At 38.4% G+C, this 144,179-nt stretch overlaps 2 protein-coding genes and 1 pseudogene across 2 annotated transcripts; 2 read left to right on the top strand and 1 right to left on the bottom strand.

Annotated features, from left to right (window-relative positions):
* The first annotated feature begins 9,524 nt into the window (after positions 1 to 9,524).
* Fibin (fin bud initiation factor homolog) lies at positions 9,525 to 11,605 on the top strand. Its single transcript, XM_045156233.1, has one exon. It carries the CDS (start codon positions 10,036 to 10,038, stop codon positions 10,672 to 10,674), a length of 639 nt encoding a protein of 212 aa, XP_045012168.1. The 5' UTR covers positions 9,525 to 10,035; the 3' UTR covers positions 10,675 to 11,605.
* A 25,165-nt stretch (positions 11,606 to 36,770) lies between these two features.
* Positions 36,771 to 48,116, bottom strand: LOC101610046 (annotated as a pseudogene).
* Positions 48,117 to 69,603: 21,487 nt separating this feature from the next.
* Positions 69,604 to 139,896, top strand: Bbox1 (gamma-butyrobetaine hydroxylase 1). Its single transcript, XM_045156901.1, has 10 exons — positions 69,604 to 69,748; positions 69,861 to 70,128; positions 78,592 to 78,710; positions 82,326 to 82,582; positions 83,634 to 83,748; positions 95,039 to 95,237; positions 117,744 to 117,849; positions 123,177 to 123,373; positions 130,452 to 130,618; positions 139,443 to 139,896. Exons 4-10 carry the CDS (start codon positions 82,364 to 82,366, stop codon positions 139,601 to 139,603), a joined length of 1,164 nt encoding a protein of 387 aa, XP_045012836.1. The 5' UTR covers positions 69,604 to 69,748; positions 69,861 to 70,128; positions 78,592 to 78,710; positions 82,326 to 82,363; the 3' UTR covers positions 139,604 to 139,896.
* The last annotated feature ends 4,283 nt before the right edge of the window (positions 139,897 to 144,179 follow it).

Below are 144,179 nucleotides of genomic sequence, written 5' to 3'. Positions count from 1 at the left end.
TGCAACAGAAAGCAGCCAGACTCAGCTCCAGCCAGAGGAAAAGCCAGGTGTGGGAGCTTCCACTCACACAGGCGCTCTCCGCAGCTCAGGAAACATGAAGGGAGAGCAGCAGTGAGCAAGGGAGGAGCAGACCCCGAGGTAGAAGCACACATGGAGCAGCGAGAAAACCAGAGCAGCTGCTGCTCCCTCCCCTCCCCACCACCTGAGCCCAGCTCCAGCAAACAGAGCAGCATCCTGGGACCAAGCAACGCCAACCTGAGCCGACAGTGGGACCCAAGCAGGAGCAGAGTTCAGCAGCAACATTAGTGGCTCTAGCACCAGTAACAGCGGCTCCAGCAGTAGCAGCTCCAGTTGCGGCAGCAGCGGCAGACCCAGCACCAACAGACCCAGGAGCAGCAACAGTGGCAGCAGCGGCAGTGGACACAGCAGCAGCAGCTTCAGCAGCAGTGGTGGCTCCAGCAGTTGCAGCTACAGCAGCAGCAGAGGCAGCAGCAGTGGTGGGCACAGCAGTAGCAGCTTCAGAAGCAGTGTCTACACACCCAGCAACAGCAGCTTTAGCAGCAGCAGTTCCAGCAGAGGGGTGCTGATCTGCAGGGCCATACTTGCCAGGCTCGCTTTGCCCCATAGGAAAAGCCAGTGCCCAGCTCCAGAAATCAGAACAGCAGGCCGACGACCCAGGCAGCAACTTGTCTGAGACCAAAATCATCCAAGGTAACTGAGATTGCACCAGGGAAGGGTCTCACTTGGTCGCAAGCTGAGTTGGATCCCTCAACAGACCAGAAATCTTAACCTCTTTGTTGATAGAGGATCTGGTCGTTATAATACCTACTCTTGCAAACATACTAGGGACTGTTTTTGATTGAATGTGTACAGTGTTTAGTTAAATTTTAGAATCTACCTGTATTTTATTCCACTCAGCCTGCTTGAATACTCCAATAGCAGGGAAACTCAGCCCCTAGGAACACCTTTGTAGATGCTCTGAGAGTCTTAAGAACCACACCTAACAACTTAAACTCCTACCCTAAAAATATATAACATCAAATCAATTGATACAGCTAAGAATACCCAGCTAGATAGAAAATCAAAGCATTAACTTAATCCAAGATGCAAAAATATATACATTATAACACAAGAAACACTAAAAAGCAAGACGATATAAATCCACCTAAAAGTATTAATGCATCAGAAATGTCCTCCAGTGAGCATGAGTTAGAGGAAATGCCTGAGAAAGAGTTCAAAAGAATGATTATAAATATGTTCAAAAAGGTCAAAGAACAAATGAAGAGAATCAAAGAAGAAATCAAAGGAATCAAAGAAAACGCAAGACAACAATTTGATGAAATAAAGAAGGCAATACAAGACATAAATAAGGAAATAGAAATAATAAAGAAAAACCAGTCAGAATTACTAGCAATGAAGAACACAGTTAATGAAGTAAAAAACTCTGTAGAAAATCTCACCAGTAGGATGGATGAGGGAGAGGACAGAATATCCAAGCTACAAGACCAGGTGACAGATCTAATACAGCCCAACAAAGAGAAAGACAAACTTATAGAAAAGTATGAGTGGTAATTTCAAGATATTCGGGACACTATGAAAAGATCCAATATAAGAATTCAGGACATTGTAGAAGGAGAAGAATTCCACTCCAAAGGCATAATAGGTGTCTTCAACAAAATCACAGAAGAAAATTTCCCCCAAATTGGGAAAGAGGTGCCAATGCAGATACAGGAAGACTTTAGAACCCCAGCCAGACAAAACCTGGAAAGAACCTCTCCTTGCCATATTATAATCAAACTTCCAAACACACACACCAAAGAAAAAATATTGAAAGCAGTTAGAGAGAAAAATCAAGTTACCTACAAAAGCAAGCCCATCAGGATGACAGCAGATTATTCAACACAAACTTTTAAAGCCAGAAGGGCTTGGAATGATATATTCCAAGTTCTGAAAGATAACAACTGTCAACCAAGGTTACTTTATCCTGCAAAGTTATTCATTCAAATAGACGGAGAAATAAGGACATTCCATGACAAAAGAAGGTTAAAGGAGTATTTGAGGACAAAACCAGCTCTACAGAAAATACTTGATAGAATCCTCCATGCTGAAGAAAAGAAAAAGCACACATATAAGGAACCTAGAAAAAACAAGCAATACTCAAATACTAGTTAACACAAGAGAGCACAGGTAGAACCAGAAGCACACACAAAAAATAATGGCAAACATAATTACACACCTTCCAAAAATATCTCTTAATATCAATGGCCTCAATGCCCCAACCAAAAGACATAGGTTTGCAGACTGGGTTAAAAAGCACAATCCTACAATTTGTTGTCTCCAAGAAACTCACCTTTCTATAAAATAGACATTATCTTAGGGTGAAAGGTTGGATGATGGTGTTTCAAGCAAATGGGCCCAGAAAACAAGCAGGGGTTGCTATCCTAATATCTGACAAGGTAGACTTTAGTCCAACGTTAGTCAAGAAAGATAAGGAAGGTCACTTTATATTGATTAAGGGGACACTCCAACAGGAGGACATTACAATCCTAAACATATATGCACCTAACATGGGGGCTCCCAAATTCGTCAAACAAACACTATTAGAACTAAGGTCACAGATAACACCAAACACAGTGGTGGTGGGTGACTTTAACACCCCACTTTCATCAATTGATAGGTCATCTCAGGAAAAAATAAACAGAGAAGCAACTGGACTAAATGAGGTCATAGAAAGAATGGACTTAACAGATATGTACAGGACATTTCATCCAAAGGCTGCAGAATATACATTCTTTTCAGCAGCACATGGAACATTCTCTAAAATAGACCATATATTAGGACACAAAGCAAATATTAACAAATTCAGGAAAATTGAAATAATTCCTTGCATTCTGACCACAATGGAATTAAACTACAAATCAGTAGCAAGAAAGGCTATAGAGCACACAAAATCATGGAAACTAAACAATACACTACTAAATGGTGAATGGGTCAATGAAGAAATCAAGAAGGAAATATAAAAATTTATAGAGTCAAACGATAATGAGAACACAACATACCAAAATCTCTGGGACACAATGAAGGCAGTTCTAAGAGGTAAATTTATAGCCTTAAGTGCCTATATTAAGAAATTAGAAAGGTCGCAAGTAAACGACCTAATGTTTCACCTTAAAGCCTTGGAAAAAGAAGAACAAGGCAAACCAAAAATAAGTAGACAGGAAGAAATAATAAAGATTAGGGCAGAAATTAATGAAATAGAAACAAACAAAAAAAAATTCCAAAGAATTAATGAAACAAAGAGTTGGTTCTTTGAAAGGATAAACAAGATTGATAAACCCTTAGCAAATCTGACCAAAAGAAAGAGAGAAGAGACACAAAATAATAAATTCAGAGAAGAAAAAGGTAACATCACAACAGATTCCAGAGAAATTCAAAATCATAGGGACATACTATAAAAGCATATACTCCACAAAGTATGAAAATCTGAAAGAAATGGATGATTTCCTTGGTTTATATGACCTATCTAAATTAAATCAAAATGAGATTAATCACTTAAATAGACCTATAACAAACATGGAGATCCGAACAGTTATCAATAATCTCCCAACTAAAAAAAAGCCCAGGTCCAGATGGATTCACTGCTGAATATTACCAGACCTTTAAGGATGAGCTAACACCATTGCTTCTTAAGCTTTTCCAGGAAATAGAAAAAGAAGGAATTCTACCAAACTCCTTCTGTGAGGCCAGAATCACCCTGATACTAAAACCAGGCAAAGATAGATCAAAACATGAAAATTACAGACCAATCTCCCTCATGAACATAGATGCAAAAATTCTCAACAAAATATTGGCAAACATAATATAAGAGTATATCAAAAAGATCATTCACCCTGACCAAGTAGGATTTATCCCAGAGATTGCAGGGATGGTTCAACATATGCAAATCTATAAATGTAATATATTACATAAACGAGTTGAAGGACAAAAATCACATGATCATCTCCTTAGATGCAGAGAAAGCATTTGACAAAATCCAACATCCCTTCATGATAAAAATCCTACAGAGACTGGGAATAGAAGGAACATATCTCAATATAATAAAGGCTATTTATGACAAGCCTACAGCCAACATATTACTAAATGGGGAAAAACTGGAAGCTTTTCCACTAAAATCAGGAACAAGACAAGGGTGTCCACTGTCCCTGCTTTTATTTAATGTAGTTTTGGAAGTCTTAGCCATAGCAATAAGGCAAGAGACTCACATAAAAGGGATACAAATTGGAATGGAAGAGATCAAGTTATCATTATTTGCAGATGACATGATTGTATACATAAAGGACCCTAAAGACTCTACTAGCAAACTGTTAGAGCTGATCAAAACCTACAGCAATGTAGCAGGATACAAAATAAATACACACGGCTGGAGAGATGGCTTAGCGGTTAAGCGCTTGCCTGTGAACCCTAAGGACCCCAGTTCAAGGCTCGGTTCCCCAGGTCCCACGTTAGCCAGATGCACAAGGGGGCGCACGCGTCTGGAGCTCGTTTGCAGAGGCTGGAAGCCCTGGCACACCCATTCTCTTTCTGTCCCTCTATTTGTCTTTCTGTCTGTGTCTGTCGCTCTCAAATAAATAAATAAAAAATAAATAAATAAATACACAGAAATCAGTAGCCTTCATATATGCCAACAACAAACACACAGAGGATGAAATCAGAGAATCACTCCCATTCACAATTGCATCAAAAAAAAAAAATAAAGTACCTTGGAATAAACCTAACCAAAGAAGTAAAGAATCTCTACAATGAGAACTTTAAAACACTAATGAGGGAAATTGCAGAAGGCACTAGAAAGTGAAGAAACATCCCTTTTTCCTGGATTGGAAGAATCAATATTGTGAAAATGGCAATCTTACCTAAAGCAATCTACACATTTAATGCAATCCCTATCAAAATTCCAAAGGCTTTTTCATGGAAATAGAAAAACAATCCATAAATTCATTCGAATCACAAAAAACCTCGCACATCTAAAATAATACTGCGCAACAAAAATAAGGCTGGTGGTATCACCATACCTGATTTTAACCTATACTACAGAGCCATAGTACCAAAAACAGCGTGGTACTGGCACAAAAGCAGACATGTAGATCAGTGGAACAGAATAGAGGCCCCAGATGTAAGCCCAAGTAGCTATAGCCACCTGATATTCGATAAAAATGCCAAAAATACTCATTGGAGAAGAGACAACCTTTTCAGCAAATGGTGTTTTGAAAACTGGATATATATCTGCAGAAGGATGAAAATTTATTCTTCTCTCTTGCCATGCACAAGAATTAAGTCCAAATGGATTAAAGACCTTCACATCAGACCTGAAACTCTGAAACTGCTAGAGGAAAAAGTAGGGGAAACCCTTCAACATATTGGTCTTGGCTAAGACTTTCTGAATACAACCCCAATTGCTCAGGCAATAAAACCACAAATTAATCACTGGGACCTCATGAAATTACAAAGATTTTGCACTGCAAAAGACACAGTGAAAAAAGCAAAGAGGCAACCTACAGAATGGGAGAAAATCTTCGCCAGCTCTGTATCTGATAGAGGATTAATATCTAGGATATACAAAGAACTCAAAAAGTTAAATAATAAGGAATCAAACACGCCAATCAAAAAATGGGCTATGGAGCTAAATAGAGCATTCTCAAAGGAAGAAATACGAATGGCATATAAGCATCTAAAAAAATGTTCTACGTCAGTAGTCATCAGGGAAATGCAGATTAAAACTACATTGAGATTCCATCTCACTCCTGTCAGATTGGCCACCATCATGAAAACAAATGATCATAAATGTTGGCGGGGATGTGGAAAAAGAGGAACCCTTCTACACTGCTGGTGGGAATGCAATCTGGTCCTGCCATTGTGGAAAACAGAGTGAAGGTTCCTAAAACAGCTAAAGATTGATCTACCATATGACCCAGCTATAGCACTCCTAGGCATAAAAATAAAACACTTATGCAAAGCTCATCATTTTTAGTTACAAGATTTTTACTATTTTCTATTTTCTTGGGGTTATCTGCATCTAAGATATTTGTATGAGAGATGCTATATAAGGTATACTGTTGCATATATTTTCTAACTCTAAAATTCAGTGATGCTAGTCATACTGAAAGCATTTCTTCTTTACTTCATCAGTGTATTTCCACTGGGAAAATCAGCAGATACCACAAAAAAGAGCCTCTCCTTGAGCAACTGTTAAACAATACAAGTACAGTAATACCAAAAGGAGGCATGGTGGTCCAGTGTGGTTAAAAAGTCACATGGATTTGTTGCAGGGAGAGGGGATCTTCACTGTTAGTTCTTTGGAATCTATCTTCATGTTGCCTCTACACAGGGTCCTAAATTACCAGCTAGTTTGTATGTGTTTTGTAGCAATTACCTGTGAATTGAAATATTGCCTCCTGGAAGGAGGATGGAGGCTCAAGAGATCAAGAAATCTGGAAGAGTTAAAACCTATAAGGTCCCAGGGACACTCCTCAAGGTTATAGGAGCAGTACGTAAACAAATGCTGAGGGTCAGCCTCTAACCAGTGTTGTGAAGCAATTTTCTCTTAATTGAAATATTCCCTTCTAAAGGAGGGGTAAGCAGGGTGACTCAAGAGGTCAACAAGTCTGGGAAAGCAGAAAACTAGAAATTTACAACACCACTCTCTACGTTTATATAAAGGAACAACAACTGCCTGGGGAGAGATCTTCAACCAACAGAGCTGTGTGCAAGTCCTGCTGTGAGCTCAGAGGCGCAGCTTCCCTGTGAGTCGTCACTTTTGCTCAGTGTGCTTTCCCAGGATGCAAATACCTTTGACTCACACATGCTCCTGTAAGCAACTCATCACCCTGCTCTGTAAGCAACTACAATAAACTCATTGGGTCGCTAAAACTGATGTGATGTAACCATGCTTTAGTCTATCTTCTATGCCATATTTGAGGTAAATATATGTGTGTTCATGTCACACAGGGAAAGGAAACAAAGTTTCATGCAACAGAATGGTTCCTTGCCTTTAGGTGTCAATCGGAGCCCTATTTCCCTAAACCAAATGATTTATCCCCAGCCTAGCTTGAAGATGGATTTATGATCCACATCATGCCAATTGTGGACATTGAAGTTGGTATGCAATGTATGGATTTGATCTACTACAAAATCCACCTGTCATTCCTATTAGACATGAGCACTGTAGCATGTAACTATAGAAGTTAACCAGTGTCATTTTGGATCCACCAGTAAAAGAGGCTACCCAAGATGGAATGAACAAAAACTGATGAAGTGAAACCTATACATGGCAAGAGAAAAAAACTAGATTCTGGACTAAGTGTCTGGAAACCTAATGTAAAATTTACAAGCCAATGAAGTTTTTGTTTTGTTTTGTTTTTAGTCACAAATGAAACTTACATTCACTTACATGCACAAAAATAGTTTCTTCCTGACTCATGACAGCTATTAATATCTTTGTATGAAGTAATCACATGAAAAACAAAACCTTTTGACTCTCTCCTCATGACTTATGTGTCTATCTATATGCATGACTCTCTGACCAAAAAGCAAACATGTTATAGGATAAAATATTATTTTGTACATACAAATATGTGTAACTACCTTACCCTGACATCCTTGGGAGCTGGCAGTGTGCCCTTAATTAAATTTTGCTTAATTAAATTGGTCAGTAAGTTGGAGTGATGCAGATTGTGCAAGAAGTCAAGTCAATCAGAGTAAATCTCTCTTCTCTTCTTAGACCAAACAACCAATTTAAATTCATCTGTTGTCACTTATGAATATCCTAGGGAAACTAGAGTGAAGCAATGTGCCTTTTGCGCCAACTGTCCAGTCTCTAAATTAGAGAAAGTTGTAGTTTTTTGCTGGGACAGAGTAAAAATTAGTCTTGGTCTTTTAGTTGGCGTAAAGACTAAAAAAAACTTCTTTCCTTTGGTCTGTGTTTTTCATCATGGCAAATATCCAGACAAAAATTATATGCTCTGTCAATATGCCTCAAAAAAATCTATGCATGGGTTACCACATCAGCATAGAAGCCAGTTACTTAAGTGGACTTTTTATTCCTTTTTTTTTTGTATTTATTTATTTATTTATTTGAGAGCGACAGACACAGAAAGAAAGATGGAGAGAGAGAGAGAGAATGGGCACATCAGGGTCTCTAACCACTGCAAACGAAATCCAGACACATGCACTACCTTGTGCATCTGGCTTACTTGGGTCCTGGAGAATACAGCCTAGAACCAGGATCCTTGGGCTTCACAGGCAAGCACTGAACCACTAAGCCAGCTCTCCAGCCCCGACTTTTATTCTTTATCCAGGAGTTTGGTCTGTTTGTGGTGCTGAAAGATGAAGCAATCTAACAGCCCCAAAATTGTGCTGCACTGTATCTGAATGAAAGTAGCCCCTTGCGATACAGGGAGACTGGCATAGTACGCTGTAAAATCAATGTGAGCTGCTAAGTTACATATCAAGGCAGATAAGCAAATAATTATAGGAATAGATGTGCTACTTGCTACTTGCTTCTGCTGCCGAAATTATTATCTATTTTCTCTTCTTCACAAGCTCCAGCATACAATATATCGTGTTTGTTTGTTTTATTTTAGTTCTATTTCCTAGAATGAAAGCTGTAGACAGGCCACGATTTGTCTCTATTTTTGTTTACTTCTGTATTCCCAGTACCAAAACTTGATGCAGGGAAAAATGTTCGATGAAAATTTCTTGAACAAATGAATAGCCTATGGGATGCTGTTCATCAGTCATCTTAAAAATCAACAGCTAAGGTGATCTGGTGAAAGAAAATATTTTTAGAAATTTGTGGTCTCTTTCCAGTTTCTAGACACAGATTTACTTAGCACTCAGAATACCACACGGAAGCTACAGCCATATTTCTTTCCCACACAGCGTTTTTGTCCAGCAGGACCTCTGAGATGAGAACTGTACCCCAGCCACCCCCTCACAGCCCAGCCACCAGCGGCAGTCCCACCCTCTGAACTTGGCTCCCTCCCTGCTGCCCCTTGACAGCCAGGTCTGATGACCCCACTGGCAACCAATGCAGTCTCGGTGGCTGTGCGCTCCAAGGTGGGGCTCAGACTGGGTCACCTTATCGCTGGAGCCTCAGTGAAGGTAGCAACGCTGAGCCACAAAGCCTGACATCACTTACCAGGAACCTCAGGGAGCCATCAGCACCTAGCAGCCTGTGGCCACTGCTGTTAGGAGTGTAGGCCATTTTTGGAATGGGTCCATAGTGAGACTGACATTCAGTTCTCTAAGGATTTCGGTGGTGGGCTAACACAGTACAGGCTCAACAATGCAACCTAACTGATATATAAACGTGTGAAATGGAATTTCTCCAGAGTAATCACCCATCCCCCCCAAAAAAATGTTAACAGGAAACCAGATTTATAGATTGTGGAAATTCTATTTACCCTCTTGCAATTTTCCCCTTCAAGCTACATTCTGTTTTGCAGGGTCTTCCTTTTCAGTCTTGGAAAAGAAACCCTGTACCTTTAATAACAAAGACCTGCTGAGAGGTTTCTTTCCAAACTTGTTCCCTGACTTCCAAGTGACGAAATCAGCTGTAATTTGAGAGCCCAGTAATCCTCAGGATATCTTTAGCCAAAGGAAAAGCTGTCTTCCCACCCATTCCAGGAGTTGAAACAGTGTCAGACAGCAAAGACCCTTTCTCTCGAGTTCCACGCTGCATCTCCCGGGCATCAGAGCCAGAGGCGTGCGGAGCCCTGGAGGAGCGGTCAGGCTGGGCGCGGTGACCCGCGGGGACATCCAGCACGCAGCATCCGCCCCAGCAGAGCTGTCGAGCTGCCCAGCCTGGGATGCGCGGAGCCGCAGGAAGTCTGCAGGCAGCTGGGGTCCGCGCGCAGCAAGCCGGCTGGGACCACGGAGGGTGCTGTCTTGGGACACCCCTGACTCCCAAGGGGACCCCTCCCTCTCCTTGCTCCTGGGCGAGAAGTCTTTTCCTGGGGTTGCTCATCACCAGTCTCCAGAATGATGCTCCTGCTGAAGTTCCTCTGGATGGCTTTACTCTGCCACCTGTGTCAGGGCTACTTTGATGGTCCTCTGTACCCAGAAATGTCCAATGGGACTTTGCACCACTACTTCGTGCCCGACGGGGACTATGAAGAGAACGATGACCCCGAGAAATGCCAGCTGCTCTTCAGGGTGAGTGATCGCCGGCGCTGCTCGCAGGGGGAAGGGGCCCAGGCCAGCAGCCTGCTGAGCCTCAGCCTGAGGGAGGAGTTCACCGTCCTGGGCCGCCAGGTGGAGGATGCTGGGCGCGTCCTGGAGGGGATCAGTAAGAGCATCTCTTACGACCTGGACGGGGAAGAGAGCTACGGCAAGTACCTGAGGCGCGAGTCGCACCAGATCGGAGATGCTTACTCCAACTCGGACAAGTCCCTCACGGAGTTGGAGAGCAAGTTCAAGCAGGGGCAAGAACAGGACAGCCGGCAGGACAGCAGGCTCAATGAGGACTTCCTGGGCATGCTGGTGCACACCAAGTCTCTGCTGAAGGAGACGCTGGCCATCTCTGCGGGGCTCAGGGACAAATACGAGCTCCTGGCGCTCACCATCCGGAGCCACGGGACTCGGCTAGGTCGACTGAAAAACGACTATCTGAAAGTATAGATGCGGGGACACAGATGCCAGCGAGAGGGAACCGAGCCAGCCCTGTCTGGAGGGCGGGGGACGGAGAACGGATATGTTTTCCCCAATAACTTATATGTATATACATACTCCCGTTTGCACTTTCAGAATGAATCTTGGGTCATCTGTTCAAAGAAAGAAAATTTTGAGAGGGCCATTGTTTCTGGTTCTTATTTCAGTTTCTGTAGTGAAGGATTTCTCACCCCGGTAAAGAACAATTTTAAAGCAATGCCTCCAGACTTCCCAAGGGGACAGTAATACTCTGCAGAGATAACTTGCTTCAGTCTTTTCTAATGGATGCACTTTGTGTGGCGGGACTGATTAAAACTCTTCATCTGGAAGGTTCCACGGATGTAAACAAACATCACAGTGCTTTATATCTCTGTCCCACCATCAGCCTCCCTTGGCCCTCCCAAAGCTGAGGAGCCTGTTTTGCAAATGACCAAGGTGTGTTTCAGCTTGCTCTGCCAGCCCATGGGAGTTGCCTGCTCCTTCTCCTCTTCTCTTATTTATTAACTTTAGTCTGAATTGTTGGTGGTTTTGCGTAAGAATTTCAGAGGGAACTTACATGCAATTCTCCATTTGCAGGAAGATTTTCAAGGTTCCTCTGAGGGTTAGTGTAAGTTAAAGCGGCAGCATTTAAGAAGTCCAAACTTTGTGGGGGTGGTCCACTCATGTTAATATACTGGTTTTCTCTGTCTTTCCCCGTGGGTCTATGTGTGTCTTCAGTGCTCCAGTAAAGGAAGTGGACTGTTTGGTCTCGCCCTTCAGATCCTTTCAGTGTATTTTTTCTCCTTAGGGATATTGCTTCCTTTTGCATATTGAAAACTCATCTTTCAAAGAAGGGAATTCTAATTCTAATAACTCATTACTTAGATTTCATTATTTATCCAATAAATATGTTTTCATATAATACTGGCTTATTTTCTAATTGACACTTGCAACTTTCTTTTTTTAAAGAGACCAGGGCAAAGGAGAGAGAGAATGGGATTTAAACAAGTTTATCTGAGTACATGATAAAGTGGGCAGAAAGGTAGCTCTGTATAGTTAACTGTCTTCACCTCACATTCTCAGAAGAAAAAGAAAAGAAAAAAATAAACTATCCTGGGCCAGGGTTTTAGGTTCTTATTGGTCTACTTAAGAGCTAAATTTCTCCAGTTTTTTTCACAGACCCAATTGGAAGAGTATGAAAATGACTTTATCTTACATGCTTTTATATGCTCTGTCCCTGGAGACAGCATTATGTCTTATTATAGGAACCATTAGGATGCATAATGTCAAAGCTATTGCTATATTCGTAAATGATAACTTTAAAAGATGGAAATGAACTTATTTCACATTTCACCCTGACTAGTACTCAACATCACCTTAAATACACTTTCACATATACACAAAATAATAATAATAATGATGATGATGATGATGCATGTTTCTCAGTTTTGCAGAGCCTTTTATTTCTGCCCTATACTCCAGGACACACGTAGTCTATTTCTAAAAAGTATCTAATGACATTTTACTCTAGTAAGGGAAGCTGAGGCCCAGGAGGCATAGATGTTTTAACTTCAGCTGATTGCAGCAGCCCTAGCTAGGTCTCAAGATTTCAGTATAAGACTTTCCCAGGCTTCTCTTTTTCAAGGACACTGAAAGATGCAAGTGGCCAGATGCCTGAGCCTTCACTTAACTATCTTATTGCTTATAATAAAAAATGATGACTTTTTGAACAATGTTTAGTCATAATTTATAATTTGTTTTCAACATTAAGGGTAGCTTAAGGGAAGCTTTAGCTGCTATGTAGATTTACAGATGGGAAGAAGTAAAATGATGCTTTAAGAAGGCTCCTTCCAGGCTGAAGAGATTGCTTAGTGGTTAATGCACCTGCCTGCAAAGCCTAAGGACCTATGCTCAACTCTCCAGGTCCCATGTAAGCCAGACACACAAGGTGACCAGTGTATGCATGTGGAGTCCTATTGCAGTGGCTGGAGGCCCTGGAATACCAATTTTCTCTCTCTCTCTCTCACAAAAAAATACAAAAAGAAAAAGGCTCCTTTCTTTATTCTAAAAAAAATGAGGATATCACATAGTGGAAGCAAATATGATAATTAGTATCTAAGTGTATGTACAGCCTTAAGCCTTCCACCTTCAAAAATGTCCTGTCACTCATTTTTCAAAGCGCTTAGTTGTGACCCGCAGACATATCAAATGTTATCACCTTAATTTTACCAATTGCAATGGAACACTGCACTGGAACACTGTTCTCCTAACACCTGCTATTTCAGTCACTTGGTAACGGTTGCACATGGTATGTGAAGGACTCAGTAAGCACAGAATGTCATCTGTAATCAAAGATGCTTCCAGGCATGCAGGAGAGGGATGATGGCACATCTGCTACAAATTTGAAAACTCTGAAATAGATTATTACGAGCTTTTAGTGCTAACATTCTGATTCCTGCAAAGCCAGAGAAACACTATCTGGCATTGGTTCATCCCGCTCATGGAGAGGTGTTCAGCTAGTCATTCACAGAGTGTTCTGTAAAAGTCTCCAGAGGGTGAGGGAAATTTCCAGGTAGTAAGAGGAAACTGTCCTGGACAGACAACCAGAGGCAGGGAAGTTGATATCACTGGGACTGTCCAACCTTCTTTGGCTAGAGACCCAGGTCTAGTTAGGTCTGCCCCCCCCCCTCCGCAGTTCATTAGATTTTGTTACTTGCACAGTGACAAATGCTCACTCAAAGCAATGGTCCTTTATTTCTCAGACAATGAAATATTTTGAAAATCTGAAGAAAGCCACATATACTCACCCCTGAGAACTCTACTTACAAACACATCTGTACAACTTAGATTAGTATTTATTTTTCCAATTATTTGTTGACAACTTAATCTGCCAGGAACTGAACTAGGTTGTTAGGTTGTAGCTAATTCCTTAGCATTTCAAACTCTCAGGACTTCATTTAAGGACCAGAGTGTAAAAAGTCATTTGGATCAGGAAGCAATCATTGTTGTCATTGTTACTATTATTAAATGACCTTTGGGTGCAGTCAGTGTTACTAATGAGACTCAGTGCTAAGAAGTGTGTCATTTCTCTTAATTGTAACAACAAGCTCTGTGAGGAATTTTGTAAAATTAAATAATCATGTTAGTCACTTTCCACTGTTGTAACAAAATCCCTGAGAAATCAATTTAAAGGAGGAAGGATTTGCTTTGGTTTCAAAGTGTGAGTCCAGCTCTGGCACTGCTGCTTCAGGGCACATGGTAAGGAGAACATCATAGTAGCGAGGCTTTGGCAGAGCAAAGATGCTTATCTCATAATGGCCACAAAGAAAGAGAAAAAGCATGGAAGAAAGGCAGGGGCTAGGGACAAGTCCTATCCTCTAAGACCCTATGTCCAAGGACCCACATCCTCTAGGTAGGTCATATTGCCTAGGTTCCAATAGTTCTTCAAGTTGTAAACCCATCAAAGGGCTAATTGTGGATGAGTTCAGCTGAATGTTACTACAGCAGTAGGCCTATAACATAACATAAAATAAAACATTTTGTGAAGAATGTTATGCATTTCACTTAGAAGAGTGCACAAGTTGAAACTAATCCTCAATAAATGCTATTACTATTTCAATTAGCATCTCAATTTTACAACCGAGGCACAAAAATCCTATTTACCTTCCCAAGGTTAAAATTGTGTGATGTAAAAAAAAAAAACAAAACTGTGTGATGTCTTATATAGTTAACTATGATGTCACTTTTCACTGATGATTGTTGTCTGGTTCAAATAAATAAAGAATATGAAGGACAAATCTATAGTTCCATCAGCTGATACTACCTGGTGGTTAGAAAAACACTGGCTTCTCTGGTTATAGAATTATTCACTGATAATTTTTCTGTGAGATGTATTGTCTAAAACACCAATTCTTACTTTCTCAGTGTGACCACTACTATTTTGAAGCATTCTGTAGGTATCTATGTATCTATGTATCTGGGGTAAATTTCACTTCTACAATGGCCAAGCCAGGCAGAGAGAAGGTATCAGAAGCCACCAGAAGCCATCAGGCACTTTGCAAAAGTACCAAAGATTGTCACACAGTTTTTATACTGTATATTGACTTTAAACACTGTTCTGAACCCTGCTAAGGAAATAGACTCAAAACTTTCTAACAAGAACTTTGAGATGTTTATCGCTAGCTATTTTATTAAGTCATAAGCATGCCCTTGAAAACCACTAATAATGTGAACACATTCTATATGACTGCGAGTTCCAATTCCCTTGGGACATTTTCAGAAGTTAAGCACTACAATCTTCTTGTCTAAAAATATATTTATTTATTTATTTACTTACTTATTTATTTATTTATTTCAGAGAGAGAGAGAAAATGTTTTATTTCCTGTTATGTGTTAAATGCCTGATATAATAATTTTCAAAGGTGGAACTTGGAGGAATTTATCCATAGATTAGCCCTTTGATGGGTTTATAACTTGATGAATTATTGGAACTTAGGAGATGAGATCTAGCTAAATAGGCTCTGGGGTGTTGTCTTAGGGACTAGATCTTGTCCCTAGCCCCTTCCTTTCTCCTATACCAGAATCTTGGGCCACTGTAAACAAACTCCAGATGAATGTGCCACTTTGTGCATCCAACTATACATGGGTACTGGGGATCAGTCATACCAGTGAAAGCAAGAGCCGTTAACCATCTAGCTGTTACCCTAACCCTATTATCTTCTTGATGTTAAATATTACTTGGGTAGGAAATAGAGGTGCTACATATATTTAACCAATATTTTACTGTCTGAGGGAAAACAATTGGAGGCATGAGAAGTCTTACATACAGCATACAGAAGTTTGTAATAATAACTCAGCTGCAGAGAAATGGAATCTGTAAAATGTCTTTGTAATTTTGAAGGCAGGCTTCATTTAAGGGACAAGTATTTTCTAAAGTTATGATCCTGGGGATATGTCCTTCATTACACCTTTTAAAATTTATTTATTTTATTTATTTATGAGAGAGAGAGAAAGAGAATGGTCACTCAGGACCTCTAGCCATTGCAAATGAACTCCAGACACATGTACCACCTTGTGCATCTGGCTTATGTTGGTACTGGAGAATCGAGCCTGGGTCCTTCGGCTTCACAGGCAAGGGCCTTAATGGCTAAGTTATCTCTCCAGCCCCATGAAGTATTTGAAATGTGACAGTGAGATAGCTAATATAGAAATAGCATAGATTGAAGCAACCAATCCTTAAGCAAATATTTAGAGTGCAGCAACGAAGAGGACTGAAAAATTCTCACTTTCTATGAGGACTCATGAAGAGGCTAAATTAGAATTAGCTAGAAAATGTAAAGCAAAGTGCATAAAATAAGGATTTGATGTAATTAAATATTCAGGAGGGACAGATATTTTTACCTTGCTGTTCATGTTATTTCTTTCATCTTAATGATATATATATATTTTCAATTACAAAAGTTTTACCTGCTGAATGTTAATATCATAGAAAATGTAAACACAAAGAAGATGGCATATTCATGTGCTCAAACTGGCTCTGTTGTACACCCAGTCTGCATCCTGGTATATGCTCTTCTAGTAGATTTTTATGTGCATGTATGTGTATTTTTTTTCTTTAGGAAAGAAGTGATGAACACACTATAGTGTATCTGACATCTATTTTAGGCACTAAATATGTTCCCCTTCCTAAATCTTTTGGAAATTCTTAGGTCTATCCAAAATATAGTCTGCTGTTGGTTACAGTTCTTATCCCATATAATATTAGTTATACAACTTTGCAAGACTGCTTTAAATGTTCTGAAATTCATTTAATATTTTTACAAAACAAAAGCAAAAGTAGTTAATACTGATTAAACAGGCACTACTCAAAGTATTTCTGTTGATACTTTTGTAATCTTATCAGGCAGGTTAGGTTTCACATAAAGAAAGATTACCTTATAAACATTTTTCACATAACTGGGTAACAGAGGTTAAGTGACTTTTCCTATATAGCACACATAAACCAGAATTAAAATTTAAGAACTTATATATACCTTCCAAATGATGCTTTCTCTTTCTGAAAGCAGGAGACAGGACATGAAAATTTTTAACCTATGTCCTATTCTAAAGTCTAGCATACAAAGTCTATAAAGTGAAAATATTCTTTACATGATTTTCATAGTGGAGAAAAATCAAACCTAACCCAAATTCTCTCAAAGTATTTTTTTGGCTTGATTTTATACTTGGTGAAATATACATTCCTTACATCTGCATGTGTCTTTGCATTTCCTTGTATAGAAGCAACTGGCTCCATGTCAAACACTACATTTTTAAGCACTTTCACATGGGTCATATCATTTGACCATTGCAAATGTTTATATTTTACAACATGGTATTCACTATTTGATACTTGTGGTGCCAACATAACTTTAGAACTCTGTGTAGTCTTAGACCCAGGATAGGCAGGGAACATTCTGTTTTTACTCTTTCATTCTACTTCCTTTGATGGTTTATATATTTCACCATCATCCTTTTTTTCTTTCCTTTGAAAAACGGAAGATATTTTGTATGTCAACAGTCTACTGTTTACGGAAAGGAACCTGACAGCTGTGATTAATGAGGTAAAGTCTCCATGCTTCAGGGTTGGCAGCCATGGCTTACATTTTCCACTTGTGAAATCTTTATCCTGCAAGCAGCTAAAGAAATGTGTGTCCGAGATGTCGTCTCTCACTTTGCTTTCATCCCAAGACCAGGACCACAAGTGTTCCACCTAACATTTAGAAATATATGCCTCACTGGCAACCAGTCAAACCCTGGCATTTTCCCAAGATTTAACCACAGGTTAAATGAAGAAGAGCATAACATATGAATTGGCTTTGCTCTGAATTGTATTTTTGCCTAGCCATAAAGTGTCACTTTTATCCATCCCTAGTTCCCTTCTCCCTTTGCCTCCTTGCATCCTTGCTATAAGGAGTCCCTTGAGAGCATGAGACGTACTGGCAGGGCCCAGTTCACATTGCGCCTGTGCCACATCTTAGCTGGGAATGTAAAAAAGTCTTGGTTTCTCTACCATAGAGTGTCTACTATTTTGTAGGCTCTTGTGAGGATCTGATAAGCCAATATATGGAAAAGGCTGACAATACTACTAAACAAAATTTACAATGATCTCACCCAGAACCTTCTTTGAGGAAGGGGATTTGTGTGTTCCATTTAGATGAAAAAATAATTTTACATAGAATTTAGACATTCTGTGTGTCTCCTCTGAATGAGTCTTCAACTATTCATCATAAGTGGGAATCTCAAAAGCCAAAGATGTTTTTATTCCCAAACACATAGAAGTTCTTATACATGTGTTTAGACCAGAGACATCCCCTCCATATTTGGGCCCAAGCAAATGAATGATGAAATAGGAAGTCACAGCTAGAAAGTTTGCTTGTCCTCCACTTGCCTATTCTCAGTGTATTTGCTTTATGCCTAGAGCATGATGACACACGTGGGAAAAAAACTCTGGAATTTCAGAAGAGATTTACAGTTATACAACTCCCGTGGCCTGGTGCTAATGCCACCATGGAAGAGAAAAGGATATGAACTTCTAATACTTATTGACCACTAACTACATATGGATCCTGGATTAACCAGAAGTCTAGACCTCAACTATGGCAGCTCCAGACTCCAGCAGAGGACCTGCTGCCAGTCACTGCCGAGGCTCTGTGGTCTGCAGGCATGACTTTTCCAGGGCTGAGTGGGGCAATCCAGCCCTGGTTCAGAGCTAATAGAGGTGGTCTTCCTTGGAAGTACTTGAGGAAATCTGCATGTGGCTGTGTAGACATTTGGCGTGAGAAGGCCTTTGGATAATTCTCTAGCTATGGCTTCTTTCACATACCTTTCATGTGCACTGTCAGGAAAGAGACCTTGGCTGAGCTAAGTGATAGGACACATGGCCTCTCCAAATGAGAACCTTGAATCTGAATTCCTGGAACACAAAGGCAGACAAGCTGACCCAGTGAGCACTAATAGATTTGTAGATCTACCTATAAATATAAGGACAGAGAGGTAAACTTGTTTTCTAAATTAAAGCCTTTTCAACACTTGAAAAACTTTTAAAATAGCACAATTTTTATATGGCTCAAACAAAAACTTATTCAGACTCAGAAATTGGCAAAGGTCATATGAGTGATACTTATCCCGTAATCACATTTTCCATAAACCCTCTAAATCCCAAGAGTATCACCATATAAAAAGAATTGGAGTGAAAAATCTGCAGAGACAGTCCAGAGAAATGGCAAAATATTAATCGGATGTCAGGGTTTAAAGGGTTTTCCCATTTCCTCTGTAAAAATTTTACCATTACCAAAACATGCTGCCACCATTTTTGCCTTTAAATCATTGTTAAAAATATATCTCAAGGGAACCATTAATAGTTTCTCTGTTCCTTCAGCAAACATTTACTGAGCACCTACTGTATATAGTTACTTGCTTCATTCAGAGTATAATAGCAGTTTAAAACAATAAAATAGGCATTTAATAATGCATAATATATACCAGTAGCAACATTCTCAGTATGTCACACATATTAAGCACCAGTAATCTATGTAACAACCCCTTATAAGAGTTGCTTATAAACTGCTCAACTACCCATGTAGAGTGTCACTAATGTCTGGCTGATCCTTTTATTCTCTGTGATCTTCAGGCTGAACAGACTCTTCACTAACCACTGCCCACTACTGATCTGGCCCATGCTACCTTCTTAATGGACCTATAACTCCAAAAGGACCAGGGTATCTTTAAATTAGGAGACTGGGAGTGCTTCTTTTCAGTGATACAAGGAATGCAACAAAAAAAACTTTGGATTAAATTGAGATAGAAATAAAAGCAAATTAGTAAGAGGCTTAAATTTTCAGGATTGAGCAAGCTAAACTGAGACTAAAACAAAATTTCAACATTGTATTCTCTAAAGTAGTAATAAAACTGTAGTCTTGGTAAAAATATTTTAGTGATTACAGCTTTCACTGAGATTGTGGACCTGGAAGCTACGCAATCTAAGAATACCTTAACAACAGAAAGCCAAAGATAACCCTAACAACAGATGGAGATGCTTATACCTAAACAGGTGAAGAAACTTATTCTAGGTCAAATAAATTCCAAGAATCATGAGGAGAAAGTGACAGAAACTCTGAGGGAAGAAGAGAGTGAATCATCTTGTGTTGGTTGCCTGAGCCTCTGTAAGATTGACCCCATACACGCCAAGTGACAGGCAGCATGAATTCTTCACATTATGAGGCACTCGATTTTCTCTAGGAACATGTGTTTGTTCACTGGGGGCTCAAATTATAAGAAGTTATTTTATATTTTATTATAAATTCATTTCAATTGACATAGAAAACTATAAAAATTATACATACTTACAGGTTACTATGTGATATCTTGATACATGTATATATTATAAGACATTTAAATCAGATTAAACTTTTTTGATAAAACATTCAGAATATTTTTGTCTTGTTTTCTTTTTCAAGTATGTAGGGCCTCATTGTTTCTGTAGATACCTTACTGTACACCAGAACTTAAAACTACTATATGGTTCTTACCTAGAACTCGTTACCAATTTTGCCCATTCTTCCCTCTCCTCTTCTATTCCAGCCCCTGATGATCATCTTTCTACTCTCACGTCTATAAAATTAACTATTGTTTTGTAGGGCTATGATCCTGTGGGGTATGTCCTTTTGCTCCTGGTTTATTTTACTTTGTAAGATGATGTTGCCACCATGTTGTACAGATGAAAAGATACAAGGCTTCATTCTCTTTGTTTGGCAGAATAATATTCCATGCTCTATAAAAAGTACATTTTCTTTATCCACTCATCAGATAAATACTTGGACATTTTTCTTTTTCATGGCCATTGTGAGTAATACTGCAATAAGTATCAAAATTTGGATATCTTTAATACAGAGATTTTGTTTTCTTTAAATATGTGTCAGTAGTGAAATTTCCAGATTATATGGGAATTCTAATTTTGTTTTAAAAAATATATTGTTTTCCATAATAACTGCATCAATTAAATTTCCACTACCAGTAGTATGCCAGAGTTCACTTTTCCTACATCTTATTACTAGTCTTTTTGATATCAGCCACTCTTACTGAAGTAAGGTACAATATCATGGTGATTGTTAATTAACATCTCCTAGATAATTGTTTTGTATAGCATTATTTGTATATTTTTTGAGACAACTCTGTTCAGACCTACTTTACATGTTTTTAACCGTTATGTGTTTTTTAAAGTCACTTTCCAGAAGTATAGTTCAAAAATATTTTCTCCCATTCTAGGTTGTCTCTTCATACTGTTGCTTTCCCTTGAAAAGCCAAAGTTTTAGTCTGATGCAAGACCATATGTTTAGTTTTCCTATTCTTTCCTGGCTTTTGGGGTCTTGCCTATACAAAAAAACAAACAAACAAAAATGTTTACCCCATTCTACTGTCCTTTAGCAGTCCTGCTTTGTTTGCTTCTAATAATTTTATAGTTTTAGATCATGTGTTAGAAGTCCTTCATCCATTTTGAGTTGAGTTTTACAAGTGGTGATATATACAGGTCTAACTTCATTCTTCTTAATATGAATATTCAATGTTTACAGTGCCATTTATTGAGATGACTGTCATTTCCCCACTCATGTTCTCTTTTGCTTTTTGTTTTTTCAATGTCTCACTGTAGTCCAGGCTGACCTAGAACTCACTCTATAGTTCCAGGCTGTCCCTGAACTCACAGCAATCCTCCTACCTCTGCCTCAAATGTGCTGGGACTCAAGGCATGTGCCACCACGCCCCCACCTTCTATACAAACTTAGTTGGCTATAGCTACATGGGTTTATATACAAATTGGGTGCTCTGTTCCATTGGTATATGTGTCTGTTTTTAAGCTGAAACTATTTTGTTTTGATTACTTCAATTTTGTAGTCTCATGCCTTTTACTGTTTCTTTGTGCTCAAGGTTCTTTTAAAATTTTCTATTTTTATTTATTTATTTATTTGAGAGCGACAGTCAGAGAGAGAAAGAGACAGATATATAGAAAGAATGGGCACACCAGGGCCTCCAGCCACTGCAAATGAACTACAGACACATGCACTCCCTGTGCATCTAGCTAATGTGGGCCTTGGGGAATCAAGCCGAGAACTGGGGTCCTTAGGCTTTACAGGCAAGCACTTAGCCGCTAAGCCATCTCTCCAACCCTGTGCTCAAGATTTTATTTGATTATTTAGTTTCTTAATGTATTCATACAAATTTTAGGATATATTTTCTAATTCTGTGAGGAATATAATTGGTATTTTGAAAGTTACTGCAGATTGTTTTGAGTAATGTAGACATTTTAACATTGACCTTTCAAAACCATAAACATAGGATGTGCATGTTTGTACCTTAATTTTATTGGGGTTTTGTTGTGAATTATGAACTGAACTCCTCCCTCTCTCTTTCTCTCTTTCTCTCTTCATGTATTTTTTGCTACTGAAGGACCCAAAGCCCCCATTTATTCCTTTTCCATAGTAAGTTAATCATATACCTGCTGGTTCCTTGGATAGGCTTAATATGCCAAGTTCTTCCAAGATTTTATTATACAACATAAACAAAACTCACATCTCCAAGCTCTGGTTTATTGCCAGGAAGAAAGGATTTGTCATGTTTTAAAGCACTGGTTTTATAGATAGACAAACCTTTGGGTTGAGTTTCAGTTCTGTGCTTATATTAATGCCTAGTGCCTTTAATCCAAACATATCATGAATTCTTTTTAGGTAAGTCAGCAATGACTACCACTATGTAGGTTTCTTCGGATAGATAAATGTACTCATATACATAAAATGCCTAGTACCATGTCAAGCATTTTGCAGGAATTGAACAAATACATTTGAATGCATATATATGAACAATTAGGTGCTGAGTTTTACAGAATCAATGAAAAACATGGAAGAGACCCTGTGGGAGAAGAGGTGAAGAAAGAATGAAGGGGAAAGGTCAAGACAATTTAGAACCTACTTTACCAGCCACTCAATGAGCTCTGTGACTCACAGTGCTTTTTTTGCAGTAAGAAGGAGGTAAGAGTCTTAAGTGTATGTCCTATCCAACTTACTCTGGCCAGTCTCAAAAAAGGTCTGACCACGTGCAAATTGGAAAATCTAAACACTAAGTTGTTTGGGGAAAGGAAGAAAACATAATATATATCTTTTTTTTCCTTCTACAGAAACAGCTGAACAGACTTTCCTAATTTATTGCCTAAAACTTCATGTTTGGGCTGAGCTCAGCTCTGGAAGTTCATGTCTGGAAAGGAGGGCTGAGAAACTCATTAAAGTCAAGTGAAAGCCCTGGGATGGAAACACACAGGGATAATGGAAATTCAATTGGCTTTTTGCCCCAAGTGCTCCTTTCAATAACAGGAACATAAAACTGAGCAAACGGTCTCAAGGATAGTATCTAAATCATTAAGGACTTAAAGTGTAAAACAAGCTTTGGACAGGTTCTGCCTTACCTTAAATCATGGCTTCTCTCTGTTATCTGAGTTGTAACAAGTAACTAGAACTCCCTACATTTCAGTCTCCTCATCTGCAAAACAGAAGTATAGGCTCTAATTTCAGATAAAGAAGAACCAAATGGTAACATCCAGCCTGTTATATTCCTAGTGTATATGTTAAAACTATTGCACTAGGAGTGACTCACTGCATACCTAACAACACCTGCTGTCATACACCAGAATTAAATTACTAACACCTTGAGACCACATTCATCTCCCTCCTCCATTGTTTAGTCTCTACTTCTTTTCCTAGCTCCTTTCTAGAACTTAATAGAAAGAAAAGAAAACTTATACTAACATATTACCTACCTACTTCTCAGCAATAAATAATAAACGGAAAAAAGAAGATGCAAAAGGAAGCCAGTAAATGTTGGTCTCTATGATGAACTGAAGCAACAACTTCTGTGTTCTAATATTATTATTCATCCCCATCATTAATAGAGTAAAAAGGTCCTAAGGCCAACTACATTTGGCCATGACTGGCCCATTTTTTTGCCTGACTACACAAGAAGCCACTGTGAGGGAGTTGCACATACTATCTGGGTAAGGTTCTGCCCTAAACAGGGCTCCTGTCAGTATGGCCTGAAGAGCTTTCAGACAATGACTGCCTTGATGGTCTGAGACCTGGCTACCTTGGCTTCTTTTGTTAGTATTGGCTTTGGGCTTAGTATTATTATTATGTTAATTTTTCTTTTTACATTAAAATTTGTAATTTTTCTCTTTAATTTATTTAGCATTAGTGATTAGAATTGCTTTGTAAAAATATAAATTAAATTTAAAAAAAGAATTGCTACATACAATAGACAAGTTGAGTGGTAAGAAAATGGTATCATGACCTCGACAGTTAGATTGAAAGGGCAACCCTCACACATGGTAGAAAGTGCTAAAACCAATCAACTTCAAGGTAAAATTATCCTACCATTATGTCACAGAAATACAGGTGGCTGTAAAAGTGCTGCAGAAGGAAAGACCAACATTCAAATTCATTTCATCTGAAATGGAAATTATGAAGCATTTAGTACATTCAAACATTATCCACTTATATCAGATTATCAAAACAAAGAGGCAGGTCTGCCTTATTATGGAATTCTCAGGTAGGACTACATCTGAAAGACTAGCTACCTGCAGGAGAAGAAAATCTCTGAACTATATAAACAAAGTGTGAGTCCTCCATTGTTGCCAGACATTCAATGTTGTACATGGAGATCTAAAACCCAAGAACATATTAATTGACAAAAAAAATGAAACATTTAAAAGAAGACAGAGAGTCCTTGGAGTAATCTTTTTGATTTTTATTTATTTGTTTATTTCTTAGAATGAGAGAGAGAGGATAGATAGATAATTAGCACGTCAGGGCCTCAGCAACTGTCATTGAACAGATGCTTGTGCCACCTAGTGGGCATGTGTGACTTTGCACTTTCCTCACCTTTGTGCATCTGGCTAATGTGGGATCTGGAGAGTGGAACATGAGTCCTTAGGCTTGCAGGCAAGGGCAGTAACCACTAAGCCATCTCTCCAGCCCCTTTGGGGTACTCTTAAACTATTGCTCCCCAGAGTACCAGCATGTCCCCACACAGTGGTGAAGTAACTGTCTCCCCTGAGCCTGTGTGAAAGACAGTGACGAAGAGATTAAAAAAAAAAAAAACAAATGTCCTCACAAAGACCATCTGAAGAATAGAAACCTCACCAAATCAGGCAATCCCACATGATAAGATCAAGGGTGGGAAGAGAGTTTAGAGGTTTGCTGGTCTTATTCACAGGATACATTACTCTCTCCTGGGTCAGAAGACATTTCCCCCAATTAAAAATCAACTAGTCCCGGGCTGGAGAATGGCTTAACAGTTAAGTGCTTGCCTGTGAAGCCTAAGGACCCCAGTTTGAGGCTCAATTCCCCAGGAACCACATTAGCCAGATGCACAAGGGGGCACACGCATCTGGAGTTCCTTTGCAGTGGCTGGAGGCCCTGGCACACCCATTCTCTCTCTCTGTCTGCCTCTTCCTCTCTCTGACTGTTGCTCTCAAATAAATAAATAAAAATAAAAAATAATTGAAAAAAATCAAGTCATCCCAAAAAGAACAGCAGGAATAGAGGAATAACGAATGGAAACCTAGAGGTGCTAAGCTTGAAGGACCATGGTGCCATCATGTGGAGCACTGGCCATGCATGTGCACAAGCAGCTGCAAGTAAGAGCCATGCATGAAATAGATACCTCTGTGTTCCAGTACATCAAGCCCAGCGGCCTCTACCAAGTACAGCAAGGAGAGGGATAATCCACCACAGACTTCTGCCATACATGGGTTCCAGTAGTCAAGGGCAGGACAAGTACCATGCAGGCTATCCAGAGTACCCCATGCATGGAGTTACCTAGATACAAGGATGCCCATACTGCTCCTTCTGCCCTGGTCTTCTTTGCCCTTTCCCACATGCTAGGTAAGCACGTGTAGTTATTGATACTAACAATAAATTATCAATGTGGGGGCTGGAGAGATGGCTTAGCGGTTATGCGCTTGCCTGTGAAGCCTAAGGACCCCGGTTCGAGGCTCAGTTCCCCAGGTCCCACTTTAGCCAGATGCACAAGGGGGTGCACACGTCTGGAGTTCGTTTGCAGTGGCTGGAAGCCCTGGCGCGCCCATTCTCTCTCTCTCCCTCTATCTGTCTTTCTCTCTGTGTCTGTCGCTCTCAAATAAATAAATAAAAAATTTAAAAAAAAATTATCAATGTTAATAAAAAAAGTCAACATTTGGGGCCTGGGGAAATTGCTTAGTGGTTAAGGAAATTTCCTGCAAAGCCTAAGGACTCTGGTTCAAATCCCCAGGACCCACGTAAGCCAGATGTACAAGGGGGCACATGCATCTGGAATTCTTTTGCAGTGGCTGGAGGCCCTGGAGTGCCTATTCTCTCTTTCTCTCTGTCTCTTCCTCTCTCTCTCTCTCTCTCTCTCTCTCTCTCTCTCTCTCTCTCTGTCTCTCAAATAAATAAACATAAAGTATTTTTTAAAGTCGACATTTTTATAGAAAAAGTTTAAAGACAAACATGAATTAAGGATAGAGCATAACATGAAAGGAAAGGGCTTGGATACCAGGAATGTTGCTAGACATCCTTCAGTGCATAACACCAGTCCCTACAACAGACTTACATAGCCCAAAAAGAAAATAGAATCTTCAAAACATTGGTATTATATAGGTACACTTAGTATTTTGGAGTACAGAGAATTTCAGACATCTGCATGCAAATGCATATATTTTACATAGTAATGTGGTTATAATGCCCAATGTTTGTTTGAAAAGTAAAAGACTCTATAAACAAGGTTAATTTTATGTCTTTGGTATAAGCAAACAAAAAGCTAGATCTCTGATCTTCCCATTGATTAGGACCTTCTCTACACTTTGGCAAACAATGAAAGGGATGTGAAGGGTAAATTTAGAATAATTGATAGTTTGACATGCTATAGGCAAAACATCGGGCTGATTAGTGCTTTCATTTTTTACTTGGTGGTTTTGATGTGGAGGAAACTTACTCATTGTTGCATGCTTAGTAGACTTCATTGTTAAGACCAGCTGATGGCAGAGCAGATGCAACTGGTCCTAAAATAAAGAACTGTATGTACATGTGCTCAATCTAAAAGATCATTGCTTAAAAATGTGTAAGTCTTCTCTGTACCCTCTGTATATTGGTTAAGATGTGTTTGATGTTATTTTCCTGGGTGTGACATTGGGCTAGCATTGAGAGCAATACTCATGTCCTTGCTACTTCCTCTGCAATTTCTTTTGGATCTGGGTAGATGTGGCAGAGGTGGCACATCCTGTTGTGAGTATTAAACTGTTTTCTCTTGTGTTCATGAATCTTGGATCTCCCAGTATTTTTCACCATCTGTAAAATAGAACAGGTTCTCTGACCAAGGGTGAGAGCAGTTTTGATTAAAGGGGATATGCCTAGGAGCTTGAGAGACATTTTGATGAGGCTACCCACTCAACTTGTACAGGGAATACTGGGGGCTATTCTCTGAGTGTTGTGATTTTTCTTAACAGAGAAATCAACACTAACTGATAACACACCCTCTAAGGTCTAGGAACCATTGAGGAAAAGGGGGTAGATAACTTCTAAGAGCCACAAGGTTCTGAGACACTGCTCCCTCCAGAGACAAAGGCCCTTATTACTCCACAGTGAACAGCAATAATCCTACTGAAGATTGCCCTCAGGGAGATAGGGACCTGGGAAGGAGACATACACAACTTATGTTAAAAATTAATTAATAGACTTAATCCTACCCTCTCCAGTGTCTTGTGGTTCAAGTGTTTCCTATAAGGGCCTGGTGAAGGTTCAGCCATTTGGTCTGCTTTTTAAGAAGTAGAATTTTATGGTACCATTGCCGTTTGGGTCTAGATTAGTGTTTCCCACCCCTTAAATCTTCTACATCTTCACTCCCTCTCTCTCCCCCTCCCTCCTTCTCTCTCTCTCTCTCTCTTCTCTCTAACTCTTGTATATTAGTTATCTTTTTCTTCATTTTCTTAGTGGGCACTGACCTGTAACTCCCAGTACCAGCATGGGGCTACCATCCACAATGAGCTTTTGATCAGAGAAACCTACAAGGTTTGCTAAAAGAATGACAGATTTCTGTCAGAGTACTTGATGACCCACCAAAGGTCAGTGGTAAGACCCTATTGCTGAAGACTCCATATGCAGCTGACACAGAAAATGGAACAGCATGGCTGGAGGCCAGGAGAGAGTCAGTCCCCAGACAGTCAGCATGTCTAGTGCCAGAAGGTGCTACATGGGCGACTGGGGGAAATGACCAATATCTGTCCAAGCAACTCATGGTCTAACCTACTTAGCAACAAATAACCTGATGTGATGCCCACACAAGTGCAATAGTGGCACACAGCCATGGTGGGGAAACAACTGCTCTTGCTTTGACTAACTGATCCCCTCAGTGGTAAGGGACCTATAGATGGAGCTGGGAAACAAGTCAGAACCATATCCCAACATAAGCCCAGTCTCCATTATCAAGCTACCATCAATCATGGGCTACAAAAGGGCCTACACCTATTAAACTCTCTATGAAAAAAGTAAGGTTATCTCATTTGTCTTGGTGCTAACTTACTCTCTGTTGGAGAATCTGCTTCTCTTTTTCAGATAGATGCAGATCCTAAGGAGAGAGCCATCCCATCATACCTCAAAAGGGCCCCAGCTGAAACTAAGGAAAATTGGCCAAACAAGCAAGGGTACTGTTTTCCTGATGAACCGGATACCAGCACAAGGGGGAAGGAGACCAACACAGAGAAAGATCAACTCCTATCAAATCAGAGAGCCAGAACCTCAGAGGCCCCCAACACCTCATCACTGGAGCAAACCAAAAATGAAACCAACATGGCTCAGGGAAATTTTGTGGAAGAGGGGGCAGAAAGAATGTCAGAACCACATGTTGGGTCATGATATGCAGAGGCATTTATCATACTAATAACTGTGGGCTAACTCCACAATGCACGACCCATATACCTCAACAAGGAGGGGCCAGTGGGGAGGGGGTAGGTCATGGATGAGCCTAATAATGGTACCAAACTGCCTATATTTGCTGAATAGAAAACTAATTTTTAAAAAAGTAAAAATAATAATAATAATAATAATTAATAGGCTGGGAGTAGTGGCACATGCCTTTAATCCCAGAACTCAGGAGGCAGGGGTAGGAGGATTGCCATGAGATCAAGGCCACCCTGAGACTACATAGTGAATTCCAGATCAGCCTGGGCTGGAGTTAAACCCTACCTTGTAAAACAAAAGAAACAAGCAAAAAAAAATTAATAAAAATTACTTTTAAAGTGAGCCTTAAAGTAGAAAATGGTGAACTCAAGTGTGTCCTTCATTTATGTCTCATTGTGATTGTTCAAAATTAAATACCCTGTCAAGCTGCATAATATTCTTGAAAAATTGTATGTTCAATCCATCAATGGATTGGGCCAAGATATATCTATGGACCAGGAATATATCCTCATGAAGCAAGGGGCTCATTTTTATTCAGACTTAACTTTGTGTCTGCTCACAAACCTATATACCCCCAAGATGGACACATCTACCCAGAGGAACATCATATTTTTGTATTTCAAATTCATCTTTCAACAGAGTATGTCTTATTTTCATTAGTCTAAAGGAACCACACAGGCAATCAAAAGCCTTAGTATCCTTTCCAAGTCCTATGTGTCTTTCCTAGTGTAGTACACATAACCTACCCAACTCTTTCTCTGGAGCTTCTATTGTCCACAGTGACACAATACATGATAATGTTAGCAAGGGATGCTTGATTATGTCAACCAGAATCTTGTGCTTTTTCCCAGGGTCCAGTGAGAGTTTCATAGCCCATTAGTCACCATAGACATCAGATGAAGAGGATGTACTACATGAACCAAGTGTTTTCTTCATTCTGTCCTGTATTTCTGCAGCAGAGTGTAGATTCTTGAGTTTATACTCAAGAGAGCTGGGTCATAATCTGAGAAATCTCTACCCAGCTTTCCACAGTGGCCAGACTAGTCTACATTCCCACCAAGAGTTCCACTTTCCACATACCCTCCCCAGCATTGGCTGTTAAGTGATTTTTCAATTAAAGTCATTCTCATGGGGTGAGATGAAATCTCTGAGTACTTTCAATTTGCATTTCCCTGATGGCTTAGGATACTGAATGCTTTTAAAAATATTTACTGAAAAAATATGTTTATTGACTATTTACATTTCTTCTTTTGAGAACCCTGTTTAGTTCTTTACCCTATTCTTTAAAATATATGTTTTAGAGACTTCCGGCCAAGATGGCAACCACCTAGCTGCGCTGCAGATACCAGGGAAAGAAAGGCGAGAAATTAAAGGTTATCAGGGTCTTCTTGCCAGTGGAGGGCACAGAGTGGGAAAAAATAGGGAAACACGATGCCCCCTTGGGTGGGTAGTCTACCCTCCCCATACAGCCACCGCACCCCACACCCCAAACGGCTGTGCTCCAATCGCGCGCCAGCCAGCCCGCCGCACTGATGCAGGAACCTCTGCCATTGCGTGCTGGCCCGCCACGCTGTGCTCGGTTCGCACGCCTGTGAGGGCCACCTCTGCCGTTATTAGGCGGCTGCCAGACTCCCAGCTGCTGTGCTCCGATCACTTGCCTGCCGGCCAGCCTGTGCTGTGTCCCTATCCCGTGCCCACATCAGCTGCCTCTGCACTACAATTGCATGTGCAGCAGGCCCACTCCCACAGCAAGGGCCACACAAGCCCACACTGAGTCACTAGCACCAGCTCAGGTGCCATCCCCTACCTGTCCGTCGACACCCATCCCCCACTCCCCTGAGGCAGGAGAGCACAGACTTTGGGTCAAGCAACTATAGCTACTTGATATTTGACCAAGGCCCGAACACTATAGGCTGGAAAAAAGATAGCATCTTCAACAAATGGTGCTGGACAAACTGGATAACCACATGCAGGAAACTAAAACTTGATGCACACATTTCTCCATGCACTACACTCAAATCCAAATGGATCAAAGACCTGAACATAAGACCAGAAACTCGAATACTACTGGAAGAAAATTTAGGAAGTACTTTCCATGATATAGGAATGGAAAAAGACTTCCTGAACAAAACCCCAATTCTTAAACAGTCACTCAACCAATGGGATCATATGAAGCTGAAGAGTTTCCTTACAGACAAGCATATAATAAGCAAAGCCAATAGAATACCCACAGAATGGGAGAAAATATTTACAGGTTATCCAACGGATAGAGGCCTAATCTCTAGAATCTACAAAGAACTCAAAAGTCTAAACAATAAGAAGACAAATATCCCACTCACAAAATGGGGAGCAGAGTTGAACAGGCAATTCACAGAGGAAGACATACAAATGGCAAACACACACTTAAGAAAATGTTCATCATCCCTAATCATCAGAGAAATGCAAATTAAAACAACTATGAGATTCCACCTTACCCCAATAAGGATAGCCAACATCAAAAATCAGATGAAAATAAATGCTGGCAAGGATGTGGAGAAGCAGGAACACTCATTCACTGTTGGTGGGAATGCAGGATGGTACAACCACTTTGGAAAGCAATATGGAGACTCCTTAAAAAGCTGACTATAGAAATACCAGTTATACCCTTATTGGGCATCTACCCTAAAACCTTCAAACCACAGGCCAGAGAGATTTGCTCAACCATGTTTGTAGTGGCTCAATTCGTAATAGCTAAAAGCTGGAATAAACCCAGATATCCATCATTAGAAGAATAGATAACAAAGATGTGGTATATATACACAATGGAATTCTATACAGCAGTAAGAAAAAAAATGACACAAAGAAATTTGAGGAAAAATGGTTGAATCTGGAACAGATCACTCTCAGTGAACTTACCCAATACAAAAAAAAAAAAAAAAAAAAAATCGACACATAGTCTCACTCATCTACAACACTAAACCTGAATCTACCCAAGATACCTTACATACCCAGCAAGCACCTCATAGACTAGACAATAGGATGGATGGGGAGGGTGGGGAGGGCATTGAAGGATGGAAAACAGTAATCTGGACCCAAACAACAATGGTACCATAAAATTCTACTTCCTAAAAGACAGATCAAATGGCTGAACCTTCACTAGACCCTTATAGGAAACACCTGAACCACAAGACACTGGAAAGGGAAGGATCAAGGCTAACCTAAATCTTCTATATCTTCCCTCCCTCCCTCTCCCCCTCTCCCTTCTCTCTCTCTCCTTTCTAACTCTTGTATATTAGTTATCTTTTGCCTAATTTTCTTAGTGGGCACTGACTGTAACCCCCACTTTCAGCTTGGGGCTACCATCCACAATGAGCTTTTGATCAGAGAAACCTACAAGGTTTCCCAAAACAATGACAAACTTCTGTCAGAGTACTTGATGACCCACCAAAGGCCAGTGGTAAGAACCTATTGCTGAAGACTCCATACGCAGCTGACACATAAAATGGAATGGCATGGCTGAAAGCCAGAAGACAGTCAGTCTCCAGACAGTCAGCATGTCTAGTGCCAGAAGGTGCTACATGGGTGACTGGAAATGACCAATATCTGTCCAAGCAACTCATTGTCTAACCTACTTAGCAACAAATAACCTGATGTGATGCCCACACAAGTGCAATAGTGGCACACAGCCATGGTGGGTAAACAACTGCTCTTGCTTTGGCTAACTGATCCCCTCAGTGGTAAGGGACCCAAAGCTGGAGCTGGGAAACAAGTCAGAACCATACCCAAACATAAGCCCACTCTCCAATATCAAGCTACCATCAATCATGGGCTACAAAAGGGCCTACACCTATTAAACTCTCTATCAAAAAAGTAATTGTTATCTCAATTTTCTGGGTGTTAACTTACTCTCCATTGGAGAATCTGCTTCTCTTTTTCAGATAGATGCAGATCCTAAGGAGAGAGCTGCCCCAACATACCTCAAAAGGGGCCCGACTGAAACTAAGGACAATTGGCGAAACAAGCAAGGGTGATGTTTTCCTGATGAACCGGATACCAGCACAAAGGAGAAGGAGACCAACACAGAGAAAAATCAACTCCTACCAAATCAGAGAGCCAGAGCCTCAGAGGCCCCCAACACCTCAGCACTGAAGCAGACCCAAAATGGCTCAGGGAAATTTTGCAGAAGAGGGGGCGGAAAGAATGTCAGAGTTACATGTTGCGCCATGATATGCAGAGACCTTTATCGTACCAATACCTGTGGGCTAACTCCACAATGCACGACCCATTTATATCAACAAGGAGGGTCCAATGGGAGGGGGTAGATCATGGATGAGCCTAAACAATGGTACCAAACTGCCTGTATTTGCTGAAAAGAAAACTAATAAATTAAATTAAAAAAAATATGTCTTATTTATTTTCAAGGGGGAGAGAGAGAGAGTGAGAATGAGCAGGTATGCTAGGGTCTCTTGTAACTGTAAGGCAACTTCAAACCTATGCTCCACTTTGTGCATCTGGCTTTACATGTGTACTGGGAAATTGAACCAAGGCAGTCAGGCTTTGCAAGCAAGAACTTTTAACCACTAAGACATCTCTCCAGCCCTCTCAATTTTTATTGGTCTATTTGTTTGTGTGATGTTCACTTTTTTGAGTTCTTTGAACATTCTAGATATTAATCTTCTGCCAGATACGTACTATGCCAAGATTCTCTCCTACTCTGCAGGTGGTCTCTTACCTCTTAACTATTTCTTTTGCTGTCCAGAAGCTGATTAATTTCATGATATCTCATTTTTCATTTGTTGATCTTATTTCCTGGACAACCACAGTGCCCTTAAGAAAGAACTTATCCAGTACTATAGCTTGAAAATTTTTCCTTATTTCTTTCTCTAACAGTTTCAGATTTCATGTTAAAGTCTCTAATCCTTTTATAGTTGATTTTTGTGTAGGGTAAGAGATAAGGTAATTTGACAATCAACTTGATCTGTAGCTGCTCATGCTTTCTGGTGTTGGCATGTCTTTGGCCATGAAAGGCTTCCCCTGGAATCTGTAAGCCTGAAATAAACATTTCTTCCTATAAGCTGCCTCTAGTCAGATGTTTGTCCCAGAAACACAAAGGTAACAGCAACACCAGGCTAGCCTATTGAAAGAAGAATTAAAGAAAAAGATGAGCAGAGAAGAGAGAGAAAGGATGAGAACACAGCAGTTTGGAGAAGACCTGTGAGGTTGACAATGGGCCCTTAAAGAAGAATCAATATGCAAGAGAGAAGTAAATGGGAAAGAGCCTGAATGCAGCATGTTCTTACTTACGGGTGCCACCTTTAACTTCTTGATTCTCCTTTCCTGGCTCACAGGTACCTTTCACACCTCTGTACAGTGCTTTGCAAGGTAAATTCGCAGATAATGATCACTCCTTTATCTGCTCCTTCATAAGTATTGTGCATGCTGGATTGATCTGCCTGTGAACTCCTTCCCAAATCTAGGCACTCCGCTTAGGACTTGTCTATCCATGTTCCCCTATAAACTCTATCTCCAACCAGCTTTCTACCTTGTTGAATATTGCACAGTTCTGATTTACAGTTTCCTATCCACAGTCCAAAGGTATTATGCTTGCCAGGGTGAAGTGTACAGTTCTACGACATTTGCTCTAACTTTTCTGAGAGTATGGTTCATGGTTGGGCTGCAGTTGCCAAGCCACCAACTCTTCAGGGGAGATGATGATGATGATGATGATGATGATGATGGTGATTAGATTTTTAGAGGCAGAGTCTCACCTTAGGCCAAGCTAACATGGAATGCACTTTGTAGAAGAGAGGATTTTCTGCCATGTCTTCTTCCTATGTGCAACTTTTCTCTTACTTCTTTCTTACCGTTTTCTTTTTTAGTATGTCTGTTACTGAAGGTACAGTATGTATTTTCTGAGGATCTCTAACTTAAACTTCAGTTACCCCTTCTCCCTGGGAGGGGAAAGCTCCCCAGGGCATGACAATCCCTCCAGAATAGACTCTTTATTTTTGCCATTCTACTTTTTCATTTTATATTTTTCTTTGCTATTAGATTAGAGATTTTTTGTCCACCATCCTTGTCTTTTGATAGTTGTTTTCCAGATTCCCCCAGTTTATTCCTGGAAGATTCTAGAAGATTCTGTGTGCCATATACCATCTTGGATCCTATTAACATTCATTTTTGGCATCAGTGCTAGATACTTGTATAACAATATTGAGAAGCAGTAGCTATTATCCCTTCCTTCATTGAGCTTAAAGTCTGCTGAAAAGGGTTATTAAGCAAAATGCTACCCTGTGATGAATTAAAGATAGCTACTGATTGCTTCATCCATGAAGAGATGGTGTTCTCTTTTCCTCTCCTTGCATCTACATTGTCTATGGTTAGTTTCCACCAATAGAGTGTTGTAGAAATGACACTGACTATTTTGAGCCTAAATTTTAAAAGGCCTACCAGTTCTACTTTATCTTCTGTGTAAGCCAGTAAGGTATGAGGACTGCTAGGCTGCACCTACTAAATAAAAATTCTCACAAGCAGAGACCTGGGAGAGGCAGAGGCCATTATAGACTTTCCAGAGCCAACAAATATCTCCAAATGAACATGAAGGGCCTTAGACTTCTAAATATAGATCAGAAGCATCTCCAAGCTGGACTAATCCAACACAAGGTACTGGGAAAGTTTACATTGTGATTGTTTCAAGTCACAAAAGAAGGTCATTTGTGTGTAGCTGATCCCCACCATAACCCTCTTTTCTTCACATCGCCCTGCTTTGTTTTCTCTATCGATCTCATCATTGTCTAAAATTAATTTACTTTCTTCCCTTGTATATACTGTTTCTTGTTATAATCTCTTGCCTAGAATAATGGCTGGCTCAACATGGATGTTCAAGAAATGTCCATGGAGTAAGTCAGTAGATGGACATAGCATAGTATAGTAGATGTGGTGACAGCAGATGTTGCATTCCCCATTTATCACAAGAGGATCAGATATGGTCAGGAAGGTTACAGAAAGGAAGGCTTATTTCAGTAAACTTTGCTCATGTTATGTCTAGGATAAATGGTAAGAAAGTATTTCTAGTTTTTGTTCATTTGATCATTCTCAGTGGCATTACTATTTTAAATTTTTTTGTGGTGGCAGAGTGTTTTTTGTAAAATTTGTTTAGAACAATCTGCTGAAGATCCAGCTACTAAAAATCCCCTCTATAACATTAAAAAAAACTACTCAAGGAAAGAAATAATGCAGTTTATTATAAGCTTCCTCCAGGAATCTGCATCAGAGGAATTTTTTTTCCATCTGTCTCTTTTTTATAAATTTTGTTAGAATTACATGGCTTTTGCAAGTTTAACAGTCCAAAGTTTAACATACTTATGAACATGTGTACACATACTTAGAAGTGTAAAGAAAACTTGATAAGGTATGGATTTATTACATGATAGTTTAGTCCAACCCTCATTCTTAGAATAAATACAAAACTATGGTCAAGTTTACAAGGTAAAAATTATACCATAGCTTTATATACTACAACAATGTAGTTCCTGAAAATCAAATATCAGCTGCTTACTTTTTCTTTGAGAACAACAATATCACTTTAAAAATATTCACTATTCCTTCAATACCTCTTAATTCCCAGAGTAAACATGACTGGTTTACAAATTCATTTTAACAAGAAGGTGAGAATTCAATCTAAAGAAGAAGATCCATCTTGATGAAATATTTGATTGTAAAACATGCAGCAGTGAATTTTCAATTCATAAACTATTGTTCAGTGAATATTATTAAGGTAGTTGGCATAAGCCATGAAAACCTGATTTTCATTTGATTAAAAACATTTAGCATTAGCCAAGCAATGGCATGACCCTCCAATGGACTTACTGAGTATGGCCAGCATCCCACGGCATCATCATTTCATCCATTAGTGGCTGCTTGGATTACACTTCGACACAAAACACAGCTAGAATATGCGTCTCAACGGCGCCCCCTAACTAACAAGACTCTAGCAGCGCTCTTTCCCTTGACTTCTTCCAGTAGCAAATTCATTGGTCAAATAGGTGCAGGTTCCTCCTTTTCCCATGGGGGAGCGTTGTAAAAGGAAGTCATATGATCCTATTTTTCAATTTCTTTTAGCCGACTCTCAACCTTTTGAAATTCATGAAATGCGTTTTTGACCAGTCTGTCTAGATCTAATTTGTCTTGAAATTCTAACTCAGGGCTTCTTTCCAGTACAATGGATACAACCGTAAGTAACTCCACCACGAGCTGTCTGTACTTTGGCTGGTCAATATTTCCCAGCATAGCTTCAACAAGGAGAGAAAAGCTCATCTCATACATGGTCATAACTGACAGGGCCAGTTGCTGTGACGAATGCTTTCCAACTATAACAATACCATTGAGAGTGCGTTCCAGGATCTGCCATGCTCTGTCATAGAACCCCGAGGGAGTTCTATTGAAAGAGCCATCAATCTGACACCTGTGCAGCCAACATCTTCCCTTCTGCTGAGGCTGGAGAATGTCCAGCAGAAGCTGCTTCAGGTCACTGGGTGACAGCTGATGACACAGGTCTACATCTGGCTTGTCTCCACTGCAGATCTGTAGTTCATAGTCCGTGGCATGGATAATCCATCCAATTTGTATTTTCAGCATGCCACTGAATAACTCCAGGTTATTAGAGATGATCTAGCCAATACATATGAGCAGTTCTTGCTGAATGGCTGCTCCCCTCTCGTCCTATTACACTTATAGTAGATGACATTCTTAATCACTCATGGGGACAAAGGATTTCCAGAGGCAACCAGGATTACCTGTTTGCCTGGCACTAAAACATTAGTAATAGATGGGGCCAGGCTGTCCACTACTTTACTTAAAAGACTTGTTGCATGGCATATAACAGACTAAAGCTTTTTGCAGCCAGCTCTTCTATATACTCTCTCAGTGTGATCAGAAATGGTACCTTTCATTGTGATGAAGTTAGGACCCTCTCTTTTAAGCAGTATACCCAGCAGGATGGTTTGGCTGGCCAGACAACTGCAGTCATACAGCTTCTGAAGAATTTAGCGAGTGGGCTTGTTTTGCCATTCAGCACCACTGATGTCTGCTTGCTGTTTCAGCTCTGGAGCATTAGCGGTGCTGCTTTGCCATGTAACTTTTCAGTGTTTGGGAAATTCTAGTTCCTCAGAACTCAAATTCTGGAAGCTTTTCTGTGCCATTGATTCATAGGAAGTCAAGTTGTTCTACTACAGATATTAATGTCTGTGGATGATCAACATGTACGTTGAGTCCTCCAACCATTCTTTTTTTTTTTTTTACATGCTGCTAGCATGTCTAATACAGGGATGAACTGGCTACCTCGTATCTTATCTTGTCTTCCCAGATGAAAACAAAGTCTGGGTCCTCAGTTCTGTTCCATTGGTCTATAATCCTGTTTTTATGCCAGTACCATGTTGTTTTTAGTACTATGGCTTTGTAATATAGCTTTGGATTGGGTATGGTGATTCCTCAAGAGGTGTTACATTTTTTTTAAATTTTTATTAATATTTTCCATGATTATAAAATATATCCCATGGTAATTCCCTCCCTCCCCACCCCCACACTTTGCCATTTGAAATTCCATTCTCTATCATATTACCTCCCCATTACAATCATTGTAATTACATATATACAATATCAACCTATTAAGTATCCTGCTCCCTTCCTTTCTCTACCCTTTATGTGTCCTTTTTAACTTACTGGCCTCTGCTACTAAGTATTTTCATTCTCACGCAGAAGCCCAGTCATCTGTAGCTAGGATCCACATATGAGAGAGAACATGTGGCACTTAGCTTTCTGGGCCTGGGTTACCTCACTTAGTATAATACTTTCCAGGTCCATCCATTTTTCTGCAAATTTCATAACTTCATTTTTCTTTACTGCTGAGTAGAACTCCATTGTATAAATGTGCCACATCTTCATTATCCACTCATCAGTTGAGGGACATCTAGGCTGGTTCCATTTCCCAGCTATTATAAATTGAGCAGCAATAAACATGGTTGAGCACGTACTTCTAAGGAAATGAGATGAGTCCTTTGGATATATGCCTAGGAGTGCTATAGCTGGGTCATATGGTAGATCAATCTCTAGCTGTTTTAGGAACCTCCACACTGCTTTCCACAATGGCTGGACCAGATTGCATTCCCACCAGCAGTGCAGAAGGGTTCCTTTTTTGCCACATCCCCGCCAACATTTATGATCATTTGTTTTCATGATGGTGGCCAATCTGACAGGAGTGAGATGGAATCTCAATGTAGTTTTAATCTGCATTTCCCTGATGACTAGTGACGTAGAACATTTTTTTAGATGCTTATATGCCATTCGTATATCTTCCTTTGCGAATGCTCTATTTAGCTCCATTGCCCATTTTTTGATTGGCTTGTTTGATTCCTTATTATTTAACTTTTTGAGTTCTTTGTATATCCTAGATATTAATCCTTTATCAGATATATGGCTGGCGAAGATTTTTTTCCCATTCTGTAGGTTGCCTCTTTGCTTTTTTCACTGTGTCCTTTGCGGTGCAAAATCTTTGTAATTTCATTAGGTCCCAGTGGTTAATCTGTGGTTTTATTGCCTGAGCAATTGGGGTTGTATTCAGAAAGTCTTAGCCAAGACCAATATGTTGAAGGGTTTCCCCTACTTTTTCCTCTAGCAGTTTCAGAGTTTCAGGTCTGATGTTAAAGTCTTTAATCCATTTGCACTTTTAATTCTTGTGCATGGCGAGAGAGAAGAATCTATTTTCATCCTTCTGCAGATATATATCCAGTTTTCAACACACCATTTGCTGAGGAGGCTGTCTGTTCTCCATTGAGTATTTTTGGCATTTTTATCGAATATCAGATGGCTATAGCTACTTGGGCTTACCTCTGGGTCCTCTATTCTGTTCCACTGATCTACATGTCTGTTTTTGTGCCAGTACCATGCTGTTTTTGTTACTATGGCTCTGTAGTATAGGTTAAAATCAGGTATGGTGATACCACCAGCCTCTTTTTTGTTGCTCAGTATTATTTTAGATATTCGAGGTTTTTTGTGATTCCAAATGAATTTTTGGATTGTTTTTTCTATTTCCATGAAGAAAGCCTTTGGAATTTTGATAGGGATTGCATTAAATGTGTAGATTGCCTTAGGTAAGATTGCCATTTTCACAATATTGATTCTTCCAATCCAGGAACAAAGGATGTTTCTAAACTTTCTAGTGTCTTCTGCAATTTCTCACTTGAGTGTTTTAAAGTTCTCATTGTATAGATTCTTTACTTCCTTGGTTAGGTTTATTCCAAGGTACTTTATTTTTTTTTTTTGATGCAATTGTGAATGGGAATGATTCTCTGATTTCATCCTCTGTGTGTTTGTTGTTAGCATATATGAAGGCTACTGTATTCTGTGTATTTATTTTGTATCCTGCTACATAGCTGTAGGTTTTGATCAGCTCTAACAGCTTGCTAGTAGAGTCTTTAGGGTCCATTATGTATAGAATCATGTCATCTGCAAATAATGATAACTTGATTTCTTCCTTTCCAATTTGTATCCCTTTTATGTGTGTCTCTTGCCTTATTGCTATGGCTAAGACTTCCAAAACTATATTAAATAGAAGTGGGGACAGTGGACACCCTTGTCTTGTTCCTGATTTTAGTGGAAAAGCTTCCAGTTTTTCCCCATTTAGTAATATGTTGGCTGTAGGCTTGTCACAAATATCTTTTATTATATTGAGATATGTTCCTTCTATTCCCAGTCTCTGTAGGACTTTTATCAAGAAGGGATGCTGGATTTTGTCAAATGCTTTCTCTGCGTCTAATGAGGTGATCATGTGATTTTTGTCCTTCAACCCGTTTATGTAATGTATTACATTTATAGATTTGCGTATGTTGAACCATCCCTGCATCTCTGGGATAAAGCCTACTTGGTCAGGGTGAATGATCTTTTTGATATACTCTTGTATTCTGTTTGCCAATATTTTGTTGAGAATTTTTGCATCTATGTTCATGAGGGAGATTGGTCTGTAATTTTCTTTTTTTGATCTATCTTTGCCTTGTTTTGATATCAGGGTGATGCTGGCCTCATAGAAGGAGTTCTGTAGAATTCCTTCTTTTTCTATTTCCTGGAAAAGCTTAAGAAGCAATGGTGTTAGCTCTTCCTTAAAAGTCTGGTAAAATTCAGCAGTGAATCAGTCCGAGCCTGGGCTCTTTTTAGTTGGGAGATTATTGATAACTGTTCGGATCTCCATGCTTGTTATAGGTCTATTTAAGTGACTAATCTCATTTTGATTTAATTTAGGTAGGTCATATAGATCAAGGAAATCATCCATTTCTTTCAGATTTTCATACTTTGTGGAGTATATGCTTTTATAGTATGTCCCTATGATTTTTTGAATTTCTCTGGAATCTGTTGTGATGTTACCTTGTTCATCTCTGATTTTATTAATTTGTGTCTCTTCTCTCTTTCTTTTGGTCAGATTTGCTAAGGGTTTATCAATCTTGTTTATCCTTTCAAAGAACCAACTCTTTGTTTCATTGATTCTTTGGATTGTTCCTTTTGTTTCTATTTCATTAATTTCTGCCCTAATCTTTATTATTTCTTCCCATCTACTGATTTTTGGTTTGCCTTGTTCTTCTTTTTCCAAGACTTTAATGCGAAGCATTAGGTCGTTTACTTGCAACCTTTCTAATTTCTTAATATAGGCACTCAAGGCTATAAATTTACCTCTTAGAACTGCCTTCATTGTGTCCCAGAGATTTTGGTATGTTGTGTTCTCATTATCATTTGACTCTATAAATTTTTTGATTTCCTTTTTGATTTCTTCATTGATTCATTCATCATTTAGTAGTGTATTGTTTAGTTTCCATGATTTTGTGTATGCTCTATACCCTTTCTTGTTACTGATTTGTAGTTTAATTCCATTGTGGTCAGATAGAATGCAAGGAATTATTTCAATTTTCCTGAATTTGTTAAGATTTGCTTTGTGTCCTAATATATGATCTATTTTAGAGAATGTTCCATGTGCTGCTGAAAAGAATGTATATTCTGCAGCCTTTGGATGAAATGTCCTGTATATATCTGTTAAGTCCATTCCTTCTATGACCTCATTTAGTCCAGATGCCTCTCTGTTTATTCTTTCCCGGGATGACCTGTCAATTGATGAGAGTGGGGTGCTAAAGTCACCCACCACCACTGTGTTTGGTGTTATCTGTGACCTTAGTTCTAATAGTGTTTGTTTGACGAATTTGGGAGCCCCCATGTTAGGTGCATATATGTTTAGGATTGTAATGTCCTCCTGTTGCAGTGTGCCCTTAATCAATATAAAGTGACCTTCCTTATCTTTCTTGACTAACGTCGGACCAAAGTCTACCCTGTCTGATATTAGGATAGCAACCCCTGCTTGTTTTCTAGGCCCATTTGCTTGAAACACCGTCTTCCAACCTTTAACCCTAAGATAATGTCTATCCTTTTTAGAAAGATGAGTTTCTTGGAGACAACAAATTGTAGGATCCTGCTTTTTAACCCAGTCTGCGAATCTATGTCTTTTCGTTGGGGCATTGAGGCCGTTGATATTAAGAGATATTATTGAAAGGTGTGTACTTATGTTTGCCATTTGTGTGTGTGTGTGTGTGTGTGTTTCTGGTTCTACCTGCATTCTCTTCTGTTAACTAGTATTTGAGTATTGCTTGTTTTTTCTAGGTTCCTTATATGTGTGCTTTTCCTTTTCTTCAGCCTGGAGGATTCTATCAAGTATTTTCTGTAGAGCTGGTTTTGTCTTCAAATACTCCTTTAATCTGCTTTTGTCATGGAATGTCTTTATTTCTCCATCTATTTGAATGGATAACTTTGCAGGATAAAGTAACCTTGTTTGACAGTTGTTATCTTTCAGAACTTGGAATATATCACTCCAAGCCCTTCTGGCTTTAAAAGTTTGTGTTGAATAATCTGCTGTCATCCTGATGGGCTTGCTTTTGTAGGTAACTTGATTTTTCTCTCTAACTGCTTTCAATATTTTTTCTTTGGTGTGTGTGTTTGGAAGTTTGATTATAATATGGCAAGGAGAGGTTCTTTCTGGGTTTTGTCTGGCTGGGGTTCTAAAGGCTTCCTGTATCTGCACTGGCACCTCTTTCCCAATTTGGGGGAAATTTTCTTCTATGATTTTGTTGAAGACGCCTACTATGCCTCTGGAGTGGAGTTCTTTTTCTTCTACTATGCCCTGAATTGTTATATTGGATCTTTTCATAGTGTCTTGAATATCTTGAAATTCCCACTCATACTTTTCTATAAGTTTGTTTTTCTCTTTGTTGAACTTCATTAGGTCTGCCACCTGGTCTTCTAGCTTAGATAGTCTGTCCTCTCCCTCATCCATCCTACTGGTGAGATTTTCTACAGAGTTTTTTATTTCATTAACTGTGTTCTTCATTGCTAGTAATTCTGACTGGTTTTTCTTAATTATTTCTATTTCCTTATTTATGTCTTGTATTGCCTTCTTTATTTCATTAAATTGGTGTCCTGCATCTTCTTTGATTCCTTTGATTTCCTCTTTGATTTCTTCTTTGATTGTTTTGATGTGTTCTTTGACCTCTTTGAATATATTTATAATCATTCTTTTGAACTCTTTCTCAGGCATTTCCTCTAACTCTTTCTCACTGGAGGACATTTTTGATGCATTAATACTTTTAGGTGGATTTATATCATCTTGCTTTTTAGTGTTTCTTGTGTTATAATGTATATATTTTTGCATCTTGGATTAAGTTAATGCTTGGATTTTCTAGCTAGCTGTGTATTCTTAGCTGTATCAATTGATTTGATGTAATATATTTTCAGGGTAGGACCTTAAGGTGTTAGGTGTGTCTCTTAAGACTCTCAGAGCATCTACAAAGATGTTCTTAGGGGTTGAGTTTCCCTGCTATAGGAGTATTCAAGCAGGCTGAGTGGAATAAAATACAGGTAGATTCTAAAATTTAACTAAACACTGTACACATTCAATCAAAAACAGCCCCGAGTATGCATGCAAGAATAGTTATTATAACAACCAGATCCTCTATCAACAAAGAGGTTAATATTTCTGGTCTGTTGAGGGATCCAAGTCAGCTTGCGACCAAGTGAGACCCTTCCCTGGTGCAATCTCAGTTACTTTGGATGATTTTGGTCTCAGTCAAGTTGCTGCCTGGGTCGTCGGGCTGCTGTTCTGATTTGTGGAGCTGGGCACTTGCTTTTCCTGTGGGGCAAACTGAGCCTGGCAAGTGTGGCCCTGCAGATCAGCACCTCTGCTGCTGGAACTGCTGCTGCTCAAGCTGCCCCTGCTGGGTCTGTAGCCACTGCTGCTGAAGGTGTTGCTGCTGGACCCACCGCTGCCGCTGCCTCTGCTGCTGCTGTAGCTGCCACTGCTGCAGCCACCACTGCTGCTGAAGTGGCTGCTGCTGTGTCCACTGCCGCTGCTCCCCCTGAAGCTGCTGCTGCCGAGTCTGCCACTGCTGCCACTTCTGGGTCTGCTGCTGCTGGGGCAGCTGTTACTGTTGCTGGAGCCGCTGATGTTGCTGCTGAACTCTGCTCCTGCTTGGGTCCCGCTGTCAGCCCAAGTTGGCATGGCCAGGTCCCAGGCCGCTGCTCTGTTCACTGGAGCTGGGCTCAGGTAGTGGGGGAGGAGAGGGAGCCGCAGCTGCTGTGGTTCTCTCGCTGCTCCAAGCATTCTACCTCGCGGTCTGCTCCTCCATTGCTCGCTGCCGCTCTCCCCTCACGTTTCCCGAGTTGCAGAGAGCGTCGGTGTGAGGGAAAGCTCCTGCACCTGGCTTTTCCGCAGCTGGAGCCTAGCCTGGCGGCTTTCTGGTGCACCCCGTGGCCGCGGCGGTTGGCCAAGCTGCCAGAGCCACTTTTCCCACCTGTGCAGGCTCTGGATGCTCTGGAACTCTTCTACTTCTCCGCTGCTGCTTCAATTTCCTATGCACCTCACTTTTTATTAAAAGTGTGTATTTTGCTGAGTTTTTTTGGTCTTTTTCCCCCCTAGGCTGCTTTGGCGTGGTACCTACGCCACCATCTTAATAGTGCCTTCTTGACGGCATCTCAGAGGTGTTACTTTTGCTAAGGATATGTTTGGATCCTATCTACAAATGTATAGACTTGTGTATGAGCTGGAACTAAAAATCGTTAGCAGAGGTCAGCAAGCTAGAAAAAGGCTATAAAGGAGGGAGGAAAGGGGAGGATTTAAGGGGATGACATTGTATATATGTAAGTAGAAGAACAGATTACAGGGAGAGGAAAGGCCTAAATGAGGCTAGGGGAAGAGATTGTACAAAGAAGATCAGGGGGAAGGGTCAATCAAAATTCAAGTTATTCTGAATAAGACATATGAAAACCTACTTTTTTGAATAATGGTACATCCAGAAGCCATAAATTGTTACTAGGAAATTTTCTGTGCCAGGGATGGGATAGCTTCCAGTGAGTTGTTGGCCAGGGAGGTCCCCATTGCCTTCAAAACATTACAGGCTCTTGCCAAGGCCCTTGGTTTACCGTGAGAAACAGATTGTATGAACCTATTGCTGAAGACTTCACATGCCTGAGCAGCAAGGTTACTAAGAAATCAACCGGGTACTGAACAGAAAACCTTCTCCCTGTAGACCAGCCAACTGAAAGCTGGAAAAAAAAGCTGCACTATATGCAGCCTTATGGGAGACAGAAGTCATCAGCAGTGAAAACAGTGGACACTGGAACCTTAAAGTTTGGCCAGATAGGCTAAATGACTGAACAAGTACAATAGTGGCACGTCTGCTCTGGGGGAAACAAACTGCTCTCTAATTAGACTGAAGCCCCTCTCTATGGGAGGGAATACATTCCTGGTAGTGAAAATCTAATCAAAAGCCTATGGCAGGGGAAGGCATGAGCCTTAGTGGTGTAAAGCTTGCTCTTGTCTGGATAAATGCATATATTATTCTCCCCAAACTTCCCTGAAAGGACCACACTTAATGTTCATGTTCATATATTAATTCTACCCTCACTTCTGGGTAGAGAAGCTTCTCTTTTCAGATGGCAATGACCACTGGGAAGATCCAAAAAAAAAGCAGCATAGTGCTGAGAAGAAGGGATGGACTAGTGTCCAGAACTGAAACATTTCTATCACACCTTCTAACACTCAGGGTCCCTTATGGAAGAGGTGGCAGAAAGAATGTAAGAGCCAAAGAAGAGTACCACTCCTTACAGTGCAACTGTCCAGACAGAAATTGGCCTCGATATCCATGACCTTGAAGTGCCTAGCAATATCTACACAAGACCTTCATAACAGGAGGAAAAGATAATGACATCAAATTTTAAAAGAGAATAATGGAGAGAGGAAGGGGATATAATGGAGAGCAGAGTTGTGAAGGAGAAGTTGGGGAGGGGAGAGAAATATGGCTTATTGTCTATAAGTATAGAAGTTGTCAACTAAAAAAAAGAAAAAAGAAAAAAATGCTGCTAGCATGTCTAATATAGGGATGAACTGGCTACCCCTTATATTGTCTTCCTAGATGAGAACAAGGAAGGGTGGGCATTCATTCATTTTTCAATATTGCTTAATGAACTGAAGCACATTCTTTATGTCATCTATCAGCAGTAAAACATCTTGAGACATTTAGAAATAACTTAGGTCAAAGATGATAGGGTAACAAACTAGTTTTTCCTAGGATGCTATGAAACCCTGATGTACTGTGGCAGCCAATAGGTCTATCTGGCCTTCTATACAGTCCTCATTTTTCATACCATTTTGAAACCCAAATGGACATAGGATATCATGGACTCCTGCTGAGGCCAGATCTGCATGGGCTCCACTTGCTGAAGCATTTGTGTTTGAATACCACATGTGTTTAGAAAAACTTGAAGGTGCTGGATTTCTGCTGTGAGTGCTACATGAACTACCAAGTTGTTTGCCAGTGGCCCTGATTCTCGAGTATCTCATGCTCAGATTACATTGATTCTTCAGTGGGACAAAGCACTGAATAGGATCAGTGCTTTTAGAACTGATTAACTCCTCGGCTAGGTGTTTTCCTTAAAGGAAGTTTTCCATAATAGCCACAGCTGCTAGGAAATCGCTTTTGTGTACCAGGGTTTTCCTTTTCATATTCTACAAAGTCAGCTGGCATATAATAGTACTTTGGTGTAACAGGATATCCTGTGATCTGGAAAAGCATGGAAGTCAAAAGATGCTGATAATCTTTTACTTGTTGGGGATTGCTTTTATAGACTCCACAAATCATCATGTAAAGAAAAAATATAGGAAATTATCATTCAATGCCATCAAATAGCTTAAACTCAGCTGGTTTGTAATAGCATCTGTTGGGATCTTCCAATGATGTTCTATTCCCATCTCTCAAGAAATGCTTGAATCTACATTTTCCTTTAGATTTTCTGACCTGTTTATCAAGTGCCTGGCTGAATAGAATCTCTCATCCAGGGCAAATGCAGGGTAGCTGATGCAGGGTAGCCAATGCAGCAGAGCAGGGTGGCATCTGTGTCATGAGATCTTGATTCTCTGTGTAGCAATGAGCACAAAGTTTTCCTGTTTTGATTGTGAGCATCATGATCCACAAATATCACTGACCAAGAACAACCCTAGCTGCCAAAGTGGTTGAATCCATAAATTGCTTCTAGAACTGCTTTTGCTAAACTAACAGAGCTTGAATGTAGCTTTGTGCTGCCATTGTCATATTTGCTTTCTCTTTCCCAAACACCAAAGTCAGGTACACAGTAAACTCCTTCCACACAAAATACAAGACTTTGAATAAAAGAAATGGCATTAGTGTTACAGATAATCTGGAGTCCTGAGGAAATTACTTTCACAGGGAAAAGGAGAAAGCAACACTGCATTAACCTGAAGATGACCATATTTCTCATAGGAGAGCAACTTATCTCCTGTACACACATTGAAAATTGAGTGAAGACATGTTGTTGCGGGTGGATCCTGCTTAAACTGCTGGACCTTATCAGCTTGACACATATCGGTGTAAAGAATTCCTCTCATACATTTTATAGCTGAATGCTACTTCTCTTGTCATCATCAATGTGCCGGTATGCTATAGTCAAGCCCAGGTTCTAGCAGCACAGTACAGACTCTCATGGACCTTGGACTTCAGATCTTCACCATATAGTTTAGTAGGAAACAGGCCTGTGGTTGGGCTTTGATTTGCCAGCATTGTTGATTTGACAATTCTGTAATAATGATCCAATTTATCCCACAGAGTATTATTATGAGGTCTTAGAAGATTAATGCTTTTAGGAGGTTCATAAACCAAGCCAGACTGTCAGAAAGCTGGTGGTGAAGAGAAGGCAGCATGAGGAGTGTTGGCTATTTCAGTATTGTCTTTAATCATAAGCGTTGTAGATACACTATAGCAGTTTTAAAACCGAGTGCTTGTGCCAGGCTCTTCTCTCTAAGACCTTCCAGCTCACTTCATCCAAGGCACCCTCTGCCCCTGCTATCATTTTTTTATGTTTATATTTTTTTTCCATCTCAATATGAAGAAGTACCAAACTTTGAAAGTAAGAAAAAAATCAATAGAATATTTTGTATTTTCTAAGCAAAACTGTGTGGGAATTTCATAATATAAAGAATGAATTTTGGGGGAGAGGCATTCAAAGCAGTATCTTCCTCTAGCCCAGACTATCTATCTTGAAGCTGGCTTTGAACTCAGAGATTCTCCTACCTAACTGTCCTCAGTGCTAGGATCAAAGGCCTGCTTCACCACACCTGGCTTGATAATGAGTTATTAAAGGAAGGAATTACAAGTTGAGAAGCAGGGAAAGATCTTTTACTTCTTTTAGACAAATTATCCTTACTGGGAATGGGAAAACAGAAAAGATTGGAAAGAGTGACCAACAGCCAGATACCCGATCTCACATTAAGCCAGTTACTTAGAAAGCCACCTAAACATTCATTTTGAAGCAAAACATGAAGATGAGAAAATGAAGATAAAAAAGAGACAAAATTCAGAATGAAAACAGGGAATAGTGGAAGAGATGTAAATTTTAATGGATGGATGGATGCATTGTATGAAATATATATATGAGGCTGGATGGGATAGCCCAAAACAATTTTACTTCCTTTATATTTTAGTTTACTTCTATAAAGGTTTACATATGTATTCATATCCATATAAACACATATGTTTATATCTTGAGTTTCTGTTTTTAAGTTTTCTTTATGTTACCATTTTGATCTTTGTTCAGAGCTTTGTTAGTTCTGTATATTTTAATAGAAAATAAATTTCTGCATAAAGAATAGAAATTTATGGTTATAAAACATATGAATCTGAACAGAAAACACTAGCAGCATCTGACAGAAGATTAATATCTAGAATATACACAGAACTCAGAAAATTAAACACGAAGCAAATAAAGAAACCAGTTAAACTGTATGAAACTGAACAGAGAATTCTCAAATACAAATGGTCAGTTTAGAGAGATGGCTAAGCAGTTAAAGGCATGCTTTCAAAACCTAGTGGCCTGGGTTTAGTTTTCTAGTACCACCATGAAGTCCAGTGTACAAACTTGTGCAGGTATCTTGAGTACATTTGTAGTGCTAAGAGGCCCTGGCACACCCATTCATTCTCTCTACTTGCAAATAAATAAAAATATTCTTTTAAAAAAGAATTATAAATGGTCAATAAATATTTTTAACTTTCTATTTACAATTTCTATGCATATAAACAATATACGATGGTCACAATCCATTCCACTATCCTCCCTTTTTCCTTTCCTGAATCCCCCTCCACTGACTCCTTTCTTTTGCCAGTTAGTCACTCTTCTACCTTCAAAACAAAATATTTATTCATTCATTTGCAAGCAGACAGTGAGAGAGAAGACAGAGACTGACACAGAAAATGGGTACACCAGAGCCTCCAGCTGCTGCAAAAGAACTCCAGATGCATGTACCTCCTTGGGCATCTGGTTTTACATGGTTACTGGGGAATAGAACCCAGATCATCAGGCTTTGCAGACAAGTACCTTAACTGCTGAATTATCTCTCCATCCCTGCTCTCCTATTTTTATGTCATGATTTTTTCCTCCTGTTATGCCTTTTTGCCCTCTCCCATCAGCTATGACAAAATATTGATGAATCCAATATTGTGCATGTAATGACAGCTGCTATGAAGTCATAAATGCAACTGCTACTTCATATCCAAAACAGAGTGTTCCAAAGCACTTGTTCCCATCCTTTGGCTTTTACATTCTTTCTGTACCTTCTTTCTCAATTTTCCCTGAGCCTCAGAGGTTGTGCTACAGCACTGAGAACTCATCAGTCACTTATTCTCAGCACTGTGATAAGTTTTGACTTTCCCCTCAAAACTCATTGCCCCCTAGGAAAACTAGCTTCTCTGAGCAAAAGGGCAGCTACACTAATCAATGGGCATAAACATAAATATTTAGAGGGCAATTTGATGGTATAACATATATATTTATCAAAACAACAGTACTACCCAACCCCTGACCTATGACTCTCTCCAGCCATAAGATTTTGTTTCTGTTGCCCCTGAAATAATACTATTAAAGCAAGTTGCTAAAGAGCCAGAGGAAAATGTTTCTATTTCCATAGATTGGTTTTAAGCAGCAGAAATGGTCTGCCATCATTTCCACAGCTAGTGCTTTATACAAAATGTGCTCAGTAAAGTTGTATAAATGAATTATTGGACACTGAATATTCAGCATCTGTAGCTGAGTTGAACTGAGTACAAATGAATGGAACAGACCTTTTCATACTCCCATTAAGCTAGGCCATTTCACCACCATTCAGGAAATTGTGGTCACAAGATTAGATTCTGGATGCTTGACAAATAAGATTTCAGCAACCCCATATTTAAACATGTCCTAGAGAGATTATGTATCACACTATGTTATTAGGAGTTGCGGAAATTATCTACAATTGAAGTGTTCGAAGTCAACGTCTGTGTTTGTAGGTGGCATAGTGAGAAGTGCTGCATCAGACTGCAGTATTCTGAGGGAACCACAAACTGGGTCAACAGCACCAGAGTAGAATGCACACTAAGTAGCGTTTGTAGGTAACAGCGTGGCACTTCACACAGCTTTATTTTTCCCTTTGAAGATCAGGAAAACACCCTCTACTTTCCTGGTATGTGCTAAGTTCCTATAGCACCCTCTTATCCAACATTGGATCAATTCCATTCTGCAGATGTTCTAGTCTATTAAGCCAAACCGAATACAATTGTGCTGTTCCTACAAGGCATGATATTGAATGTGATGATTTTGAAATACATAAGAATGGACTTTGATTTGAAAACAAAATTGCCAGTATTCATGTGGCTCAATGGTTTAAATAAGACAAGACTATTGGCCAACTGTGTCAAGTAGCAGTTTTGCTTATTCTTGAGAATGAACCTTTTTCTGTGGAGAAATATCCCTGGAAGTTATGACTTAGCTGCTAACCATAGTAAATCTGGATTTAATCAAGGAAGTCATAGAACTTAGTAACATTGTTCCACTCTTCTATGGAGTACACATATATCATGAAGACAACACCCAATTCAGCAGCTTGTGATAAGACCAAGTGTGTCTTTTCCCAGCTTTGGAGGGTACTCAAACCTACATGGTCAGTCACTGCTTAATGAGGGTGCCATACTGAAAAAAATTCTGTTGGTTGAGTTCATCAATGTCTGAATATCACAGAATGTATTTACAAAACTAAGATGACTTGGACAAATCCCAGTATCTGGCAGGAACCCATTTCTTGATTCCTAGATGGCACTGTGTTGCTATTTTCTCACAAAGCATAATGTAGAGGGCAGATCCTCTGGGTCCTCATTTATCAGGGCACCAGTAACTTCAAGATGTCCCACTTCTTAAGACCATACCCAGTGACTAAGTTTTATCATATAAACTATGGGGATCGCAAATATCAGACCACAGCGGTGATGATGGAGCAATTTTTCCCAAGACAAAAAAGTGATGAGGTATGCATTATACCATGAATATTTACTCCATGCAGAATACCAAACTTAAATCCCAGAAATTGTGTGATAAACTAGAAAAGGCACTATAAATTGATTATATAGGAAAAAGTAAAATTGGATTTCTAGATATAATACAATAATCACACTATACAAATTGAAGGTATATGTAAAAAGGAAAGAATTGAGTGCAAAATAAAGTTGTTTTTGAGCTTAAGGTGGAGAAGGATTTTTGTTTTGTTTTGTTTTCGAAGGTAGGGTCTTGCTTTAGGCTGGGCTGACCTGGAATTCGCTATGTAGTCTCAGGCTGTTTTTGAACTCACAGAAATCCTCCTACCTTTGCCTCCTGAGTGCTGGGATTAAAGGTGTGCATCACAATGTCCAGTAGAGTTTTTTTTTTTTTTTTTTTTTGGTTTTTCGAGGTAGGGTCTCACTCTGATCCAGGCTGACCTGGAATTAACTCTGTAGTCTCAGGGTGGCCTTGAACTCATGGCGATCCTCCTACCTCTGCCTCCCGAGTGCTGGGATTAAAGGCGTGCGCCACCACGCCCGGCTAGTAGAGATTTTTTTTATTACACACACACACAAAATGCCATGGCAGGGCTGGAAAGATTGCTTAGTGGTTAGGGCACTTACCTGTGAAAACTAAGGACCTAGGTTCAGTTCCTCAGAACCCAAGTAAGCCACATGCACATGTTGGCATATGCATCTAGAGTTCATTTGCAGTGGCTAGAGGCCTTGGCATACCCACTCATTTTTTTCCTCTCTAATAAATAAGTAAATAAATATTTTTAAAATGCTACTGTAAGTGAAGAAATTAGTAAATTTAACTGTATTAAAAATGTGACCACTTGCTAATATGAAGATGCATTTTAGAAAATAAAAATATATGTAATAATTAGAAATAATATTTTCAACATAGAAGAGGTGGTGGAAAGAATGTGAGACACACAGGGTGGGAAGGAATATCCAGAGACATGGCCCTCCCACAATGACAGACTGCTGCTCTCACAATTTATAACCTACAACTATATGGTGAATACCAGCAATCCCTCTATGGACCTCTCTCAGTGGAGTATGGGCAGGGAGGAGGGAAATGATGGTACCAATATATGATGTGCCCGTACAAAGTTGTAGTTCCTAAACCTGAAACTTGACCTCTTGATTCTTCTGAGGGAGAAGCAGTTCTGCCCACTATGAAGAAGATCCAACCAGCAGGTTAGGCATATATTAAATGTCATTGTTACAACCAGTTATGGCGGTGCATGCTTATAATTCCAGCACTTTGGAGGCTGAGGCAAATGGATCAGGAATTTAAGACCAGCTTGGGCTTTATAACAAAATCTGTCTCAAAACACAAGCACAAACAAACAAAAATGTTCTACCATGTTGTTTTTCTGTTTCCCTTGAACAAGAATTAAACACCCAATTTGGACCTAAATCTGTTCTTATATAATTGAACTAAGCTGGCCTGAACTAATAGCCTCAAATATTCATTGTCTTAACCCAGTAGTTTGCTGCACATTTATTACAGGCCTAAAGAACATCGTTTGAGTTCATGAGTGGCTCTCCTCCATGTGGCTATATCAGGACCTAGGCTCCAATCCTGTGGCTCTACAGCCTCCTGATTTTCATCCTTATGCACAGAAAAGAGCAAGGAAAAACATATTTCACAGGGTTACTAAGGAAGGTTTGTAATGATTTCCATGAGTCCTACTCTCATTTCATTGGGGGGACTTGCTCATCTAAACACATTTAATTTTGAAAAGGTTCACAGAAATATAGGATGAGCAAATATAAGTGTAAAGATCATCACAAGCTCAGAACATGTTGTATCCAGTGTAATGGGATGCTTCCTATGTAGGAGAATTACAGTGACTGCAATGCTATACAGTGGTGGGCCGTGAGCAATAAGCTCTATAGTGCTGGGGTAAGTGTTTTCCTTGAACTGATGTGCTAACATATCTATATTAGTTACATTATATCTGAGAGGAGGTAAGGAAAGATTTAGTTAAACTCCTTTTTCCAAAGAATATAGGCCATCACAGCAAGGAATACAAGGTGGGGAACTCATTTCACAGTGATGAGAGCTTAGAACTCCTACTTCTCATATAATGGAACCATCACTGGATGCCATCTTCAAAACCTATGCCTAGTTAGACTATCTTCCCAAAACCCCACAATCTCCAAAACAGTGCCACCAACTAGGGACCAAATATTTAAACATATGAGGCTATTGGGACATTCACATTTAGATCATAGCAATATCCCAAGCCAAGCTATGTGAGGGGTTCCTTCAGTTATCCTGCTATCTGGGGAAGCCAGAACTGGTAACTTTGAAAGACACAGAGGGTATGCTGATACAATGTGCAGATTTATTAGAACATGTGAAAGAAAAAAAGCAAAATAAGAAAAATTTTTAACATGGAAATATCAGAGTAGTTTGATTGTTCTCCAAAAATCGCCTTTTCTGGACCTCAGTTCATAAAATAGAGCACTTTTTCTCTTTTGTTTACTTTATATTTGGGCAGATAGCCATTATTGTCTAAAACATTGATTAATAATCAATGTTATTTCTAGATTCTTCAAAGCTAAAAACTGTGCATTATAAAGCATATTCAAACAAAAGTGTTCCTGCAAAGGGTGGCTAAGTTATTAGTGGACTGTAGTTTATATTCCCTAGCTAAGCATGTGTGCTATACAGATTTAGTGAATCATTTTCTATATTGTTGTGAGGTAGCTTTTAGGATTTTCAGTTCTCTAGTGAGAATATCGTATTTAGAGACTTTGGATAGCCCAAGAGCATACACCTAGGAAGTAGAAGTCAGTATTATAACCCAGATTTCTTTGATTTTGATACCTTTACTCTCCATTGTGAGAAGCAGCCAAAAGTCTAGCTCAGAGTTTAAAATGCTATTCATGATGTGTCAAGCAGAAAGATGATTTCCTTTATTTGAATAGAAGATTTCTACCAAGAAAAATATACAGCTAATGTCCCTTGCCATCCAGAATTATGCCAATTACTCAGTTTTGGACCACTAAGACAAAAGGTACCAGGCAGCTAAACCACATTGAGAGATTAAACTGCTTAGTTTATCCCTACAGACAAAAATGCCTATCCCTAGGCTCTCATCTATTTAAAAAAGTTTTAAGGGTATACATTTTATCATGACAGAGCTTCTCCACAGCATTCAATTTACATCTTTCAGACAGCAATCTATACACTAAGTAATATGAAACTGACTGGAAACTTCTCCTATTTTATTCTAGTTGATTTTTGGATCTAATGATGATTTTTTTCCTAAAAATGCAGAAAACAGTGATGATCAAGAATCTGTCTAAGGTTAATGGAGAATCAGCACTGGCTCTTTGAACTTCAAGCATGTCTTACCTGCTTCAATAAACTTTCTCTTCTCTTCCTTCTCCACAACTTCCAGCTTAAATAAAGAAAAATTTAGAAAGCCATAAGGGTGTGGGAGTAGAGATTCATTGGCTTTGTTTTGAGAAGGTGTATGAAATTTTCAAGGTTAAGTGAAAATACAAAAGTAGTTACACAGAAAATACCTGGCCTGGAATGGTCACACCCAATGAGCTATCAAGAGCATCTAGAGATTGGGGGTGGACTGTCAGGAACATAAGCTGAAAGAATTTAAGAATATTAAGCGAAGAAGAACTACATATTAGAAAATTAGACAATAAGGAACCCTCAGAGGATCCTCTTGTATCCCACAACAAAGCCAGCCTATGCATGTCTGTCATAGAGCAACATTGGCAGTCGGTCTTAGCTCTCCACTCTGAGGGTGCCAAGAAGCACATGCAGAATTGCTATGATGTACTGAGATATAGATGGTTATCTGATTCTATCTCCTTTCATACTATAAAGACCAAGTAAAGTAAAGGGAAAGAAAAATGAGTAAGTTTTTGAAGGTCCCAAATCCTTAAGCGAAATCTGAAGTTGGATGCAAGAGAATGGAAACTGAGCAGTAAATTGAATACTTGACTTAGAAGCATGAAATTCAGTTATATTGGCATGGACTTCTTTGTGACTGTATTTACTAGATACCTAGTACCTCCTAAATTATTAAATATTGGTATTTAAAAGTCATTATATTTTTGCAAATAATCGCTCCTCCCCATTTAAATTCCTCCACAAAGAAGAGTATATGACTAGCCTGTTTATGCTATGACTGGTCATGTCACTTGTCTTGACACAGAGCATATCAGACATGATGTAATCAAAAATTTTAAAAGCCCCTGCTGGGTTGGCTAACTCTCTTCCACTTCTTTCATTCACCATGAGAGAAACATGCTTCTTTGGGTGGTCCTTTATCCAAAGATAATGGAGGATACATAGAGCAAGATTAACCCAGTTCAAAAACTTCAGCCAAGTCTAAGTTAGAACAATTGGATTCCTCCAGCCAACTGAATTATATGTAATACTCAGATAGATATTATTGCAGTCATTTCACCATATTAATAACCACTGGGTTGTTGATTTTTAAAAATAATTTACTTTTATTTATTCACTTGCAAGGAGAGGGAGAGGGAGAAAGATGGAAAAGGCACAGATAGAGAATGGATGGGCATGCCAAGGCCTTCAGCCACTGCAAACAAACTCCAGATGCATGTACCACCTTTTGCATCTGGCTTATGTGGATACTGGAGAATTGAACCTGGGTCCTTGGGCTTTGCAGCAAGCACCTTGACTTAACATTTCTCCAGACTGATTTTTTATTTAAAATCCAAATGGTACAATGATCATAATTGCATGTCATTATCTATATAAGAAATTACTTCTATAACCAAAAGAATTTCTGGACAAATACCATTGCACATTTAAATCTTGCTAAGAACTACTAAGATAATTTTATATATCAACTTGTCACACAAAGACTAAACGTTGCTCAAAAATTGTATAAAACATGTCTGGGTGGATCTGTGGGAGTGTATCTTAAATAGATAAGCATTTGAACAGTAGAAGAAGTAAAGATCCACCCTCACCACAGCGTACTGGCATTATCCAACCTGTTGGGAGCTCAGTAAAAGAAAAAAAGTAGAAAAGGGGCAAGTCCACTCTCTTCTTGGCTTGGTTACTCATTTTCTCCTGCTGTTTAGAATTTTGGAATCTGGACCTACCACTCACCACCTCAAAGTTCCCACCAACACCACAGTGCTGATGTCTTTGACTTTAGACTGAATATACCACTGGTATTCCTGTTTCCACAGTTATGGACAACATGTCATGGGCTGCTGAGCTTCCATGATTATATAAACCAGTTCCCATGATAAAGCTTCTTACCTATATTCTCTATACAGTGTATTGGTGCTATTGAAAAAGTTTTACACACTGCCTAAACTTCATAGAAGGATATTGCTTATGTAAGGACATTTGTTATAGGGCACATTTCTCTTTATTCTGCTAAAACTAAGGCTTATAATCTTTTAAATTTTAAATTTTACCAAATTGGTAGGTGAAAATCCAGTGTAAAAATAATAAAGTCTTAAAATATACTTATGTTACCCCTGGTCTCTGGGGATTTCCAGGTTCTTGGTACTTTATTCAAAGAATAAGAAATAACACAAATTTTTATAAAGCAACAAGAAGCGTCATTAAGAACAAAGTGACAGTACACTATCAAGAGAGACTGCAGGCCACATGTGTGGAGCAGGACTCAGGGGCCCTGGTTTGTGCCCATGTCTTGCTCAAGTGCATTGTGAAGAAAGGGTGTGTTATTGCCCAAGTAAACCAGTGTTCCAAGCTGCTAAACTATTTCCCTATGTCAGCCTGCCCCAGCTAGGAAAAATAAGTTCTAATGTTAGGCAACATAGTTAGGTACCTATAGTTTGAAACTTACATTTTATGAAGAACTAGAAGAAACAAGTTTAAAGACACCAAACACAAAATCATAAATGCTTAAGGAGATGTAAATGCTAATTTTCCTATTTAATCATTGCATATCATATAGTTACATGTATGAAATTATCACACTGTACTCTACAAATATGTACAATTATATGTGTCAAGAATTTTTAAAAATGATAATGCATGCCAACTTGGAAGAGTTTCTACAATTCAACTGAAACAGTAAGTGAAGGACTACATATAATAAATTCATTTCTTATACATGAACACAAACTTACACATCCTTCATTTATAAATGTGTGTGTGTTTGTGGAGGGGCATGCTTCAAGACTATCTTACATTACTTTATAAACATGTGTGTGTTGGGGGGGGGGTAATACCTTAAGTCTGTCTTATGTCTGTAATTTATATTCCTCTGTGTTGTTTAACATTTCATGATTATGTAATATTTTATGATCAAAGCAAGTGATAAAGATAAAAATGGTTTAAAAATATGAAACAAAGACTTTCATTTAAGATGGCGGCTTAGGTACCATGCCAAAGCAGCCTAGGGGGGAAAAAGACAGAAAAAACTCAGCAAAATACACACTTTTACTAAAAAGTGAGGTGTATATGAAATCAAAATGGCAGTGGAGAAGTAGAAGAGATCTAGAGCCCACACAGGCTGGCAAAAGCGGCCCCAGCAGGTCCACTGACCAAGGCAGTGGCAGCACATCAGAAAGCTGCCAGGCTCAGCTCTAGCCACAGTAAAAGCAAGGTGAGGGGAGCTTCCACTGACAGTGGAGCTCTCTGCAACTCAACGTGAAGGGAGAGCAGCAGTGAACAATGGAGGAGCAGACTACAAGGTAGAAGAACACGTGGAACAATGAGAGAACTAGAAGAGCTGTGGCTCCCTCCCCTCCCTCACAACCTGTGCCCAGCTCCAGCGATCAGAGCAGCAGTCCCAGGACCCGGCCATGCCAACTTGAGCTGAGAGTGGGACTCAAGCAGGAGCAGAGTCCGGCAGCAACATCAGCGGCACTGGCACCAGTAGCATATATATGCACCTAACATGGGGGCTCCCAAATTCATAAAACAAACACTATTAGAATTAAGGTCACAGATAACACCAAAGACAGGGGTGGTGGGTGACTTTAACACCCCACTCTCATCAATTGACAGGTCATCCCGGGAAAAAATAAACAGAGAGGCATCTGGACTAAATGAGGTCATAGAAGGAATGGACCTAACAGATATTTACAGGACATTTCAACCAAAAGCTGCAGAATATACATTCTTTTCAGTAGCACATGGAACATTCTCTAAAATAGACCATATATTAGGACACAAAGCAAATCTTGACAAGTCAGGAAAATTGAATTAATTCCTTGCATTCTATCTGACCACAATGGAATTAAACTACAAATCAGTAGCAAGAAAGGTTATAGAGCATACACAAAATCATGGAAACTAAACAATACACTACTAAATGATGAATGGGTCAATGAAGAAATTAAGATGGAAATCAAAAAATTTATAGAGTCAAACGATAATGAGAACACAATATATCAAAATCTCTGGGACACAATGAAGGCAGTTCTAAGAGGTAAATTTATAGCCTTAAGTGCCTAAATTAAGAAATTAGAAAGGTCACAAGTAAATGACCTAATGCTTCACCTTAAAACCCTGGAAAAGGAAGAACAAGGCAAACCAAAAATCAGTAGATGGGAAGAAATAATAAAGATTAGGGCAGAAATTAATGAAATAGAAACAACAACAACAAAAAAAAAACAATCGAAAGAATTAATGAAACAAAGAGTTGGTTCTTTGAAAGGATAAACAAGATTGATAAACCCTTAGCAAATCTGACCAAAAGAAAGAGAGAAGAGACACAAATTAATAAAATCAGAGATGAACAAGGTAACATCACAACAGATTGCAGAGAAATTCAGAAAATCATAGGGACATACTATAAAAGCATATACTCCACAAAGTATGAAAATCTGAAAGAAATGGATGATTTCCTTGATCTATATGACCTACCTAAATTAAATCAAAATGAGATTAATCACTTAAATAGACCTATAACAAGCATGGAGATCCGAACAGTTATCAATAATCTCCCAACTAAAAAAAAGCCCAGGTCCAGATGGATTCACTGCTGAATATTACCAGACCTTTAAGGATGAGCAAACACCATTGCTTCTTAAGCTTTTCCAGGAAATAGAAAAAGAAGGAATTCTACTGAACTCCTTCTATGAGGCTAGCATCACCCTGATATCAAAACCAGGCAAAGATAGAACAAAAAAAGAAAATTATAGACCAATCTCCCTCATGAACATAGATGCAAAAATTCTCAACAAAATATTGGCAAACAGAATACAAGAGTATATCAAAAAGATCATTCACCCTGACCAAGTAGGCTTTATCCCAGAGATGCAGGGATGGTTCAATGTACACAATTCTATAAATGCAATACATTATATAAACGGGTTGAAGGACAAAAATCACATGATCATCTCATTAGACACAGAGAAACCATTTGACAAAATCCAACATCACTTCATAATAAAAGTCCTACAGAGACTGGGAATAGAAGGAACATATCTCAATATAATAAAAGATATTTGTGACAAGCCTACAGCCAACATATTACTAAATGGGGAAAAACTGGAAGCTTTTCCACTGAAATCAGGAACAAGACAAGGGTGTCCACTGTCCCCACTTTTATTTAACATAGTTTTGGAAGTCTTAGCCATAGCAATATTGCAAGAAACACACATAAAAGGGATGCAAATTGGAAAGGAAGTGATCAAGTTATCATTATTTGCAGATGCCATGATTCTATATATAAAGGACCCTAAAGGCTCTACTAGCAAACTGTTATAGCTGATCAAAACCTACAGCAATGTAGCAGGATACAAAATAAATACATAGAAATCAGTAGCCTTCCTATATGCTAACAACAAACACACAGAGGATGAAATCAGAGAATCACTCCCATTCACAATTGCATCAAAAATAAATAAATAAATAAAGTTTCTTGGAATAAACCTAACCAAGGAAGTAAAGAATCTTTACAATGAGAACTTTAAAACACTCAAGCGAGAAATTGCAGAAGACTCTAGGAAGTGGAGAAACAACCCTTGTTCGTGGATTGGAAGAATTAATATTTTGAAAATGGCAATCTTACCAAAAGCAATCTACTCATTTAATGCAATCCCTATCAAAATTCCAAAGGCATTCTTCATGGAAATAGAAAAAACAATCCAAAAATTCATTTGGAATCACAAAAAACCGTCGAATATCTAAAATAATACTGAGCAACAAAAATAAGGCTAGTGGTATCACCATACCTGATTTTAACCTATACTACAGAGCTATAGTAACAAAAACAGCATGGTACTGGCCCAAAAACAGACAAGTAGACCACTGGAACAGAATAGAGGACCCAGATGTAAGCCCAGGTAGCTATAGCCACCTGATATTCGATAAAAATGCCAAAAATATTCATTGGAGAAGAGACAGCCTCTTCAGCAAATGGTTTTGGGAAAACTGGATATTTATGTGTAGAAGGATGAAAATAGATTCTTCTCTCTCGCCATACACAAGAATTAAGTCCAAATGGATTAAAGACCTTAACATCAGACCTGAAACTCTGAAACTGCTAGAGGAAAAAGTAGGGGAAACCCTTCAACATATTGGTCTTGGCAAAGACTTTCTGAATACAACCCCAATTGCTCAGGCAATAAAACCATCGATTAACCACTGGACTTCATAAAATTACAAAGATTTTGCACTGCAATGGACCCAGTGAAAAAAGCAAAGAGGCAACCTACATAATGGGAAAAAATCTTCTCCAGATATATATCTGATAGAGGATTAATATCTAGGATATACAAAGAACTCAAAAAGTTAAATAATAAGGAATCAAACAAGCCAATCAAAAAAATGGGCTATGGAGCAAATAGAGCATTCGCAAAGGAAGATATACGAATGGCATGTAAGCATCTAAAAAAAAGTTCTACTTCACTAGTCATCAGGGAAATGCAGATTAAAATTACATTGGGATTCCATCTCACCCCTGTCAGATTGGCCACCATCATGAAAATAAATGATCATAAATGTTGGCAGGGATGTGGAAAAAGAGGGACCCTTCTACACTGCTGGTGGGAATGCAATCTGGTCCAGCCATTGTGGAAATCAGTGTGGAGGTTCCTAAAACAGCTAAAGATTGATCTACCATATGACCCAGCTATAGCACTCCTAGGCATATATCTTAAGGAATCATCTCATTTCTTTAGAAGTACATGCTAAACCATGTTTATTGCTGGTCAATTTATGATAGCTGGAAAATGGAACCAGCCTAGATGTCCCTCAACTGATGTGTGGATAAGGAAGATGTGGCACATTTATGCAATGGAGTTCTACTCAGCAATAAAGAAAAATGAAGTTATGAAATTTACAGAAAAATTAATGGATCTGGAAAGGATTATACTAAGTGAGATAACCCAGGTCCAGAAAGCCAAGCACTACATATTCTCCCTCATATGTGGATCCTAGCTACAGATGATTGGGCTTCTGCATGAGAAGGAAAATACTTATTATCAGAGTACAGTAAGTTAAAAAGGAGATATAAAGGGAAGAGAAAGGAAGGGAGGAGGGTACCTAATAGGTTGATATTGTATATATGTAAGTACAGTGGTTGAGATGGGGAGGTAATATGATGGAGAATGGAATTTCAAAGGGGAAAGTGGTGGGGGCGAGGGAGGGAATTACCATGGGATTTTTTTTATAATCATGGAAAATGTTAATAAAAAATAAATCTTGAACATGAAATCTGAAATTATAAATATATATATATATATATATATATATATATATATATATATATATATATGTATATGTATATGTATATAAAATAAAAATAGGCAATCAAGTTTCATGCCAAAAAAATATGAAACAAAAGTCTTCATTATCTGGAGTTTTGGATCCATACTGTAATCTAAGTTTCTCTTATTTCCTTTTTTTATTTATAACAGTAAATTATTCATGTGATATGTCACAATTTTTGTGTATCTGGTATTTTTGATTAATGTAAATAAAGCTTGAAATAGCAAATATTTTATGTTTAAAATCAAAAAAAGTTTTTCAAGGCAGGCAATAATAATCCTCTCACTAATTAAAGAAGAAAGAATGGAAAAGTTTCTGCTACATGCATCTGTGATTGAGTTTGGGACAGTATCCATGTAATGTTAATATACTAAAAAACAAATAAGTTACACATTTCCATTAGTGTTCAGGAGGTTTTAAGTCTCAAAGGTCTGTGTTTATTAGTTTTTAAAGTCTTTAGTAAGCCAGTCTAAATTTCTAAATTAATTTTATAAGAGAAAAAATAATTTGTCATTGAGATGTTTATCTTCTGTTTATATATCGAAAACCATCTCAAAATTAAATTCACCCCTTTATTTTTAAGTCAAGTACATGACTTTATAAAATATCTTTTAGTGGCATTTGATAATCAACATACCATAATTTTCTAAACTAGGAAAAAAGTAAGAAAACCAAGATTTGCCTTAACAAATAGCAATCTCATGAATTACTCTTTTTAAATTCTTCATATAAATTATGCCAACATTTCTGCCATGGTTTAACTCATGCAGTGAATAAGAGGTTACCCTATCTATGCCAACAGTACACTTAGAAATTTGGGACCCAATTAGGAAAACAATCATGAGAGAAAAGCAGAAAAGGTTAAAATCCCTGTAAAGCTAAGAACAAAGAAAAAGGTCATACACAAACACACACACATGGAAGGAGGGAAAGAGTGAGAGAGAGAGGAAGAAGAAGAAAATAATGTGAAATTTATGATCTAGTTTCAGATGAACAAAATACAATATACTTCCATAAATGCATCAACAGAACTGCATGCATTGAAACATGTTTTTGAAAAAGCTCTCAGTGTAGAACATATTTTCTTCCTGACATATCCTGAATTCAACTTCTGAGCTTATTATCAAATCCTGAATCTGGGCATATGTTTAAGTCCTTTATTGTGTATAAAAAATAAAATATGGTTGAGTGTGGTGGCACACACCTTTAAACCCTAACACTTGGGAGGTAAGAGGATCACCATGAGTTTCAGGCCACCCTGAGACTATATAGCGAATTCCACTTCAGCCTGGGCTAGAGTGGGACTCTACCTTGAAAATAAATAAATACCTTTGATTTGAAACTCAAGATATCATTGAATTTCAAGGTGGATCCATAGTATGTGTGCCAATTGCTAATTCATAAACTATTTGATAAATTAGAGGGAATATTAGGTGAAATTTGCAGATAACAATTATTATGCCTCATTTCCTGCATTTTGAGTTAACCCAGAACCACAGCTGTTTATGGCACATCTTTCTGACTGTAGAAAATTTAAATGCTCACTTCTGGAGGTAGTGGAAGGTGGCTGTGATCCAGCTGTTTATACAAAGGCATGCTTGACACAGCTGCAGTTAAGATTAGAGTCTCTGCTTTGTGTCTACACATGCTAACAGGGATTCAAGGCTTTTTTATACTGAAAATCAAATATGTAGGTCACCAGTTCTTGGCTCAAAAAAAGTTAAATAAATGGAAGCAATGGTCACTCTTTGGAGAGACAAGTACAAGAAAGAAAAGCTCCTATATTTCAAGGCTTCTTTCATTTTCCACCAGCTCTCATCATTTGATAATTGGACTAATGTCATCTCCCTGCCTTTTCCCCTTTATCACTATAAACATTCACATGGCCTGTCTGTCCCTCACATACACAGGCCAACCTCTGCTGTCAAACACGTTTGCATTGTTCTTTGCCCTGTTGGAATATTTTTATTCTCTCTCTAATCCTACTGCTGCATCTACTTGGAATTCGTTTTCTCTCCTGAAGGTAGGTGAAAGCTTTTCTTAATGACCTGATACTCTTTCATCAAATGTATCTCTATCTGACACATCTGAGTTTCCATTCTGTAGTCCACCCAGATGTGTTTTCAATACTTTCATTTTCTGATCACAGGACTCTCATTTTTAAAAACCTTTTAGAGAAAGGAATTTTCTTTTTGTACAGTAAGGGATACTTACAAATAAGATCTTTACTACGCTTAGAAGATACTCTTCTTGTAAGCATTTGAGAGTATAAAAACAGGGCTCTCCCAAGGCAGTCTTTTTTAGGTACATAAAACAAAAGGTAGTTTGTGGCACTGCAAAGTGAAAAAATAACTGCTGAGAAGGTATGCATCAGAGGAAACAGCACATGTAGAATATGGAAGCAACATTGAAACACATTTTCAAAGAGAAAAAGTCCTCAGGAGAATTAAAATATCTGCCATTATAAACTATAGGAAAAGAATGATGCTTATACTAAGTGTATGAATTGCCAACCAATAGAATGTGTTCATGAGATATAATTACAAGCAGAAATTACTACCTGTCATTAAGCTTTATTAAATTTACCAAATAAGTGTGAGAAAAATGCCCCTGCTGAATCTTTTACACTTCCTAACTTCATATGTACTCATCCTGAAAACTCAAAACATTTTTCACACCATATGGAATAACTAAACCCCAAGTCAGAACTCAGAGCTGCATTTCTGCCCACTGTCCCAGGATACAGAGTACAGCTGAGAACAAAGGCAGAGTGTGGAACACAGTCTTCCCTTCCCTGGGCTCAGATAGCAGTGGTGCAGCCAAATGGAATGTCACCAAACTTTCTAAAATGAGTAACACAGTGTGAGCACTGTTCCCTTGGGAGCTTTTTGTTAGATTCCCTAACAACAACAAGAACAACAACAACAACAACAAAATCCTGAGAAAGATGACCATTTGTTTTGACCTAAGAAAACTGCAGAAAATTGCAAATATATAAGAATAGCTTAAAATATAAGCTTGGATTTTCCACAAAGATGATAATCAAAAAGAAATAAAAATTTATTGAATGCTGGTGATTCGTTCTTTTAGCAACATTTATTGCATGTAAATAAAGTGCCAAGAATTGTGTTAGATGTTTTCACATCACTCTCTCCTTTGGTCAAGAACAACATGAAATACAGATGACTTTATAGATTAATAGCTTGCCTGGCATCACACTCCAGCAGAGCCTTTTACGCAAGAAATATTCATTAAGCATCTGCTACATGCTTTCACTTTCTATGCACGAGGATGAACCATAAGTATTTTGTGGGATCTACAATGGGAGAACAAATTGGAGTCATTATAACACATGTCCAAAATCTTAAAATTATAAGTATAAATATTCTGGAGCCAACCCTTATAGACAAAAAAAAAAAAAAAAAAGCTGGTTGTTTGTATTTCTTCCCAAAATCACATTTGGTAATATTGCAGGTACAATGAAACTAGCCACAGTGGAATCATTTTGACCTTTGACCTTGGTAAATGGCAAACACTACAATTGAGTGGATGTTTGCTTTTATATTGGCTTGTTTTCCAAGCAATTCTTGTTAAGCATTTACTAGCACAGTACTGCTTGTAAAACCTTACTATTGAATAAGTTCTGTCTTCCAAATGTGAAACCATACTTTCTTAATCTTCAGGGCCAAGTTTAAATTTCATATTGTTCCACACTAGAATTTGACAGAGAAGAAAAGCCATTCCCTAGATTTTAGCCTACAGGCTACACCCTGAAGCCCTCCATTTTTCCTCCCATCCCAATTATTCCTCATGCACAGTGATGAAATTTTTTTTTTAATTTTTACTTATTTGAGAGCGACAGACACAGAGAGAAAGACAGATAGAGGGAGAGAGAGAGAATGGGTGCGCCAGGGCTTCCAGCCACTGCAAAGGAACTCCAGACACGTGTGCCCCCTTGTGCATCTGGCTAACGTGGGACCTGGGGAACCGAGCCTCGAACCGGGGTCCTTAGGCTTCACAGGCAAGCGCTTAACCGCTACGCCATCTCTCCAGCCCCTGTGATGAAATTTTTATTGGTGTCCTTGACATCCCCTTGGGCATATTTACTAGTGAAGGAGGACATCTCAGTGGATAAGATGAGGGAACGGGACCATTCATAGACCCTAGAAGCAGACACAAGTCTTCAAAGATCCTAGAACATTATCTCAAGTAAAGGCTATGGACTACGTCTCTGGCTCCATAAATAAGGCAGCTTTTATGAGTGGTACAATGAAAGGTGGATGAATGGGACCCCCACTGCCTGCCAAGCCTTCCAGAGCCCTCATGGAGGACCTCTACTGGGTCAATATAAAACACACAAATAATTTGAAGAATGAAATTGTCTGAATTTATATTCCCCTTTTCAGCACAAGTAAAACGTTATTATCATTTATGTTCATTTGTTATTTTCTCAGAGCATAACAAATACTTGAAGATTCCATTACTAAAATTTTATTACTTAGCTATCAATTTAGTTATAAAAAAGTGCTAATATTTATTTATTTCAACATTGTTGTTACTGGAAAGTCCGAATAGAGCTCCTATTTGTTACAAGTGTTCCTTTTCCACCTCTTCTGATGAATCTTTTTGAAAATTTTAGACTGGCCTTGCTCCTTGCTCTGAGTTCTGTCACAGTGGATATTAAAGAAATTTTCCTTTTTTACCTGAGAATTAGAAACTCAAGGACAAAAGTGTCCACAACTGGCTCTGATGCTAATGGCACCTCTGCAGCATTTCTGTATGTCCTATAATTAATGTTCTCATCTCCTTCATCTGAAAGTCAATAATGCTAATATCATGTGTTGCTTTGAGGATAAGATACTAAAAGGCATCTGTGAATTCAAGTTAAAGATTTTACAATTTTACACAGAAAGGACAGACACTGACACCAAAAAAATACTTGATTTTGTGATTTCTAATTTTGAGGAGACTTTTAATTTAATTATTTATTCATTTTAGTTGAGGTACAGGTTTAAAAGCAATATACATATATATGTGTGTGTGTGTGTGTGTGTGTGTGTGTGTGTTTGTATGTATATATATATATGACATATGATTTTGATATATGTAGATATTATAAGATGGTTAAAACAAGGTAACTAATATATCCTCTAAGCACCATACTTACTTTTTGTAGTGAGAACATTTAAGATGTGCTCTATTAGTAATCTTCAAGCAGATACTTCTTTATTAACTGTAGTCACCTACATAATAATCTTCAGAATTTGTTCCATGTCATCTACAATGACCCATTCCCCTATCCTAACCTCTATCCCATACCAATTACCATTCAACTCTGCTTCTATGACTTTGATATTTTTAGATTTCATACATTAATGAAATAATGCAGTAATACATTCTTTTGTGTGCCTGGCTTATTTTGTTTAACATAATGTTCTTTGGATTCATTCATATTGTCAATAACATGATTTCTTCCTTTTGTAGGTCTGAATAGTATTCCTTTATATGGGTGATATTTTCTTTACCAACTCATCTATTCATGGACCTTTTAGTTCAGCCCCTATTTTTAGACATTGTGAATAGTGGTTCAGTAGTAGTGGTCTTCGAAGTTTCTTGGATAGAACACCCAACACAGGCAACAAAAAGCATAAATATACAAATGCAATTGCATCAAACTAAAATGTTTTTGCATAGCCAAATAAACATTCAAAAGGATGAAGAAATAGCATATGTAAAGGGATAAAATATCTGCAAACCATACAGCAATTGAGTTAATATCCAAAATATGAATAGAATTCAACTCAATAGCAAGAACACAAATCTCCTTATTACACAATGGAAAAATAACTTGAAGAGGAATTTTTAAAAGAAGACATATAAATGGGCATTAAGCACATGAACAGTGCCCCCAGTCAGTAATTATCAGAGATGTCTCTTTACACAATTAGCATTAAAAAGAGCAAGGGGGATGTGGAGAAGCGGAATCTGTTATGCATTATTGGTCCTATGCTTACTTGCAGGTCTCCACTAGGGAATAGCAGGGTTTCCTTTGCCTGTTTGCATTGCTTATTTGTCTATCTACTTGTAAAATTAATTAAAATATTTTTGTGGTTGTGGGTAATATGTGTGGTGTAGAATGTGTGGCATGCAGTGTATGCACATGTGTGCAAATGGCACACCCCATGCACATGCATGCAAAGCCCAGAGAGAAGAACTTTGGGTGTTCTCTTATTACTTATCTGCATATTTCTTTTCTTAAGACAGTCTCTTCCTCAACCTGGGGCTGCTGTCTGATCTTCAGTGAGCCCCAGCAATTCTCTTTAATATGTCTCCCCTCCCAGGACTGGGGTTAAAGACATCCATAGTTATGCCCAGCTTTTTATGAGGTCTGGAGAGTCTAACTTGGCAGTATCTGGCCCCAGAGGCCCTCATCTTTAAGAGGCAAGAAATCTTAACTACTGAGCCATCTTCCCATTCTATTTACAAGTTTTTAAACTTTTACTATTGGCAGGCTTGTTTCTTTTTTAAAAATACTATAAAAATCCATTTATTTATTTGAGAGCAAGAAAGAGAAAGAGAGAGAATGGGGACACCAGGGCCTTCAGCCCCTGCACATATCCTCCAGACAGAGGATATCACAGTTCTAGAAAGGAGGTTGTATTGTGCAAGAAACCATGGAGGATGTAACCTGGGAGTTGGACTGTGTTTTCCCTCCTTCCCTCTCTCTTTCTCTCTCTCTCATTGTTTTTTTTTTGTTGTTGTTGTTGTTGTTTGTTTCTCTTTGTCTGAGTCTCATAGCAGTGAGTCCTTTGGGCAGGAAGGAGCAAGTCAAACACCAGGCTGCATCTGTGTCATTCTGGGAAGGGCAGTGTTGGTGGGCAGAGGGCTCCTAATCATTTTTCTGAAGTGCAGTTCCCGCCTGCACCTCAACCTGATTAGGAACTAAGTCCTGGGGACTGGCCAATAAATTTGCCCCTGTTCTAGGCCCTCCCCAAGTAAAATGCCTGGCAGCTAAGCACTGGATCTCAGGCTTGGAGCCCTCTCTCCCCTTTTCCCTTTTGTTGCCCTGAGGCTTGTGTGTTGTGAGTCAAATCCCTGGGCAATGAATTGTCTTCAAAAGAGCTCCAGGCTCACTAGCAACTGTTTACTCCAGCCAACCCCAGCCTTCTTTCCAGCCCCTTACAAGTTAATCAAGTTCTCTCCAAAGAAACTCATATTGGAGTATCTCTTGGGCAGGCAAATGCCACTGAGCCTCTCTGCTTAGGTGAAAGCTGGGAACTCATCCCTGCTGGGTGCTTTTGTCATTGCTCCAAGTGAGTGCTGCGCTAAGAGTCATCACTGTTAACAGGTGGGAGGGAAGCGAGAGGCGCTCTCTTGTTCCTGTCACTGCAGCTGCCCAGGGACAGGAAACAACACAGGTGAGAAATGCTGTTCCTCCTATCAGGAAGGATTGACATCTAGCCTGGGACACGTGGGGGAGAGGGGAATCTTCTATGACTTGCTAACTGCTTCCCTTGTGGGTCCTTAAAGAGCTGCCTTTTGCTGCTGCTGCTGTTCCTGTCATTGGCGGTGAGTCTCCAAACTCCCTTCTGAAATCGCTACACCCACAAACCCTCAAAGGAAGCTGTCCTTCCTCCGTTTGCCAACTTTAGTTGTATTTGGGGACAGAGCCAAAGTAGTTCAGCCAGGAGCAGAAAGTCTTCCAAGAAAAGTTCCAGGGAAACTGGGGGCAGGTGAGTTGTGACCTGCGCTTTCTCTGAAGAGTATCTAAGACTGTCGCTGAAGTTTTCTTTACTTGGTAAGTTTCTTGTGGCTTAGTGCCCAGTGACTATCGGATGAGGTTTGACTGAGCTCAATTTTCTGTGAAGGGCTCAGAGACGCGGGTCTGAGATGGGGGCAGGGGAGAGCGCCCAGTTAAAACCGCAGGCACATGCAGCCAGGGGCTGTTGCGCTGGGGACCATCAGACGCCCGGAAGAGCTTGATTTTGCAGTGCAATGGACCTGACTGCCCTTGGTGGTTTCCCTTTTTCTATTATGTTTGGCTTAGTGTGAATGCCAAATTATTTTGCAATTTCTAGTCTGACCCAAGAAAATATCTACCGGGGACAGAGAGAACATGGTTCAAAAACTGATGGGACATAAGGGAAAGCCGGGTCTGATGGTTTTGCGAAATGTTCCCTGAATAATCCACAACCCAGCCCACAGAAAGGGGGAAGAGAATGGGCATGCCAGGGCCTCCAGCCGCTGCAAATGAACTTCAGATGCATGTGCCACCTTGTAAGTTTGGTTTATGTGGGTCCTGGGAAATGGAACCCAGGTCCTTTGGCTTTGCAGACACGTGCCTTAACTACTAAGCCATCTCTCTAGCCCTACACATCATTTCTTAAGCCCCAAAAGCCGAATACAACATGCTTCTTTAAAATGCTGATTAATTAAAGCTATGGTGCACACTTTTATTTTTATCCCTAAATGTAGTTCAAGAAAAACATGTTGTAACTATTACAATATATTAAAGTTTAGGTAACATAAATACAAACTGAACAACTTCTACCTTTCCAAATGGAAACTAAATGAGTTTTATGAATGTAAAGTATAATGACATAATATCTGGATAACTTCTTCATGTCACTTCCCTCCAAAGTTGAAATGTCCAATGTTGAAGTTAACTCATAATAAAAGATCTTGAGACTGAGCTACTGCTTTTTAAAATATTTTTAAATTTTTACTTGTTTATGTGTGAGATGGAGGCAGAGAGAGAAAGAGGCAGACAGAGGGAGAGAGTGGGTGCATCAGGGCTTCGAGCCACTGCAAAGGAACTCCAGACGCATGCACCACCTTGTGCATCTGGCTTATTTGGATCCTAAGGAATGGAACAAGGGGCATTTGGCTTTCCAGGCAAGTGCCTTAATTGCTAAGCCATTTCTCCAGCCCCTGAGATATTAGTTTAATAAATTAAAATGATTACCTTGAAAGTAGTTCCTCCATAAACTTTCTGTGATATAATGATACTATGACAAAGCTCTTTGGTTTTCGATTCATACTGAAGGTTACTGTAAGATGGTGGTGACAATGAAAGTTTTGAGCATTTCCTAGGATATTGTGTAAGGCTGTGGCATAGAAAGTATCAGGTGAGTAAATAGAGCAATAATTGCCAAGTGTGTGATTTTATGCATATATCTACACATGTGTAATTTACATATTTCCCTCATTTTGATCATCTTTTGATCATACTATCAACAGGCAGTTGGAACCCCACTTCATGATAGCAGGTCTGACAACTAACTCTGAGGAAGAAAAATTAAAATTAACATATACTAATCTGATGGGTCCCTGATATTCTCTTGTTATTAAAGACATTTGAGAAATGACAACCTATGATTCAAGTTAGTTATAATTAATATTGGGTATATTTCTGTGCTCTCTTTTATTAGAACTAAAAATTTTTACTTTATGTATATACACTGAGCTAATAAATGTAGGCTTGGGGCAGGCTCTCCCACTAGCCAACAAAGTGGGTGTGGATAAGTCACACCCAAGAACTCTGAGCTTCCATTTTTCCTCCCTGCCCATTGTAAGCTCCCTGAAACCAGTAATATTACAGGTTATTTCTGACTCTAAGAATTCTAGTTGCAAATTTCTTTTGTTTTAAATGTCAGTACATAATCAATTTTAGAGCTACATTCTTGCTTTCCCAAACAGAGCAGAAGAAATCAGTGACAAGTTTGAGTGGTATAAAACTAAGAAAAAAAAGTGATAAAACCTACACCTATCCCTGAAGAAACTTATTCCCCAGATCAACTTAGGTTTGCCTGAAAGAATTACCTAACCAAGCCCCTAGCTCTGAGGAGGGCTACTTTGCTGGATGCATAAGAAGAAAACACACAAAGTAATACTGTGAAACAGAAAGAAAACTATTCCATCAGATAAGAAGCTGCCAAAATCAAGAGCTGATGCTTTGAACAGGCAGAACAACTCCTGCTCACCACACCCCACACAGTTTCATAACCAAATCATAATTATAGAGGGGATAGGAAGTATGAAATAAGCATTTTCATTTAATAGAAGATAAAAATATGTATCTTACACATTCAAGATTATCCATTTTTCACATTAACTTATCCACTACCTAACTCACCACAATGTTTCTGCTAGGCTCAATTGTAGCTGGGTGAAGTAAGTGAAAAAATTGCAATAAGGCATGCTTATACACAAGCCTAGGAATTTTCAGTAAAAATTTTCTTTTAAGTACTTGTGATTTTTGATGTTGCTTTTGGTCTTTAAATTTTTCATCATATTTGTGCCATGAAAAGATTTAATTAGGCAAGTTAAAGTGGGAAATTATTCTTCTATTTTCACTATGCTTTGTTTGGATTTACATCCATTTCTGTCATAAAGCTAAAAAAGAGATTATAAAAAGTAGAAATGACCCACCAGACTCCTGCACAGACCCCAAAATCATTACAGCAACACAAATTCCCTCCATTTCTTACCCACAAACCCAAGTGTCATGGGAACCTCCTGTCTGCATGGTCTGGGATCTCTAGTTTCCTGGGTATACTTTCCACAGGTTTTCTATTTGGTTAAATGTACTTGGGACTGAAAATGTACTTTTGCTCCTTCAGTTCATATGCTTTAAGTAGAAAAGAAGGAGGCTTACCTCAGGAGCAAAAAACAAAAGGAGAAAGGACTCACAAAGAGAAATGAGAACCTCCAAATAGTCTGGAGCATGATTGGCATTTGTTGGGGTAAGATGGTTATTCAATTGTAAGCTTTCTTAGTTTATAGTGAGGTGTAATGGACAGTGGGGCACTGTGCCTTTTCAAGCACAGAAAGCATGCATGCATGTTCTTGTCCTTCAAATGTGCAACCACGAAGCATCAATGCATCAACTTACATAAAACCCACCCAATCAAAAATCTTTCCAGCCTACTAAAGAATATGTCATTTCAGTGAGTCAAATTTGATTATATGCCAATAGACATGGAACTTGAAAAAATAAATGAGAAGAAATTTTAATTACCTTATTATTAAAATGGATTCTACTATTGTCTATAGGGTCTTTTCTATCCCTAATACTTCTGCTTCTGGGAGCGATGGCAGCAGGTCACTGAGTTATGCATGCAGCTTCAGAACCTTGGGTTCATATAGTATCTACTGAATAAAACTACTCACTGCATGGGGAAAGCAGCTCTTCCGCTGCAGCTACTGTCACTACTCCTGCAACTCTGATGTTAGCATAACTGAAACATAGTCTTTTGTTCATTTTAGTTTTCCTTAGTTTTTTGAAGAACAATTAACAAATAAAATAGTTATGTATTTATAGTACTCAGTGTAATTGTTTGATATGCATAAATTGTGAAGTATTTGCCACAGTCAAGCTGATAAATGTTTGTCATTCCAAATAGTTATCACTGAGTGTGTGTGTGTGTGTATGTGTGTGTGGTGTGGTGTGGTGTGGTGAGGATATCTTAGATCTATTCTTTTAGGAAATTTCTAGCATCTAATACACTATTAACCATAGTCATTACACTGTATTAGATCTCCGGGCCTTATTTATCCTCTATAACTAAGACTCTTCATGTTTAACCACCATTGCCTTGTTCCCTTGCCCCTTGGGGTACATAAAACTACAATGAGTTCAACTGTTTAAAGTTCATGTAAGTGAGATAATTTAGCAGTTGTATCTATGCTTGGCTTATTTCATTCAGCACAGGGCCCTTCAGGTCCATCTGTTTTGTCACACAAGATAGATGCTTCTTTTTTTTTAAAATTTTTTATTTATTTATTTGAGAGCGACAGACACAGAGAGAAAGACAGATAGAGGGAGAGAGAATGGGCGCACCAGGGCTTCCAGCCTCTGCAAACGAACTCCAGACGCGTGCGCCCCCTTGTGCATCTGGCTAACGTGGGACCTGGGGAACCGAGCCTCGAACCGGGATCCTTAGGCTTCACAGGCAAGCGCTTAACCGCTAAGCCATCTCTCCAGCCCAATAGATGCTTCTTGATTCATATTGCTACATAATCTCTCTCTCTCTCTCTCTCCCTCTCTCTTTCTCTCTCTCTCTCTCTCTCTCTCTGTGTGTGTGTGTGTGTGTAAGTACATGTGTGTGCCACAATTTCTTTACTCCTATCCCAGCTGTGGTTATTTCTTTAGAGTCACTGTTGACTGCTCTAACTGTTGCTGCAGTGAACACAGATGTGTAGCTATCTCTTCAACATGTACCTAGCAGTGAGATAGCTGGATCATGTTTTTAAATTTTTTTAATTTAGCTTAATTAAAATGTGTGTGCAAGCACACCACAGTGCATCTGTAGAGGCCAGAGAGCAACTTCAAGGTGTCTGCTTCACCGGCTTTGAGACAGAGTCTCTTGTTGCTGTAGCTGGACCATTAGATGACAAAGAAATGTTAGGCTAGTGGCCCTCAAGTTTCCGATTTTTCTGGGTCTGCTTCTTATTGTTGTGGGAATCCATGTACCACTTTCATAGCTGTGTGAGCACGTAGATCCATTGGCCACTTTCCACCCAGCTTTTTTGTATGGGCACTGAGGAGTTTAACTGGAGCCAGTGGCCTTTACAAACAAGCACCTTTAACTGCTGAGCCATCTTCCCAGCCCTATTCCAATGTTTTTGAGGAGCCTCCAAACTGTAACAATTAATATTCCCCCTAGTAGCTGCAATAATTAACTTTCTCAAAGGTATGCAAGAGGAGTTCTCCATTTTCCACATATTTTTCTCTCATATTCTTCAACAAACATCAAGTAAAATATCATGGTGGTTTGTATTTGTATTTCTTTGAACATAACCAAGCTTTTTCCATTGCCACTTCCCATTCAGGTTGCTGATCCCATGTCTGTGAGCATAATGCTTCTTCCTACTGAATGGTCTAAAACTTCCTTGTTAATTTTGGATATTAAGCCTTTGTCTGAGGCGTGATTTGCAAGCATTTTCTCTCACTCTGTAGATTGTCTCTTCACTCTGTTGATTGCTTCTTTGGCTTTGAATAAGTCTTTTAGATTAGTTTAATTTAATCCAATTAGTTTACTCTTGCTTTTGTGGCCTGTATTTTCCAGTTCATATTAAAATATCATTGACCAGACAATATCTTTTAATGTTCCCTGATTAGTTCTTCCAGTAGTTTTAGAATGAAACATTCAAGTTTTAATCCATTCTGAGGTGACTTTTGTTTGTGATATGAGAGAAGGGTCCAAATTCATTTTTATATGTATATCCAATTTTCCAAGCAGTATTTATTGAAGAGCTTATTCATTCTTCATTTGAATGTTCTTGGAAATTTTGTTAAAAACAAATTGACATTAAAGATGTGGATTTATTTCTGGTCTCATTATTCTATTCTATTTGGCTATATGTCTTTCTTTTTTGTAAGTACCATGTTATGTTTTATATTTATAGCTTTGTAGTATCCTGTGAAGCCATGAAATGTGATATCTACAACTTTTTGTTGGTTTTTTTTTTTCATGGTTGCTATGATGAAGTGATAATTGCTATGGTTCCAGACAAATTGCAAAATAGTTTTGCTACTGCTCTGACTCATGGCATTGACATTTTGATAAAAACTTTATTGAATCTGCAGGCCATTGGGTACCAAGGACATTTTACCAGTATTGATTTTTGATTCTTCCAATTAATGAGGATGGAATGTTGTAATAGTCAGACTCAGGTCACTGAGATGAACCTCCAGGCGAGGTACGGTTATGGGAGGGAGGATTTAATGAAGCAGGGCAAGTTCCATAGTGACAGAAGAAGCTGGCCTGCTTGCATAGGTCCATGCTGAGAGAGGGCATTCACCACCAAAAAGAAAGCAAACACACTTCAGGAAACTACTTTGCGAATCTTTAGACTGGTATTTCAAATCTTTCTCCAGCTGGGTGGCTCCAATCTAAATTACAAACTTTAGTGAAGTCCTGAATATATTGGGGGCCATGCATTCAAACTACCACAGATATCATTACTTTTCTTATTGTTTTCTTCGAATTATTTCATAATTGCCTTAGTATTTTAAGTGCATAAGTCAGATTGATCTTAATTATTTTCATTGATGATATAAATCCAATTTTCAAAAAGTATTTATTTATTTATTTATTTAAGAGAGAGAGAGAAAAGCAGGGTAGAGGGGTGCAGATAGAGAGAGAATGGGCACAGTAGGGCCTCCAGCCACTGCAAATGAACTTGAGACACATGTGCCACCTTGTGCATCTGGCTTACGTGGATCTTGAGAATCAAACCTAAGTCCTTTGGCTCTAAGCCATCTCTCTGGCTCTCCAACTGTTTATAAGTTGACTTTAGAATGTTATGTTGTATAGAAATAATGTGGATATTTGTATCTTGGCTTTATATCCTGAAATCTCTCCAAATTTGTTTGTTCTAACTTTTTCTAGTCTTTGTGGTTTCTGTATGTAAAAAGAAAACAGAGACAATTTCATGTCTTCATTTCAAATGTGAATGTTGTTTATTTCTTTTTCTTGTCTAATTGCCGTGCCTAGAATTTCCAGTACTCTGTCAAATAGAAGTGATCAGAGAGGCATTGCTGATCTTGGTGTAAGGCTTTGTTTGTTTGTTTGTTTGTCTCACCAGGGATCATTTTACCTGTAGGCTCCTCATGCATGTACTTGGTTGCTTGGAGGTACATTCCTCACGTACCTGTTTTGCTGAGAAATGTAACCATGAGAACATGTTAAACTTTGTCAGTACTTCTCTGGGACATTAGCCTTTTGTTTTCTGTTATTTTAGTGTCCTTGTTTAGCTTTGTTTTAAGGGTAATATTGGCCTCATAAGATGAATTTGGAAACCTTCCATCATAATCAAGTTTTGGAATAATTTGTATTAATTCTTCCATAAAATTTTTTCAGAATTCAACACTGAAACCATTAAGTACTAAGCTTTATGTAATCAAAAAGTAATTTTTGATTATTTACTTGATATTCATACTCATTACTCTGTCAAGATTTTCCATTCTTCAGGATTCAGTATACATAATTCTTTAGGTATATTGACCACTTTATTGTTTGTCTTCCTTCAAGTTCTTTTTGTACAGTGACAGATTTTTTTAAACTACAAGTCTATTCTACTTAAAATGGAGCTCTCTTCTGTCTGTTTTGAGTATTCCTTTTCTGGACTATATTTTTCCATTTCTTTATTTTGATCTAATATGTTTTTAAGTATAAAGTAAGTCATTTCTTCTAGACAATTTGTAACTGGATCGTGTCATTACTTATCCAGTCAATTTATAACTTTTCCTAGGAGAATCCAATAGATTTACATCTCAAATGATTGGTAGACAAGGAATTTACTATGGTTCTTTGGTAATTTTTTTTCTATTTTGTAGCTAATTTGTTCTTTTCATCCTTTTCTTTTTGATTTGATTTATTTGTTTATTGTATACTTTAATTACCCTTTATATTTTGGTGACTTTACTGCATGAGTTTTTTGGGGGGATATGTGATAGCTGTCATCATGCTTATGTAAAAAAAATTTATTGCCATATCCTATTTTGTTCTGAAAAAAAATCTCCAACCACACTATTTAAATCCTCATGCATCCACATTTTGTGTTTTTGATGTCACAAATTATATCTTTTTATGTTGCTCATACATTAACCAATAACTGTAACTGTAGTAATTTAGTAAGTTTATTTGTTAGTTCATACCAGACTTTTACAGAAATACCTTGTTGTATCACCAAATCAGCTGTTCTTTTGTAAGATCCCTAAGCAGTTATTATTATTATTCTAAAACACCAGAGTTAAGGAAAATATTAAAACATGCTAGGTAGTCTTCTATCTTTCCTCATCATAGTACTATTTTTTGTCTTTTATAAAGAAAATACTACATAGCTGGCATCATAAATTTTAAAACCATGTGACATGAAAGGCTCTTGTAAACTGGACAGTGATGATGACAGATAATTCTGAAGAGTATAGAATCCAGAGGCCACACATATAAAGAATGCTCAGAAAAACTGGCTGTATGTAGTGTAGATAAGCAAGAAGATGGGCTTATTTTGTGATGAATGTATCCTATATTGTTTATGAAACTAGGACATGATTAGTAAGTGACAAAAATTTAAGAGGAACCATGTTCTCACAAAGAAGTTTACCATAGAGAAGATAAACTTTGTATTTTGTAGTCTATTGTCATTTTAAGGAATATGTTCCTTTGGTTTCTGGCAAGCATTTTAAGGCCTTGTGTGATAAAACAGGATACATGTGCATAATAATTACGTCTTCCTCTCTATTTGTCTATAGATTATTGTCTTTTATGTCAGTATTTATTAGCAGTGAAACCTGAATCTTCCCTATCGGTTTGTCTGCATGTCAGCCACTGACAATCCTTTTGCTGAAAGGAAAACTTGGTATATGTGCATGTGAGTCAAACATACTTACGTTTTAATATGAGTGTCCGTATGAAGAATTGTACTGTATTTTACATTTCTTGGTCATGTTTAGTAGACTCTGTGTTTACACAGATGGAAAATTGAGATTTAAGCAACTGAGGGAATTTAATTTGCTTATGTACAAAGCTATCTAGACATGACCATCCATTGTTGGTAATGTGATTTTCCAAAACTGATGAACACCAAGTCCTTTGAGTTTTTTTTGTTGTTGTTGTCCTTTTTCAAGGTATGGTCTCACTGCAGCCCAGGATGATTCAGCACTCTGCAGCTCTAGGGTGGTCTAAAACTCACAGTGATCCTCCTAATTCAGCCTCCTGAGTACTGGGATTAGAGGTGTACACTGCCAGGCCTGGCCTCCTTTGAGAGTTTATATTTCTTCATGTATCATGGTTGCAAAATGATTTCTCCACTTTCAAAACCACATTCACAGCCCAGAGAAGAAACCACCAACAGGAAGTAAGAAAAAAAAATGCAGCAGCTGAGTCTATCTCCTTTCCACAAATTATCCCTACAAATAAGCCTCCAAATATATTTTATTGGTCATACTTGTAAATCACACACTAATATTGGCTATAGGAGAAGCTGGGCCATTTGGTTATGTCCAAGTCATGTGTTTACACTACAGAAATCAAAATTATATCAGTGAGGGAAAAAAATACACCAGGGTGAAAACATATGCATAAAGCAACATTGGTCACGCAGCCTTCATCAGTTATTGAAACAGCAATCCTCTCCCACAAACATCAGCATCATTTGTCCCTAGCTTTGTGTTCTCCTTACTTTCATAATCTTCTCAATTGTCTTCATGGTCTGGGACTTTGTGATTACCTTCATACACACAGAAAATTACATTATTGTATTTTAATACTATATTAAACTTCATATGTAAGAAAGCAAAAGAGAACCATTTTCTGCATTTCAGCATGATTCAATACTACTGTGATGAAGGGAGGAATTTGATAACTTTATAAAGGACTAGATATGGTATACAGACTACTTCTATATACTATATGAGGTAAGAACAGTTGTTACATTTTACACTGGGTCTGAATAATAAAATAAGAATATAAAAGAAAAGCTATATGTATGTTACAAATCCTAAAAAACAATACTGTAGCTTTTCTACAGAAAATATTTGACAACTCCTGATACTGATAACTACTTACTGTTTGTCTGTTTTCTCTGTACTGTGTATCATGTTAACTTAAGGGTCTAGTGATATTATGCCAGAGTTGCTAGAATGATCACTGTCCTTTAACACTGCATGTGAGAAAAATTATCAACCTGCAGTATTTCCTATTATGAAAATTGCCCTACCAACTTTCTTTGAAAATGGATAAGTTGAAATTTTTATCTTCACTAAGTTTTTGTGAGCCTGTTTGCCTTTCCTATATCTATGGTGAGATTTAGAATCTAAAGAGAGTTTTTAAAAAAAGATTTAATTAATTCTGTGCAGAGTTTAAAAGTGAATTCAGTATATTTTAATCATGTCTTATATCTGGTCAAAGAAAATCTCTTGAGTTTAAACTTTTTAAAATGCCCTAGCTGTTCCAAAGGGAAACTAATATTGACTTCCCTAGGCCTGGGGAGAGTTCAAACTCATGAGTTAAATCTCCAAGGTATAATTTTTAAGTTTTACTTAGTAAAGTGTTATTGCTTAAAACTATGTAAAACTTACCAAGTTTAAGAAAATTATAGGTGGGAACTCCCGAGCAAAAATACACAAAGAAGGCCCAGTGCAATGATTCATTCCACTCAATGCTTATATACTTCCATCATAGTTTAACTAAAAGGAGAAAGCACTACTTCTTATTCGGACTCTGTTCCATAACCTTATGCACTCATCAAAGTCATTTGATCTGGCCAATGATATATAAAACAATCATAAAACTAGCTTTATTTTAATGCTATGTAAAGTATGTTTGGAGTCATTTTAATGTTGCATAAAGTTGTCCCACAATTTTGAGAAAAACATGCACAATTTTGTCTTACTTTTCAAGCCCCTAATGCTATGGCAGTGGACACATATTAAAGAGATTTTATAAGAAGTCATCATGCCTGAGTGTCTGTCTTCCCCCCTTCAACACAAGGCAACCAGGCTTCATTTCTGCTGCCACAAATTACTATCTATTGATGATGAACTGATCATTGTATGAAAAAACTTAAAATGTTCAGCTAGGAATGGATAGGAGGCTCATCTGTTAAGGTTCTTGACTGCAAAGCATAACAACCTGGGTTTGACACCCCAGTATCCATTCAAAGCCAGCTGCACAAGGTGGTACATACATCTGGAGTTCTTTTGCAGTGGCTAGAGGCCCTGACACACCCATTCTGTCTCTCTCTCTCACTTCCTCCCTTTTCCATCTTTCTCAAATAAATCTTTGTACTGTAAGAGCTAAGAACAGTTGTCACAATTTAAACAGGGTCTGAAAAATAAAATAATAATAAGTACTTGTGAGGCAGAGGTAGTAGGATCACTGTGAGTTCAAAACCACCCTGAGACTACATAGTGAATTCCAGTGAGACCTTACCTTGAAAAAAAAAACCACAATTCAGCTTATTCCATGCAAATTATGCTTTTTTTCTCTATACATTCTACTTTTTCCATATTTGTTTAGAGTCCTAGAAAAAAATACAGTTAAATTAAAAATATTAGCAATATTCCTGAAGATAAAATGCATAGTCATTCATGAAATCAGTATTGAAAAAAACTGAGTTGTTTCATCCAATTACCATGGCTCCTCTCTTTCTCTAGGTTTCCTTTCCTATAGATACTGAATGGCCACAAATTTGGTGGAGTTCTTAATAAGAAGGAGTCACACATTGCTGAAATAAATTCACATAAAATTACTCTGTCAACATTCAGAATAAACTAGCAAAATACCAAAGCTTACTCCACTGATACTTATAATGATGGGGAATCTCAGAAAACAAATCAGACAAGTTCTTTGCAGAACATAGGGATTTTTATATTTCATTGAGAAAATATACTGTACAAGTGAAAAGTACCTATTAGTACAGAGACGGGCCATGTTCTGAGTCACAATTTCCCTTTAAATAAATTGCATGAATATTTCATTAGCAGTATTTTAGAATCATAAAAGCATTTTTGTTTCAAAAACCAGGTGCAGCTGACATCAGTTAACATAGTAGAGGCACAGGCTGGGGCTGAGCTCAGTAGGAGAACATTTGCCTAGCATGTTTAAGGCTTTGGGTTCAATCTCCTGTACTAAGAAAAGAAATAGCAGGGAGAAAAACATTACATGTCGATTTATACAGCATTTTTCTTTCCAAAGCTTTTAAATGATCACAGTTATAAAAGTGTGTATGTCACTGTTGCTGACTTCACCATCTAAAGGTTATGTGAGACAGGCATTCTTTCATCTGAATTCTTATTTACTTTTAGTCACTGTGCTTCTGTTACTCGAATCAGAACAAAGGTCCCAGCAATGGTAAGTCAAACCACAGAAGCAGGCAGTTAAATAAATAGCACAGGCCAGAGTCCACTCGAACTGTTCAAACTCATAGAGGTCAAGTTTAGATAAAACCTGCCTGCGTGTTGTTTCTAACTCTGATTTTTCATAGCAGGTAGCTGACAGAATTTATCCCTAAAGACAAGAAACATGCACTGTGCCATTCTAAAGGCAGAAGCAGTGGATGGGGCTCATCTTATGCAGATCCTCTGGCACGATGGGGCAGAATCCCTGTATCCAGCAGTATGGCTGAGAGACAACTGCCAGTGTTCTGAATGCTACCTGGATTCTGCAAAAGCAAGGAAGCTTCTCCTAGAAGCTCTTGATGTGAACATTACTATCAGAGACTTGGCATTTGACAGGAAAAAGGTAATTACCTCCAAATGATCTCTTCTTTCTCTTCCCAATTAAATTAATGTAAATAACTTTTTAAAAACTGTTCATATATATACTCAGTCTTCTACACAGGCATGTGTGTATGGTGCTTGGTGAAAAGTCAGCATGCTCAGTAAATAGAGGCATCCGCTATCATTATTATCACCACTGACATGTTTAACCAAATATTCAACATTATCCTCTATTCTGTCAGTGAGTGTCAGCCTTGAAGAATTAAAGACACAAACCACTTCTATAATCAAAATGGTGCATCTGGGACTGGGTTCCCTGATCTTAAAACAGGGATACTATAAGAGTTGCTCATGGAGATATCAAGATTCAATGAGATAATCTGAGTACAAATGTTTATCACAATGTCTGGCACATAATGGTCACTCAAAAACAGTCCTTATGAATGGGAAGATGCACAAGAAGGCATGTCATAAAAGTGCAGCCCTCAAAACTCGACTAGATGTGGCTCTCATCATTCCATGTTTCTCTTCACCAAACTTTCAAGAATTCTTATTAGATGAGCAAATGTTACCATCTTTTCCTCCAAGTCTTCAGTCCTCATCTCAACTTGAAGTCCTTTTTGCCAAATTTCACTCTTATTGTTTGGTTTGTCAAGATAGGGTCTCATTCTAACCCAGGCTGAACTAGAATTCACTATGTATTCTCAGGGTATATTCTCAAACTCACAGTTCCTCTGCCTCCTGAGTGGTGGGATTGAAGGAGTGCACTACCATGCCTGGCTACAAATCACACTCTTAATAGTAGCACCTTATCATAGGAAGTTTGAGGATCACAGTTTTAGAGGATGTAGAATAGGAACATATTGTCAGAAGAATCCTAATTCTTGCATGCTATTTTAGTAGACTTGATTGGCAAACATAGACCCGTGATTTGCACTGAGTGGGGGGAAGCAAAGCTGAGTTGGAGTCCCTGACCACCTTAACTAATATTCAAAGAGACCAATAGCAGAGAACAGACACAATATATAGCTATTTAATACACAAATAGTTATATGTGCTTTCTTTGTTATAAGGTTTATATCACATGGCCCAATGAACACTACAGTGAGTTTGAAGCTAATTGGCTGAAGAAAAGATGCTTTTCCCAGCAGGCCAGAGCAAAGCTCCAAGGAGAATTGTTTTTGCCAGGTAACAACTGCCATGGTCTTCAATGTTGCTTAAAGTCCTCATAGTAAGAATCTTTTTAAACAATCACTGTTGTTTTAATTAGACATATTTATGATAAAGTTTGATGATTTTACATATGTATACATTCTGTAATCAGCAAATCAGTGTGATCAATATTTCCTTCTCTTTCTTCTTAATTTATGATAATATTACAGTAAGAGATGTGCTCAACAGTAAATCCAAATTCTTTTTTTTTAGTTAAAATGGCATTGCAATTTACCTGGAATGTTCCAGTATTAACAACATAAATAATAAAACTGAAAAAAAAATGGTCAGGATAGTGGCAGACATTCTAAGGCAGTGGGAATCAAGAAATGCATCCGACTTGTGTCTCTGTATCTGAAGTCAAGTCTTCGGTCCACAGGCCTGCCAAGTGTTCCTTCCAAAGGAGCCTGAGACAAACCCGCACTTCTTCACAAACTTCCCCGAGGCCAGATCACCACGAATCAGCACAGCATTAATTCCTAACCTGGTGCACCTAAAGGAATGATGTGACTATAAAACCATTAAAAATAAACACAGAGTTGAGTGTGCATGTTCATTCACATGCATAAGCACCATTGCTTAAGGAGGCTGCTTTAATTCTCAGGGGAGTCTGTAAACTGAAAAATGCTTAGAAAATATTTGAAAGATAGGATCAATGGAAATGAAGGAAATTTATTTCTGAACTAATAGATAAATGCTCCAAAGAAAATAAAAGACATTTTAAAACATGTGTAAGAAATACATAGTGATAGAGACCAAGCAGAAGCACAGACAAGGTTGGAGTTGACGACTTCCTCTGCACCGTCTTGCAGATCTTACATAAAATTATGTGCACTAAAGAAAACCTTAAGAAATATATTTTTTGTATTGATTACAACCTTGACTTCTACAAGCAGGCTGACAGGCATGTTTTCCTGAACTTTCTTTCCCATCATTATCTAGATGTATTAGCCTTTCCTTTGGGCAACTGACGACCTTGGGAGATTTTTTACTTCCTCTGGTAGGAACTCTGAATCATGTACAAAATAGAGGTTTCACTCCTTCAAATCTGAAGTTCTCAAATATGTGTGATAACTCTACGTGGTCTCAAGGCTAGCTTTACAGTAGCTCACTGGGCATGACGGTTTTACCTCTATTCATCTATTTGACAGACAATTTCACTTTTCCTATGGATTCAACAATCAGGTAGGGCAGTTTCCTCTTTCTCTTAAGCACAGACCAGTGTTGTCAAGCATTAAGCTCCTCTGATTGCTTGGACTCATCATTCTATTAGCATTGAAAGGTTTGTTCCAATATTTTTTTTTTTTTTTGGTATCTAAACCAGAAAAAAAAAAATCTAATTCCCCTTCATCTACCCCTGATAACTGATTAAGTATACATAAATATTCAGGGAATATTTTTTTTTTGCTTATTTTAAAAAGGATGCACTACTAGATTCTTTCAGAAGTCTCTTATTACATAATCGCATAGCAATTGTCAGGGTCAAATAGTAGTATCTTGAATATGTTGCTTTTATATATTTTAGATTTCCTCTGGCATTCCTATTTCCTCTGCCCTAATATTATAATACTGTTGGATTTTGCTTTCATTTCCTTCAAGTTCTTCTTTATGTTACTTCAGGAAGTAAGAGTCAACATTTTATTAGTACAGCTTAAGCTTTTAAGCACTGTAAGAGGAGATCACCTCCCCTCCAACATTACTATTTCTTGATGATTGAAGTCTTATAGCTTATATTCCTCAGTACTGTCCAGCAGTAGCAAAATGGAAATGATAGTACACCCAATTACATAGTGGAAAAAACTGGTCACAATGACAGGTTGAAAGCATGAATAATATAAGAACTGGCTGCTGCATAGACACTGGAAACTGTCTTAATGGTTTTAAACAAGATCAGATTTTTTAAGTGCATTCTCAAGCTGTGTAGTTTGTGAGTTAAACAAAGAAAAGAAATTAATGGGCCATTCTTGGAATGTCGGGTCTATGACGTTTTGCCTGCAGAATTTGAGGTCTTATTTCAACTTCTATTTTCAAACATTAATATCCCAAAAGCTTGTAAACAAAGTGAATTGCATTGGTGAAAGGATTTTGTTTCTACTCTCAGTAGCAATCCTTCTCTTCTGCTTGGAGGGACTAAGACATAAAATCTGGAGTCCAGATGCAAACCACTGCTCTTGATCTTCTCCTGGCACTATTGAACAGAAAATGAAAAGACAAACGATAATCAGATGTGGACTGATGCTGGGGCAGTCTGTCCCTCAGCACTAAAAGGATGAGGTGAAGAATAATCATTCCTTTTTAGTGGTCCAGGCAGCTGCACATACATTTGGCAACTATTTTGTACAGGGAACTCTGTAAGGATATATCAAGGTAAAAAGGCCTGGACTCTTCCTTTAAAGGTTTATTAAATCAGTAGAGAAGAACAGTCATGAAAATAAGTGCAATTGTTTGTTTTTTTTTTTTGAGGTAGGGTCTCACTCTGGTCCAGGCTGACCTGGAATTAACTCTGTAGTCTCAGGGTGGCCTTGAACTCACGGCGATCCTCCTACCTCTGCCTCTTGAGTGCTGGGATTAAAGGCGTGCACCACCACGCCCAGCAAGTGCAATATTTTAAGTACATTAAGCCCATGCATTATGGGTTAATGATGGCATAGAGCAAGGAATCTGAAGAACTAGTGCATATGCTGGGTTATGAAAGGTCCCTCGATTGGTCATGCAGAGACAGAAAGTAAGGAATTACTCACAGAGAAACGGCATATGCAAAATCATGGCAGTATAAAACAGAAGAAGACTTCCTAAAGTACAGTAAGATTAACACTGGAGAAGCTAAAATTGTCAGGCAACAACAGAAACTGTGGCTAGGGCCAAAGAAGAGTCGTGTGTGCCCTGCTTGGTCTCGTGGCCTGAAACCCCACTATATCATTTCACCAGAAGATTTTATTCTTGCAAATCAGAGAAATGAGTTTAAAATCTTTAGAGTGTTATTCATTTATGTGTGTGTGTGTGTGTGATTGAGAGAAAGAGAGAGAGAGAGAGAGGGAAGCAGATAAAGAGAGAGAGAATGGTCATGTCAGGGCCTCCAGCCACTGCAAAGGTACTCCAGACATGAACCACCATGTGCATCTGGCTTACGTGGGTTCTGGGCAATCAAACCTGGGTCCTCCGGCTTAGCAGGAAAGCATTTTAACAACTAAGCAATCGCTCCAACCCAAAATCTTTACAGTTTTAAAAAATATTATTGCTATAATTTTTTTGGTCTGTATTTTAAAATATATTTCTAGAGTTGTATCTGCCTGATTTTGACCCAATAATATAGTTTCTCCAGTTTCTCTAAATTTACGAGTATCTTCTATTCTTTTCTTGTTTCTTTTGTGGTAGCCCCTGTCTTCTAGCATGCCCCTTCAGCTTTGAATTTGTGTTCATCTTACAAATAACATGGTGTGTATCAGATTTGTGTTGCAAAAATTCCTTGGTCATGGCTCTGCACATATTGGGGAGAAATGAGGAGAAAGATAAGAAAGGCTTAAGACAGATGAGAAAAGTAGGATTTGTGTTCTAGAAAACATATGTTGACCACTAGGATAAGAGGCTAATGACCCTATTCTATGATCCCCACCAATTTAAAATGTGACTATCAATGCAAGGCATATGACCATTTCCAAACAGACAAAGGAATATTGGGGATTTTAATAGAGCACTGAAAACATGAGGTTTAAAAATATAATTGTGTTTTAGCTTCTGTGTGTTTTATGGTTCAAATGCAAACTACCCTACATAGGCTTGTGTGTGTGTTTGGATATTTGAATGAATTGTTTGGGAAGGCTGTGGAACCTTGGGAAGTGAAGTCTTGCTGAAGAAAGTAAGTCACAGGGGGCAGGTCTTGAGATTTTATAGCCCAGTCCCACTTCCTGTTTGTTATCTGCTTCCTACCACCATGCCTTCTATTCCCTGAAAGTTCCCCTCAAAACTATAAGCTGTTATTAAATGCCTCCCTTCCTGAAGTTTCTTCTGATCAGTTATCTATTCACAGTAATGAAAAAAAATAACCAATACAATGCAAAAATTGACATAGCATTTACATTCACTTTTATTACCATAGATGCAAAATTCCCAACACATAGTTGATAGTATGGTCATATGTGGATATTCTTTTTATTTCTGCTTTTTCAAGGTAGGGTCTTACCCTATCCCAGCATGACCTGGAATTCACTATGTAGTCTCAGGCAGGTCTGAAACTCATAGGGAATCCTCTTACTCCTGCCTCCCAAGTGCTAGAATTAAAGGTATGTACCACCATGCCAAGTGGATATTTGTTTTCATTAATAATGTCAAAGTAAATAGATCCTTGTTTTTCCAGTTTCTTTGGTTGGAACCAAAATATTTATATTACCCTCTGACTTTAATAATGTTTGTTATTAAAAATTGAATCTAAGAGTGATATAAATTTGAAGAAAGATTTCCCATGAGGTAGCTTGTTCAATTTTCTCAGAAATGATGACTGAGAACATTGTTCTCAAACTATACACGTATTCCTAATTATATATGCTCCTTTCTAGCAGAGCCAGCCTTTATATACAGCATGTATGTAATTAGATTATAACCCCTCAGCCCATACTTACAAACTCCCTTTGTTTGAAAATAACATGCCACAAGAAGAGAAAACTCTCAACTAACTGTAAGGACCCTGTAAATTTTACTTGCCTTTCACATAGCAAGAAAAACATAGAGCTTTCCTTTTTCAAAGAGATCTGTGTGTTTAGTTGAAATTTTTCCAAAATGGCAAAAATATAGTTGTTTTAGTAAAGAGAACATTTTTTCAGAACCTTGTCAAAAAGCAAGAGTTACACATGTGTGATTTTCTTTTTAATTAGCAAGACATATGAGCTCCCTAATTTAGGAGTCTGTGATGAAATATATTTGCACCTCTACTGCTGTATGATCCATTATCTAGCCATATCTCACCATTAACTGTGAAGGGAAAAATTTCCATCCTATTCTCCTCTTCCCATACCTCCTCTCCCACCACCTCTCTATTATCTTCATGTCTAAGCATTTGCTATTTATGTCCCTAAAATCAGTAGTTACTCAGTATTGCCCTATTTGATCTTAAAAACACCTCCAAGCAGGCATCATTGTTATGACAACCATTTTGCACAGAAGAATGGGTAGGCTGGCAGAAATCGGACACCAGCCCAGTGATGAGGGGCCACACGGTACCGGCCTTGCCGCGTGCCCCTGCTCTGCGTGCTCACGCCAGTGCCCATGTGCTCCTCTCCGCTCCACTGCACACCGGGCACAGAATGTTCTCTGTCTGCTCCATGAGACAGATACAATCTAGAGAGATAACCACGATTTCAGTCACAAATTTCCTTTGAGTACCTACTGTGTGCTATGCAGTTATTCACCATATTAATGAGAGACAAGTACATACCAGGCTCTGCACACTGGGACTGGGGATTCAGTAGAAAACAAAACAGTAAAAGACTTTGGTCCTTGGGAATTGACATTTTGTAGTGAAAGAGACCAAAACCATTCAAATATGTCTAGAGTGCTTTAGATGGAGATAAGGACATGCACCAGACCAGACTGTGTACCATTGGGTACCATATTGTATACTACTCAAGACACCAGTGCTGTGATGGGGCACCAGCGTACTTGAATACATCATTCAGAGGAGAGCAGAGCTTTGCAGAGTTGACTTCTCACAAAGCATGAAACAGTATGTGGAAGGAAAGAGGTAACTCAGCCTTGGATAAATTTAGTGTAGTAGCTATCTATCTTTATGACATCTCTAGGACTTCTATATTGTGTGCTGTTCTAGAATATACAAGTGGGAGTTAAAAGAGAAGAGACAAACACAGACTGTGCCACAGTGTAACAAAGAAGCTGATCTCCTCAGCATCTCTGCCCTGTTGTCTTGAGGAATACTCTACAGTGTCTCGGTGAGGTCATATAGTACTAAAAGCAGTAAACCATTCATGAAATTCCCTCCAGAGGCTTCCTTCCCTGTCTTACAACCCCATCTCCAATAAGTGCTTCCAAAGGTACCACAATGTAAATATTTTGTCTTTAATCCTCTCAAGAAATTCAAATAATCTCAGGAAGTTCTCTGCTAAAAGAGGACAGGAGACCATAACGTTGAAAGACAGGTAGAGCAAGAAGTGAAACCACCTAGTACAAGAAAAGAGAATCACAATCCTATTTTTCTTTCATGTGTTTTCTCTCTATTAGGTGCAGATTTTGGTTTCTGTGCAGCTCTTAGAATGCATTTATAAGAAAATACAATAAATAAGAAGCTAGTCTATGCTCTGTACATTAGATAAGACATTTCTGAGCCAAAAGCTCTCTTGTGTGGAGGTGAACAGAACGAACTTTTGAGACAGCATGTTGAAAACCAGCATTCTGAATCTTCAGCAAAAGAACTTCTTTGTGTCTTTTCCTTTGTAAAATATAGCTCAGGGCCCAGGAATGTGATACTTAACCCTCAGAAGGAACCTTTATACAAACAGTTCCTTGAAAACCAGCATTCATAAACTTTATGATGTGTGAGGCACATGTTCAAGGAAGTATTCATTAGAAAGGCCATAAGTTAAATTAGGATGGGTGGTTCATACCTTAACTATTCCATCATTTTCCATTCTGTTTATGTACCCAGGCCCAAGTGTGAAACTTAAACTGTTTTTAATGTATTCTCCCCTGAAAAAAATGATATACTCCAGTCCAGTGTTATTTTCATTGCTTCCCCCAATAGTTAAGTTGTGCAGTTGGAGGGAAATGAGAACATACATTCAGATCACTCTCTTGACATCCAGATTTAACATGCTGTTCATCTTGCACCACACAGTGGCCCGCATGGTAGGTTTGATGGAGTATAGTATTATTTCTCCCAGATGACTAGCATATTTTGCATTCAATATGATACCATGAGTTCGAGAACCAGTTAGTCACGGCACTGTCTCTGAAAAGTACATTTTAAAAAATTGCTATGCATCAGTGAGTTATATTCAGTCCCAGGTTCTGTGGGCTGTGCCCTTCAGTCTCTGACTTCAGCAAAGTATTTGAAAGCACTCAAAAAAAAAAAAAAAAAAAAAAAGAGAGCTCTGGTTTAAAAAAAAACATAAACTAAGTAGAACATAAAAGCCAGCAAGGACAGTTGCCTGGCTTACCAGATGCTCTGTATTCAGTCCTATAGACGCGTGCGCGCGCACACACACACACACACAACAAACAAACAAACAAAAAACTAACCGTACTCTGTTAGTAAAATCCTGAAAAGTAGAAATTATTTGTCTCCTGACTATGCTGGGGTTTGTATTGACAACCCTGTTGTCTACAGGGGTCTCTGTGTGAATGCAGCTAATTTTGCACAAATAAAGAATAACATTTATTACAAAAATCTGTAGCTGTAGGGATGGAGAGATGGCTTAGCAGTTAAGGCTCTTGCCTGCAAAGTCTAAGGGCCCATATTGGACTCGCCAGATCCCACATTAGCTAGACACACAAAGGTGAGTCAAGAGCAAGGTCGCATATGCCCACCAGGTGGCACAGGCATCTGGCATTTGGTCTCTACCCTAGTATCTCTCTTTGCTGCTTTACTATCAATAGAAGTAGTTTTTCCTAAAAGTTCTAATAAATTTTCATTAATAAATCATTTAACATCTATGAGAAGAACAATGCATTTGCTGTAAATGGTCATATAGGTAATAGCTATAAGCATACGATACTACACTTGTCTTCTTGCATATTGTCACAGTTCCAGAAAACTAGGAGCCCCAGTTATAGCTCAAAATAAGAAATGCTAAAGTCAATACAAAAATGCCAAATAATCTCTAACATCTCACCCTTTTCTAATATTCTGTAGTTCCTAATTTCCCTTTAAGACTAACTGATATTAAAACAGATTCAACATTTATTTAAGCTGGGCATGGTGGCACACACCTCTAATATCAGCAACCAAGAGGCTGAGGTAGGCTTGCCATGAGTTCAAGGCTAGCATGTGCTACAGAATGAGTTTTGGGTCAGCCTGCCTAGAGTAAAGTCCTACCTCAGAAAAAAAAAAAAAAAAAAAAAAGCAGAGGGATGGAGAGATGGCTTAGCAATTAAGACACTTTCCTGCAAAGCCAAACTTCCAGGGTTGACTCCCTAGTACTCACATAAGCCAGATGGAGTATGTTCCAGTTCTGGAGTTGATTTTCAGTGGCTGAAGGCCCTAGCATGCCTATTCTCTCCCTCTCTCTTTTAAAGTAAGTAAATTATATATATGCATTATATACACACACACATACATATATATGTATATATGTTAATCGTATGGATATAGTCCACTTATGGGTAAACTTTAAAAAGAGATCATAATAATTTTATTTTTCCTATTTATTCAGGAATTGGTGTGATTTAGACACTAGACCAAGCAGTTCACGATATTATCCAGTTTAATCTTGACAGCAGTTATGTAATGTGGCCTGGCAGGCTTTCTGTACCTCATACACAGTAGGTACAGGATAAAGATATGTAGCATCAGGAAAGAAATTAACAGAACTGCATCAGGAGCAGAGCAACAGTTCCTAAACCCCAGGGGTGACCTGCAGCAGCTTTCTTTCTTAGGTTCCTTGTTGCCACCTCTTGCCTTTACAGTGTGATACTCTAAGGGCTCTGAGCTCCAATTTAGCACTGTGGAATATTTCTAATGTGCCCCTCGCCCCTGTGGGTAACTATAACAGTGCACAATCCTCAAGGCTCAGCACAGGACAGCTGTGCTGGAGACTTCAGACATGCTCACAATGAGGTCCCCATACCATAAAGGATGTCAGTGGGTGCATGGCTAGAATTCAGACAATGATTTTGCCCAACATTCTTAATGCATATTGTACTTAGAAAAAGCCTGTAATGCTAATTTTCTGTTTGTGTTACACATGAATCTGTATTCTTAATTCTGATCATGGCCAGCCCTGGGTAACATTTTTTTTAATTTATTTTTTTTTATTAGTTTTCTATTCAGCAAATACAGGCAGTTTGGTACCATTATTAGGCTCATTCATGACCTACTCCCTCCCCATTGGCCCCTCCTTGTTGAGGTATATGGGTCATGCCTTGTGGAGTTAGCCCACAGCTATTGGTGCAATAAATGTTTCTGTATATCCTGGGTAACATTTTTAAGGGAACTGAGTTCCCTGTGGCATTTTCTCTCCATTTTTTCAGCAAGTAGTTTCCTGCCATCTCCCCAGATACCACAAGCACTATGGTTCATGGGCTTACCAGCTCTCCCTCATTAAAATAATAATTGTTCATTTTAGCCATGGAATTCTTGCCCAAGTGCACATCTTTCTTGGCAGTACAACTAAATCAAGCCTGTCAAGGGCACAGAAATAAAAGTTCTAGAGTCACATTAACTCAATGTCAACACAATGATGCTTATGGCAGAAGTAAGGTATCCCTCTAAATCATATCCAGAGATTCATCCACTTCAGAGATTAGAGCCTAGCCTGGGCAGCTTAGTGACACATTTGTCTCAAAAAAAAAAAAAAAGAAGAAGAAGAAGAAAGAAAGAAAGGAAGAAATAGAGAGAAACAGTAAATTCTAGTAAATACAGTAAAGACTAGGGATATAGCTTAGTATTATAGTGTTTGTCTAGCTTGTACAAGACCCTGGGTTCAATCCTCAATACTATATGAAAAAAAAAAGAATCTGTAGGTAGCCCCCTCCCCCAAGAAAGAAACATCTATTATTGTTAAAGTGAAATCCTCATTTTCTGTTGTCTGTTGTTGCTTCAGGTAACTTGCTCAGATCCAATGTAACATAGCCCAGATACCAACCTGCTTCTTTTAATCAAAATAAGTTATTTATTGTTCTGACAAGTCACAAGGAAGGAAAAAAAGAGTTAAAATTAGAGCTTAGGAGCCAGTATCTGTGCATCAACTTCACTTTGAGAGATGTTGCAGTAAGTCACTGGAGGCTATAGAGTGTGTTTAATACAGTGTTAGCATAGCTTCAGACATACTACACAACCACTAGGGGAGCCTAGCACACAGGTTTTAATTTAGCCCATGGTAATTCTGGCTCACTATAAAGCTACTTTCATAACTCAGAAATTTGGGCAATACATGCATTAGTCACTTAACGTGATCTTCTTGAATATACATACCTACTCATTCCTTCAGATTCCCTCTTTCAACTAGCTGGTGGAAAAGCAAGAAGTGGGACTGTACATCTGCATATATATTTTCACTTCTAAAGTTACTGTCTCCTAAATTTTCCTATTTCTACAAAAATAGTCATGTTGACATCAAGGACAAAATGGTGTTAAGTCTCCAACTACTATAAAAGAGGCATTGATATATTCTTATTTTTAACCAGAAGCTTTGAGATATGACTTCCATACGTGACATATTTCATAGTTAGAAACATAAGGATTGCTCAGGATGATTTTGAGTTCACCAAGTCGTGATCTTTCACTTGTAAGGAAGACATGTTCTCCTGAGACCATTTCCTTCTCTGAATGGGTGGGCTAGCATTAGCACTTTCCCCAAGGCAGTTGTTAGCGTCGGAGTTGTTTCCCTTGGCAGCAGTATTTCCTCTGTGTTCCACTTGCTGTGAGAGAGCATAGTCTGTAAGCTAATTATCTTTATTTGTTTTCGTTTCTGTCTTCTCAGGTAAATGTTTTTGTGAGCATTTACTCACCAAGATTGAGAGAGCAAAGGAAAGGCACTTGACCTCCTCACCTTTGTCATTTGCCACCAAAGGAACACCCTCATCTTTCCTCTATCATGGCTAGCTTTTCCTGACCCCAAAGAATAACTTGATCACAGAGGTAGCTTCCAAAATGGTGAAACCTAAGACGGAAGGCTGTGCATCTACTGACACATGAGCACATGCTATACTAGAAGCATTCTGATTTTATCTACATGGTATTGATCAACATAACTTGGTTGTTACACACACAATATCTCAAGATCACTTCTAAGCAGTGCCTGCATAGAAAGTCCTAATGATAAAAAGACCAAGAACCATCATAAGCTAACAAACATTTCCTACATGGACAGGGTAGACTGAATATCAGTGACAGACCAGACACTTCGTAGACAGGAAGGATATAATAAAGTGTCATGCCTCCAAAAAGGAAAAGCCTGATGACCATCATTGTTGCCATGACCAATATTTAGTAAACTGCACAATAAATCAACGATCAACTCTAAGGAGCTGGTCCCTTCTTGGGGTTATTGTGCTATCTAAATACAACATAACCTGGTTTCTTTGTTTTCCTAATTCACAGAATGTCAGTACTGGGGTTCAGAGCTCCAGGTACCTACCCTGAACTTTGAAGATGTTTTGAGAAATGATGAGTATGCATACAAGTGGCTCTCCAGCCTGAAGAAAGTGGGCATTGTGCGACTCACTGGAGCGTCTGACAAACGAGGAGAGCTTGGGAAACTTGGGAAAAGGATTGGATTTCTCTATCTCACATTTTATGGGTGAGTCATCATTCTGCCATCACTTTGGTAGTCTTTTTTTTTTTACTTGTTTGTTTATTTGCTTGTTATTTATTTGCAAAGATAGAAGAGTGAGAGAAAGAGAATGACTACATCAAGGGCCTCTTGCCACTGCAGACTTCAAACATATTCACTACTCTGTGCATCTGGCACAGAGGTACTGGGGAATTGAATGTGAGCCATCAGACTTTGCAAACAAGGGCCTTTAACTGCTGAGCCATCTCTCCAGCCCTAGTCTGATATATTTCCCAGAGGGGTATCTCTTTGACAGCAAGATGAATATAATTTTCCTTGAGTTCATGTAGTAGAGAGCATTAGAAGCATTATCCAAAGTTCACATATGAGTACCACACAGGCACATTCAGATGTGTTTGGTTGGCTCACGTGGTGCTGTGGAAAAACTAAATTAGATGTCAACACTTAGAAACATGGAGACTTGAAATTTAGGTGGATTTTTCCTTTCCTGAAAAATCAAAACAGACAACGACAGACCATAAAATCCAGCATGCCAACAATCTATTGGACATAACTAGAGGCTGCACTTTGAATTATTTACCAAAGTCCTCCTCCTACTCCATACCTACTGGAATTTCAATATGTCATATCTAAAATAGAAAAAAAAAACTTTTCTTAGTTATACAAAATATCAATTCTACCACTTTCCCCCCAGTAATTTGCATTAGTTTATTCATGGCAAAAGACTAATATGTTTAGACAAGGACAATCGACTTCCATACCCAGGATATAATTTCACTGTTGCTATTAAAACTTATATGGACCCTCCATCTGTAAGAATTTTTACTCCCATAGAGATTATGACAATAGTAGACCAATGAATAGGAAGAAAATATTTTCAATTATTATGATCCTCAAATATGTTGTTTTTTTCTTTAATTCTTCTACAAGTTCTGAAATCATTATTAACCTCCAACTCACTGATAAGGTATCTGCTGAGGGAGGGGGTGTTTTGCTTGCTTATTTTGTTCTTTGTCATTGCTATTTGTTTAGAATTAATTTGTTACCCAAAGGGATCTGAAAGCATTACTCTGGGCTTGTCTTTCCATGGCCAGCTCTGCTTCTCTACTCACAGGACGAAAGGCCAGGGAAGCTTGCTTTCAGACACAGACACTTCGAAATGAGTGTCTTCTGTGTTTCACTTAGTTTTATTCGCTAATAATAAACATCTGTATCTATCTAAGTGCTCTCTCAGTTTCAAAGCAGTGATGAAATTGAGAAACTCTTTTCTGGAGTTCCCGCACTTCACCAAACCATCCACCCAGTTCACTAAGGATCATATCTTAACCCTGATTTATGGTTTATCTTTTGTTTTGTTTTGTTTCTACAGGTCCTATAAAAGGGCTTAATAAGTTGGCCCCTAAGATAATATTGTGAAAGTTTTTGGAATAAGTATTAAAGGTCTGTTGTCAAAACAAATCAGACCTTCTACTTGTCTTTCGTTTCCTTTATCCAAGACCTTCCCATCTAATCTGAGATTCCTGCCCCACCCCCTCACCCTCCTCAAATGATTACATTTCTTCCTGGAATATGTCAAACTATGCATATGTCAAGAAGTGCCTCTTTTGGCACATTACCACTACTGCCACCAGTTATTATCAAAAATCTATCCACATTTTTGATAATTTGTATCTCTATGCAGGTGTGTGGTGTGTGTAATATGTGTGTGCAGAAGCACATGCCATAAGGAGAAATTGTGGTGGATTTCTCTATCACTTAACCATGTATTTCCCTAAAATGGGGTCTCTACTTCAACCCAGAACTGTTGTCAGTCAGTGAGGGCCAGCAATTATCTGATACACACACACACACACACACACACACACACGCACACGCAAACACACACACACACACACACACCTGTGGATTAAAGTTACAGATGTACATGGCAATACCCAGATTTGCTGTAGTTCTGCGAAGTCAAACCTGGTGTTCTCTTCAGCCCAATAGGCCCTCATGCTTACACGGCATGTGCTCTTAACTGCTGGGCCTTCCTTTCCACCCCCAACTTTTGGCAATTTTTACTTCCCTACCTTAAGACCTTGCTGAGGACATTTTTTTGTCATTACTGTTTTTGTTTTACTTAGGTGATTTTTGTCATTACCGTTGTTATTAAATGAATGATGTAAGTGGCTGTTTTCTTCAAAGTTATCCTTTTTCTGATTCCCTTGAAATTCATGTGAGAAAGTGATACTGATATTTAAATAACATAAGATTTTAAAAAAATGCATTCAGGGATGGTCATTAGAACTCAAGAGGTCACCTAAAATAGTGTCTTGACTTGGACATCATATTGGAATAAGCAATTTAAACATTACAGACATTTAGTCCTATCTTCAGAGGTATTCCTTTTTTTGTTTGTTTGTTTTGGTTTTTCGAGGTAGGGTCTCACTCTGACTCAGACTGACCTGGAATTAACTATGTAGTCTCAGGGTGGCCTCAAACTCACTGAGATCCTCCTACCTCTGCCTCCCGAGTGCTGGGATTAATGGCATGCTCCACCACACCAGGCTTCAGAGGTATTTCTTTAACAGGACTAGTATCAGGACTTTACAAAGCTCAAAAGGTAACTCTCATGTCCAAGCAGAGCTAAAATCCTCTGGTTGAGAGGAATGAATACTTCCTAACAGACAGGCTCAATTGCAATAGAACTTTAAGCGTGTACAACCTTTGAACTCTCACAACTACCTATAGCATTCATCATTAGACATACTTTCCTCTGGAAGTAAATACCTACCTTCATGTTTCCCTTCAAACAGAGTTACTATCATGGAGAATTTTAAATGATGCGCCTAGAATGAGAAACGAGAATGTTGTTTTAGCTCCTGACATCTCAATGATTAAGTGGTTTATTGGAAGAAGAAAAAGGAAACAATAAATTCTAGTATGTCATGTACTCTTCACGTGTAGTAGAGAAAGAATAAATGTTTCATAAATAAATGCATGCTCAGGTGCTTTTAATTGACTACAAAATAGATGAATGCAATAATTAATATAGCATTTCATGATTATAAATTTATGCTTAGCTAAATCAAAATGATGATAAATTTGGGAAGAAAATTAATCATTTTTCCACATGTGCATTTTCTCAGATGTTTGTCATTATTTTGTCAGCCCATCATGTAGACAATGTTTCTTTCATGCAACTATGCCCCAGTGATAAAAGCTCTTCTGGAATAGAAGAGTGAGAGCTGGTGAATAAATTTCCTCTGTCAAGTTTCTTAACTGTGCATGAATGCAAAAGAAAGTTGTCTTGAGTATTTAAACCCTACATTTAGACAGTTTAGACAGCAGAGCCAAAAGGCTTCATTCCTCTCCTATCAAAAAAAATTACTTTCTGAGCTGGGCATTGTGGCTCGTGCCTTTAATCCCAGAACTCAGGAGGCAGAGGTAAGAGGATCATAGTGAGTTCAAGGCCAACTTGGTTTTACAGAGTGAATTTCAGCTCAGTCTAGGCTAGAGTAAGACTACCACAAAAAATAAAATAAAATAAAAATAACTTTCTGGAGATGTTTGTGGTAAAAGAAAAACTTACTATTGAAGGAATTATCTAAACTTTGTGACATGATATAACCCAATGGAAAGTAGTCATTGTAGTCTTCTTGCATGGTTTCATCTTCAATGTTGACAACAAGTTAGAATATTTTTGAGAATGTACCCTACAGAGTAATCCTGAAGGAACTACAATCACTGCCAACAGAACAGAGCATTCTTCTGGAATACTAGTATAAAAACTTGAGATTTTACCTTCTAGAAAATGATGCTTGCTGATTACTATCTATGGCTGGATATAAATACTTTAGCTGCCCTCTTCAAAGTAATCTGGACCCATAAAAACTCATTACAATGAAAGGGCACACTGAAAAGAAGCCAAGAGCATTTGATATTATAATCAATACATGTTCACAGCAGTTCAAAGGGGATGGATGCTCCCCCAACACAAGTCAAAATATGTCCTAAATGAGGAATTATGTAACTAATAACATAGCCTTGAAAAAATAAAGCCCAGGACTGGAGAGATGGCCCAGTGGTTAAGTTGCTTGCCTACAAAGCCCAATGACCCAAGTTCAATTTCCCAGTATCCATGTAATGCCAGATGTACAAGGTAGCACATGCAATATAGTTTGTTTGCAATGGCTAGGTTCCCTGATGCATCCATTCTCTCTCTTTCTATGTGCCTCCCTCTCTTTCTATCTAGGTCTCAAATAAGTAAATTAAGTATTTTAAAATTTGTATGTGCTCCCATTTGTATAAGTAGTAAGGTATTCATGCATATATATTTAAGACTATGCTCTGTCATGTGTCCCCTCTTCAGCAAACAAATACAACTCAGATGCATCCCATTCCTCCTAAAGCCTACCATGAGCTTGCAAAACAAAGGGGCATATGCCTCATTATTATTTTTTAAAAAATAATTTTTTGTTTTTTTAATATTTATTTATTTTAGAGCGACAGACAGAGAAAGAGGCAGAGAGAGAGAATGAGCATGCCAGAGCTTACAGCCACTGCAAACAAACTCCAGATTCGTGTGCCCCCTTGTGCATCTGGGTAACGTGGGTCCTGGGGAATTGAGCCTCAAACTGGGGTCCTAAGGCTTCACAGACAAGCACTTAACCACTAAGCCATCTCTCTAGCCCTCATTATCACTTTTGTGAGTGGGCAGAAATGATGGTCCAATCGGGTTCTCTCTTTAGGACTTTCTCAATGCCCATTCCCCAAGCACAGCTTGTGAAAGGCTGCTAGACACCATTCTTTGCTCCATCATTTGCTCAGGACTGCTTCCTTCCCTTGCTACTTAACCTGTTTGTTTTTACTGTGTGCATCTCCCTTGCTTTTCTATGCCCTACCTTTTTATTCTGTTGACAGACCACCAGTGACAAGTCTATCTCTATTTAGGGGCTGAGGAGTTTTTTTGTTGTTTTTCTCTTGTCCTTCTTACTTAGCCTGTTAACCTTTTCCCTCCTTCTTTCCAATCTTCCTCCTGCACCCCCTTACCACCACCACCTTGTCCACTTTGCTCTGGTGGACTCCACAGCTCCAGGGAAGAAACCTCCTCTGCCATTCATTCTTCTGAGATTTTGAGCAGCATCTCATTCCCAAGAACAAGTGTTACAATGGAACTTAACAATTGTTTTACTTTTTGCCAAAATGAGCAACTAGGTGGCCCACAGGGAAAGAAAAGTTAAAGTCCTCCTCTTTTCCAAAAATTTATAAAGTAATTTTGACTTTTTCATTGAGTGGTCTAATTTCAGTGATAACAAGTTTAGTGTAAAAGAAAATGAGCACAACTAATAAGCTACCACTTTTGATTTGCTGGGTTGTACCACATTTGGTGACTATAATTTTTATAAGAATATTGAGAAATTCTATTGAACTCTTGAAAGCTGGAATATCCTGAAAATTCCTTTTCTCATTAGTTGGCTGACTAAATTAGCTAGATCAAAGTATTATTATTACATCAGCTCATTTGTATGTATGACAAACAGAGGGAAAATAAGAGGAAGTGAGGTGTCTCGTGCTTCCCTCCTGAATTCTAAATTACCTTCCTGTGGCCCTGCTTGTAACTGTAGTAGTCAGGATTGTTTCAAAAACTCAGGTATGTTTCACTGTCATTTTCATACTAAACTCCTTGGGAGCCAAAACAGTGACCTGATTAGGATTCTGTCTTTAGCCATAACTCATGACTTAGATATATGACACACAGTTATTTTAAGGAAAGTGTGAGAGAAAAGCAAAAGAGAACACTGGATTTGATCTCTACAGACAAGCCTGTTTTATTTAGAGAAAACAGCAAGGGGCCTTAGCTGTCCCACAGGATGAAAGCTGACGCCTTCAGCCAGGCTGGGGAATAAGCTTATAAGGATCCTAAGAAAAACAGACTGGATTAGGTGCAGTTGATTAAAAGAAAATTGTAGCTGTTTGTGTCCTTATTCAGAATAGGCTTCTTCATCCAGGAATGTCTAAGGGAGGATACTTAGATAGTCTCCGGTCCTTCAAGGCCATCTAGGCTAAGGGGAGTATATGAGTCAGGGAAGGATGCCAAAATTCTTTATTGCTGACAATCTTTAGGGATAGCTATTAACGCTTTAGTTCCCTTCATTTTTCAGGGAGGGCTATTAACCCTTCAGTCCAGACTCTGGAAGGATAAAAGAAATTGGGGAGAATTGGGGGTGAGTGGAACATTTTGCAGAGGACAGCATGGGTTGGGACTGGGCATGAAGACTTGTCTCCAACTACTTCAAGCTGGGAGGCAGTAGATCTCTTTGGGTGTCCCACACAGTCTTGTGGAGGTTGGATGTTCAGGGGCTGATATTCAGTGGTCATGAAGAACTCAGTGACTTGCTGTGAAGTGAAGGCCTGTATTCTGTCCAGGAGGAATTCAGTGAGGCATCTGAGTATGCAAGGACCAAAAGAGAGGGTGAACATTATCATAATAAGAGGAATAAAGTACATGTCAGAGACAGGATAGGTTTAACTTGAAGGGAGTAGAGCTGTGAAATTTCTTGTCTCACTAGATACCTTAGTTGGTCACAGAGAGATGTCAGGTTACATGTAGAGAAATAATATTATTGACCATTAAAAAGGCTAATACAGCCCAAAATATTATTGCCTCTGGATTGGTAACACTTACCTCTCCACAATCACTGTAGTCCATCATTGAAGTCTTAGTCACACAGGTGTAGCTTTTGGGAGTTTTAGCTTTTGGTTTTTCATTTACCAAAAGTTATTTTGCAGCTTGTGTACATAGTAGGCTATTATCCTTCCTCAATCATATGAATAGGCAAGAAGGCAGTTCTTCAGGAGAGTGATAGTTATCAGAGCAATTAGGAAAGAAATGACTAGATCATGTCATAACTATTAACCATTATGATCTGGTTATTCATGTATGAGTTGTCTTGCATGTGACATGACATTTATAGGTGACATGACATTTACAGGTGACATGGACATTATATTTTAGGTAGAAAAAATAATAATATAGGAGATGAGTAAGGAAGGAATTGTTATCTTGGAGGGAAGGTTAACTCAAGTTTGGGGAAATATAAAGATTTGGTTTAGGTAAGGTAGGAAATATAAGATATTAGTATTGAAGCAATATTTGAAATATCTTAAAATTATTTTAAATTCAGATATCATAGAGATTAAGAAATTGATTAATTTTGAAATTTAGGTTTAAAGGGTTTTTTCTTTGTGTGTGTGTGTGTGTGTACATGTGTATGTGTTAAGCCTTTAATATAGAAGGTTTATGGTCTTTACTTACTTGGTCCAAAGATCAAAAAGTCTTATCTTTAGGAAAACTAAGGAAAGTACATTAGGCTAAAAGGCTAAAACTTTTATTAGTCTTGATAATTTGTTATTATCAGTTGTTTATTTTACAAATGTAATGAAATTGTGTTTTATAGAATTATACTGGTAATAGAATAAAATGAAATATATTTCATATAATTAGACTCAGTTTTATTTAATAGAATAAGTTTATAGCAAAGAAATAAAAGTCTTACCCAATAGGAAAACATATGAGTATACCATTTGAGAAGCCTATTGTAAACGGTTGCCCTATATAACAAAATAAATACTTAGCTTTGATTTTTATGTCACATTCAGAGTTTAAAAAATGCATAAAACTAGTTAAAATATCTTGATCTTGTTAACTTATATTGATATGGGAAACTAAGATTTACAGAACTGGCATCAGAGACAGAGTGGAGAATCAGTCTATTTTTTATTTTTTTTGTTTATTTCATTATTATTATTAATTAATTTTGTATACTCAATGAATACAGTCAACTTGGTACCACTGTTAGCCTCCTCCCTGTTTTCCATCCACCCTCCCCCTGACCCCTCCTTGTTGAGGTGTATGGGTCATGCATTATGGGGTTAGCCCTCAGTTACTGGTAGGAGGAAATGTCTCTGTGTATCATGACCCAACATGTGGCTCTAACATTCTTTCAGCCCCCTCTACTGCAAATTTGCTCTTGATTTGGGCTAACTGATCCGCTCATTGGAACAGAACCCATAGCTGGAGCTGGAAAACAAGTCAGAAACATATCCAAAAATGAGCCTGCTCTCCATTATCAAGCTACCATCAATCGTGGGCTACAAGAGGGCCTACACCTATTAAATTCTCTCTAAAAGAATAAGGATTAACCCACTTATCTGGTGCTAACTTTACTCTCTGTTGGAGAATCTGCTTCTGTTTTTCAGATAGACACAGATCCTAAGGAGAGAACCACCCCAACATACCTCAAAAGGGCCCCAGCTCAAACTAAGAATAACAGGCAAAACAAGCAAGAGAGCTGTTTTCTTGGAGAATCAGTCTATTTTTACATCAGCATCAGTCCAGGGAATCTCTTCCAAACCCTGAGAAAATGGTTAATTAGTAGAGAGATATCTGTAGCTGTGTTGTGAAGTTAAGAAGAAATATAAGATAACTTTAGTACTGGTCAGAAGCTGTAATACAAACTATTGTATTGAAACAGCACAAAAACTACAGTGTCAGTACAAAAGATTGTACATAATTTCCATGAAAGTTCATTAGAGTACAAGCCATAAATTTGGACCAGAGACCTTTAACTTTTCATTTATCATAATATGAGGCATGACATTATAAATAAATTTATCAACTTATTATAGAGAATTGTTTGAACTATGATGATCTTAAATGCTGCTGTTCTGCAAGAGAAACACAGAGAAACAGTTTTTTAGAAGGTAGACACATCTTATTCTTTAAATATGTAATAGTTATAAGTACAGACAGAACATGTCAAGTAAGACAGCATAAAGTTTTGGCATTTGTATTTGGTAACATCTTTGATGAGTTTAGACACCTGGGTGGGTACCAATTACCCCACAAACTAGAAGCAGAACAACAGCATTTAAGATCACTTTTCTAGATCATTTTTCTAGATCAGGGAATAAGTATCAATATACCTATAAGCAATGAACTTAAAATATGCAAGAAATGAGACAATTATTTAAGTAAAATATTGATTGAGACTGAGTATCATATCTTAAGACTAAAGCCAAACCTGGTCATTGTTGAGCTAAATTAGTCTGATTTTAACATACATTAGAGTCATTATGATAGACAAAAAGTGATTTTTCCATCAATTACCTTTAATCATTGAATTATTTTTAAGTTTAACATAAGGCAATATTTATGAATGGTACAATATATGACATCTAGACAAACTATATTAACATGTTTGTATGTTGCAGGCTTTTCTAGGTCAGGAGTAGTTTCCTTATTTTTCCTAAGGACAAAGTTGTAATGACTGAATCACCTTTTATAAGACTTAGATAATAATCTCAGTGATAATTATCCAGCAAAACAGCATGAAAAAGACAGGAACTATCTTAAGGTTACAGTATTTTGTTAGTTAGTTTTTTAGGTATAATCTTATTAAATAGTAAAAGGTTGACAAATAGAACATAGTAAACTTGGTTGGGAACTTTAAAGTCAGTCTTTTACAACCATTATCATGACCAGATTAATATCAATAAGTTAAAGTTTTTAAGTTTACCACCTGAATATGATAGCATCCTGTTGCCAGCCAGGGCCATCCTTTATTAGTCTGCTATAAGCCCTAGGTTAATAGTCATCTTATATATCTCAAGGAGTCTGTAATCTGATCAAGTACTTTAAGACTTAGTCAACTTTGTCTTTAACCTTCTGTTTAAGTTTACTTATACCTTCATCTACATACTTTTACCTTACAATCTATGTAACCACACTGTAACAATCTTTTTTATCAAACACTTATTAACATTTAAAGTTTCCTCGCCAGTTTATCTTCCTTAGTCAGTTCATCTCAGAACTACAAACAAAAGGTTTCTTACCCTAAAGCCGGACTTGGTTGTGCATGCCTTTAATCCCAGAACTCGGGAGGCAGAGGTAGGAGGAGTGCTGTGAGTTCAAGGCCACCATGAGAATACAGAGCTAATTCTGTTAATTCCAGGTCAGCCTGGGCTAGAGTGAGACCCTAATTCAAAAAACTAAAAAAAAAAAAAAAAAGTTTCTTACCATAAAACTTTCAGTATGACCATTTAAGTTTTTTTCTAACTTCTGCTTTCATGTTTTTTTGGGGGGGTGGGGGTTGTCCCTATAGTTAATTATAAATAGACTGTCTGGATTCTGATTGTCTGTCTGTCTCCCCATTTCCCTGGGTCAGTAGTCCCCTAGGCTCCCCTCTTTTTTTTTAATATTTATAAGGTCCGTTATATTAATTTTATATTTTTGATTTTTTATGTTACATTTAGATGAGGTTTAAATAAACAAACATATTCAGTAAAAATGAGTGTTGATTCTGTTAAACATTTAGATTTTATCAGTAGAGTTTTAACAGTAGGAAATATAGGTATAGCTCAATTTAACTTTGAGATATGAAAATATAAATAAATAAATTTATCACCTTATTACAAAGAGTAAAGTCTGAACTATATGAACAATTAAGGTGAGGAAAAAATATAAAGACTGAAAACTTCTAAGTTAACCCATTTTATCATAGGCAACCCAAAACTTTTTCAGTTTAAGTCTCATAACTTTTTTATATCATTTTCATATCCTTTTAATAACTTACATTACAACAATAATTTACCTTGTAAAGTTTTTTCTGATCCAAAAACACATTTTTTTCTGTAGGAGCAAGATTAGAGTTTGGTATACATGTATGTCTATTATTATAGTAAGCATGAACAAGCATGTTGTCAAAAACATTGAGGTTAATTATTTTAACTATATTGCAAACCTGGTTTTAATAATTTAACATCATCTTAAAATATTTGAGCATCAGGGCTAAAGAGATAGCTTAGTGATTATAGTGCTTGTCTGCAAAGCCAAAGGACCTCAGTTCAATTCCCCAGTACCCACATAAGCCAGATACACAAGGTGGTGTAAGCATCTGGAGTTTGTTTGCAGTGGCTGGAAGCCCTGGACACCCATTCTTTCTTTCTTTCTCTCTCTCTCTCTCTCTCTCTCTCTCTCTCTCTCTCTCTCTCCCCCCCCTCCCTCCCTCCCTCCATCCCTCTTTCAAATAAATAAATAAAAATCAAATACTTTAAAATATATGACCATCATAACATTTTTTTTTAATTTTTTATTTATTTATTTGAGAGAGATAGACACAGAGAGAAAGACAGAGAGAGGGAGAGAGAGAGAATGGGCGCGCCAGGGCTTCCAGCCTCTGCAAACAAACTCCAGACGCGTGTGCCCCCTTGTGCATCTGGCTAACATGGGACCTGGGGAACCGAGCCTCGAACTGGGGTCCTTAGGCTTCACAGGCAAGCGCTTAACCGCTAAGCCATCTCTCCAGCCCCCATCATAACATTTTATGACCATAAGCATTGGAACAATTAATAATCATAAATTTAGTCATACATAAGAACAGACTACATGAAACATGGAACATATGACATGACATGGTTAGAGTTGTCCAACATGAAACCTAACAACATGAAACATGGAGAGACATCCTATTAATATTTTAGTTATATTTTAAATTGGTGAGGAGTTAATTATAACAGGGCAATAGCTAATGGTTTAAATTGTAAGTTGACTTGTTTTTTAGTGGCTTATAATGAAAAGAAGGGGGAAGGGAAAGCCCTAGAAACTATTTAGTGATTTTAACTTTAAACAAGGAGATAAAAATTAGATATACATATATGGAATAAGTTAAAGAGGCCAGTAAACACAGAAGTTTCTTTAAGTGGGTAGAGTTTGTATTTGATTTAGCGAGATGGCTTGAATTTGGAATGAGAGGGAGACCTGAAAATTTATAGTCAGGTGGCAGAACTGTGTGTGAGTGGCAACTTTTAGAAGGGCAGGATTTTCGAGGGTTTTCGGTGACAGAGGAGAATTTGGCAGGTAGAATAAGAAGCACAAAGGGGAGGATGAGAACAGAGGACAAAGAAGCCCTGAAGATAGGAACCTTGATCATGTCTCCTGGGGAAGTTATCAAGATCAATATGAATATTAAAATAAAAAGTACCAAAGTTAAGCCACTGGTGGCCATTGTCTAAGGAATATTGTGGCCAAATTTGAATAGAGAGTTGGAGTAATTTGGCAGGCAGGAGCTTAGAAAGTTCAAGCTCCTTTAAATTAGCCTTGAGACATACCAACGGAGTGTTTTGGGGAACAGATAATATAGAGCCCATTTTGGAGAACAAGGACCAGAGTGGCCAATTCAGCCACCAGGGACATCTCCCAGACTTAGGGAGGGCAAACGAAACCCAAGGTTTAGGAGGAAGCGTCCTCACACTCCTAAGGCTTGTAGTGTCTGGTAGAATGATATGTGGAAGGCTCCCAGAGTCTCTGATCATCCATGGACTGAAAAGTGAGAAAGTTTCAGAGTTTCTGTCTGGAACAGGGCACCTCTGCCACAGACTGAGAACAAATATCTTGTCCTGAAGTTGTTATTTGATGAAGATATGGATGCAACAGATCACATGGAAAGAAATATCTAAGTCTGGAGTTCAAAAGTCCAGGGGGAGAAGGTGAAAAGAAGAAGAAAAGGAATAAGCCCCCAGGTATCAAGCTGGAAAGACTGAAGATTTCAGGTCACAGGTGGCTGTTTAGTTCAGAGTAGTGAGCACAGTGAGCTTTTCTATTCCTGAGAGAGTGAAACATTGTCAGGGAGGTAGAGAGCAGGAGAAAGGAAGGGAGGGTGGGCATGCAGCCTGAAAGCCCTGGAGAGGTGTCCGAATCATGGCACCAGAAATGTAAGGAAAATGTAAGAGAAAAGCAAAGCAGAACACTGGATTTGATCCCTACAGACAAGCCTGTTTTGTTTAGAGAAAACAGCAAGGGGCCTCAGCTTTCCCACAGGATGAAGGCTGACGCCCTCAGCCAGGATGGGGAATAAGCTTATAAGGAGGATCCTATGAAAAACAGACGACCTGGTGCAGTTGGTGAGAAAATTGTAGCTATTTGTGTCCTTGTTCAGAATAGGCTCCTTCACCCAGGAATGTCTAAGAGAGGGTAGGTACTCCAATGGCCTCTGGTTCTTCAAGGCCATCTAGGCTAAGGGGAGTACATCAATCAGGGAAAGGTGCCAAAAGTCTTTATTGCCTGCAAGCTTTAGTGATAGCTATTAACTCTTTAGTTTCCTTTAGTTTTCAGGGAGGGCTATTAACCCTTCAGTTATCTCTACAAAAATTAAAGACTGTGTACATCTGCATATGTGTGTACGTGTGTGGGTGCATGCATGTGTGCTGGTGTGTATGTGAAATCCAGAGAACAACCCCAGAAGTTGTTTCTCAGGTGCTTTCCAACTTTCTATTTGAGCCTAGACTGTTGGACAAAAGAGCCCCAGGATCTGCCTGACTTCATCTTCCCAGCTCTGGGATTAAAAGGACACAGCACCACACTTTTTATTGAGTGTTATTATATGGACATATTACATACAAGTCATAGTCTGTGGGGCTGGACTGCTATGTCCCCTCAGGTCAAGATAGCAAAAGTTCTTTCTCAGGGTAGTAGACTCTGCACAGTCCTCACTTCTAAAGTTAACCTTATAAAAAGAGAAAAGTAACTCTTCATCAGAAGTCAAGCAAAAAGAATAACATTTTCAACCTTAACAAACAAAGCTATTTTCCTTCCAGCCTGAGCCCAATTTCACTTTTTTTGAAGTTTGTGTTTGTATGTATGCATGTGAGTGCAGATTCATGGACTGTCCTCTGTCCTTGCATGTTGTTTCTTTGACATAGAGTGTCTCACTGAAACTGGAGATACCAGGTTTGTTTTGTTGTTGCTGCTGCTATTTTTGGTCACACTGTCTGCACAGCAAGCCTCAGTGATTCCCCTGTCTCAGTCCTCTTCACATTGGAGGTTTCAGGCCTACATAGGCCCAACTTGTTACATGGTTTCTAGGGTTCAAATCACATGAATTCATGCAACAAGGATTAGATTGACAGGAATAATGGAGTGAAAATGAAAACATTGTTTTTCTGAAATCTAACTTCAGAAATAAAAGACAGAATAAAGACAAGGCACCATGAGGGAAAGGGTATAAGAAAATAAATGGTATCTTAATGATTTTCAGAGTTTCTCTTATCATTACTGAATAACACAAGGCAATAAGTTGTACTAACATATGTGTGTGTGTATGCATACATACATATAGATATATATGTATGCATATACATACATACACACACACATATGTGTATATATATATATATATATATTTGGAATAGTTTTTTTTTCCAAAGGAATGAATTGAGACCTAAACTATCAGGGCATCTGCATTGCATTACTGCCCAGAGAGCTATCCTCCAAACAAGGAGGGAAACAGAGTTTAGCTGTGGATCTACTGTGGCCTATTTGTAGAAGAGGTCTAACTGAGCGTTGCATGTGATTTTCCAGATTTCTGTTCTTTTACTATTGAGTATTGGTCTCATCCTCCAAGGGTGTTTTCATCCTTACTGTGTTCCTGGATGAAAGTTTGATGGAAAAAATATCTTAAATACTACTTCTATTGCCCAGTTTTGTATCTGTACAAGTTCCTTGCATGCAGACTTCATCAAATGAGTAAAATAAAGTCAAACAAAAAATGCTTCTATTGGGCTGTCTGTCAAGTAGACCAGCCAGACTAGTTAAGAATTAACAATGCTGAAATGGCATCTGGGGAGCATAAGTACAGCTGTTCCAGCATACACTGGACTTCTGCTAGCATTTTCAAAGATGTCTGTAAACCAGGCCAGCAGTATTTAACACTTTGGGCTGTATTAGATGCTGAAGATATGTGTCCTTGGCATCCATTCCTCAGAAACTGTTCCTACCATTAGCACCATTCCATATCTGGCCAAAAGAGCTACTTGTTTGACATACATGTTACCAGAAAACGTCTCTGAAGTGTGAGAATGGAACAAGGAAAGAAAAATCAAGTTTACCTCCTTTTATGAAACATCTAGCCAAGAAATCACTTGGAAAAAAACATCCCACACTACATAGCCCTTGAATAAAAATGGCTTGTGGGTTATGGAAAACCAACTTAGAAGCAATTCAGACTTGAGAGGAAAACCAAGAAAACTTGTCTAAGTTCTGGATTTACTTGTAATCCTATCCTACTTTGAAAAAAAACCTGGAACTTCATATTGAGTTATTTTAAATATAGCACAGACTGGAGTGTGTGGGTAGGGAAGAGGAGCCTTTACAATGAATATTCTAGTAAGTAGTGGGGATTCTTAAGCAAAGTAGCAAGCTATGTTCTTACAGACATAATGATCTTCAGTTTATGTTGTCTGCCAAATGCAAGTCCCTGGGGTTTCCTCTGTGGTATTAAGTTTCATAGTAATTAATGTTGCTGCCAACAAAACCACTTGAGTATGAGATCATCTCATGAATGGAAGGAAAAGCAATTGGTGTATCACATGCTCCCTAAAAATCGTCTGAAAGAACATTTGAGATAACCTATTTAAGTGGTTGCTTCTCTACAAGTCCTCTAATGTCCACTGCCTCTTTCATTACATTCTGTGCTGTAGGGACCAGGTGCTGTCACTGGGACATGAGGAATAAGTTTTTTAGATACCTTTTATGTACTAAGTATTGAATTCAGTTCTTTGTCATTGTTTGAATTCTTCAAAATTCTGATACGAAATACTATCTCCATTTTATAAACAATAATCTGAGGTACAAAAACAAGGCTGCAAACACAGTACTATTTGACTCAGCAGTTCAGCATCTTTTCTTCATATCACGCTATCATGTGGATTGTTTTTTGAAATTTCCTTTGTGGCTTCTAGTACCATAATTTTTGGCTGTAAATGAGGCTCCTACTTATTTTATAACTCAGATACAAAGAAATCATTTGTCAGAAGTACGTGAAATTTCACAAACTAAGGCAAAATAACACCACTGAGACAGTGTTGCCCTCTTCTTTCTCAAGCTCCTGCTATAAGCAGATCCTGGGCAGAAAAGGTGCCGAGTTACCTTTGGTGACTCTCCACAGTGAGTAACCAAGCAGAAAAAAACATCTGCTTCTGCTTAAAACGTAAACTAGCAGCCAAAACTTATCATATAAATATTTATTTGTTCATTGGAGATAGAAGAGAGGGAGAATGGTCACATTCTTCTTACCACTGCAAACAAACTCCAGATGCATATGCCACTTTATGTATTTCATGTTACATAGGTACCAGAGGATCAAACCCAGGCCATTAAGCTTTACAAGCAGGCATCTCCTGCCCAACATTATTTATCTTGATTAAATAAATTAATTAAATTTTAATTTTAAATTTAACCCCACCACACACACACATATGACCCATTATAGTGGAGTTATAAATTTCTCTTTTTTTTTTTTAATTTTTTATTTATTTATTTGAGAGCGACAGACACAGAGAGAAAGACAGATAGAGGGAGAGAGAGAGAATGGGCGCGCCAGGGCTTCCAGCCTCTGCAAACGAACTCCAGACGCGTGCGCCCCCTTGTGCATCTGGCTAACGTGGGACCTGGGGAACCGAGCCTTGAACCGGGGTCCTTAGACATCACAGGCAAGCGCTTAACCGCTACGCCATCTCTCCAGCCCAATTTCTCTTTTTTGTAGTACATTGTATTTTCACTTTTGCATGATGACCCTTTGGGACTTCTTTGTAGAGAATTATTTTTGACTCTTTTCTATTTTTTTCAGGAGGTAGTTGGCACATTTCTGCTTGGACTACTTTCTGGCTTTTTGTGTGGTACTTAGGACTGACCCCAGGATCTTGTGCATGCCAGCCAAGCACTTCACCAACTGACCTATATTCCCCACCCGTCTTCATGAAGCAATCAAGAAACACATTTAGGGCTGGAGAGATGGCTTAGCAGTTAAGTGCTTGCCTGTGATGCCTAAGGACCCGGCTTTGAGGCCCGATTCCCCAGGACCCACATTAGCAAGATGCACAAGGGCACAAATGCATCTGGAGTTTGTTTGCAGTGGCTGGAGGCCCTGGCATGCCCATTCTCTTTCTCTCTTTCTCACTCTGCCTCTTTCTCGCTCTGTCACTCTCAAATAAATAAATAAAAATAAACAAAAAACCCCACATTTAATGCAATTTTATCTTCTCAGCTTTATTGCAGTAGGACTGACAAAAATATGTTTACAGAGTATTCAATGATTTTTAATTAATTATGAATTATGAAACAATTATTGCAACAAAAGCCAATTTACATATTCATCACTTTACAGCCACCGTGTGTGTGTGTGTGTGTGTGTGTGTGTGTGTGTGTGTGTGTGTGCATGTGTGCTTGAAAACATAGCACACCTTCTTCTTAGCAAATTTCAGGTATGCATTACACTACTGTAAAATATAGTCATGCTGTCCAATTTTTTTGTATTCATATAACAATTAAAAATTATACCTTTTGGCTTCCACCTCTAGTTCATAGTAGCCAATGTGCTACCCCCATTCCTACAAGTTCCTGTGGTAGAATATAGCACACAAAACCAATGCATGGCCAAGTATTCATATAAGGCAAACACTTGCAAACACAACCCAGGAAAGAAAAAGGACACTGTCAGCATCCAACCAACCATGCGTCCCATCCAAGGCCAAACACCTCTCTTCTCGCCAGACATGACGGAGCCCTGCACTCGGACACCCGCCTCCTTGCCAGCCTGGTGCAGTGTCAGCACGTTTGCTCCCCCTTTCTGCATGTTCTCTTCCTCTGCCATTAATTCAAGTAAATATGAATGTACTACTTGCCACAAATCATGTCAATCAACCTCTACTTATTTTGGTTGTCTGAAGCCCATGCTCTTGTAAATTTCCCAGGAAAGACCCTTGGGAACAATATTCCTTGAATTCTTGCATGTTGAGAGCACACTAAGTCCTTTCTTTCTACTTGAAAATTGGCTTAGTCAAATATAGAATTCTTGGCTCATAGACTGTTAACATGTCATTATGGTTTATTGGTAATTTTAGTTTCTTTTTCCTCATGAGAAATTTGACTTTTTTAAAAAATTTATTTATTTGAGAGAAAAAGAGAGAGAAAGAAGCAGATAGAGAGAGAGAGAATGGGCATGCCAGGGCCTCTGGCCACTGCAGATGAACTGGAGATGTGTGCACCCCCTTGTGCATCTGTCTAACGTGGGTGCTGGGGAATCAAGTCTTGGACCAGGGACCTTAGCCTTCACAGGCAAGCACTTAACCATTAAGCCATCTTTCCAGCCCAGAAATTTAATATTTTTACCTGGATTATGAGATTTCTTTTAAATCTTAGAAATAGTTTAATCCATAGGCAATGTACTGCTATTAGTGGTTTAGGGGTAACTTTTTCAGGGTGGATATGGTAAGGTTATTTTAAATGTCAAGAATTTTTTTCTTGAATAGTAGTTTTTGCTTTGGTTCTGTTCCTGTGTTTGGGGTTCCTTCTTAAAGGACTTCCATCATGCATTACTAAATAGTTTCCTGTCCTCACTATATTCTTTTTACCTCTTTCTTGGTTTTATTTTAAAATTTGACTTCTTTTGATCACCTGTAGGCACTTTTTGCTAATTATTTGACTTTGCATTACCTCTAATTTAATTGTTGTTTGGGATTTTTCATTGGCTTCCCTTACTATATTATCTTATTTTTGAGTTTCTAGTCCTATTCTTCAAATACTGTTCCAGTCACTAACACCTTCACATCATTATAAGTAGCTATAGTAATAAACAGACATTAAAAATAGAGGAATACAATGATTTTTATCTTTCAGGTCATGTTTTTCTCTAGCATGTATTGCCTCTAGGTATGTTATTTTGCTACTTATACTGTTTTCTCCTCAAAATAATTTGTGGTTCAACCATCATGATCTTCTTTTGCTAGTTTTTGTCTTTTTACCATGAAAAGGAGAGTAAATCTAGAACCCTTTTTTAATTTATAATTTTAAGCTCAACTGCAAGAATAAACCTGATAATTTTCTAAGATTTTCTGGTTCTTTTTTAGGACTTTTATCTGGAAAATCTTTTATAGTTCATTGACTGAGTATGGACACTTTTGTCAGAAGTTTTGGCATGAAAGGGAGATTTGTTAAGAATTTATGAGGCTCAAAGTATTCTAATCCCACACCCCAGACCTCAGCTCTGCTGCAATGTGGACATTACCCTTGCCGTCATATTGGCCATCTTTCACATTGCCCTATAGTACTTATTGACAATTATCTGTCAGTGGCCTGGACATGTTTTGGATACAACATGAACCTCATTGTTTTCTTCTACTTCCTCCTGCACAGGTCCTGACTACACTTAGATCTTGTCACCTTGGAAGGCTTGTCTCATTGCTAGTCACTCAAATTTTGGCAGTTATTGGCACATTATGTCACCTAATTTTAGTTTATATTTGTATATCTTATAGAGACTTCCACATTTATTTAATAGATTGGCAGAAAGTAATACTAGATATATATCAGAAAGGTCACTGCTTTGCCTCTGAATTTCACTGAGAGATATTACTCACTTGACCATTGACTAAAAAATGAGTAAATGATCATCCATTGGTAGATCTTTAAGATGATGCTAGTCTTGAAAATACAGTTCTAGGGCTGGAGAGATGGCTTAGTAGTTAAGGTACTTGCCTGTAAAGCCAAAGGACCAAGGTTCAATTCCCCAGTACCCATGTAAAGCCAAATGCACATGGTGACACATACACCTGGAGTTCATTTGCAGTGGCCAGAGGCTCTAGTGTGCCCATTCTCTTCCTGTCTCTCTCTTTGTCTCTCTCTCTCTAATAAATAAGTAAAAGAAAGAAAATTAACTATTAAAATCCAATTCTAGATATTCTTTCATGAATTGGTTCCAAAAACAAAGCTGTGAAGCTGCCCCTAAAATTTTGATAATTATAGTAATTAACAGCAAAAATTTCATGATTTAAGCTGGGCATGGTGGCACATGCCTTTAATCCTACTGCTTAGGAGGCAGAGGTAGGAGGATAGCTGTAAGTTTGAGGCCACCCCGAGATTACATAGTAAGTTCCAGGTCATCCTGAGCTAGAATGAAACCCTACCTCAAAAAACCAAAATAAAAAAAAAATCATGATTTAAATCAGAATACGATGTACAATTCTAGCATATGTATTTTCAATTGACAGACATTTTTGACTGCAAGCTAAACTCTTGTGAATTAAGAATATGTTTGAGGGCTGAAGAGATGGCTTAACAGTTAAGGCCTGCAAAGGCAAAGGACCCAGGTTCAATTTCCTAGGACCCACATAAGTCAGATACTCAAGGTGGCTCGTGTGTCTGGAGTTCGTTTGCAGTGGCTGGAGGCCCTGGAGTGACCATTCTCTCTCTGCTTTCCTCTCTCTCTCTCACTTTCTCTCTGCCTCAAATAAATAAATAAAAATAAATAAATAAAAGTTTTTTAAAAAAATTAGTATGTTTAAACATAATTCTCTAAAATGATGAGACTTTTTTTTAAGTCTTTACAGGACAATAAAAGTAACAGAAAAAAACATTATAAAGAAACCAGTAATAGCCATTGAACAAGCCCTCCTCATTCAATCCAATATTAAATATCTCTCACTTGTTCCTATAAGCAATGCTCTCTTCAGTGGGTCTTCCCACTTGTTATTTCTCTTTCTTGCACTGATCTTTGCCTTTCTTTTTTCCTGAGTTCAGACTGCTCTTTATACCATGTTCAAGATATTCTAGGGCTAGAATATATTTGCAACCCTCAGCTGGTTATTACAGCAAGCTCATTGCTGTAGAAGCATCTTAATACCAAACAGACAAGACATCTAGTCTCTGACTAAAGCTTGTACCTTGAATACCAGCTAGCTCCTGGCTACAGCAAAACTGCTCATTTCTTTCTGATCACAGGAACAATCTGGGAAAAGAATATAGATGCATCAGTTCAAATCCATCATTACTCTTCAACAGAAAATTTGAACGATCACTTCCTACTGATAGTGTCAGCAGGATTTCTCTCGTACATTCTACAGTTTGATGTAGTTATGTTTTGATCTCCTTAAATCCCTTCCTATGTGAGAATTATTTCCAAAATGTAAAAGAGCTGTATTTTAGATGGCTTTTGGAGTTACACGAAATTCACAAAGAACATGTATTTCTTGGCTACAGTTACTAAAATATAAATGAATTGTCTGAGACTTACTTGAAGTGGATTTCAACAGTCTATTTATCCTCTTTCCCTTTAACACAATCTCTTTCCAGTTCATGGTCACATATAAATGTCTGTTTGACCTTTAGCAAAATAAATACCACATTTTCCATTCTGGTTTCACTTTCATTCCTAGATAACATGTAATGTGACTTTGTCACATTAAGAAAAATATTTCAAAATATTGGGAAAGGTTTAGGTTGTATTTAGGCTAGAAGAAGAGTGAAAAAAGGTGTTAACTTAAGGGTTTTACCCACCTGCCTGAGGACACCTCCATGTGTCCTAACCTTTACCAGAGGAAAATGGGGGCTCAGCAATATTCCCTTGTACCATTCTTATCCCCATTGAGCCAGTTTTCACTGATTTCCTGCTTTAGTACTGGTACTGTATTGTGAGTAGGAGAAGAACAATAATCCATAATGGACTACACACACACACACACACACACACACATATATATATATATTATACACTATATTATATAATGTATAGATATGTGTGTGTGTGTGTGGTTATATATGTACATACTGGGTGTATCTATATACATCCTGAATTCTGTTTGCTGATCTTGGACACTGTAACTTTGCTGAGTTCACTTATAAGCACTCAGGTATCTTTTTTTATGTTGATTCTCTCTTTTCTCTGTCAATAATCTATCTGTGCATATACGTACAGCACTGTTTGTAATGGCCAAGAGGTAGAAACAACCCAAGTAACAATTAAGGAATGAATGGATAAACAACTCCATACAGTAGAATTCAGTATTCAGCCATGCAATAGAATGTTGCGGAATGGTATCAGCCAGAAAAATAAATGATATGCTACAAGAACATGAATGAATCTGCATATGATTCCAGGCATATTGACCATTCAGAATAGGTAAACATAGTGGACAGGAAGCAGGTTCATGGATTCCAAGGATATATGGAATGAGATAATAGCATAATGAAAAAGAGACTAACATAAAGTGATACATTTTTTAAGCCAGATTATAGCAGCACTGGCTGCCACTATTTTGAATGTCCTAAGTACCAGAGAATTGTGCACTTTAAAATGGGTCCATTTTATGTTTTGTGAGTTGGGCTCTGATAAGTCAAGTGCATTGAGCTATGAGGAAAACATGTCCCATAATCCCATATGCACTTCTTTATAAATTCTGTAGGATAGATTAGTATGTAAATTACTTTTTGGAATCTTGAGAGAAACAACAAGGAGACACTAATTCTGAAAGAGTCACTTCAGACAAAAGAGGCTTAGACTCCTTCTCTGGCTCCTAGTCAATAAGTTAATGATTTCACAAAATGAAGTTTCCACTTCCCTCACATATCAAATTCATCCTAGCAAATTTCTTCTGGCTTTCTGTCAACCTGTTTAAACACATGTTTCTTGTATTTTACAGACATACCTGGCAAGTGCAGGACAAAATTGACGCCAACAATGTGGCTTATACCACTGGGAAGCTCAGCTTCCACACAGATTACCCAGCCCTCCATCATCCACCTGGGGTAAGGTGAGCTTCAACATGATTTCCACAAGGCAGGCCAAAGACAAGTATTCTATACTTTGGGTCCAAATTATACATTTTATCTCCTAATTTGTTTTATGTAAATGTTCTTTCTCCAAACACAATCTAAACTCACACAATCTCTGTGCCTAAATTCTGAATATCTTCACGTTTCAAAGTGATAGGGCATTTTTTACATGTCTAAGAAAAACAATTCTTTGTTTCTTTATAGAAATAACAATGATCTTTGCTTTGTTATGACAGACTTTAAGACAGCAGTACATCTTGAAATTCAGTGCATACATCACTCCCAAAGGAGTTAAGAGAATGAGTTCTTGGAAACACAACATGGGATCACATTAGCCATTATTTGTATCAGCTATTGCTGCATTAAAAACTCCATACTTTAATATCTAAAATAATAGCCAGGTACTTAGCAAATGCCTTTTTACTATAGGGGCTGCATTCAGCTGAGCAATTCTCTTTTGCTATCTGTTGCTGAGTTGGCTAGGGGCTGGCTGACTTCAGCTGGAACTGGGACAACTTGCCTTAGCCCCATCTGATATGTTATCCTCCACCAGGCTAGCCCAGACTTAAGTGCATGGCAACTGACTACATCTTCAGAGAACATGCCAAAACATGCATGGGCCCATGGGGCCTATACCAATAATCAGCATAATGTCTCTGCAATGTTTTATTGGTTTACATAATTGAGGTTAGCTAAGACTGGAGGGTGAGAACGTAGGCAAGCTCACAGGGAAGATGCAACAATGCGTTACAAAGGGACACTGAGTAAGAACAGAATAACCGAGCTGGTTTTGGAATTCACCTCCTATCCCTTTCATCACTTTCCCTTGCCAAAGATGGTGGTGCTCTGTGTACTGCACGATTGTCCCCAAAAGATTTTCTGATGGGACACTATTCTCCATTTTTTTACAAGATCCTCATTTTACTATAACAAATACATTTTTATAAAATCTTCAGTTTACTAAATCAAAAAACAAATGGCCAGGTTACTATTCTGGAAAGGTAGTGTAGCCCTATTTTTACAGTTGAATTAGACCACAGGGGGCGGGGGAACCACAAAAACATTTGTGTCTGCAAAAATGGATGGAAATTTGGGCAATTCTCAAGCTAAATAAAGAGAAATGAGCCACAATAAAATGGATGCAAATTTTTTCAACATCGTAACTGAGTGTAGTTTCTGTGCTCTCATTGTTACCCATTGTTCTTGCCAGAATTAGCTAAGCTGGTCTAGTGTTCAGTGTCACATGTTTTAAATTATCGTGTTGATTGTAAAATACCACAAGATTACTTTGAACTAAATGATGACAGAAAAATGACTCCTATAATCACTTTGTGAGTGAGAGTTGGAGAAGACATACAGTGTGAGTAGTTCTAAATGAGATTCAGAGAGTTTTCTGAAACTCTGGTTTTAAAAGCTAAATCAATCAACTTTGTTCATCTGCTCATGATTGGATAGAAATGCTAGAGAAAGATTTAAAGAATTAGACAGAAAATTAAAGATCCCATTTGAATTTTTCATTATCATTTTTATGAGTTTAAGTTTTATTTCTGGATTAAAATTAAAAATCTATGAAAAAGTGACTAAATGGCTTCATAAATACTCCTACTTGGCATTTTCATAGCATTGTATGACATGTCAAAGCATTTTTACTTATATCATGACTTCTCTGAAAATTTTAAAAATAGTTTCATTTATTTATTTGCAAGCAGAGAGAGGTAGAAGAGAGATGAACAGAGATAATGGGCATGCCAGGGCCTCCAACCACTTCAGATGAACCCCAGAAACATATGCCACTTTATGAATCTGGCTTTACATGGGTACTGGGAAATTGAACCAGGGTCTTTTGGCTTTGCAGGCAAGCACCTTAACTGCTGATCTATGGCTCCAGCCCTGAATATTTTTAAGATACATGGGATCGATCCTTGTTAGGTGAGAAACTGAAGCGCAAGGCTAAAATGTTTACAGGATGGTATCTACCTAATGAGAACATGGACTTGATCCTAGGCCTTTATCTAGTTTTGGCACATTATAATCATCCAGAGTTGGAATTATTATTATTATTTTTGTTTTTTTGAGGTAGAGTTTTGCTCTAGTCCAGGTTGACCTGTATATCACTATGTAGTCTCAGGGTGGCCTTGAGCCCAAGGTAATCCTCCTACCTCTACCTCCCAAGTGCTAGGATTAAAGGGATGTGCCACCACACCCAGCTCAGAGTTGGAATTATTTATTCCCTTAAATTATATAATGTGATGAGTTACTTATAGACATTACCATATTTTAAAAATTCTTTAGGGGCTGCAGATATGGTTTAGCAGTTAAGGTGCTTGCCTGCAAAGCCAAAGGGCCTCAGTTCAATTCCCCAGGACTCACATAAGCCAGATGCACAAGATGGCGCACGCATCTGTAGTTCATGTGCTGGAAGCCCTGGTGCACCCATTCCCCCCATCTTCCAAATAAATAAATAAATAAAATATATTTTTAATTCCTTCAAAGATAGTAGCTGAATCTTATATTTCTCTTTATCTCAAAACTTAATGCAACTCTTGTGCATAGTAGGGTCATATCACATATGCTAGAAAGAAGCAAAACACAGTAAGGTTGTGTCCATAGCCATCAACAAAGGAAACTACCAAAGCCATATGACATGATAAACTTAAGATAACAAATTCCTAAAATGTCAAGATTCTAACAGAAAAATAAATACAGTGCCTATTTGTTTCATTGTCCAGCCTCCATTTTGAATCGCCAACTGTTTTATAACAAAGTTTTAGTTTTTCTGAGGGAGGAAAAGAAAGTCACATTTGCCATGTAGATGAAACAATCCGTAATGTGACTTTCCCTCTGGGAGTTCAGCTGGTCAACTTGGCCATGTGGCAGGGTGAAGGAGACACATCTTCAATAATGTGCAGGTGTATTTTGCTCACCCTCTTTCTCTGGGCCCAAAGTCACATATGCCATGAAGAAATGCTTGAAAAGGAATTATTTTTACTTCAAATGATTCACATAAAAAATTGGTTTTATACATAACAGATATAAATTTACTTTTTGGATTAGTGGTGAAAGCACTGTCAGGATTCATAATCTTTTATCTTTTGCACGATTATGTTAAAAGTGCAGTATGGACAGAGATGGCTGTGCAGATAAAAGTACTTCCACACACAAGCACAAGGACCCAAGGGAGTCTAAAACTGCCTGAGTTTGAATCCCCAGCACCTACAGAAACAGTTGGATGTAGCCACACATATTTGTCACCCCAAAACTGTGAGCACAGGGAATGGAAAAACACTGGGACTCAAGAAAATGGCAAACTTTAGAATTTAGTGAGAGATTTGTCTCCAGGAAACACATGGATGAATGAACAATGGAGGCAGCATACCAAATGATCTCTGGCCTCTGCACACAAGTACACAGGGCACACACATGTGCACATACCACACACATCTACTATACAGAGAAACAAAAGACACATACACACACACACACATTAAAATCTTCCCATCCACCTCAGCCAATATCAATAAAGTGGCTTAGCAATATGAAAGCAATCTAGCTGATAGAGCTAAGAAATATAGTTCCTGTACTACATTGCTTAGATGTGATATCAACATTTTTGAATGGAATAAATTTTAAAATTTTAAAAGCATGCAACCACACCTAAGTTATATTAGTTGACCTTATTACAGGCTAAAGCCATCAGCTGACCTTTTAAAAACTCCCATTTGAAATGTTCTGTGAGTTCATTGTAACTAAATCAAAAATTTCAAGACCCCTTTGGTGCTCATAGAGAAGTAGTCATGCTATTGTTTTGCCCTCTGGAGTTTCATAGACTTGGGGTTGATGTTTCTTTCTCCTCTCCCATAATGTTGCTTCATCCCTCTTTACCCTGGTGAGATGGTTTTTATTTCTAAAATGACTTTATAGCTTTATGCATATTTTTGAAGGTTAAAAATTGCATAGGTTTAAAGACTGGATCATTAGTAACTTATACCAGCTACCTTCTAACATCAGAAAATAAGGCTTGACATTGTTTCTAAATATTCAGAACCCATATATACACACCACATAATACTGGATTTCTAAGAATACAATAAAGGGATTTCTCCCATTTTTAGGAAAGGGGGTTGCTATGCTTAGGGTTTCAGGCTAGCCTTATCACATGTTATCTGAATTTTCATGAGGGAGCCATATTTTGATATCTTCACATTTCAATCTGAGAAAAAATGGAAGGCTAAAACATCAAATATCAAATTCTATGTATTGTTTTGAGGAGTAATACATATGACACAATTATAATTTTAGAACAAATTTTGCATGAAATTATAAAAATGGGAAAATTTTTATGGTTTTGAACAGGTGGCAGAATTTATATTCTAAAGCAACACTACCTAATATAATAACCACTAGCCACCCTCTCCCTCTTTCTCTCTCTCAAATAAATAAAAATAAAATAATGCGCTAGTCAGTCATGGTGGGGAGGACAAGACCTCAGAATGTACCTTCTCACCCCGTGGCTCTTACATTTTTTCTATCTCCTCTTCTGCAATGGTCCTTGAGCCATGGTGGATAGATTTTATGACTATTAGCATTGAGCTCTCAGCAGCCTCTAATTTTCTGCATAGATGAGTTTTGTGTCTCCTCATTGTCTCCCCCTATTCCATGAAAGAGGCTGTCAGGCTAGCAGTGAGAGCAGCTCTCATATTTAATATGCCACTTCTATAAGGTCTCCTTGGGCCCTGGAAAATGTAATATAAATGATTTATCCTATGCTAGGCAGTTGGCTTTCTTTTCTTGTGGTGGTGATGGTTCTTGGGTCTCCCTGGTATTCACCACCATCTGTAAAAAGCAGATTCTCTATCCAAGAGTGAGAGCAGCATGGATCAAGGGGTAAGCATGACACTATACATTTTTTGTATCGCTACCAGCACCATCATCTATTTGCATTCATTGCATTCTATGGATCTCAAACCTTACCCATAGTCCTTTGCCCAGCTTGCATCCCACTTCCCCTGTTGGCTTCCCTGCCTACTGCAGCATTCAGCTTACTGTCTACAGCTGTTGAGAACTGTGCCTCTTCCTAGGGAGTGTTCTTGTGCATTGTTCATGTCTCCAACTGCAGCACATTAGAATTACAACACTGGCTATTGGCAACTTGCTCATCCCTAACCCCTTGCCATGCCCACATTAGAGAACAGATTTCTTGAAAGTGTTTGCTGATTTTGATCCATTTATATCTTGTTGAATCTTTAACATAGCACCAAAAATATATCTGTTATTATACTAAACTCCATTTCTCCTGACAGGTGCAGCTTCTGCACTGCATAAAGCAAACAGTGACAGGAGGGGACTCAGAAATTGTAGATGGTTTCAACGTGTGCCAAAAACTCAGGGAACAAAACCCGCGGGCTTTCCAGATTTTGTCCTCGACTTTTGTGGACTTCACCGACATTGGTGTGGACTACTGTGACTTCTCTGTGCAATCAAAACACAAAATTATAGAGTGAGTAGCCTTCATAAATTCTTCATAGCAATAAAAAGTTGAGAGCAAAAGCTCTATTGGCCTAAAGTTCAAATAGTAGGGATGGAGCAATTACTCAGTGGTTAAACATGTTTTCTTGAAAAGTCTGAAGCCTGGGTTTGATTCCCCTATACCCATGTAAAACCAGATCCACAGAGTGGTACATGCATCTGGAGTTCATTTGCAGTGGCAGGAGGCCATGGTGCATATCCATGCTCACTCTTTCTCTCTCTCTTACTAAATATAAATGAATATATATATATATATAAAATATATTATATATATTAAATATATATTATATATAACATATATATAATATATATAATTTAAAGTTCAAACAGCAGAAAGGTTTATTAACTTTAGAAGTTTATTGTGTTAACATTTTAATACAGTGCTAAAAGAGAAGAGAAAAAATCTGTTCACCATTAAGAAATACCAAATGACATAAATTTTGTTCTGCATCAGCATTAGGAAGATTTTTAATAACTTACAAGTCATATGTCCTTTAATTTTAAATTATAAGTTCTCTACCATAATAAGCCATGTGATTATACTAGTTAGAACCCTGTCAGCCAGAAGTAAAAATAAGCACTGTCATCTAGAAGTGGTCTCCTTTTTCTTCTTAGCCTCATCATTTTCTGTGTTTTCAAAGATGTTCCTCAGAAGGTTCAAGTTGTCATTATCTTTCATGCAGCACAAGGACAGCATTTACTATTCAACAGCTGTGGCAGAGCTAGAAACTCCTGGCCCAGTTGTGTCTAAGTCTGTTCACGAGGCAGTTGCCATGGCCAGGATACTGCAGGATTCTACTCAGTCCTGCTGGAATCCATGTTCACCTCTGGCACCAAACCAGCCTTATTTAAACCACGAGAACTGAGAATGATGTAGGAAGCTTTCCCAAAGGTACCGAGTCAGTTGAGATCTTGCTCCCTACAGTGAATTATACTCTGTATTTTTCTTTTAGCATTATTTTAGCAAATTTTTTTTCAAGTGCCTACAAAAGGATACAGATATAATCTTTTATTTGAGAATTACTTTACATTGTTTTTCTAATAGGCCATGTATTTAATTAGACCTCAATTAACATTGGGATGTTTTCCAGTTTTAGAATTGAATGTGTATTTTTGTATGAGAAATTGCCAAATATTATGAAAATAGATGCATTTAATTGATAATCAAAACCTATGGGTACTAATTCAGCTGCCTTTCATATACATATAGACTTTATTCATTCAGTCAACAAAAATTTATTTACTGGGATACAGCACTGTACATAACAAAGATTCCTATCCTTGTAAATCTTATATTCTAATTGGAGGAGAGGAGGTACTTAAATTTTAAAACCAGTGAACAGAACAAATTATAATGAACGTTAACAATGGTTAGATTCTAAAGAAGACAAAAGGAATCTATAGGACTAATGCTTTTGCAAGGATGGAACTCAAACCATTCCATAGTGTGCTGAGGAAAAACTTTTTGAGTACGATTTCATCAAAAGGTAAAAATATATTTTATGGGTAGAAACAGTGTTTTCCTGACAGGTTAGATGAGACATGAGGAAAAGTTAAACATCAGGGATAAATTCGAGGACAAAATAAATTTAAGGTGTTCTTTGAGAACTGTGAGGTAAAAATAGTCTCCCTCCCTGTCCAGAGATAGGCTTTGCAGCTCAGTTAGCCTAAAGATGATGATTGATGCCTCTTTCTCTGCTGCCTCAGGCATAGTGCTGGGATTACAGGTGTGCACCACCATGCCCAGCAATTAGAGAATTTCAAATATAACCCAATAGTTTTAACTAGTCAAGTACTTTTCAAGATAGGATTTGAGGGAATATTAACCTGATTAAAATATGATGCAGTATACACAATGTAAACATCCATCAAACATCTATCACTCCATTATGTATAATTTATATGTTTTATATAGCACTTAAAATAAATTTAACTTAAATTTTAACAATGCATAACAAATTATAAGTTGAGACACATGATTTGAGATTCTGAAAGACCAGCAGAGGCAAGAGAAAGCTATTGAGTGATGCTAAGTGGATGCATCTGAATCATGAATTGGCTTGTTAGAATTAGGGGTGTATATGTTGTAGTAAAATTCTCAAAATTGACTGTAAGGATATCAATCTCTACACTGTTAAAGATAGTTCAGTTAAAATATTTTAACAACAAGAGATGCAACAAAGATGGTTTATTATGTGAGGGCTTATCTGCTGAGTATTTGGGTTTGTTTAACTTTCCTTGTAGTTAAAATTTCAAATTCTTAAATTCCTTTAAACTCTTTTTATGGCATGCCTTTTTATGTCAACACTTAGGTCTCCAATATAATTAGTTATAATGAAACACAATTTTAGGAAAAGGTAACCCAATAGGGAAACTGGTACAAAAACAGCAGCAATGAGAATATCATCTGAATTCAAGTTCCTTGCTTGCAGCCTGTGATATCTCATTAGTGACATCATTCTGACACATAGTTTGTTATTAAGGGTAAAAATTAAAGCCTGATAACTACCACATAAAACTGACTTAGAGAGGAATTACAGAGTTGATGAGTGGAAATTCTTCCCATAGTGCCTGACTTAGGAAATGCAGAGTCCGTTTTAGCTCAATGTATTTTCCATAAGCTCCAGCAATATTTTGAAGGACTTATAGTCCTAATGTTCCACAAAACCAAAGCAAGAGAGAACATGCCCAGTTACAAGGTTCAAGATGCATTTCAAACCAAAATAAAATTTTCCTGTGGATCCTCACAACATGAGGCAATACATAACAGCATAGAAGCATTCCTCCAACACACAGAGTCATCTCTCTCAGTGACACATAATATGGTAATTAATGAAAAATACAGCAACAACTCTGACTACAACAGGTGATTCTACAGTCCTTTCATTGGGACCTTTTGCTGGCACTACTGATGTGGTTTGCATTTGCTCGTTCACTGTTATCATGCTGCTGGTTAATTTCTAAATATGTGCCCTTTATGAACAGCTAGATATATATTCAGTTACTCACATGTTTTCTAGAATTTTAGCCTTCTTCAACATGAAAGCTGTCTTTAGACCCTTCCTTTATTCTATTGCTAAGTACAGGAATTGTCTGTGCATTAGGATTTAATTTGTAAGGTAGGGCTGTACTTTAATAGAACAGCATTCACCTAATGTGTTCAGGGCTTAGGGCTTGATACCCAGCACCTCAAAACTACATAAATAAAAGATGAATAAAAAGTAAATGCCTAATTTGAACTTTAAGTTGATCTTCAATGTATCAGCTACCTATCTCTAACTTTTTGTTGTTGTTTTCAAGGCATGGTCTCACTCTAGTCCAGGCTGTCCTGGAACTTATTCTATAGTCCCTGGCTGGCTTCAAACTGTGATCCTCCTACCTCTCCCTCCAAAGTGCAGAAATTAAAGGCATGTGCCACTATGCCCAGCCCCTCAAACATGTTTTAATCCTCAGAATAATCTGTACACTCAATATTATAACTAAAATTGCTTTCCATTTCTCCTCCAGTCATTGTTGAAAATACTAAATAGTGAATTTGTTTCTTATCTTCTCCAAGAGTAAATACCAGGTAAAAGGAAACAGAAATGGTGTTATATGTTTTATATAAAAACTTTGATTATATTTTTCTATGCATATGATTTTTTAAAAATGAAACCTCAGGCTGGAGAGATGGCTTAGCAGTTAAGCACTTGCCCGTGAAGCCTAACGACCCAAGTTTAAGGCTCGATTCCCCAGGACCCACGTTAGCCAGATGCACAAGGGGGCACACGAGTCTGAAGTTCATTTGCAGTGGCTGGAAGCCCTGGCATGCCCACTCTCCTCTCTCTCCTTCTCTCTCTCTCTCTCTCTCTCTCTCACTCACTCTTCCTCTCTCCCTCTTTCTCTCTCTGTCACTCTCAAATAAATAAATTTTAAAATATCTTTAAAAATGAAACCTCAATACAGTGTGCCATGAGTCAAGCCATTCTAATTTTCTTTTTGTTTTGTTACTATCTGGTATGGTAGATCTGGGTGGGGAAGGGTGGGTAGATAATTTTCATTATATTTAGAATTCTCAAGTGTTTTTTCACAAGCATGTGAAGTATAGACTGTATATTGGATAGTTCATAACTTACAATCATTCAAACTAAGGAGCTGTTGCATGGTAAAAAATTTTTAAAAAAATAAATATATCATCCAGGTAGCTGGAAATGGAAGACCCTTCCCCTCCAAGGAATTCCAAAACTGTGATATCCTTACCAGTAGTGTTTCAAAGAAATAAAGGCAATACAATAGGAAGAAAAGAGGAAAGTGGATCAGGAGCAAACGACCTAGAATATCAAAGATTTAAAGATGATGACCTCAGATATAATAAGTGAGGTCTGAAACTGGTAGCATGAACTTTAAAGGTCAAGTGAAAGATATCCTACTTGCTCCAAGAATGTGTGTGTGTGAGAGAGAGAGAGAGAGAGAGAGAGAGAGAGAGAGAGAGAGAGAGAGAGAGAGAGAGAGAGAGAGAGAGAGCGCGCGCATGTGTACATTCATGCATGCATGTGTGGATGTTGGGAGTATTCCATTACCTTCTGAGTCATGTTTGTATTTAGATCAACATAATGCAACTAAAAAAAAAAATTCCTGAAAAACTCATTCCTTCTCTTTACATTCTTACCAGTGTGATTCCAATAGGTATATTTGGTTCACTATTCTGCAAGAAGATAATTGATGCAAATCAGCAACATTTAGAGTTTACTAACACAGTTTCTATTGTGTGCATAAGATTTAATATTCATTGGAGGCATATCACACAAATCCTCTGATGGTCAATGGTGATCCTTTATCCTCTACTCTGATGCAGAGAATGGTTCCCTGTAAATATGAACCATCAACTAAGTGATACTAAGATCCCAAAGCAAAGTCATCATCAAGCCCTGCTACATGTGATGGTCTATTTGGACTATTGTGCCAGGTCTGGATTCAATTCCACCTAACAGCCCTGTCTCCCAGGGATAATCACCCATCCCATGATGATCATCATGCAACAGCTCCTTAGTTTGAATGATTTTACCAGTTATGAGCTATCCAATATACAGTCTATGCAGGTTACTTCACAAGCTTGTGAAAGAAACACATGGGAATTCTAAATCTAATGAAAATTATCCACCCACCCTACCCCAACCCAATCTACTAGACAGCAACAAAACACACTGCTTCCATCCTTGACTACCTTTCCCTTGTTTTCATGCATCCCTCTTATTTCTTCCAAAATAAAAGATAAAGTTGGGCTGGTAGATAGCTCAGCAGTTAAGGGTACTTGCTACCAAAGCGTTCAATCCCCTAGTGCCTACATAAAGATGCACAAAGTGGTGCATGTATCTGGAGTTCTTTTGCAGTGGTAATAGCCCCTGGCATGCCCATTCTCTCCTCTCTCTCTCTCTCTCTCTCTCTCTCTCTCTCTCTCTCTTGCTCTCTCTCTCTCTCTCTCTCTCTCTCTCTCACACACACACACACACACACACATAGATAAAAATATTTTTAATAATACAAAGTTGATTGGCACTTTAAGACTAAAAGTCTACTTCCCTGAGAAGCATTTTAAAATATTCTCCTCTTCCCTGTATAGTTGGGCAGTTTCCATGTCTTACTAATTAAAAGTAGCATAATTCAAATCCAAGAGGGATACTATTTTTAATTATACTAAAAGCTATGTTCTTTTAAACTGTCATTACTATAATGCATTTTCAAGAAGGACTAGGGCATAGTGTGGTGGCACATGCCTTTAACCCCAGCACTTGGGCGGCAGAAATAAAAAGATCACTGTGAGTTTGAGACCAGCCTGAAACTACATAGTGAATTCCAAGTCAGCCTAGGCTAAGGGGAGATCCTACCCTGGGAAAAAAAAAAAAAAAAGGCTGGCAAGAAGTGCTTGGTTGAGTCTCCAAGTCACCCACATAAGTTAGCCCAAGTTAGCCAACTGTCACATTCACTTAAAGTAGCAAGAGACCCTGGCACATCCATACACAACTCACACATACACAGGCAAATAAAATTTTAAAAAAGAAATGGCATATAAGTCACAATACAAGAATTTTCCAAGGTACCAAAGATACATTAGTAGATACATTAGTACTCTTCCAAGGTGATGAAAGATACGCAGTTTCATGGACATTAAACATGAGCTGCCTGTTCTGTCCTCTGTGTGCTGACTGTTGGGAATACATCCCCAGGTGAGAAACAGAGGCACCTTGGAAAAGCCCAAGACATGGCTAGATAGGTATGTCAAAGCAGTCCCTCCTTTTCTCTCTGGTTTACATTCCCCATCTGCAGACTGAGCATTGAATTAGATCCATATTCTTTAAGCTTTTATAGAACTTTCTTCCACAGGGCATAGTAGATGGATCAATTCTGTCAGCCCAGCACTCAGGAGGATTGTCATGATTTAAAGACCTAGATTATAGTATAAGACCCCATCTCAAGAAAACAAACAACAAATGAAAACTTCCTCCCTGTCGACACTACAAATAAAATAGTACTTATAACCCTAATAGATAAAATACATAAAGCACTTGGTCTATGAACTTGTAACATAAAAGATATGGATGTGTAAAAAATCTATTTACAAGAATAAAGAAAGGCCAGGCATGGTGGCGCACTCCTTTAATTCCAGCACTCAGGAGGCAGAGGTAGGAGGACTGCCGTGAGTTCAAGGCCACCCTGAGACTACATAGTGAATTCCAGGTCAGCCTGGGCCAGAGTGAGACCCTACCTCGGGAAAAAAATAAAATAAAATAAAGAATAGATTTTACTAAGAATAACAAAATATTTAACTTGGACCGTTTGTGTCAGTTATTTAAATTGAGTCCTTCAGGCAATTTTGTAGGGAGTTTTCAAAAGAACACTTACCAAATGAATAAAATCATTAAGGAATATATAGTAACCATAAGAATTTGTGCACACATATTTATAATCTTTAGTGCTGTGTTTTACACTTATCTTCCAGGAATAGTTAATCTTAGTAATATTAGTAGATATTTCATGAATTATTTGTTAATGTTGTCTTTTAAATAAAACAGGTTGGATGATAAAGGCCAAGTGGTTCGTGTCAACTTCAATAATGCAACCAGAGACACAATATTTGATGTGCCTGTTGAAAGAGTTCAGCCTTTTTATGCAGCTCTGAAGGAGTTTGTAGACCTCATGAATAGCAAAGAATATAAGTATGTCTTCAAGATGAATCCAGGTCAGTGAATACATGTTCTCAGACAAGCAAAGGAGAGGATTTTCTCCAACCACACCCATCTGCAATGACAGCCAGACCAGCTTCATGGCAGACTCTTAGAGAGCAGCTCATTGCCTTAAATAGCAGATCCCTGCTGTTACTACATTACACTTATAAATTCTCTTTCTATGGAAACTGTCAGGAACTCATTCATAATTCTAAAATTTAAAAGCTTTCAAAGTAAAGTGTACACACTTGAAAGAAAATGAAATTTCACTTTGGACATTGGGAATGTTTTAGATATTCTGTCCTGATAGCCACCTTCCTATTCTGGTGGATGACACGGGAGACTTCTGGTCAAGATAGCATCTGCCTAACCACATCTCACATCCCAGGGAAGTAAAGGCAAGACATTAAGGGTTCCCTGGGTCCTTTAGGGGAGAGCAGTCTCTAATAGACCTCTAGTGGGAGGGCGTGAGGGGCAACAAAGGGAGCTGGCTGATTCCAGCACTCTCGGAGAGTGACCAGTCCTCATGCCCTCCAGCAGCAGTCTTGGCCTAGTTGTCCTGCACTACCTGCAGGCAAGGGTACACAGGCCAGTGTAATTCCACCTGCACCACAGCTCAAAGATGACTGCCCCACTTGCCCTGCCCTTGAGACCTCAGACCCACTACGTCCCCCATCCACATGACCCCAGACTTGCTCCCCTTGCCCACACGACCTCAGACCCACTCCCCCGCCCCCTCACAACCTCAAACCCGCTCTTCCTATCCCTGAGTGAAAGCCACTTTCTCCTCCACCCCACGAGAAAGCCGCTATGCTCCCCTGCCCATGCATGAGTGGCACCTCCACCCCTCCCACCTACCAGAGCCACAGTCCCACTCTCCCTGCTCCTACACTGAGATGGGCTGACCACATTGCAAAAGGAACAACATGAAACATCAAATGCAAGTAAATCCAATAAGATCGCCAAGTCCTATAATGGACGTCTCTAATCAAAACATAGAAGAGACATTAGGATCATAACCCCAAAATGAAGTTACGAGCAATGCAACCCTGATCAATCTAATAGTAGAACTTGCAGAAAAGCAACAAAGGGCTGATAATCGTGTTGATGCTGGCACCACTAGACTAGACCTAATACATAAAAAGATGAAAGGAATCCGAAGACAGTTAAAGGATATGAGGAGAGATTTTTTAAAAATAAAAGGGGGGACCTCAAAACTCAGCTGGCAAAACCAAATGAAGGTATAAAGAAATGCAAGGATGAGTTCAAGAAGCATCAAGAAAATCAGAAAATGATGTGAAAAGAGAACTTGACAAAGGGATGGAAACTATACATAAAAAAGTAGTAGAAAATGCAAACCTAATTGAAAAACCCAAAAATTCTATAGAAGCTTTCAAGAATAGAGTCAAGCATGTGGAGGATGGAAACTCAGACCTGGAAGACAAAACACAAGAAATAGTTTGAGTTCAAAAGTTTCAATTAGTTCAAAAATTTCTCTGAACAGAACATGAGGGAACTGTGGGATACCCTAAAACATACTGACATTCAGACCATTGGAATACCAGAAGGGGAAGAAATTCACACTAAAGGCATGGAGAACTTATTTAACAAATCTATTTAAGAAAATGTTCCCACTCTCTCAAAAGAAAGGCCCATCAAGATACAAGAACCTAACAGAACTCCAACAGACTGGACATAAACATATGTCCTCCAAGACATAGTTTTATTAAAACTCTAAACATTGATGCCAAAGAGAAAATCCTAAAAGCAGCTAGGGAAAAACAGCACATCACATTTAAAGGTAACCCCATCAGAATCACTTCAGACTCTCAATGGAAACCCTGAAAGCCAGAATGGAGCATTGAAAACTCTGAGAACCTATGTCTTCAAACCAAAACTACTCTACCCAGCAAAAGTATCCCTCATAATAGATGGTGAAAGAAAAACCTTCTGCAACAAAACTCAGCTTTACAACTATATGAACACAAAACCAAACCTGTAGAGTATTTCAGGAAATTCTCCACACAGAAGAATCAAATAATCAATCTCAAATGCCTAAAAAAGCAGATCACAATAACCAAACTCAGAGAAGGCACAAAAAACTTCTAAGTCCATGAAAACACCAAACCACATAAACCAACACAATATGGCAGGGATCAATTCAAACCTCACAGTTAATACCCTAAGTATTAATGGCCTTAATTCACCCATCAAGAGACATAAGCTAACAGGGTGGATCAGAAAATTAGACCCCTCAGTCTGTGGTCTTCAAGAACCACACCTTACCACTAAAGACAGACACCTCCTCAGGGTGAAAGGGTTGAAAATGATATTCCCAGCAAATAGGAATAAGAAATAAGCAAGCAGAGCAATACTAATATTGAATAAAATAGACTTCAAACCAAAAATAATCAAAAAAGACAAAGAAGGCCACTTCCTATTTATCAAGGGAACAATACATCAAAAGGATATCACATTCATAAATCTTTATGCACCAAACACAGGGGACTACAATTCATAAAACAAAACCTACTTGACAATAAAACAGAAATAACCATCAACACCATCATAGCTGGGGACTTCAATACTCCATTATCAGCAATAGATAGACCATCCAAACAGAAACTCATCAGGGAAGTGAGAGAGATCAACAAAACCATAGATCACTTAGACCTAACAGACATCTACAGAACATTCCATCCCAAATCTGCAGTCTAAACATTCTTCTCAGCAGCCCATGGAACCTTCTCTAAAATAGATCATATACTGGGTCACAAAGCCTGCCTCCATATATTTAGGAAGATTGACATAATCCCCTGCATGATATCAGATCACAATGCTGTATTGCCAGAAATTAGCAACAAAACACCTACCAAAAATCCCATCAGCTTCTGGAAACTGAACAGAACACTTTTAAACAATAAATTGGCAGTGGACGAAATAAATAATGAAACTGTAAAATTTCTAGAAATAAATAACAATGGGAACACATTGTACCAAAACTTATGGGACACAGTGAAGGTGGCCCTCAGTAGAAAAATCATAGCACCAAATGCTTTCATAACAAAAACAGAGAGATCTCAAATCAATAACCTAACTATCCACCTAAAGGCAATGAAAGAGCAAGAAGAATCCAACCCAAAAAGCTCCAGATGGAAAGAAATAATTAAGATCAGAGCATAAATTAACGAATTGAAAACTAAGAAAACAATTGATAAAAGAGCTGGTTCTTTGAAAAAAAATAGACAAGCTTGACAAACTCCTGGCCAATTTGATCAAGCAAAAAAGAGATGCTTTAAATTAACAAAATTTGAAATGAAAAAGGAAAGATCACAACAAACATAAGTGAAATTGGGAGAATCATCAGGACTTATTTCAGAAACCTCTTCTCCACAAAACTGGATAATATGGAGGAAATGGATAAATTCCTGGACATAGACCATCTACCAAAACTAAACTCAGAGTAGACTAATCTCCTTAACAAACCTATCACACCCATTAAGATTGAAAAGGTAATCAAAAACCTCCCCAAAAAGAAGAGTCAAGAACCAGGTGTCTTCTTAGTTGAATTCTATCAACCTTCATGGAAGAACTAAAAGTAATCTTTCTCAAACTTGTGCCACACAATCTGAGAGCAGGGAAAGCTCCCCAACTCCTTCTATGAAGCCAGTATCACCCTAATACCCAAACCAGGCTGAGATGCCACAAGAAAGGAAACTACAGGCCTATTTTCCTGATTAGCTTATAAGCAAATGGCAATGGTACCATAAAATTCTACATCCTAAAAGACAGACCAACTGTTTGACCCTTCACCAAGCCCTTAGAGGGAACACCTGAATCAAAAGGCCCTGGAAAGGGTACAATGAAGACTGACTTTAATCTTCTCTTCTTTCTTTCTTTCTTAATTTCTTCCTTTCTTCCTTCCTTCCTTTCTTTCTTTCTTTCTCTCTTTCTTTCTCTCTCTTTCTCAATCTCCTCTCTCTCTACTCTCTATCTCTTTTATATTACTTATCTTTTTCTTCCTTCTCCTTGAGTGCTAACCTGTACCAGCATGTGGCTATCATCCACAATGAGCTCTTGATCAGAGAGACCTACGAGGTTTCCCAAAAGAAGACAAAGTTCTGTCAGAGTACTTGATGACCCACCAAAGATTAGTGGTAAGACCCTACTGCTGAAGATACCATATGCTGTTGGTATGTAACATGGAGTAACATGACTGGGAGCTGGAAGAGAGTCAGTCCCCAGACAGTTAGCACATCTAGTGCCAGAAGGTGCTATATGACCGACTGGAGGAAAATGACCAGTATCTTTTCAAGCAACTCGTGGTCTAACCTACTTAGCAGCAAACAACCTGCCTTGATGTTCATCCAAGTGCAATAGTGATGTACAGCCATGGTGGGAAACCAACTGCTCTTTATTTGGCTAGCTGATCTGCTCAGTGGAAGAACCCATAGCTAGAGCTGGGAAACAAGTCAGAATCACATCCAAAAATGAGCCTGCTCTCCATTATCAAGCTCCCACCAATTGTGGACTACAAGAGGTCCTACTAAATTCTCTCTAAGAAACAATGTTTATTCCATTTATCTGGTGCTAACTTTATTCTCCATTGGAGAATTTGCTTGTCTTTTCACATAGACGCAAATCCTAAGGAGAGAACCACCCCATCATAACTCAAAAGGGCCCCAGCCAAAACTAAGAATAAGTGGTGAAACAAGTAAGAGTTTTCTTTTCATGGTGAACCTAGTACCAGCACAAGAGTGAAAAAGGTAGACACAGAGAACACTCAACTCCTACCAAACAAGATATCCAGAGACACAGAGGCTCCCAAGACCTCATCACTGAATTAGACCTAAAATGAACCCAACATGGCTCAGGGAAATTTGCAGAAGATGGGGTGGAAAGAATGTCAGAGCCACATGTTGGGTCATGATATACAGAGACATTGCCTCATACTCATAACTGATGGCTAACCTCACAATGCACAACCCATATTTTCCAACTAGGATGGTCCCGGCAGAGGGGGAGGACAGGGAAGAGGCTAAAAATGGTACCAACTTGACTGTATTCACTGAGTACAAAACAAAAGAAAGAAAGAATAACACCACATACAGAAATCTAATCTCTGCAAAGAAAAATTGCATATAACCTGATGCTCCAACAAAAGGGATTTCTGTTTTGGACATCCATCTTGTACAAATAAAAGCAAGAATGATTGGTGTGGAGATGTTTGTAGTGAGGAAAACTATGAACAGCTCAATCAGTAGAACACAGCTACAATGATTGGAGTGTTGATAGTATGGAGAAGTGTGCAAGAATCTAAAAGAATAGCCATTTTTCTGACTTCATGTGCTAACAAACTGGATATGTTACCAGGAACCTGCTGGCAAGCCTAATCATGATGGGCAAGAAGGTTCTTGCTGTGGCCATGGCGGTGAACAAAGTCAGTGCCCCTGAGTTTTCCAAACAGGACGAGGAGGTCTTTGCCAAGTACCTCAGCTTTGTCTCTGTCATCCTGAGGCTTCAGCACATCAGCTACCTGTGCAGTGGGGATTCCCAGAGAAGTCAGGGTCAATTCATGTCAGAAACTCATGGCCTCACAAAGATCTACTCATCATCCTACTGTGTGAACCTCAGAAGCCTGTTGGATGTTGGGTGTTCAAAATGGAATTTCAGTGTATATTGATAGATTCCTATGTGGTCAGCCAATAAAGTATTTGAAGAGCTCACAGATGTTGAGCAGCAGTTTCACAAAGCCCTGTACACAGTTAGGATGTATCTGAACTGTGAACGATACTCCATTGGACTGCTGGACATAACCAAGGAGAAGGCTTTCACTGTTCCATGTCTTGTCTCATATCAGATCACCTAGAAAAATAACACCAAATAAAATGTGATCCTTTGAAAAAAAAAAAAAAAAACTCTTCTTGTGGGCTGGAGAGATGGCTTAGTGGTTAAGGCATTTGCCTGCAAAGCCAAAGGACTCAGGTTCAATTCCCCAGGACCCACGTTAGTGAGATGCACAAGGGGGCATATGCATCTGGAGTTCATTTGCAGTGGCTAGAGGACATGACATGCCCCCCTCCCTTTTTCTGTCAAATAAATAAATTAATTTAATTAGTTTTTTTAAAAAATCTCTTCTTGTACTTCTCCATCTGTGTGCCATACTAGTGATAACCACCCTCACTCATATCCAAGAGAGCATGGTATCTTTTCTTATAAGCAGTGTTGTGTCTCAAGATATTGAAAAATACATCCAGTAAAAATGAAACATGTACCTCATTCCTATCTTCTATGCAAAATTCTCTTTGGGATTCTCACTCTAAAATGCATAAATGATGTTTATAAAAATTGCTAGCATAGACAGTGGTATAGTAAAGCAGAACTTGGTGCATGTCAGCTACATAAAATAGAGAAGAAATCATTGATTTAGTTTCTCTCTGGACAAACTCTACTAAAGCGTCAAATAATGTGGGTCTTTTTACTTTTCTGTGTTTTTTTTTTTTTAATATTTTACTTGTTTACTTGAGGTACAGTGGGAAAGTAAAGATAGGCATACCAGGGCTTCTTGACACTAAAACAGAACCTCTGGCATATGAACTACTTTGTACATCTGGCTTTAGGTGGGAAATGAAACTCAGGCTATTAGGCTTTGCTATCAAGTGCCTTTAAGTGATAAGCCATCTCTCCAGGCTGTGATTTATTTTATGTTTTGAAGTTTTGTTTTTTGAGGCAAGTTCTCACTGTAGCCAAGAATGACCAGAAACTTGCCCTACAGACCCCAACAGGCCTTGAACTCACAATGATCTTACCTCAGCCTCCTGAGTGCTGGGGTTACAGACAAAAGCCACCATGCCCAACCCCATTTTTCTTGTTTTTTCTTAATTGACAAATAAAATTGTGGATGCCTTTTGTATGTGTTTTTTAAAACATGTATATATTTTGAAATGACTAAATTGGGCCAATTTATAAATGTATCACCTCACTTATCATTTTCATAGAGAGAACACAAAAATCTACTTCTTAAAAAATCTTTTAGAGTAGGGTTCATTTCTGATAACTGTAGTCACCATGTTGAACAATAGATCTGAACATAAAGATTCTGTTATCTGAAGTAAAAGGCACAATTTCTCTCTGCTGTTGATTTGACCAATTGATGATGATGATTGTTCTTCTTCCTCCTCTTTCTCTCTCTCCTTCTCCTCCTCCTTCATCTTCTTCCTCCTTCTTTTTCCTCTTTCTCTCTTCCTTCTTCCCTCTTCCCCTTACTCCTGTCTCCCTCTCTCTTCCTCCTCCCTCTCTAAATTTATCTCTGTTTGTCTGCCTCTTTCACTGTCTCTCTCCATGGTATATTGGTGGTCATGAACTACTGGGCTGGCCTTCAGCCATCCTCCTTCTGCATCCTCCAAAGTGGTTAGAACTATAGGCCTACATACCATACCTAGCTAGTTCTGTATTAATCTTTGACATAATAAAGTAACACAGGATATAGCTGAAATTCCACTGGCATGCAGTCATATCAGATTGTCAATGTACAATATAGAAATACACACACACACACACATACACATAATGAGTTGGACACTAGCTCCACCATTTAGTACAGACATAGTGCTTTGGGAACATCCTTCAACTTGAGATCTCAGTTTTCTCATGTATGAAAAGATGAAATAATTCTCTTTTCAATATTTCTTAAAAATAATGTGCATTGGGGCTGGAGAGACTGCTTAGCAGTTAAGACACCTGCTGCAAACCCTAAGGACCCAGGTTTGATTCCTCAGTACCCATGATGGCACATGCATCTGAAGTTTATTTGCAGTGGCTAGAGGCCCTGGTATGACCAGTATTTTCCCTCTTCTGCTTGCCTCTTTCTCTCTCTTGCTCTCGCTCTCAAATAAAATAAATAAATAAAATGTTTAAAAAATAATAACGTGCATTAAATACTAGGAATGTTGAAGGTAAGTCAAGTATGTCACTACCCTTCTAGTTATTTAAAGTTCCCAAAAACTAGGAAGAAACATTGTGCATTAAGAGATAATGATGGGACTAGAGAGATGGGTTAGCAGTTAAAGTACTTGCCTGCAAAGCCAAAGGACCTAAATTTGAATCCCCAGGACCCATATAAGCCAGTTGCACAAGATGGCACATATGTCTGGGGTTTCTTTGCAGTGGCTAGAGGCTCTGGTACACCCATTATCTCTCTTTCTCTCTCCCTTCCTCTTTCTCTCTCAAATAAATAAACAAAATGCTTTAAAAACAGAGAGATAAGGATGGCCCAAGTAGTAAAGTGCTTGCCACACAAGCATGAGGACCTGAGTTTAGATTGATCCCAGGGTCCGTATTTTTAAAAAGCCATGTAAAGCAGCACATGTCTGTCATCTCAGCCCTGAGGAGAGAGAGAAAGGAGGATTGCTGGGTTTAACTGCCCAATGAGTCTAGCCAAATCACTGAGTGCCTGGTTCAGGGAGACGCATGTCTGAAAGAATAAGATGCAGGATGATTGAGGAAGACACCAGTGTTGACTTTTGGCTTCCACAGGTAAATGCAGATATGTTCACACAAACACACACACACGTACACCACACTGACACGTATACCACACACACATGTGAAAAAGAGAGAAGTAAAATTACTGAGAATAATATAAAAGTTTTGTGCAGAGAAAAATCTTTTAGGTCCGAATTACTATAGTGTCTACATAAACCTATCATGCCATAGAGTTTATATATTATAATGCACATAAAAGTAAATGGGCAGTATGTGTACAGAAATAATTATACATTTTCTAGCTTTGAAACAATTAAGCATAAATTATTAACACTGAAACACTCTCATACCTAGGTGACGTGATTACTTTTGACAACTGGCGCATACTCCATGGCCGCCGCAGCTATGAAGCAGGAACGGAGATCTCCCGCCACCTGGAAGGGGCTTATGCTGACTGGGACGTGGTCATGTCCAGACTGCGTATCCTCAGGCAGAGTGTCAAGAATGGGGACTGAACCTCATGTCTGCAGATTTTATAAGATTCTAGTGATTATATTTTTTAATCTGCAATCTATAGCCTGGTGATTCACAGAACGTGATCAATGTCATTTACATATTAATTTCTTTTAAGCTGAATATACAATTTCTCTCACAAGTACTCTTCCTTGTAATTAAACTCAATGTCACAGCAGTGTGTCTTCTCAAATAAGGTGCCCCTTCTGCCCTGTAGTAGATGCTCTAACTTGCTTTGCCTTCCTGATGGTCTCCAGAAAACCTATAAATAGTTTTGTAACAAAATTTTCTTCAAATAAAGTGTTTTTAATAAATGAAATTTATGCTTCAAATAAAAAATATTTGTCCTCTGTTGCCTACAAATCCTCATTGCTATGATCACATGTTAGCATTTTTTTTCAAATATCTTCTTTATTCCCTTTTATTATATAATTCCAGATTTCTTTGTCTCATTAACTCCATGATCTCAACATCTTATATGTAAATTGTGTAATTTATGTAAATATGTAATTACATATGCAAATTACAATAGCAAGCCAAGCCCAATTAAGTAATAACACCAAATCTATCCAAAATTCTCTTGCCCCAACTAAATACTCCCACGGAGTGCCAGCATTGTTGCATCTATCCATGAGTAATGTCTCCTCATTTCTTCTTTGAACTAACAACTGGGAAGGAGAAAACCACAGTGTATGCAGCACTGATGACTGAGCATGATGTCTGCTCACCTCTGGACAGCCTCATCTGGGGTCTCAACTTCCTTCATGGACACTGCTTAGCACTTAGTGGTAGAACACAGGTAACTTTGCAAGCCTTAGAAGTTCTACACTTGAGGAGCCCTGGGCAAAAAGGAGCCTTGGCATTCCCATTTGCCAAAATACTGCTAGTACACAGAAATTTTAGTCCATAGGCTTTTGGGTCCAATGAAACCTCCTGTTTCTCAAAGTCTTCTTTGATTAATTTGTTGTTAGCACACAAAGCAAGGGTTTTCTTGCATATTATTATTTTCATTCATATATATAATTGTACTTTGTATTTATTTGTCCTTCCAATGCCATTCCCTGCTTCCTAAGCCCCTTCCCTCCCCCCTCCAAAGACCCCCCTACATTCATGTTAAATTTCTGTTGTCCACTCTTGTTTTGCTCTTTTCCTACCTTTAGTCCTCTTCCTACCCTGTCATAGAACCCTGTCTACTTTCATGTCCTAAACATATATACATCCCCGCCCAATCTCTCTCTCTCTCCCTCCCTCTCTCTTCTCTCTCTCTCTCTCTCTTTCTGTCTTTCTCTTCTGTTTCCCAGGAGCATTTGTTGAGGGCATCTTATTTCCAATGTATGATTTTGTATCACTTTGCCAAAGATTAGGTGGATATTGCTGTGTGTGTTCATTTCTAGACTGGTTGTAACCTTGGCATTTTGAACAACACAACAATAAACATAGATGTGTGAGCATCTCTATAGTATGCTGGCTTAAAGTCCTTTAGTTATATATCCCAGAGTATTAACAATTGGATCATATGATAAATTTACTTTTAGTTTCTTTTTTAATATTTATTTATCTATTTACAAACAGAAAGAGAGAGAAGAGAGACAGGGAGATGGGCACACCAGGGCCTCCAACCCCTGAAAGTGATCTCTAGATGCATATGTCATTTTGTGCATCTGGCTTTACATGGGCACTGGGGAATTGAACCTGAGTTGTTAGGCTTTGCAGGAAAGTACCTTAACCACTTAACTATCTTTCCAGCCCTATTTTTAGCTTTTTTTTTTTAAGAAACTCCATATTAGTTTCCCTAGTGGCTGTACCAATTTACTTTCTTGTCAGTAGTTTGTAAAAGTTCCTCTTTCCCAACAATCTCACCAGAAATTGTCATTTGTTTTCTTGATGATAGCCATTCTGACTGGAGTGAAATAGGCGTTCAGTATACTTTTAATTTGCATTTCCCTTATAGTTAAGAATGTTGGGCTGGAGAAATGGCTTAGCAGTTAAGTGCTTGCCTGTGAAGCCTAAGGACCCCGGTTCGAGGCTCAGTTCCCCAGGTCCCACGTTAGCCAGATGCACAAGGGGGCGCACACATCTGGAGTTCGTTTGCAGAGGCTGGAGGCCCTGGCGCGCCCATTCTCTCTCTCTCCCTCTATCTGTCTTTCTCTCTGTGTCTGTCGCTCTCAAATAAATAAATAAATAAAAAGCTTTAAAAAAAAAAAAAAGAATGTTGAGTACTTTTTTAAAAATTCACTATTTGCATTTCTTCACATGAGAACCAGCTTCCACTCATTATCCCATTTATTGATTTGTTGTAATTTGTTCTTGTATTATTTAACTTTTGGACTTCTTTATAGATTTTAAACATGTTTGTTATTTTCTGTCAAAAATTAGTTAGCTATAGCTATGCGTGTTTATTTCTAGGCCTGCAGCATTGCTTTGGCTATCTGAGGTCTTCTGTTCTTCCACATGAATTTTTGGATTTTTTTTTCTAGTTCTATGAAAAATCTTTAGAATCTTGATGGGGGCTACATTGCTTTTCCCATCTATTTAATGACCCAACCCCCAGAAGCTTGGTACAATTTGGCAGTGAATCCTTCTGCTCCTGAGCTTTTCCTCTAGAGACACTTGTCAGTGCTTTGATCTTGTTGCTTCTTGATTTAATTTTGATAAACTGTGTCTCATAATTTATCTGTTTCTGCTATATTTTCCAGTTCTTGGAATGCAACTTCTCAAAGTATTCACGACTGTTTCTCAGGAGTTCACTGAAGTTTGTTGTAACACTACTTTTTTATCTCTGATTTTATTAACTTGCATCTTCTATCTCTGTTTCTTTCTTATGCTCGCTCCCTCTCAATGGGCTTAGCTAGGGGTTTTTTCAATTTAAATTTTTCAACTTTATTGTTTCTATGAATTATTATGTTAGTCTACATTTCATTAAATTCTTCCAGGATCTTTATGGTTTTTGGCATCTGCTCATCTGGGTTTGTCTTGTTCTTGCTTTGCTAACATGGAGATGCATCCCTTGGGTATTCATTTGCTTAATCTGACTTTTTATGTGAGCACTCATGGCTACAAGCTTCTCTCTTAGAGCTACCTTGGCTGTATCCCAAAGGTTTTGGTAAGCTCTGCTTTCATTTTCACTTGACTTTAGGAACTTTTTAATTTCCTCCCTAATTGCTTCAATGTCCAAAGCATACTGTTCAGTCTCCAAGCCTTTGTGTCATTTCTGTCATTTCCCTTTTATTAACATCTAATGTTTGCCCATGATATGATTAAGTATAAGAACTTACTTGAGTTCCTTTGCATTTGTTAATTATGCATTGTGGTCTAGAAGATGGTCCATTTTAGGGTCAGAAAGTGGATGCACATGGAAAGACAATAGCCCTGGGGCCTGGATCTCTAGTTAGTATACACTGGCAGAGGTACTGGTGCCTGAGATATATATGCATAGAGCAGTCTTGGAATCCTGCTATAATGTAGACATGTGCAAAACAGCTGTAAAAATGGGGTTTGAAGTATATGTATTAAGGGTTCACCCATGGCAGTTTAAGCATGCATGGGGTTATTGAATGGAAGCACTGGTCTTTGAGGATCTCTCTGTGTGTCAGGTGCAGAGGCACTTCTTCTCTGGGGCATCTGTTGGGGTGGGAGCAATGGAAACTGCTGGTGTCTATGAGAAAGCCCCACAAGCAAGGCATGGGGCCACTGCTGATGAGCACTGTGAAAGGGTGGGGAGTTGGTGACTGCTGAGAGGATACTAAGGGAGAGTAATGTCCCGGTGTCAAAGGCTATCAGCGTCTTCCACAGAGCAGGTCACTGAAGATGATGATGGCACTCTCCACATGCAGATAAAGATAGCTTCTGGCTTCTTTGACCCTATATCCAGATCTCTCTGTTACTAAGTGAGTGTTCCCATTGATCCTTTCTCTGTAGTCACTCTCTTGTTCTTGCTGAACTGTGTCAGCATCATTCTTTCTTCTTTATTTATTTGAGAAAGAGAGAGAGAGAGAATGGGCACACCACAGCCTTCAACTACTGTAAACAAACTCCAGATGCATGCACCACCTTTTGCATCTGACTTACATGGATCTGGCCTAAAACTCAAAGCAATCCTCCTACCTCTGCCTTCCAAGTGCTGAAATTAAAGGCGTGTGCTATCATGCCTAGACTCTTAAGTTAATTTTAAAAACTACAAAATTAGTGGTAACTGATAAAGGAAATGAAAGCTCATCTGTTTACCTAAGAAACTTTACAGTTGGGTCTTAATTTTTTTCCTTTACCAGATGATTCCTATGGAAGACTGCTGGAGATGGCTGCAAGGTGGCTCTTTACACTTGATGTCAACTACTTTTCCACAGTGTCACCACCATAAACACGTCCAGTTGTATCCAAGAACAAGTTCAGAACTTTGCAGAGATCATTAAGTGGTAGCTTTCAGAGACAATTCATTGCAGTTCTACTGAATTCAATACTTTAAATGCATAACCTAAAATTTGAAAGGAAATTGTATATAGGGGAAATAAAAACTTGGAAGTATGTTTTCTTTTTATGTACATTCAGTACTTTTCTTCATACATTCGTTCTTTTACTGTG

This window comes from Jaculus jaculus, chromosome 8 (assembly GCF_020740685.1).
Source record: "Jaculus jaculus isolate mJacJac1 chromosome 8, mJacJac1.mat.Y.cur, whole genome shotgun sequence".
In the NCBI taxonomy this organism is placed as follows: domain Eukaryota; kingdom Metazoa; phylum Chordata; class Mammalia; order Rodentia; family Dipodidae; genus Jaculus; species Jaculus jaculus.
The sequence above is the reverse complement of the archived record's forward strand: the minus strand, read 5'-3'. Positions and strand labels throughout refer to the sequence as shown.

Excerpts from the sequence above, each read along its gene's own strand:
- Fibin (XM_045156233.1), top strand. The coding sequence starts at position 10,036 with ATGATGCTCCTGCTGAAGTTCCTCTGGATGGCTTTACTCTGCCACCTG.
- Bbox1 (XM_045156901.1), top strand. The coding sequence starts at position 82,364 with ATGCACTGTGCCATTCTAAAGGCAGAAGCAGTGGATGGGGCTCATCTT. Across the intron at positions 82,583-83,633 it reads TGGCATTTGACAGGAAAAAG|GTTTATATCACATGGCCCAA; the intron begins GTAATTACCTCC and ends CTTTGTTATAAG. Across the intron at positions 117,850-123,176 it reads CCCTCCATCATCCACCTGGG|GTGCAGCTTCTGCACTGCAT; the intron begins GTAAGGTGAGCT and ends TTCTCCTGACAG.